The 144,179-nt window shown below is 41.5% G+C and overlaps 1 protein-coding gene across 2 annotated transcripts; it reads right to left on the bottom strand.

Annotated features, from left to right (window-relative positions):
* Positions 1-56,659: 56,659 nt before the first annotated feature.
* mmp16a (matrix metallopeptidase 16a (membrane-inserted)) lies at positions 56,660-129,561 on the bottom strand. Of its 2 annotated transcripts, XM_080050383.1 has the most exons (11): positions 129,029-129,561; positions 112,527-112,675; positions 111,173-111,187; positions 110,705-110,827; positions 105,296-105,600; positions 83,873-84,034; positions 78,185-78,402; positions 68,432-68,570; positions 63,768-63,918; positions 63,017-63,132; positions 56,660-59,794 (listed from the first exon to the last, which is right to left on the bottom strand). In XM_080050383.1, the coding sequence occupies exons 1-11, from the start codon at positions 129,152-129,154 to the stop codon at positions 59,460-59,462; spliced, it is 1,839 nt and encodes a 612-aa protein (XP_079906509.1). In that variant the 5' UTR covers positions 129,155-129,561; the 3' UTR covers positions 56,660-59,459. The 2 variants fall into 2 exon arrangements, with proteins under 2 accessions (XP_079906509.1, XP_079906510.1); XM_080050384.1 differs by lacking the exon at positions 111,173-111,187.
* Between the last annotated feature and the right edge of the window lie 14,618 nt (positions 129,562-144,179).

The following is a 144,179-nucleotide window of genomic DNA, read 5'->3' as shown; positions in this document are numbered from 1 at the left end:
TTTTGTTGGATTTCTGCACGTAGGGGCCAAGGATCAGATTTACTGCACATGTAGAGGCATTTTAATCCACCCAACTTGATGGATTACATGTAAAACGTGGTGATCCATTCATAGTGCTGAGTAGTGACAGACCTGATCGATTTGCCATGCCTCCCACGTTAATCCCAGACAGGCTTCGGTTTAGTCTCAAGCTCACTGTGCCGTTGAAAAAGTATTTTAATTGAGTGGGATGGCTCGTATACGCGGCGAGGGAGGGCAGGTGGTGAAGCTTACCATCCGCTACGTTGGGTGAAGGCTCCCGTGGTGGCGTTTGGCTGTTGTTTACCACTGAGCCATCGGTGGTGGAGCGGGCTGCGGGTGTACACCGACGTTACTCGATACAGCCTCCGGGAATGATTTCATTTCCTCCTAAAGCCTGTGTGTGTCGTTGGCATCGGGCCTCGTCTGAGAAATTCTCAGCTGTCTTTGCCTTCTCTTTCCACTGCTGCGCTATGTGCCAGGCCTCCATACTACATTATGGACTGTATTATTGCTCATGATTATTGCTCCAATGGTCTTGTTACTATCAACGAAGGGCTCAAGCAGGCAGGGTAGGCTAAAAGCCGCCTATTACTGGGCTATTAGAGAAGCCGCCCCTTATTAGCGCTCTCTGCTTGCTAACTAGTGGGCGTTTGCATCTCTGGCAGTGACTTGTGAAAAGATATACATATATGTATATTATACACCGTGCCAACACACAGTAGCAGACACATATGTGTAAATGTGTTCTACACTCATACAACAAGCGCTTCAGATCCCTCCACAAAGCGCTAAGAGCATTGGTGTTAGCTTCACTCCATTAGCCTGGCGTCAATCACAGATTCCAGTTTGTGAGTCCCAGAACATACACTACATTTAAGCCTGTAATTCACAGCTGATTAAACAGCTCCACTGCTACCGCACCATGCTGCATTTTTTGTACTGGTGTTGAATATTTTGAATGAAAATTGCTAGGGTTTATCAGTGTGTGTGTGTGTGTGTGTGTGTGTGTGTTTGTTTTTGTGTGTGTGTGTGTTTGTGTGTTTGTGTGTGTGTGTGTGTGTGTGTGTGCATTGGAAAATTTAAGTGTGTCGGGGGGGTTTTGTATTTTAAGTTTTGGGATTTACTACTGAGCATAACAGACATCATAAGGGAGACGAGTTGGAGAGAAGCTATAAATGCTCACTATTAAAGGTTTGTTAAGGCCTTTTTCTCATGCATGGATTTGAACCTCCGTTGACTCTAAGCCCAAAGTCTTGCAGGCATGTTCAGCACTGAGTGTGTGTAATGTAAATGCTCGCCTCAGATTTAGCAGTTATTCTCTCTCCCCAACAAAGCGGTCCACTTTCCTAAGCGATGTGTTTCCATGCGTCTCTTTTCGGAGTCCTGTTTTGCTTGTTAAAAATGATACCAGGGAGAGAATCTGGAAAAACCTGTCAACCGTGACAATCAACTCTCCTTAAAAAAATTGTGTTTGAAGTTTCTTTAACCTTAGTCAAGCGGAGAAAACAACCGTATGCCTTAGTTTCACGAGGGAATTAGAAGGAGAGAGACGTTTGTATGATGTCGAATTGATCTCTCCTCTTCTCTTCTCCTTGTTCTCCGTTCCACTTTGGAGTTTTGGGCTGCAGTGGGCATTACTTGTTGTTTTAGTCACTTCACAAACAAATGGCCACGCTGCTTTGTCTCGAGTGTTTGATTCTGCATGTGTGATTTTGATAGCCATCACTGAGTGAACCGTGATACACGAGAAGATGAAAGAAGAAAAAACTAAAGAGTCTTTTCGAAGCTCTCCGCATTCCAAAGACGCATTTTAAAAAGAGAGAGGGACGTCCTCCATTATGGGCAACCTGGCACAATTAAAAGGTCATCGGAGAAGGGACGAAGAAACAAGGAGTGGAGGATGGATCATTTCGCAAACTGAAAGCTCCTCTGCCAGATCATACTTAAGGCGATGAGGGACAGGACACACACACACACACACACACACACACACACACACACACACACACACATAACTCCAAGTCTCAAATTAATAAGTCCCATGTCGGGGGTGTACCCATTGAAATTTTCATTATTGGACTTGGATATTCTGTCTGACCAGTTCAACTTGAACGTTCCAATAAACACAGGTGTTGGGTGGGCCAATAAGGGTCTCATCTGAATCTGGCAGGTCTCACTCTATACTTGCTGCCTTCACTGGGAGAGTTCCCTCAGTCCATCACATGGCACTCCCCGGCCTGTCTACACACGCACCCTCCAGGCTTATTCAACCTGTAGGCCAGGTCTAACACAGTTTGAACGTGAGACCCCTTGGCCACGTGGAGACGATGAGGTTTTAAAAAGAAGTCACCCCCAAAGAGGGATAATCTATTTTTCTTGACTCTCCTTCTTTGCTCTCAGTCTTTTTGCTTTCATGCCGTAATCAGCTGCCTTTTGTCTGTGTTTGCACTGAAATGCTTTTTGACTTTGGTGCTGGGATTTAGTGGTAGTACATCGAGTTGATAGCACTATGCGGTTAACGGGAACAGATGTACAGTATATAAAACCAATCTGAACTCCAGGCCACTCCTATGTTATGTTGCTATCTGTAGAAAGCACACACTTTATGAACTAAAAAAGGTCACAAAGACACAATTTTCTGTTTAATTTTTGTTTGGTAACATAGTGTGTTTTGCTGACACACCAGAGAATCTCTTGTTGATCCGGGGCGGCCGTTCAAAACGTCTGCTCTTTGTTCCATTACGGACTTGAAACTTCCGGTTGGGTCTACATGGGCGTATGTTTCTCCCCAAGCTCAGCGCTGTAGCAGATAGTGACACGTGATGATTATGTCTGCCTCTCCTGGCTCATTAGTTTGTACAGGATGTGGACTAAAAAGGCAGAACCAGGACAGAGCAGACGGGGTGGCAGCGAGCAATGGAAAAGGGATTCAACTGACGAGACATCAGATCCAAAAGCTATCATAATGTAACAGGTGCAAAATGTGTGTGAGCTCATGCAAAACCCTGAAGAAAAAAAGGGAAACTGTGTTATGACTGCATGTAGGTATACATTCCTTACGTCAGCTTAAACCTGCTACGAGGAACTTTTAAATGTTCATGATACAGTTTTGTTTTTCCTTTGATGATCATAATTGACCTGTATCAGCCAACCATCAGTGAAAAGGACATGATTTTAAGTAAGTAATTATTATATAGGAATGCCTTTGCTCATGCACTATTTCCCAGGTACTAACAAGACAATTTATGGCAGGCAAACCGGAATGTCCTGTGTTTCCCGGACTGTCGTAAATCAAAGTTTACCTTGCATGGTCCCATATCGTACATTGTCGCATATAAATACTTTGATTCATCGCAATGCATCCTGCTGTCTCTCTTTCACTCACTCTGCCCTTAGCAAAGCAAAAGCTGCAGGAGTGAAATGGGTCCTATCCAAAATGACTGTCACATTACGGTCGCCCTGTTGGTCTATGAAGTCGGATAAAAGCACTGGTGATTGAAAATAATCCATGAAATACAAGCTGTTACCAGCAGTCAGCAGTAATGCACATGGCTTTGCTAATGAGATCGCCTGCCTGTGAGCGCTGTTGCAGTTCAACAGAGTTTGACAAAGTTAAACTACAAAACATGTGCTGGGCATGAGAATTGCAATAACATGAAGGAGCGCCTGAAAAATAGCATGGAGTAAGGACACATAAATTACATCGCACACATCTCATACGGCTTTCTCAACATGTTACAGAGTTTTCAAGGCATTTCAGGGGGGGAGATGTTTTTTTTAAGTCTGAGGGATTCAAACGTATGCAAATGTAAGAGGAAAAAGAACAAACAGAGGATTAAGTGGAGCATTCAGCACTAAACAAGGGACTGTTTAGGCAGGGTTTTACTGGGCCTGTGTCAGTGACGCTATAATTGATCCTCGCCGCCTGCAGTCTTTTCTTTTTACATTCCTGGGTATTAAGCTGATTCTTTCTTTTACGCAGAGTGGCTAATGTCTTAAACAAGTACAAGGGGTAGGTGTACTGATGGCATAAGAGGGTGGGTGTATATGTTTTTAAAGCTTATATGTCCCCCTTCAATCACAACAGAGCCCGGGATAGAGAAATGACGGACAGCAAACGGGTTCCTGTCACCAGAGGCTTTATCAGGCAGATAGAGGTACAGTGTCCACAGGCATGGCTGCTGCACTTCCCCGTGGATTTACTTTTTTTTTTTATCAACACTCGGTGCTCTGAATTTTAATGAGCAGCCAGAAAGAGACATGATAGCGCCAGAGCAAGGTGGTAATACATGGAAATGAGATGCATACCTGAGTGGCAAGAGGAGCACAGGACTGCTATACTACTTTAAAAAAAACACTCAAATTTGAAAACAGGGAGAGGTCTTTTAAATGTCAAATATGAAAGGATTAAAACTCAAATTGACAAAAGGTATTTACATTGATCCCAATTATATACACAGATAATACTTATTGTGTTATTATCTTAATTAGTTCTGTTTCAGTGCACTCTAAAAAGTATATTTTTGAAAAGTTGAAGTAACGCACTGTTTTGAATAAGTCTGACTCAGTTTTCTGCTTTAGCGGTGGCAATCTACTTTTGTGGATTACATCAAATTGAAATTGTACTTTACTACATTGACCTGACATTGACTTGCTTTTCTTATGCAAATGAAAGCGATTCAATTAGGTTTTCCTGTCTAACGCCCCTTTCACACAATGACTTGCACTGGTCTAAACCTTTGTTATGTTGCTATTTGCACCCTCAGTGAAGGGGATGTTTCATTTCATTACCTCACTATGCATTTTGTTTACATAAAATATCTCTTTGTGAACTAACCATGATTTTGTTGGTTATAACAAAAAGGTTTGTGGACATCTTAAGCCAGATCCCTAGTTCAACTCAGGAGACAAATTACAAAAGAAATTATTCATTCCATTGAACTTTATATATTGTAACAAGTGTCTTGAAGTAACAAACAGAAGCTGCTGTCTATGTTTAGCATTTTAACAAATAGGGGACATAGTAATCTTATATAGGGTTGAAACACATCAGCCCAATGAAATATAACATCCCCTCCGCTCACGGTGCAAACAGCAACATAACAAACATTTAGTCCAGGTTCATCCCTTTTTTTCATTAACAGTATAATCCTGTCAATTTTAGTGATAGTAAAATAATGTTAATTTAACAGTAACATAAAGGCAACCCTGCTGCCAGTTGATTAATGTTTTTTTACAGGGAAATTTCTAACAGTGAATGGGAAATATGTTGCTTGCCCGACTGTTATACACTGAAATGCGTTACCAATTGCCTTAATTCAATTAAGTTGGTCCAACTATTTTCTTTTAGGTTCTATGGAAGCAATATTTTACTTTAGGATTAAACAAGAAATTGATTCAGAAAACACTGACATTTTAAGTTGTCGTCCCTTAATTATAAATTGGATTAATGCAAACTTTTGATTTGAAAACAAATAAACTATTAAGTTGATCTGACTTAAAACAATTGTGTAAGTGTAACTTACATTCTTTATTTCAATAAACGTAATTCAATTGTGTGTTACCAGTTGCCCTAATTCAATTAAGTTGGTTCAACTATTTTCTTTTTAGAGTGTGTGTCATTTGCATTATGTTTTTATAACCATCTTGGCTGGTGTTAGATTGCCTTGTTTCCTACAAAAAAACGCTTGTGATGAAGTGCTATCACAACCCGGGCACAGAAAATTCTAAATTATGATTGGCTGATGCAAATGTATTTTCAATAACTGGACACCTATGGAATATGTGTTTGATTGCAGCTCCAAATTACTGGTAATGTAAAGAATGCAACAGTGAGACTATAGCATGAAGCTAAGGGTTACTATAAAAAAAAATTAAATCTATTTAAAATGTTCTACTTCCTGTTTAGCTAAATGTTGCCTAGTAACAGAAGTGACAGAATTATGAGCGCATAACTACTCAGATATTATGAATTATAATAATGAACCTTTATCTCCCATCGTATGGCCCACAGGGGTGAAATGTGTGCTCTGTTAGATCATCTTGCCATACCGTGTGTTTCCCCTGATGGACATGCACATGAAGAAACTGTGAACATATACTGTATTCGGAACATTTTGTGTTGTACTTGATTTGCAAGTCAGCGGTTCAAGTCTTGAATATGATAAGTCCATCATTCTGACTGACAACAGTGGAATGAGAGGACGGGGGAAAACATCAGAAAACCACTCACTTGATCTGCATGCTGAATGAACAATTCCCACATCACAATGAAACAATAGAGAAAAGGACTAGATTATTAGACGGAATTAATTGTAGCTAGAGAGATTGCAGTATGGTAGCAGAATTTAAATTGGATTCCAGTGCTGCTGAGTATCAACACTGTCCTACAAATTACAACTTGCCTGTGTTGTTTAGATTGGATAAAAGTCGTGAAACACGTTCTGCCAGTTTCCTTCCTTCTATAAAAAAAAATTCTCTGTGTATCACTTTATCATGAATTAAATGACCTCAACAAGCCTGAGTAGCACTGTGTTTGATGGGCCTCTTTGAAAAACGTGTGCAAAGACCAACTCATGTGCTCTTGTTTAAAGTCTTGCATTGCTGAACTATTACATGTGATTTGTCATTGTCTTCCACCAAGGGGAGAACAACAAAAGCTGAGTATTTGTGGTGGGAATGTACCAAGGTACCAAACAACCTCGAGCTGTCAGTAAAAATGAAGCGATATCATATGCACCAACTGCCTGGGACTCATTTAAATTCACTTTGTCTAACAATAAATTAGATGTGACAGGGGAAATCCCACAGGATCGGAGAGTGTTTTAAAGATTCATTTCAATACCCAGGCCTTTGTAGTGCACCTGCCTTTTGAATTTGTGTGTTTGTGTTTATGAGATCTGGATCACGATGCGGACACAAATGCTGACTTGCTTTGATAGCCAGCAGAGCCAATTCCCTGCCAGCAGCTCCAGTGGTTACTCTTTTTTTTTATATACCACACCTCTCTTTCTCTCTCTCTCTCTCTCTCTCTCTCTCGCTCTCGCTCTCCCCCCTCTCTTTGTTTGTAGATGTATCCAGCTGGAAGAGGTGTGCTGGGATTCTGCCAGTTTCCTGAGACAGTTATACCAATTTGCGCTGTGTGCTCCACCAATGCCACAGCTTAACTCCTGACTTGGAGAAAGAAAATTCATTATGGATGCTAATCGGTCCAGAGCAATCCCTTCAGAGGCCCACGATCACACGTTGTCATGCTTGCACAGCTTGAGTTTAATCATGTCAAACTAACAGACAGTCGGACCGGACAGAGAGTGGGCAGGCAAGCACAAATGCACAGATGCAAATCATATACAGTACAAGGTTTGACCGATGGATGAGGACATGGTCTCGCTTGCTACCATACAATAAAGCACATTTCCCTGTTTCAGGTCAGGAAAAAAGTTAAGTTTGGTTGTGATCCACTTATCAATATGAGATCTTAAGATACAAAAAAGTATGATGTTCTGTAGTTTCAAAATCTATTTTATCTTTTGTTGACTGTGGCTACAGGTTGCTTGAAACAATGGAGTGACTAGCATCATCCATGTAGCACTGACTACTTAGGCTTGAAGCATTGGGGAGGACAACCTAAGTGTTTCTTTTGATGCCCAAAGTCTTCACAGAGCCTCAACTTATCATTTGCAGAATACGTTCACAAGAAAGTAAAAGAAAAATAATGCAATGCTGAACCCTTTATAGAATTCTGAATTGTCGATTCAAAATGTTCCTATCGTTTCAAAAGCATTTCTCCTTGTAATCCTTCTTCAGTTTTCCCTGACATCCTACCTTCTCTCATGATCATTAACTGTACATATTTCAGGCCCAAATATGTATTATCATCTCAAATAACTGCCCCATTGACTATTGATATAGAGGAGTATATCCTGAAATAACCCTGAATTCAGCCTGAGGCGACGTCCATTTCTGAGCCCAATTTAAACTAATCTTCTGTATTTGTAAAAAGGTTTTCTAAAAACCTTACTTGAAAGATGTAGTTGTTTAAAAATATACATATTATTGATTACATTTCTGTTCACCTATTAATTACATTTTAAATACGTCTTTATATTTTCTTTGACAAGTGCAGTTTCAGTGTGTTTTGATGGATCTTCTGGGAGCTGAACCAATGAGGAAACAGTTAAGTTGACCCACACACAGTACAACCAAGAACTGTTCAAGAGAGACTTAATATAGACTTTTGGTGGAGAGGAGTTGTTGAATCTCTCTGATAAATAACAGCTACTCTCTAACTACTGCTCGTCATCTCTGGTCTGTAATTGTAAGGCATCTGCACTTGCCTGAACTTAGATTGCTTGTTTTTCCCTGTCAATGGAATGAGTTGCATGCAGGGATGTGGATGAGGGAAAAAAGGGTTGGGATAAATGAATTGGGAGGAAGCAGATAAAGGCAGAAGTAGAGTGAAGTGGCTTGGAGTTTTACTTTTTATCATGGGACTTAGCTAAAATTTGCATTACATTTTTCTTTTTAAATTGGTTGGTGTTGTGCAATGTGCGCACATTTCTTTGCTATTTCTCTACATTTCCTTGTATGTTTCTATTGACGAGTTGTTTTTCAGTTGCACCACAGTGTCTCTCACGCTTTATTGAATGTTTTATTACAATTGTAAATATTTGTTTTTTTGTCCAGGTTTGATTACTTTTTTTTGTAAGTTTTAATGAACTAAAAAGTGGTTCTTTGCCCAAAGATCAGTCAACGTGAAGGTAGAAAACTCCCTTGACAACACACCCCAATAACTTATTGAAAACCTTTTAATTATTGTATTATTATTCATATTATTAGAAACTCTGCCCTGTGGTCTAATGAACCCAACAAAAAAGGCTCCTGTGCCAATTCCCTCTGTATTGAATTGTGTGTTCAAGTGCACCCACACTGTCTCTGCATTTGTCAGTTTAATGATTGGTGTGTGTGTGTGTGTGTGTGTGTGTGTGTGTGCGCGTGCGTGCGTGCGTGTGTGTGTGTGTGTGTGTGTGAGTGTGTATGTGTGCGTGAGCATGTGTCTTGTATGGCAGTTAATGAGTGTACAGCATGCATCCTCTGATTTCCATCCAAAGATGCCTGACTGGCCTCGCCAGAAAGCAGCAGTTTGTATTCATAAACAAAATGCAGATCGATCCCTTGATTTGTTTCCACAGACAAATCAGTCTGGGTGTCTGCTTGTCTTAAATTCCCTCTATGATTGGTTATCGGTTTCCTATAATTTTTATCCAATCTGCGTGCCCATGAGATAGCAGAAGAAATAGCACTGTATTGATTTATATTCCTTCTCCTGTTGTTGATAATAAGCGTGATTCTTAGAATGTATTCTTTGTTCTTTACTATACCGAGCATCTTTGGATGGGTAAACTACTGACAAGTTATTGTGAAACATGTCATTTTTTCTTTTCATTTTAAATATTGTGTATTCACGTCCAACTCTCTTTAAACTGAGCTGCAGAAAAGATCAGAATAAATTCAAGCGATTTAAAAACATGGATTCAAATGATTATGTTTCAATAGTATTCCTATTATTGCTACATAATCTATGTGCTAATGTCCATACTCTCATCTTGTCAATGCTTAGCCTTTAAAACTAGTCAGATATTCCATAAATCTTGTAAGTTGTGTCAAAACATACCGTGAATATAAAAACAGAACCCCCGAACAACTTTGTCCTTTGACAAGATCATTAATATTGGCCAGTTCTAAAAAAAAAAGTCAAGATTATAACTGATGAAAAAGTGACTTTTATGTTCAATCTCAAGTCTGTCTATACAAATTCTGGGTTTCTACAATTTCTGCATGAAGCATTTATAGAAAGGTTAGGGCGAGAGAGAAATGGTGACGTTATCCATCAAATCAATAATGGCTAAGGTTAGGAAAATAACATCCCTAAGGTTATTTAACACTAATTGCAAGTCTGTGAAACATCAAAGTCTGACATGATACACACCCATCCACCAACCTTCATACCCTCACGTCCTGCTTTGCCACGTAAAAGGGCACACTTCTTCCTGAGTTGGCACAGAACCTTGGCATACTGCTCTGCCTAAACATAATGTCAAGCGACAGCAGGCAGAAGTTCTGCCAATTTCTAATGTGATTTAAAATAGGCTTAAAATTTGTGTCCGCTCTGCTTTACATGAGGGGAAACAGGACATGGTTCTCTGTGGGTGGAAACATCGGTGGTCAATCTTTTTTTAGGGCCTTTAATTGAGCAGTAAATAAATTCTGTCATCATCAGAAACCAGGTTTTAGAGATGCTAGGTGCTAATAAGTCACTTGAGTCATCGGTTGTGATATTACCTTCTGCAGATAACATTTTTAATTTTAATTTTAATAATGGCATCCTAGGAAAGGACCAAGGAGTGTAATTTACTTTTAAAGCCTTTGACCAAAGTTTCACCCTTTTATTGTAGGGCACACACACACATGTGCACATGCTGCCTTTGACTCAGGAGAGGAGCCAGATGTTGCAATATTCAAATGAACACTGGAACTTTCCGCTGCCAAACCCCTAATTTGCTGTATACGGAATGACTTCATCCAAGCAGATCCAACTTCTGACAACAACACTCACCATATTTTATCCAGACGGCAACCATCTATCACTGCTCTCAACAGCAGGAGCATCGGAGAAACTACATGTCTGAACTCAAGCCTTTTGTGCATCTTTAAAAGCTGGATTCAGATTACACCAGGGGGAAGTTAGAAGGATCTGAACTTGTTTTGATCTTTCAACACCAGCTCCTCCAATGAAATATTGAGCCAAATGTGTCCCGTCTTTTGTTGCTGTGACTTTCTCTCATTTGTGGTTTGGTTTGACGGGTTAATCATTGAGCTCACCCACTTTCCAGACATGACTTTCTCCATGCAACAGACAGCACAGAGGAGAAACTGAAATGACATTTGATATTATTTGCTTTTCTTTCCAAAATAGCAGATCGGAACGTCACCAAAGGCCATCTCTATCTTACAAGCATCAGTGCAGACAAACAGAGACCAGAGAGAACACTGACTATCTTGAGATGTTGTGCGACCTTGACTGACCCACTTCAAGAATCTGGTCCTTTTCATATTTCCAGTAGAAAAAACAACAGTTCTGGTCATCCTGAACTGAAACAACCCCTCAGTCTGAGTCCATTTATTCTAAAACAAGACCAGCGACTGAGACCATCATGCCAAAATGACCTGCTTTGTTTTCCAATTGATCATATCTGAGTGCTTCCCTTCATACACCATACATCTTCCCTGACTGAAAGAATAACAAGCTTGCGGCTGCTTCGGTCCACATCCACCGAGTGGGATGCGGTGAAAATAGCTCTGGAATCAGATTGAATCAGGTAATTACTGCTTCAGTCTTTACTTTTATGCCTCAACGTATCTGCCAAGGTGGGGAAATGTTCCTATCAGCAGAGATGGTAGATGAAAGGCCGACATTAGCAGCGAGCTGCTGCGTTATTGGCTTTATTTATGCATTTTCGAGATATGAGTATCTGCCATCGCTTCCATTTCGGTGACTTGTCAAATAAAAGCAATTTATCTCAATGAGACTTCTTTTTTTTTTTTTTTGTAAACTGATGATTGTGAAGGAATTCTTCCTGGCGACATTGGTAAAAACATCACCTCTCAGAGTTCCACTCTGTTACAAAAACCTCTTGTTTATGATTTCGTTTTTAGTCTAGAGTCTTTTTTTTCTTCCTGTAAATAATCAACAAATATAATTTTATTATTTTCATTGAGGGGTGTGGTTGTTGGTCAACTAAACAGTAGAAAGGGTAGAACATGAGATATAAGAATGTTTGTACAGAAAATGATTGTTTTGCCAGACATACTGGTTCCAGGCATCAGTCATGCTGGCACTACTTGTACACAGTTTACGGAGAACTTGCAACAGCAAAGAAAAAAAGCCTGAGGAAACACCATTACACTTAACAGTCTGTTTTAAGGGAATCCTTGCATAGAAAATACATAATAAAACTCAAGATGCTTCAGAATCGGCACAGTGACTTTGGTTGCGTAAATATCGCTCGATGGTGTTTTGTCCTCCCAACGGAGCCTTCTAGGCAGCGCTGCCTGGAAGGACCTATTCCTTACCATTACCCTAACCCTAATCCTAAACCCTAACCCTAACCCTAACCCTAACCCTAATCCTAAACCCTAACCCTAACCGCAGGCTGCCTTGAAGGCTCCGTTGGGAGGACACAACACCAAACACCGTAAATATCACTAACAGCTGATGCTAACATTTGCTAATTTGCACAAAAGCCAAATACGGCTGAGGTTGATGTACTTAGTTTGGCAGGTGTTTGTCAGAAAACAAATTGGGACCTGATGATGGCACTAAAAGAAAATGCCATGGAATGTCATAAGAAATGATCCAAAATGGCATTGCAATTCATGAAATCATTCGTTTATTTATTTCAGTCTCGACCAATGTGTTGATCTGACCAACTGACAAACCAGCTATGTCGTTATTGTTGGTAGAAAAAATCAACACAAACTGATGAATGTGGAATCTTCTTAATTAGGGGATGCTACCAGGTAGGACTGTTAAAGTACAAAAACTGGAAAATTGCAGGGCAGTTCTTGGCTTCAAAACAGTTATATGACCTTGGCAAAGTCACAAAACAGCTTCCTAAACCATTCTTCCAGCATGAGAAAAACTCCCATTTCAAATGTTTGCTGAGTCTGAGCAATCTCCTGTTTGCCCCATAGGAGGTTCACAACCAAGTCATTTCCACTATTTGGACTAAACCCTGTGAAAATGTCCCAGGAGGCCACAGGACTCATTAGGTGCGGTGACACTTTTGCCGCAGGAGGTGTCACCAGGAAACCAGCTGGCAGGTCCTTTAAATATATAACACACACATCCTATGACCTCACATCCGGACAAACTGCTGAAGCGCGATCCTTACTCTGCCTCCAAGGCCAATATGTCTTCAGTCATCATTTAAAATGACAGTAACACACACACACACAAACACACGCACACACACAACAACAACAACAAAGAGAGGTATAAACAAAGGAAAGGCCCACACCAAGCTGATAAAAAGAGCCAATGTGGCAAATGTTTCAGTTTTCAATTCACTGTCAGGGAAACAAGCAGCTCCACTTTGCACACCATTGCTGTTCTCTGAAGGATACTGTGGTCCAAAGCAACACTGACTCAGAAATGCTGTTTCACTCAACAACTGATTTGTGTCTGTGGCTGCTACAGAGGAAGTAGAGGTATAATGTGCTGCCAACGAACCTTGTTGCTAAACCAGCAGAGTCCAAAGAGACAAAGGTCTACTTCACTTGCTTGTTCTCAAATGTATCCATGCAAAAGAACAACTGTAGAATCATGGTTCAACATGCCCTCCTACTGCCAATGCTTAATTGTGCAAACACAAGACCCTTTACAAGCACACTCATTTCTAGTTATTGTATAATGTTGTCTGAAGTTAAAGCTGAGGTTCACATTTACCCAAATACTATCTTTGCCAAAAATGTGGTTGTTGGAGCTTAGTGATATAATAACTTATCGCCGGGCTAGTTGGTGAAATACTGCAACTGGCAAGCTAACTGCTAACATGCTAGCCAGCCAGACTAGACTTTTTTCCTCCACTGTCCAAGGAGTTATTTAAGAGTGAAAATATAACTCACCGGGCAAACGAGATTGCTAACTTAATAACTGACCAGCAAGATCCTTAATGGAAAATCGCCATTTGCACAGTTTTTTTTTTCCAAAAGGCACATTAGTAACACTGTCTTCTGCCTGGAAACCATGCGTATAGCCAGGAGCCTCAGACAGAGGAAGGTTGTATAAAGTGAAAGATGTTCTCTCTTCCCTCTATGGTCAGCACTGTCAAGACTGTTTGTTATGGTCCATGTGAAGTCGACATTAAACATTTGCACAGATTGCCCGCGCTGCCTGAAAATCCATTAGGCACAGCATTTCCACTGGAATGACACGATATCGCCACAAAAGTTTGCCGTTTATGTGTTGGTTTGACCAGGCCATTACTCTTTATTCTTCATCGGTTAATGAGAAATGCATGCTGAGGTACTTGACAACTCCAGGTTTACATAGGGTCAGCTCCTAAACCACCCTCAATAAATCAATAGAGCATTTTTTGGGCACAATTGGGGCATACTTGGCTGACTGTGGACTTTTGGAGTAATAGGCTACTTGGTAAGTAAGTAAAAACACAAGCGCAGACAAGACCACAACTTAAGAAAGGCCTAGTCTGTTACAAACAATCTGAGACCTCTACTGCATCAGTGATGATATGAGCAAGTTGTTGTAATGAAGTTGGTCAAATGCCGACTTGTGGCTCAGAGCTGTGTGTGCAGCAGCTATGAACACAACTCACAGTCCACTGGATATACATTTTAAGTTAATAATCAATATAATCCCTAATGTGGCTGATTAATATTGCCGGCACAGGCTCACTGTATCTGTAACAGGGCCTTAGGCAGGTCTGCTGACAGATGACTCCACACAGTGTCCAATAATAAACATAGGACATAGGAGGAAACATGAGACCCGGCCTGACTTCCAGTCCTTATAGGCAATCCATCATCGTAGTGCTGACCGACTGACTTTCAGGGGACCCATGTGGACGACATGCAATGCAGCAAAGAGAAGTCTGGGAGAGTCTGGCCCATTCGCCGGTGTTTTATGCCCCCTTTGTTGACACTCGCATTGTTTCCCACTGTCTCCGCTGGCTTGTCAGAAAAGAGAAAGGATAAACAGAGCACTGAGCTTGGCACAAAGTTCGTCCTCTTCCCTAATGAAGTGCAACCTTCCGAGCCCAAACATCATTCATCATACTCCAGCAGCCCCTGTGTTGGTGTGCAAGCCCCGTGTGTGTCTATACCCAATGTTTGTCCGTATCTGCATCGGTCTGTGCTTGTGTTTTCATTTTCCGTCCTCACAGGCTGCAGGCACTCAAATACAGCCTGGATGACTTTAACAGAGAGGACAAAACAAACAGTCCAGTTTGACCCACTTGTGTTTCGGCTTTTGCTTTGTTTGGCAAAAAACTCATACATCTAATTTCCTGTCTATTAGATGGATATCAGAAGTTTTAGATATATCTGATTTACACTGTGCAGCGTAAGCAGGGTAAGTTTCCATTGTTGATTCATGTGGCGTGAGGCCACGACCTCCCATTTATTCACATAGGTATTAGCTTTGCTGAAGCTGTGCCATAATATTTAGACCATAAATCATTAGCTTGTGTTTAGTCTGTGCTTAGATGTATATCTCAATGTGATGCTCCCCCCCCTCCCCCATCACAGATTTGGCTGTAAGTATGAGTTATGAATGTCTACGGTAAAAGTCGTGTGTGTCCTTGTGATCAGGGTCAAGGCAGCGAATTTCTTTCATGCATCAAAACCGTGAATTGATCCAGGAATGTTTAATAAATCAAAGTGAAATAATTAAAAGCTGATTGTTTGATCAGTCGCTATTGGATGTATTACTCCTTGCACAAGGGTAAAGAGCAAAAGGGAAATTATGTTTGGAGGTAATTCTAAGAAACTGAAATCTGGCTTTATGTGTGTGATTTCTTCCATATGGTGCTGTGCTGTTTTACAGCTGTAGCATAACAAAATAAGTTGATTATAACCAGACATGGCTGTGTTGATAGTAATGTAGGAGGTTCAGTATTGCTGCTTTATTTCTTAGGTTAGCTGGGGCTTGACATTGTGATGGTTAAAATGCTGTCTGTTTTATTATACTGACAAATCCATTTCGAATTTTCTTAGCATAACAAATGACATCAGTGGTCATCAGATTAACATATGAGCCTGATCCCCAAAAAAGGTCATGAAATGGACACCATGTTTTCAGATACTCCATGTTTTGTGTTTAAAAAGTTAAGAAGTAGATTGTCTGGCAAGTTATTTGTTGACATTGTGCATTAGGAAAGCTCAAATACAGCTGTTGTTAACAGCTGGTTTGCTGTTCCTAAATCAGCACTCGGCCTATATCAACTTGTATATAGGCCGAGTGCAATCAACTCTTCCATTGTATGTGGTGTATGTGTGATAATGTACTGAACAGTGACTCAAAATAGAACAAGTAAAGAATGTTGGTGAAGAGACAATATGTGTTGTCCTTTATTAATTGCAGCCTGTACTGAATGGTAAATGGACTGCATTTATAGGGTGCTCTCATTTAACAATGTTCTTCTGAATTAGCCATGGTATCGGAGCTAACATGTAAGCTGGCCTGATGATTGGTGACAGTTAGGGTCCAGGTCCTTAGGCCAATGCTGTAGGTTATTATTAATAACCTACAGCAACTTATTAACCATGGCTTGAAAGCTGCACTTATCAACACGTTTTGTTCTAATATTGCATCAAATTACAATATATAAAGTGAGAAAGTACTTTTTGATTCACTCTCATGCCACTTTTTTGGCAAAAAACTAAACTACTGCTAAGCATACCTTTGTGAGGCTTGTTTTGTTAAAAAGTAATTCAGGTGGGTTTTGCTGTGTTGGGTTGTTTCTGTTATTTTCTTTAGGTCTACTTCAGTTCATGATGGAAAAGTCATTAACTTTACATAACATTTAATCCACACATTTCACATTTCTATAGGGTACTACTTGTCGTGAATGTTCTTCTGCCTTCTTTGATGATTTGAATTCAAGGCAACATCATCAGCAGTACAGTTCACCTCGGATGCCCCGTCCGTCTCGCAAACAGACGAGAAGAAGCTATCATAACGCCGGGTAACATAAGAAGAAGCGGGTCACATTAAGCATATGAACCTCTGCTTGACTCTGTGTGTGTGTGTGTGTTTATTTGTGTGTGTGTGTGTGTGTGTGTGTGTGTGTGTGTGTGTGTGTGTGTGTGTGTGTGTGTGTGTTGCTCTCAGCAGTCTCCATAGATAACATACCCCTATCTCTTCTCCATTTAGTGCCGCCATGCCTCGGTCTGGGTTGCACCGACTGTCGCCCCGGGGGAAATAAGGATACGGCTTTCAGGTTCCCAGCAGGCCCAACATATGGGAGCCGCTCTCTCTCATCCAGTAGAGATGAATTCATCCCAAACTCATCTCCTCACACAGATTAATTTGGCAGACGTTGGCGAGGCAGGTGGAGAGTGTGAGAGTAGCATCTCTCTGTGTGTGTGTGTGTGTGTGTGTGTGTGTGTGTGTGTGTGTGTGTGAGAGAGAGAGAGAGAGAGAGAGAGAGAGAGAGAGAGAGAGAGAGAGAGAGAGAGAGAGAGAGAGAGAGAGAGAGATTGATGTGGATACTCTGCCTTTGCGTATCTCACTTCTGTACCGCTGAAGGCCCGGGTGATGAGAAACGGAATGAGATGTCTTCCTATTGTTATTTATCGTCATCCCTGTGTTATTATTAGGCTCACAAGTGAAGGAAGGGACATTCATAATGTGCTGTGACAGTATAAACCTGTGGATCAAATATGTGATTTGAGCAATTTTTACAACAGCAAAAGAAGAGTTAAAGAACCGTAGATCATTAAATTGAGCTACAATCAAAACACAAGTGTTATACAATCTAAAACATCAGACAGCAAATAAGTGAAATCAATTATTCTTTTGTCATGAGCTCCGTATGCTTATACATTCAGCTAGCTTTGATATACTTATCAGCAGAGAACAAACGTTGAGCCTTTCATTCGCTGAATCTTGTCTTTTCTATTGATTTCTATGGAGAATAAATCTAAGGCAGATGCTGCAGCCTCTAAAACCTGTAAACCAGCCTAAGCTCTCGACTGATTTACACCTCTGGATATAAAACTTACTCTGGCTCAAACAGATGGCGAGAGGTTCAGATAAACCTGCTAGGCATGCTATTGAATTAAGAACTTAGAGAACATTTTCAAATCTTAGGCTAATAATAACAATAAAAGCAGAGAAAGCGATTCTGCCTTCAGGCCACTGACTCAGCTGAATAATATAACCACCACTTGATAGCAAATTCAATCTCCTTTTATCTTCCTAACCAAAAAATACAGCCACTTAGTGCAAGCTCTGCACATAACTTAAGTTCTTCACTGTATGGATTTGGTGTGTGCCCTAAGGTTAAGGTGGTTAATCTGCAGTTTTTTTTTCATTATTGAAAGATGCCCAAGAACAGACATTCAAACAGAAATTATACTCATAAAGCACAATATTGTAAATCTCACAGTGGAAGCGAAAATACTGTATGAGAGAAAATATGGACTTCTTTTGAACTTTGAATAGAATCCAAAGTGACGTAAACTGCAGCCACAACAACTTTCCTTTAACACATTGTTCACACAGCCATTTGACATGTTTCTCTTTATGTCAAAACTGATACAATGCGCCAGAGAAGCCGTTTTACTATCAGACTAAAATGTTACAAAAAGTACCACATGCTAGAAAAGGCGGTGTTTCAAGTGGCGATTTTGTAAACTATTAAAAATGAGAAAAATAGCATTAACCTTAATACATTGTGTGCAGTGATTGTTTAATCCCTGCGTAATGAATGCTTGTGGAAGGAGTACAATACATAAAATGTAGTATTCACAGAATAATTGGAAACACAAATGAGAAAGCAAACACAGTTTAAGACGGTGCACAGTGCTGCAACTGTCCTAAAAGTCAGTCCTTTCCTTTGAGCAGAACACCAGGGACTTTCAAACCTCATCAAAGACACGAGGACTCTTTAGAGCGACTGCCAACTTGTTGGTCTATGGTTTGTAGCAGAGGTTAATAACCACTGTGGTTGCTGTCTGATGGGTTTCCAAGGGTGATGGGAATCTGTGTGTAATTGTGTGAAAGAAGAAGGCAAAGGGGAAAAGTCTCACTGGCCCTCGTTTACAGTCCAATGGCTGGTTCTTCCCTTCCGCACTGTTGCTTTTGGTGCAGTAAACTAAAATAGCAAACCGGTGGCCTTTTATGGAAGGAATATTACATGATTGTTCTCCCAGGTTTAAATGGTTCAATTGGGCACCACTATGCTCAGCCACTGTCATTGATTTCAAACTCCTGTTAGAAATGTTAGAGTATCTGCATTAAAGCCCGGTCACACCAGAAAGTGGAACAACACAATTAATGAATGTGCCTTCTTCAAGCTAAACACGAACCAAGCCTAAACACTAAAGACAACACTTATTTTACTTTTAATTGGGTATGGGGCCCCATGCGATAACTAGCTCGCTAACTGCTAGCTATGTTGTTAGCTAAGTTGCAAACGGTTCATGTATCCCTCTCTGTCTCCAGTCTCATAAACCAAGTCTCTTTTGTGGTGTAGTGTATACTCTGACAGAGAGGGATAAATTAAGTTGCCTGGAACAACAAAAACGAATAAACTGCAAGATCTATTTTGGACTCTCTGGCCCCCCGTGCCCTCAAAGATCAGCAATGTCAGGACAGCTTCCTGCTGGTCAACAATGTTGATTCGCTGGACAATGTTCACCAAAGTAAGTTAGACTCAAAGGCAAAACATTCATGCACATTCTCTTCACTCAGCAAGCAAAACCACAAGGGAAAGATATAAATTTCAACAATGAATACTAATGAGAACAGCAGTTAACTTGTATTTTTAAGGCAGCAGGGGATGCCTTTTTATGCTAGATATCATGAAGCCACGTATCCCAACTGCAACAGCACTGCCTATTATTGCTGCCACTGGGTCTCATGAGTCATTCATTAAGCGGTTCCCACTGACTGATTGGCTCTTATATCCTTTTACCATGAATTTGGATTGATTCACTTTTTTTGTTGCAAAACACAGTCATTTAAGAGCGCACAGTGACACAAATATGGCACCTTCGATGAAAAGAAACCTGCTAAATGCTGATTACGGAGGTTTAACATGGGCGGAAATAAAACACTGAGTAATGGATGAATTCCACATTGCCTTTCCCAGAACGCCTTTGGAAACATTAAATATATCAAATAACCCACGGCATTGTGCCTGCTCCTACTGCCGAAGCCCCAATTAGCCCCTCTGTGTGAGACATTTGTAGCTTCATGTGAATGTTGTTTTCTTGAGCTCATTGTGGGGGGGATTAGTTATACAGTGGGCAGTGTGGTAATGTAGTCATTACTAGAGCAAGCTTATGAATTAAGCCAAATGTGCCTGGTCTGTCTCCCTTTTTTCTCCTCATAGGTGTCATAGTTCTGTGACAAACTGATGGATGTCCGTCTCCCACTACTTTCTGTGTGGTTCAAGCTATGCAGTACAGAGGATTGTGCAACTTCTGGTTTAGTCTCATCACTTATTGTTAGCCTGACAATAACTGGTTTCATCAAGTTATTCAATAAATTCATTGGACAACGATACCAAATTTGTAATATCACAAAGTCTGCTGTAATACGATTTGCGAGCGATATGAGACAATATTATATGCCCATTTAACACAACCTGTTACATTTTTATCAATTCCCAAAGAACAACAAAAATATTATTTTTGCGTTTTATTTCTAAACTATTCCAGCTAATTAAACGAAACAAACAATAAAAATGTATTTTTGGAAATGGTGTCACTCAAAGATGCTTAGAAATATTTTCAAAAATAAAAGCGTCTTTTAAAGGTGGCGATATTCATCGATGTTTGGGCGTTGCATCGATGTTGTTCCATCTTTCGCCAATAAATCGATATTTATCGATCCATACCGGTGTATCATTACAACCCAGGACACAAACAGGACTTTTTGTCCTGCCCAAATTGGCCTTCAACATTGCAGATGTTTGTTGTACTAAAAACTAATCGGGTTTAACTCCCGCATCATTTGTTCATAGTTCTTGTTGAGTTTTAAATGGCCCATGTTCTCTTGTATTTCTTGGCCCTACTCTGAAGCTCTCCTGTCCATGAGCATGACATTCCTCATCATGTTCTCAATGGTTTGCCCCTTGCCTCCTGAGGCTCTGTTAGTGTCTTCTGCTAGATCACCGTCTCCTTCTCCATGCCCCACACCCTCCCCTCCCCTCCCCTCCCCTCTCCTAACCTCAAACTTTGAGTCTCTCAGTCCTCTTGTGTCGTCTTATCCTCTGCTTGGCTCATCTATCTGTCACTTAAAGCACCAATCCGAGGGTCAGATAAAGACACAGGAGGCTCTGAGGCACACACACACACACACACACACACACACACATAGGATAGTGAGAGTTGTGTTAATAAACCCTCTTGGTTTCTTGTCGCTCAAACTGTGTGACTTTAGTAAAGAAATAACAAAAAGTCCCCATAAAGTAAATGTTATATTTCCTCCACAGAGCTAAGACACTTCGAGATTAAAATGCTACTGTTACATCTTAACTCATGACATGAAGGATGTGCCATGTATCATTAAAGATGAAAAGAGTGAGATTGCAACGCTCATAACAAACTAATGCTGGAAATCTGGGAAAACTGGTGGTTAACAAGAGAGATGTCTTGTTAAAAGAGGTACCATGTAATCAATATGAACAACATTTAATAAAATAATGCACATTTTTATTGAACAAATATCATTTTACTAGAACTGAAACTGGCTTCCATCTGTTTGAATCTCTTTCTCAGAGAATGTCACAAAAAAGTTTTAAGTTTATCCATGTGCGAATTTTACTGGGATCATTATCATAAAAGGATGGCACTAAATGTTGCGAAACTTTGGCCGTGATGTGGATTTGTCCCATCTGACCCGTTTTGCTTCACAAGGCCAGTAACAACCCTGATAGCGATCCAGTGAGTCAGACAAGCCCTCAAGCACATGTAATGGAAACACTGCATGTGGTTGCCTCACTTGTCACTTTCTCATTTCAAACATCCCGGGGCATCCTGCAGCAGACGGAGAAGAGCACTGCAGCTGATAACTAACAGTGGAAGAACAAATAGAACACCAGAGTTTCATTCTGTCTTATTCAACCCTTTGAACCACACAACCAGTTAATACCACCACCACCACCACAGTGCAATAGTTTTTAACAGGATTTTTTTAAGGATGGTTTCCATTCATCTCTGCCATGTAGCCTACTGCGTTACTGTCACAAGGAAGGAAAAAAAGAGCCACCTCTCAAATAAATTACATGTGGGCCGTTGGAGAGAAAACACACGGGGCGCAGGGATTCGATTAGATGGATGACAAAATGAAACACCAGAAAGGAAACATATGACACTGTGTCGAGGACGCAGTCTAAAACAGCCAAAGGGGGCGAGGGTGGAGCGGCCTCACACAGCTATTGGCTCCTCCTCTCCCCCACGTACTTCTCACAGATTCTTCTCTGTGAGTGATGAGTCAAGTGAGGCCTTGGTTGGCAAACAAACACATTTGTTTAAGAGCTGCGACACTATCATTCAGTGTTATTTTTAAAGGAATAGTTCCGCAACTGTTTTTTATTTATTTTGAGCTATTTGCCTCACTCTCAGGAGACAGAAACCATTCCTTTATGCGTGCATTTCTATAGGAGACATGAGCAAAGGTTGCTTAACGGTCCTGTGTGCTTCACTTGTTCATTTATCATTTTTCAGCACTGCACGGTTTTCTTCCGGTATGTATTTGATTCTAGAATGATAAAGTGCAAAAAATATAGAGCGCAACATTAAGTGGTAAATAAACAAAGTGTCTGTCGCAACATGCTAAAAATGTATAAATACATTTATTGAGCTTAACCTAAATCCACTCCAGGCAGACTGTTACCTGTGTAACACCTTCTAGTAACCTTTATCTAATGTTCAAAGATAAAAAAAAATTTAAATATCTCATATACATACAGTCATATGAAAAAGTTTGGGAACCTCTCAGCCGGCAACATTGCACTGATTTGTTGAACCATGTACAGATACACAATCTGCAGCCAGATGTTTTTGCAGGTCTTTGGAGGTGATCTTTGGGTTGTGTGCAACCATTCTCACAATCCGCCGCATATGCCGCTCTTGTACTTTTCTTGGTCTGCTAGACCTGGGTTTAACTGCAACTGTGCCTGTGTCCTTCCATTCCCTGACAACGTTCCTTACAGTAGAAATTGACAATTGAAACCTTTGGGAAAGCTTCTTGTAGCCTTCCCCTAAACCATGATAATGAATAATCTTTGTTTTTAAGATATTTTGGGAGCAGATTTGATGGTCCCATTCTGTCTCACTTCAGCAGAGAGTCAAAGAGAAGTGCAACTTGCATTTAGGCACCTAAAATACATGTTCTCATGATTAAACAGACATTTCTATGAGGTTCAAGGCTTAACAACATAATCCAACCAACTTTGTGTTTAAAGTCATCAGTTTTACATGCTGTTACAGGCATTAAAATCAACAAAACCACAAGGGTACCCATATTTTTGCACAGCCAGTTTTTCACATTTTATTTTATTTCACACAACCAAATACTGCTTTTCAAAAAATCTTTATTTGGAAAACATCCCAGTAGTTAGCTGTTCCTGGTAAATTAAAGACATACCACTTTTATCTTTTTTTTGTGAAAGCAGAGTCAATTATAATGCCGGCTGAGAGGGGTTCCCAAACTTTTTCATATGACTGTAATTAAAATTAGGGTTCGTAACAGCGAGCAACACATACAATTTAATTAAATTTACATTTTAATTCCAGACTGAATGATCTGCACACCCACAGCTCCGACGTAGATTCCCTCTCATAAAGATTTTATTAGAAAGCTATGCATTATCTTGTCTTATTATCTTCTGCAGTCGAGTGGATGGCCCATTTTTATGGCCCCTTTTAGCCCGCCGCTCTGACATTACATCCGTTTCCTTGTCATCTCCATGCACTCCTTTGTCTCCAAGACTGATCTTTTCCTCCCTTTTCCCTTTAATTCTTTATTGCTTCCCCTTAGTTTTAACCCAAACACACACATACACACATACTCACTCACACTCCGCTCCATCACTCTGGGCTCCAGATGTGATAGCCAGAGTGGTGAACAGGCTGCAAATTATTCAAGATGTAATTAGCCATTGGGGAAATCATATTAAAGAATCTTAACTTAGACCTCAGGGAAACTTTATGCACTTCATCAAATAATGGGCCAGGAATCCAAATAATATTCCTGACCTATTTCTGCTTTCCCCATGGGCGAGACTGTCTAAACCGCTGCTAAGGAACAAGAAGAATTTCATGTTTGATTCTCCAGCCAGCCAGGTTCAGTTAAACGAACATGCAAATATGGCGTAATGAGAGCTGCTACAAAGGTTGACTGTAATCGACGTTGACGGCGAGAACAAAATACATAGACACTGCCTTTTGATATCTTCATCTTACTTTCTTTTGATTGTGCTTACATACCTCATCCCTTCAAACCTATTGTTTTGTGTGCATCTTGTGAGAGAACAAACAACTTCATTTTGATTTCTTCTTTCCCCCCAGTAACAGGCTTCTGTTAGACTATATTCTGTAGTTTATTCTTTCACTGCTATGGTCCCGATGGTCAGTCAATCTGTCTGTCGTTCAGTTTTGTCTTTGGTTCAAGGTTTAACTAAAAATACTTTTCTAGCCAGATTGCCATAAAACTGATATTACTCAACCCACTGACCCTTTAGACAACTGTCATCATCAGGTCACCATTCCCCCTTGAGATTTCCGAAGGAATTTCTTGTGTGTATGTACACTCACCGGCCACTTTATTAGGTACAGCGGTTCATTTTCTTGTTAATACAATAACTAATCAGCCAATCACATGGCAGAAACTCAATGCATTTAGGCATGTAGACCTGGACAGGACAACTTATTGAAGTTAAAACCGAGCATCAGAATGGGTAAGAAAGGGGTTTTAGGTGACTTTGAACATGGCAATGTGGAAGGTGCTAGAAGGGCTGGTATGAGTATTTCAGAAACTGCTGATCTACTGGGATTTTCACTCTAAACCATCTCTAGGGTTTACAGAGAATGGCCCGAAAAAGAAAAAATATCCAGTGAGCGGCATTTGTGTGGACGTGAAATGCCTTGTTGATGTCAGAGGTCAGTGGAGGATGGGCAGACTGGTTAGAGATGATAGAAAGGCAACAGTAACTCAAGTAACCACTCGTTACAACCAGGGTATGCAGAATACCATCTCTGAACGCAAAACATAACTAACCTTGAAGCAGATGGGCTACAGCAACAGAATACTCCACCGGGTGCCTCTCCTGTCAGCTAAAAACAGGAAACTGAGGCTTCAATTCTCACATGATCACCAATATTGGACAATAGAAGATTTAAAAATCATGCCTGGTCTGATGAGTCTCGATTTCAGTTGCGACATTCAGATGGCAGGTTCAGAATTTGGCGTAAACAACATGAAAGTATGGATCCATCCTGCTGTGCACCATCAACCACGCCATGTTCAAAGTCACCTAAACCCCCTTTCTCCCCCATTCTGATGCTCAATTTGACTTCAGTACATTGTCTTGACCACGTCTAAATGCCTAAATGCATTACATTTCTGCCATGTGATTGGCTGATTAGCTTTCTGTTTTTATAAGGCTTTGAACGGGTGTACCTGATAAAGTGGCCGGTGAGTGTATAGTCCCCCTATTAAAAGCATTTACGACATTTGGAGGGTTCCGCTTGCAACACCCTAGGCAAAATATCAGCTTTGCTCTTTTAGATAGTATATCATACCAGTAATCTAACTAGAGAATGGATACAGTGATCGGCTGATTTTTCTCTGGGATTCCAATCACTGCCAATACTATGCCAGTTCTCTTTTTTTCTCCAAATTTAAAAGGGGCTCTCCAGGAGATCCAGTAAAGCACACCCATTAAGTTGGGGGACTCTAATGGTTAGACACAAAAATCGACTTTTACTGGGGATCAACCTCGAAAAATGCTAGATCATACATCTCCCATGGTGCAACACAGTAGTATTTTTCATTTGTCCTCCACACCTTAAGTGTTTACGTTGAGGACAACGGTGTTAAACCTGTCTACATGGAACTCATCCATCCCTTTTCATATCAATTATCCCACATGACGAAACAATCTTTACACTCTCTGCTGGAGTTATCATCCAACATATAATGTTGGAGTGCAATGAACATTGCAACCTCTTTCCTCAGTCTTTTCTCCTTCCCAAACTTTTTTATTTGCCATATGTCAATAATTTTATACTCAAAGTCAATGACAACTGCATGTTGGGTCCACATGTTTAACTTGGTGGAGATTCCAAACTCTCTGGGGTTGGCTTTTTGACAACCCGTCATTGTGCTTCAAGATTTGTGAGTCCCACTCCTCACTGTATTTAGCCTACATCCCATTTGAGCATATCCTGTGATCCTCATTGATTCACTACACCAATCAATGCAACACTTCTCTGAGCTACTTCCCTGGCAGCTGACCATAATACAAAATGTAGGTTCGAGTGCAAGTTTAAAAAACATTTCAGCTCAAGTATTGAATATTTTCTTGAATAACATTAGGTTTCGGGTGCCTCACAAGGACCATTGAACATAGAATGTAGTTTTATAATGCAGGTATTCGGGCATTTTCTTCGATCTTAGCTGTGCTGTCAGCAAAGATTAACGTTGTACAGTAGCGTGATGCTTAGTTACATGCTAGGAGGACCACAGGAACTGGTGGATTGGATGACGGTAATTAGGTGAATAATGACTGGTGGGGTTAGGGGAATTGAAACAGGATACAGCTGACTGTTTTAGTGTATTTCAAAGTAAAACAAATCCCAGTGTGGATCAGGGTGTGTGTGTGTGTGTGTGGGGAGGGGGGGGGGGGAGGAAGAAGGTGTGTTGTTGAAGGAGATTTAGTGTAAAAACATGAGCCACCTGTTCCAGATCCACCATGACGCTTTTAGAGCCTAACCCCTCCCTCCTCTTCCTCTTTCCTTCCAACAACAGCCCTTCTTGCCTGAGATCATCTTGGCCTCCATGAAGGCCTACTATGAAGTGTTTGAATTTCTGTGTGTATAAATATATATATACAGTATATACGTCCTAACTGGTTAATACTTTGTAGCAAACCAACCTTTCACATCTGTTGAGAAATATCCTGGGATGGCTCCTGGCGGGCTGGTGAATGTTTCTTTTTATACGCTGCCCTATCAGTCTGAATGGCAAGCTATTAAATTGTTCTCTCTTACACTCCACATTTTATTGCCATGGTTCTTTTTCGAGCCTTTTTGCTGCATCATTCAACACCTTCTGAAATAACAGCTGTGATATTTTGTTAGGACTTTGGATTCATAGATGAAAAAAAATTAAATACTTGCTAGTTTTTCCCCCTTTTAACGATAATGAAATTAAGGTATCTTCCTCTTACTTTCACTTCCATTGTTTCCCCAGGGCCGATGGTATGCCGTTTACTTCACTCATAAATCTGGTTGTCAGCCTTTGACTGGTAGATTGAGCAGACAAAATGGGCTGCTACTCTGAGCCTAGGATGAGTTTGTTCCAGGACATTACACCGCTGTTTGCAAAGATGCCTCCATTCTGGGAGAAGTGTTCCCGGTTCAGTGGGGAGACAGGAAGATGGGAATATATTCAAAAATGCAAGGCCTCGCTCTGCATACTTGTAGGACATCAGTCGTCCTTTATAGTATGTAACTCAGGACAGCTGTTTGCATATTGGCAGGGCGACCTTGCCTTAATGCAGTTGCCATACCCAGGAAACTATAACATTCAGATCTGCATCATGAGAAATATTTATTTGTTGGGAATTCTGTCATTTTCTAAAACACTTTGATACAACTCCATTTCAAGACAGAGCAAACAGACTGTTATCAACCACTGCCAAGTTGCCTTTGAGATTATTTTACCTCCTGTGACAATGCTTTGGTCAGTGCTTATTGTGTCTGACTATGTGCTGATTAATGCAAGAGCATAGGATCCCTCTACATTATTTTGGTCTTCGCCACCCACCTTTCCATCATGTCAGCGTAAAGGATTGAGGTACACCTCAGGACCGTATGGGCTATTAAATGAACGCCAGCTGCTGTTCCTGTGGCGATGTTACGATGATGTTCGAATCAGCCTCGTCTTGCATGGTTGCCTTAAAGGCTGAATTCTCCTGAAATACATTTCTGTAATGAAAGGCATTGATATACAGTACGTGCGTCTTCTGATGACCCTCCTGTGATGATCCCAGGCAGATGCAGCAGCAGCCTTGAAAGAGGAGCGGGGAAATAGCCAGGTAAAAAGATGCCTGATGGAGACTAAATCAAAGAAAATTGTAGAATGCATGTGGATGAAGAATGCAATGTAGGACTTATGAGAGATAGAGGCTATGCAAAATGAGGAAGGGGGAAAAAGTGTTTTTTAAATTATCTATCTGCTGCAGTGTGTTGTTGTGGCTGCAGGGAATGAGTTTGTTTTGCCCTTGGGATGTCTTCATCCTCAAAGTGTAAGCTCACAGCTGGCGCCGCATTCACCTAGTGGGAGCTTCACATATAAGCATAGGCCTACCTGCAGTAAAAAAGCTGTGTTTTTTTTTTAAATCCTTGAAACGTTTAAGATTATGAGGGTGAGGAAATGAATGAGACTTTCCCATCATGAAAAACATCCGACAAGGTGCCTTTGAACACTGCCTACAGCACAAGTGGATTAACAGTCTGCTCTTCCAATTGATACTATAAGACTTCAACTATAGCTTTGGGGTAAATGCTTACGTCAGCATGATTACAAATACAATGTTAACATCATGTTATACGTTTACCTTGTTAACCAGCATAGTTTAGCATCTGAGCAAGCAAACATTTGTTAGGCTTGGCATGATGAGAAATGTCAATGGTTCTGCAGGTTTTTTGACATAAATGAAAATGTTGTACAAATTACAAATTTGACCGAATATTGGTTCCAGAAGACAAGTAAGAGGTATAGTATTTGGCGGCATCTAGTGAGATTATAGATTGAAACGCTCTCTTGCCAACCCCTCCCTTTCGGATAATTTACAGAAGCTACGGTGGCCTTCAAGGCCCTGTTGAATATCTATTTCCGATGTCATAGCAGCCTATCCAGTACTTTTAGAGACTGTTCGTTCAAAACCACAATTGTTAACCTCGTGGTAGAGCCAGAGAATAAGTCAGAGAATCACAGAAGCCGTTCAGATGCCTTCTCTATGAACTATAATTATTTGGCAAACTTTCTTTTCGTCTGGAACAACAAACTGCCCCCTGCCATCAGTGATGGTGACAATAGTACAATCACACCTGCCTCTTCAAAGAAATCGTAGTTATTTGACTTTTTTGCCCACCAGAATTGCCCTGTGCAATATATATATATATATATATATATATATATATATATATATATATATATATATATATAAAATTACCAAGAAAGGGGTGAAGGCGAAACAAGCATCCTATAGCATCTAACAGACCTACCATAGTTCTCATAGAAAAAAAAACTGAACAGCATATCACTGAGTCCCATTAGCTCCCCTTACATAACCCTCTTTATCTCCCTGTGTCTCCTTTGAATCTGTCCTCATGTCACCTCTCACCATGACTTATTAATGACAGAAGACTGTCAACACCTGGTCATTTCAGGCCATTACACTGTGTTCAAAGGTAACCCGTTCAGTCATCTCAGTCATGCAGCGATATGATGAGATCGCCCTTTCCCACGTTGTCCCCCTTGCTATATCTTTTACAAGCAACAACAAAATGTATTCATGGAAGGAGTGCTTCCTCTAACTATTGAAATGTATATCCAAGGCAAAGAGGAGCAAAACATTCTATCTGCAGCTTCTCTCTCTTTCTCTCTCTATTGCCTCTGGATGTCTGAAATGGTGGCCTCCTTCTCCTGCGTTGATATGGGCTCAGTCTGAGCCGCTCAGAGTACAGGGGGGAGGCCCCTCAGGTAACCAGAGCTGGCTCTTTGGACTGCAGGGCCAGGCTTTCACCGAGAGACAGAGACAGATGTGTCATTGAAGACAGCCAACCATGACCTACAGGCATGCCAGACAGCCCGGGAAAAGGGTCTGACAAACAACTACCAGATCTATGCATGAGAACACACACAGCCACCTGTTTTTTATGCTCTTATAATAATCGTGTTGAGAGAAGTTTAGTTTTTTCCAGCCCTGGGAAAACCTTTGGACGGAACTTAATTTCTCTTTTTCACTGGCTGATTTCAATCTTCGCCCTCAGAAATGAAGCACGTAATGTTTCCATGTGGAATAATGGGATAAATGTGTTAAAAGGTTCTTCTCGGCCAGCTTCTTAATTTGGAGTGTTGGGGTCACATCCATACTGCACTGAGGCAAGATAACTTAGGTTTTGGCTATAAAACATGTTAGAAATTATACTTCACTTATTTACCCCTGGAATTGTGTTCAAAAGTCTTGGGGAGTACTACGTGAGTGAAATAACCGTGTAGAAAGCGCTGTGTGGCCCCTGAAGTAGCAGTGCAAAATCGGCTTGATTCCCACAAGTGATGTCACATGAAAAGTATCTGCCAAGTTCTGACAAGGAAGAAGAATCTGCTGAATGAAAGTCAGTTAGTCAGACAGTGTTATTGGATTGCACCGCTTAATCTGTGGAATACTGCTGTATTGAGAAGTTTAACTTTGACTGATTTAATTTAATTTTTTGTCATGACTATTGGATGTTATTGAGAAAAACCCAGAGATTTCACGGGTCTCTCAGCTACTCTGTGCCACTAATTGACAAAACAGTGATTCCTTCAGTCGACATACAGACGATGGCTGAATAGGGGGAAAACCAAAGCATGACAAATGCTGAAAAACAAAAATGTCCTCGAGAGAAAATATGAACATACTTTGGGACAGATATGATGTTTGCAATCACCACCTGTCATCAACTATGAAGTCATACTGTGCATCAGCATTTCTATCAGTATTCCTTTACGGGTTGCACATCTGGAATCTTTCAAATGTCCAGCGAAACATATTTCTCTCAGGTGTGTCTATGCGGATGATCAGTAAAAACCTGATTGCTTTGGTTACGGTTTGCTTTGGTGCTGTACAATCTACTTTATCTGGAAGTGCAATGAATGGTAGTCCTATTGGTAGTTTGGCCAGCTGAGAGGCAAATCTGTCATTTGTGATGTTTTGCCATTTAGACTACATTGACTTGTCTTGACTGGGAGTATGCCAGGCTAAAGCAAAAAAAAAAATGGAGACTTGTAATTCTGACGAACACAAATTGAATAAAAGAAAACTTTACTTTATTGCACTTAGAGGGGAGGATTACAGCAACAGACAGGTCCAAGATATTAATTTGTTATGGAGAAAAATTTTAAAAAATAAGAAGAAAAATAATTCTACAACCCAACAGTAATAAGTTCCCATGGGAGATGAGCATACACCACTACTTTGGGCCTAGAAAGATAAGCTTTAAAACAGCCGTTGACATCTTGACACTGAAGTGTGCAGCCATTCGATTTGCTGGACAGTTTGGCATACTGCCTTGTATATGGAAGGGTGATTCGATAACCGGGGTTTCATACATGATTGTTAAATTGGGTCATTTGACAGCCCTGTGTCTGCTCTCCCACTGTTTATCTCCAACAGAGATCAATGGGTCTCATTCTGTTCCATTGACTTTCAATCAACTTTCTCTGTGTTCCCCTGTCTCCCACCAGCCACTAACCACTGACTCATTACAAGGCTGGGTAAAGGTAACCAGGCCTCTGCAGCCAATGCATTTTGGGCAAAACGATCTCATCCTGTGTGTGGTGCTGTAATGACAGGGCGCTGGTGTTTAGACAGTAAATTTGCCTGCCTTAATAGCGGTTACTCTTCTTGCCAGACAACATTGACTCTCTGGAATCATTCAGAGCGGTGAGGTCATTCTCCATGGCAGCTGATGAAGTTTCTAAAACAATTATGTACTCCTGATAGTAATAACTGGTCAAATCCAATAATATGACTCCCTAAAGATGTTGAAATTATATTGGTGGTGTGTAAATGCTGGATGATCTAATAAGGGAGATGAGCTTGATTTGATTGAGGTCAATACTGAAATTATTTAAAAAAGGTCCCATTTGGTGATGCTAATGTATAACAGGGAATGTATTACATAAGATCTCTGATGACTGTTATACATTTATGATAGAAGGAAAGATTTAAAAGCAAAAAAAGACAGCTGTTTTCTCACATCAATCCACAGAAAGTGGCTGCAGCTACAGTAGATACTGTTTCTGTAATTTATATTCTGTATAGTTGTTCCAAGTTAATCCTTTGGAGCACACTTACCTAGTGACAAATTGAAACTTCATAAATATATATTTTTTTAATATTTTATAAGCAGGCCCTGCTTCCATTAAAGGTGAGCTCACCAACAATGGTTTTTCATCAACTAGATGGTACAGAATACACAAGAAAAAAATATATTGGAGCCCAGTGTTGAGTTGTTCATCACATCCTCCATCAGTCCAGTGAGGCCAACTTACTAATACCGCTTTCCTGTGAGTGGGACTATGGACACGGTGCAAAACCTGCTGGTCGGAGCCAGCGTTAACAACACACACCCCATCTGTTCCATTAGTTCAGCAAAAAAAAGGTTTGAGGTCTGTCCGAACACAACCACTAAAAGAAAAACAGATTCATCTCCTTTGGAAAATATTATTAGGCCTCATGGCTGTGTGTACACAAGGTCTGGCTGCTGCCAAGCACACAAACACAGATGAGTTTTTACTGTCTCTTTGGCTTCAAGGGAGAGGTCAGCTGGGCCATTTCCTCTTTCTCCCTCTCGCTTGTTCTCTATTTTTCTATTGCACTGCAAAAAGTAACCACCTGACTTTGATTGCCTACTGAGCGGAACTGTGAGCCAACACGTTATAATGTCATACAGCACATGAAGCCTTATCCTTAAGTGCTGTATATTACAGAATAAAAGTCTTACTGTAAATGAGCTGAACTTGACAAAGGCTTCAAACCGCCTTAGCTTTATCTGCAACCTTTCAATTTATGATGTCCAGTGTAAAATGCGTCCACACAGTATTTCACCAGATGGCTTCGTTATCATGATTAGGATTATCCATTGCTAGTTTTGTGTAAGGAAACGGAACAACAGTTTGGTGAAGTTAAGGAAAAGCAAAAGCGCATGCAATTACGGATTATAAAGACAGCACATTTTAGGAACTTTATTTTGAAAGTGTATTACAAAAGAAAGAGCTCTGATACCGAGCAACACATTTTTCTCCTAAAATAGCAAAAATAAATTAATGACATAATTTTCCCTCGACTGTTTCCATCACCAAAGCTAAACTTGATTTGAAGAGCTGCCTAAATCCTGCCAGAGATAAAGGACCACTTTCTTTTATTTCGGTGATAGCGCTTGTTGCATGGTCTTGGACTCACTTTGGACCCTATAATGAAATAATTCCATTACTATTGGCAGGGTATGTTTACAATACACCGTGGGGCATTTCAAGTTTTGAGATTTTAGTTTTGAGGGTTTATATTTAAGTACATTTGTGAAACTGACGCCCCATCTGAAACATGCCATGGTGATAATGACGGCCATTCTCCGGTTAGCATGTAGCTTGTGAGAGGGAGAAATTGTCATTGCCGCTAACAGAGATCAGACACATGCTGTGGCATTGGGTCACATCTGTTAAGTCTTATAAAAGTCTGTAAAAAAAAAGGGATTTTGAATATTTTCTTCCAAATGGTTGCAGTTAAAATGAAACTGGACCTGCTGACACAATGTTAAAGTGATTTTAGTTCTCTGATGCAACGTTGCAAATGTCAAAACGGATTACAAACCTATTATTTAGTCAATTCGCATAAAATGAATGTTAAATACAAAACATGTGTCATATTATCTGACTTTATTATTTTTTGCAGTGCTCTCTTTCCCTCAGCCCGCTGTCCCAACGTTTGTTGATCCATGACATATTTCCTTCCACATTGCCTTTGGAAAGTAGGATGTACAAGGGGGAGAGATATTGGTTAAGGTGGCATGACTTCAAAAGTTACCGTGGGAACAAAGAGGGAAGAAGAAGAAAAAGAGAGGGAGCTGAAAAATCAAGGCCATTTGAGATGGGAGAGAGAGAAGGGATGACGTGGGAATCGCGACATATGGATGGCGCAGTAATAGTGTGCGTCTTGGCACACACACACACACACACACACACACACACACGCCTGTGCATGTTTCGCTCGTGAAGTTGATGAAGATTGAGCTATTAAAAGAAATGATCACCGCTCTGCTCAGGGGGACAATTGATGCCGACGAAAACAAAGGCAAAACCATCTCAACCTGTCTTTTTGCCATTTATCATTGTTAGGCCGACAGCTGCAGCACTCCCAGTATCCCCACAAAATCCCCCAAGTGTGTGTGTGTGTGTGTGTGTGTGTGTGTGGGAGGGTGTGTGTCCTTGTGTGTGTTTTTCGAAAAATCCCTCACACTGAATATCTCACAAAGGAGGCAATTTACGATGATGGGAGGGAGATAAAGCTCAGGGAAAGAGAGGCAAACATAAGACGCTGCTGGAGAGGAAGCAAATTTTATCTTGGCGGAGAAACGGCTGGCCAGAGGGTCCGGGGTGTTTTGGTATTCCAGATGCTGGCTGGAAAATGGACTGTCATCTGGATTTCCATGTGAACACAAGAGGAGACAGTGGAGGGACCGGGGGGTGTCCCAATGCACGGCTGACCCCCTCTGCATACATATTTGTGTGTATGTGTATATACTTCAACAATTACGGTATACTTCAACAATTACGGGTCTCCGGACACCTATCTAAACAATTTTTCATTGTGCATGCACACGCTTGTCTCTCTGCAGACTTGATATCCTGTGTGTGTGTGTGTGTGTGTGTGTGTGTGTGTGTGTGTGTGTGTGTGTGTGTGTGTGTGTGTGTGTGTGTGTGTCCAGTTCCCTGGGGGGGCTCGTCCAGCCACCGAGCTCTGAGTCAGTGCATTACTGTCACGGCAGATGTAAGTTGCGGCCTGTCCCCAGGCCCTCACTGCCAGCCCCATAGAGATACATTCAGCTACAGCCAGCGGCACTTTGTGTGATGAGCCTGGCCAATGAGCGGAGGATAGTATTACTGAAAGGAGAAGATATAGACGGAAGGATGGAGTGATGCTAAGGAGAGTAGAGGGGGGAGATAGGTGAAGAGAAGGCTAATATTGGCCTATACTGAGCGGTGTGAAATGGGCAAACTGCTGGTCATTACTGATAAACACTCATGTTCTCTGACTACGGCCTGCTCAGACACCTATCATTACCCGGGGGAATTTAATGTACTACACTTTGGAAGAAGAATTGAAGCCATTTCCCAGCCACATTGAATCAATGGGCAGACCCTCGCAGGCAGCTGAGTCCAGGGCACGTGTCGGCCGACGGCACGCTTTTAGAAACCTTCACCAGTGCCTTGCAGCGCTGCAGATAGGAGGGGGGCCAAAGCAGGGGGTGTCATGTCATTAGCACTTCAGATCCATGTTGCTTGGGCTTATAAATAATTAGTGGTGTGGCACTGCAGGGGGCCAGGCATGCTGGCATTTAAAAAGTTAATCAACAAAAAGGAGAGATTAATTCACGTGTGTCGCAACAGGAGATCACTCAAATGTCACATGGTTCAGTCAACACGTGTCAGTTATCAAGGTACTGCACAGGTGATCAGATGTTGATCCCAGGTCAGCTAAAAAGAGCATCGGTCAACAATCAGCCAATGACTTTGACCTGCTTTGTTTCTTGGGAGGCAAAGATTCCTCGAGTAACTAGATTACTTAAAGTTAGCAATGCATGATTACATACAGTATATACACACCTGACCTTTTAACCTTGACTCTCGTTGGCTATTGTAAGCTGAGGACAGGACATATACTGTAAACTCTGATTAGCTCGAACGAGGTGCCAATCATAAGGTTAACATGTAGCCGACATGTTCAAGATACCAGCGTTGTTTACATGCAAATACATGAAATATTAGACAAATCCGCCAACTTATTTCAAATGATGCAGCAGCAGTCAGTGGGGAATTATGGATTCTATAATGTTTTTTGGATTGGTAGAATACTCATTTACTAAAATAACCTAAAGCTGGAGCAGTATTTGTTTCTCAATATCACAACCCCAAACCCCTTTTTTTTTTATCATTTTGATAACAAAGCATAGGTTTGGCCAAATTTTGGTTGACTTGGACCATCTCCAGCCTCTTATTAGGCATGTCCCCACAGTTGTGTAGTGAACACAGCACATCATCAGACAGGGTACGTCAACATGTCAGTGCTGACATTTACGGTAGCTGACTCAGATGACAACTGACTCAGTAATAAAAGTGAGTTATGACCAGCCTTATGCACTCTAATTACTGGCCTGTAAACATGTTTAAACACAACTCAAATGAAATGATGGTTGCATTGGGCACACATATGTCCTCTCCTTATTGTATGGGCTGTTGAACAAATAATATTCTAACTCCACACAGAGGTACAGGAAAAACATCAATATCCATCGGTAAGGAACTGTAGCCACATTCCCTCAACACAAAAACTAACTGTATCAAAGTCAGCGCACACACCGTACGGACAGGTAGAGGATCGTGAGGAGATATTCACTGATTTTGACAGAAAGTGATTTTGACAAAAAGCATTCTCGAGAATTGCTGACGACACCTTTAAGAGTGGTATTACTTGTGTTACTGCTTTTGTAGTTGTATTGTCATACGTATGTCTGCATGTAACCCTTGCAAACAATCCACTTCAGTCTTGATTTTGTTTGTAAATGTGAGTGCTTCCCAGACACGTTTATTCAAATTATTTCTGGAGCTACGATTTCCTCAAGTTTTTCTCCTTTCCTAACAGATAGGATGACTCATTTCTGAATATGACTGTAACAAAAGCCTTAAAAAGTCCTTCCGCTGAAGGTCGATTCAGTCACAAAGCATCCTAATTGGGAGCTGATCTCGTGCCGACCTGCTGCATCCACTTCCATTCAGCTTGATAATCTCTGCACCGATTTCCGCCGGCATGGCAACACTGCATGGCTTCTCCTTAATGAGAGATCACTGCCGACGACATTGACTGCTAATCAAGATGGCAAGGAAGAAAGGAAGGAGAGAGGAATGACTTGCAGACGACAAAAGTTGTTGATTAAGAGCAACTTTTGACTACATTTCTTTTGTATAAAAATAATAATAAATGCTCAAGATTTCACCTGTACTGTTCAAAGTGATTTCATTTTAATTCCAGTAGGATGTCTAATCAGAGAAATTATTCCAGTGAAGTTCACACAATCCTTTCTTTCGCTATTTATAATGGCATTACTATAACTACACACTGTGAGTAGTTATAGGTTTGATTAATCTGATCATATGTGAATGGATATACTCCCTATTGTGAAACTGTTAACAAATCACAGTGAGACAAAGGGGATTTTTAATAGGGCTGTCAAGCGATTAAAAAAATTAATCTAATTAATTACAGGCTCTGTAATTAATTAATCTAAATTAATCGCATACTTATATGACACTTTTATACCTGTTTATAAACAGCTGTATAGCCTGCTACAGTTTGTTTATCTCTCTCTCTCTCGCGCGCGCGCGCTCGCTCTCCGTCTCTCGTAACTTCTGTCTCCTCCCCTCAGCCAGCTTTATACATGAACTGGAGCCGAATTTTCTCAAAAAACAAGCAGACAAATGACGACTTTCCATCTCCCACAACAGACAGCGCTGCACTGCCACCATTTCGTAGCCTACTTATAGGCAAAAATATTGACACACACACACACACACACTCGTTTAAGTGCGAGACAGCTAGCAAACAAAATTGGAGGAAGATTGAGAGATAGGCCTACTGTTTTGAACCTATAGCCTACATTGTTGCACCCACTAAATCAATAATGCACGGACACTGCGGATAATTAAGTAAGATGTCTTCCTACCTTCATGTTTATTTGCCGAAGCATCCCATAAACCGCCCATAGAGCCCTCGAGTCGGCCCCTTTCCCCTGCTTCACTCTTTACATTTCTCCCTTTTACCCGCGCGCCCGGCCCGGCAACATGGACATATAAAAGCTACAGGTGCAGCTCCGCACCACTTTTGCACCGGATCAAAGGGCATTATAGAAGTGCGATTAATCTGCGTTAATTTTTTTAATCGCGTTAATTTTTCTGTGATTAATTAATCGAAATTAACGCGTTAATTTGACAGCCCTAATTTTTAATTAACTGATATTCATAAAATTTGTTTCCAATTTGCTAAAATATTTGAGTCAGATACTAACCCTTTCATGGAGATTCCGTTGATATCATTGCTAAATATCTATGGCCAGCTGAGAAGGGGATGTCTGCCTTTAGTGGCAATAGCTTTTCATGTGTTTCTGTTTAGCCTATGCTGTCAATTTAAGGTTTTTTGGGGACTGATATTGCATATACTATTGACTGATACGTAATACATTAAATATTCATAAAACAGTATCACATAAAAACAATAATTACGCTGGCCTGCTAGATCTTCTCTGTATCCAGCTTCCTCTTCCTTTGACAAAGCATTCAGCAGCCAACATATTCCACCTCCCAGCAAACAGACCCACAGTCATTAAGTTCCCATTATCTGTTGCTAACGCATGCTCCAAATGTTATCACGCCTAGATGCTAATGTTATGACTATGATTATCATTATGTGTTCATGGTGCTGGAAACACACACACACACACACACACACACACACACACACACACACACATGAAAACGCCTGTGCTTGGGACCTCATTCCATTTCCCTCCCTGCCGCGAAACAAATCAAAAACTAGTTACGTTGCCGTCTCCGAATGCCATCTCTGCCCACCTCACCACGACATTAATATCAGCTACCGATGGGCACGGCCCAGGAAACTGCCGACCTGGGCCCACTTCTGAGCTGGAGTCAATTAGTGGGGAGGAGGACTTTTTTCAGATGTCCAATTATTTTAGCCTTCCTAAAAACCCTCTGGTTGATGCGATTCCACCCTAATAGTGCTTAGAACTAATTGAGGTTTAGGAAAGAGTGCAGATTTGTGCGAGGGGCTGATTTTATAAAGCTCTTCCGTTGCTCAGTAAATCAACATCATAGGATAGGTGCTGAGAAAACTGTTTGCGTTCACGGATTGTTTCTTTCACCTGTTGAAACGTTTTTGTTTGACAGGTTTCAATATTGTTAACCAAAGACAATGATATTGCAATGCTCCAGCAGGCTGAATAACAGCATGGCAATGACAAACAGATGTTGGTGATTGGTTATTTGCCAAACCCAATTTTCTTGCTCTCTTTTTTTCTGAGAGACATGCAGGAGAAGGCTGAAACAAGAATGTCAATGAACTCCCTCCCCCTGTGAGACCTGCTGCTGTTGCTATAACGGACAGATAGACTTGTAACAGCAATGTGTTTGCGTATTAACTTGCTCCCCCTTTTCCAAAATCTAAAATCTAAGCAGAAAAGTGAAAGGGGGAGGGGACGGGGGTTAATCGTACCACAACCATTCCTTGTTAATTAATCACACTAATTGCTATTCTCCTTCTTGCATCAATATGGTTTTAAACAACCACATGTGCCTGGAAATCACCCTTTTAGCATCTCCTCTATCCCTCCATAACCTCACATCTTGTTCTGTTCCCTCTTTGATCTCACACCGTCAGATCAGCACTGCTGAGTGCGCCCTTATTTTGTTAACAGTAATCGGAGAGGCATGATGCAAGTACTGTATAATGCAGCTGGACTCCATTTGCAATACAAATGCAAATTTGATTTACTCAGGTACAGAGTGCAAGTCTCTCTCTCTGGCATTAAAGCTGTTTCCTCTTACTCGTTTTGAAATAGTTAAAACATGCAAACTTGGAGGTTCAAAAAGGAAAGCTATACAGTTTTACGGTCAAAGTTTAATGCGAGGAACCCTTACAGGTAAAAATACACCATACCACCAATATAAATTAGTATGTAATTTAAAAAGACATACATACTGGAAGGAAACCAGGAAGTGCCTGTGATGGTCACATTTGGCTCTAAAATGACATAAACTGTAAATATATAGAGCGCAACATAAGTGGTAAATAAACAATTCCCAACAGGCACACAGGACCATTTAGTGATTTTGTGAAGTTTAACTGTTGACGTGCTCCCCTTGACTACCAGTGTTTGAGCTAAGCTAACCTGGATGAGCGACCTTTGCCCATCTATATCTCAAAAATGAACAAACAGTTTCCAACAGATACGGTGTCTGTCACCCTTTCTTGAGAGAGAGAGTGAGGCAAAAAGCTTAAAATTTAAAAAGTTGAACAATTCATTTAAAAAGAGTATAATATGTCTTCTTTAACTTGTTGTTTGTGTCATGGGAAGAGGCTCAACTCTTGCCTCTTTTTTTCTCCAACTCATTAAATCATCACTCAGACATCAGGCTTTGCATTCAAGCAGATATTGCCTCATTTAAATAGAATTTGAACAGCAATGAAAACAGACAATTAGAAAAAAGAAAAAAAGAAAAACATCTCCCAAACCTGCCCCATCCCTCTCCGCATTCTCAATCTTCTCTTCACCTTCAGCTTTCTAATAACAGTCTTAAGTTGACATTCAGTTCTTCCCGAGGCCAAACACTTCTGCTAGTGCTGTCTGCTTTGTAATTGTAATAATAATTGTGGTCCCGCCTAATCTCAGCCGGGGTAGTGACCCCGGCCCGCTGCCAGCGGATTTGAGATAATGAAATAATTGCCCCAAATGCATTTTCTCCCTCAAGCAGCCGCCCAAACCTGAACCCCCTCTGACGAAGAGGCATCAACATTCATTCCTCTCTATCAGCAGCATTTTCCACTTTAATTGAAATTTAGATTGTTGTTGACCCCCTGGGTGAGGTTTGGTGAGGGATAGGATGCAGCTCTAATGGGGTGTGTTGGCCGATGAATGCCGTCTATCCGTCATCATACATTATACATGTGTGCATGCATGTGTTTGTGTGAGAGTGTGTCATGTTTGGGTGAAAAGATGAAGTCCAGATCATGTATCTTCGCCACCGACGCAGCCATTTCTGCATAATGTGTGTTTGTCATGATCAGTGGTCCCAAACACACACACACAAAGGACATGTATTCCATTTGCATCAATAGCCGGCTGGATATCACCATGCATCATTTATCATGCGAGTAAATTGGAAGATAATTTCTGACTCATTTGTTAATGTCCTACATGACAGTGCGGCATAGTCTGTTTAGGACAGTGTGTGTTTTCTTCCACTCTTGCTTAACAGGACCTGGGGGACATCACTGGACCGGCCCCAGTGGTTATCCCGCTATTTAACGATTGCTCCATCTGCCTCCATTTCATTTCAGCCTCTATGTGTCCATTCTGTGTATCTGCCTTTATAAATAAAGCTAGTGGAAAAATGCCGGCAGCAATAAATGTACAAAATTGCTTCCAACTCACCATATGTCTCTTTAAGCAGTCAGTATAAACTGCTTAAGGATTGCAAGTCAGTTAGCACAGCGGAAACCTCAGATAAAGCTTTCATTGTGGGAGCACACTGTTTCGTTTAATAAGAGTGGTTTGAGGAAATCTGAAAAACAACATTCAGAGCTGTAGGAAGTGAACCAGTTAATGGCTGTTACCCTGCTTTAAACAATTACATTACAATGTTATATGAAGCACTGTATTCAGGCATTGAACACTCATTATTCTGCAGTGAATTGTGGATAAGGATGCATTTTAATCAAATTAAATCATCGACCATGGTTTATTAGGCTATCTACTGTATATCAAGTTGAACATGTGCTTGACTCTGTCAATTTTGGTTTCAAAGTAGAATTCCACATGCACTCTCATAACAATGTCCAAATCACAATGTACAATTAAATTAAAGAAATTAGCAAAATTCATATGTACAGTATTGTCCTTTATTGTCCTTCAGTGAATTCTTCGTTCGTAAGCCGGTGCCTACATTACTCTCGTTTTGTTCATTTTCAAACTTAGTTTTCAGGCCCAAGCGATATCAGCTGATAAACTGCAATAAGCAACATAATTGGAAGTGATTTATCATATCTTCTACAGCTCCCTCTGAGGCCACAAAGGGGTTTGTAAAACTTTTCTTTCTCACAGCTGCAGTAGTACTTCCCAAGCCCCGCAAATATATGTTCAAATACTATCTATGGTTCAAATGTAAAACATGTCAATGACAGAGCTAATGAATGCTCACCTTCTCTGTCTCTATAGGTTTATTTGTGGTGATACTTTTCATCCTAGTTACAATCAGGTTAAATCAAACAATGCTTGGCATCTTGAAACCTCACCATAACATAGTGATCTGGGACAATAGTGCAACTTTTGTCTTCCATAGTCACAGACCTAAAAAAGTTGTTAAATAAAATATTTCATATATATTTGATGTCAAATATAAAAGGAAACACATTTTCAACACACTGCCCCCAGTACTGTGTAATGCTGCTTCATTCCTGGGAAATGCCATGTTAGCGTCATAGCCTCTTACGCTTGCATGTAGGTCAGGTATCACTGAGGGGAATCACTGAAACATGAAGCCAAAGAGAGGATTCCTCTGAACTGGGCCCATTACCAAGCCGCTTGCGTAATGTGGAAAAACTACTCCAATGGTTGGGGCTCTGATCAATATTTCCAAAGAAATTAGTAAATGAGATGTCTTTATCTTGCTCACCTCACTGAAACACACACACACACACACACACACACACACACACACACACACACACACACACACACACACACACACACATATTCAGCACTCAAGCCCGTTGTACCAGAATTGTAGTTATAAAAGCCATGATACAACAGCATGAATAATAGCCATTACGAGTCCACTTCAGGGCCACAGTGACCTGACCAACACCTCAGGAATCAGTGAGTCTGAATTATTCAGGCCTCGGAGAATTGAGAATGCGGAAGTCAACATGCCGTTAGGGGTTAAGAGGTATACACATGTCACGAGGACATCCTCTAGGTAAACATATTACAAAATAATTGCAGAAAGTTGATTCGAATGTCTTTATCTCCATCCCTTGAACAGCAAGACAACCTCCACATCTCATTTAATACCACCATTATATATGGCTATAGGGGAGCATTTCAATTTAGAATGGGGACATGGCTGGAGTAATTAAAGTGAATCACAGGGGAGAAATAAAGTTCAAGTAGCTATTTCAGACAGCCCATGTTCAATCACAGCATTGCGGGTGATGAATATTTTTAATATTTGGCCTTTCAGTGCATCTTTTACAATATGTTTTGCCACCACACAGCGCCTAAGCAAAGTCTTACCGAAGAGCCATTTTAAAGCGTTTGAAATAAGGGACAAAGACAGAGTTTTTCTCAGACTCCACAAACCGGCCGCCTTCGTCCGGCGAGTTCTGCACTGCATGGCATTTAGATTCTCGGTTCTTACACTTTTCATCACACTAATTAAACTGACTGGGGAACAAAAGCCAACTTAGCCCATCCAGTTTCCTTAATTGCTTTTGACGCAATGCACAGATCGTCAGAGATAAGATCCACAGTCTGCGTTAGAATTACTACAATTTTTAATTAGCCTCTTTTATAGAAGTCATTTTCATGAAGGCAATAAGAGAGAGAGACGGTGGCTTTTTTTTGGGGACCGCTGAGAGCACTCAAGTGAAAGAATGACCTGATTCGGATAAAGGCAATTTCTACAATGCTCAGCAATATTGCGACAGTATAAGGGGAAGTAGTGAGGATAGAGGCTCCATTATAACAATTATCAATCATGGTCATTGTGCAGGCAATTGGCCATCAAGTGACCTTTTCTATAAAAACAGAAGACTGGCCTCAATGCTATGCATGGTCAATTTCTGCAATGTCCATCAACACGAAAATATACCCAGCTGTAGTCATATACAGACATACAGTATTACATAAATACTAGAGTGACAGCTTTGCCTAGAGAGGGGTCAGCAAAGGGTTGCATTAAAATCAGTGACGCCATTTACATCCGATGGCCCGGGACCATCATTGAACACAAACAGGGATTACCCCCCCCCCCCCCAATACAACAACCATCTGTTATCATACGACCAAAATCCTTATACATAGTTTGTATAAGGATTTAATTGTTGACATGTGGAGGAGATTCAAGTCTGGTTGTCAAAACTGAGATAAGCCAAAATGTTGTATTTTTACAAATATTTCCTTCACCGTCCACTACTGGGAATTGACCCCTTTGTGAACGGATGTTGGCAGCTTTCAATAAAAAAACAGGTATTCATGAATAGATTGCATGCTTTGTGATAGCTTTCGAAAACAAACTGATTGTTGGACATGAAGCTTACAAGATTAGCTGATAAATAAATCAGTCTATTGATGAACATTTTTTAAAAGTAATTTCTCATAATGACAGGTTTGGTTGCTCTACTATTTGTTTTAAATTATTATTATTATTATTTTACATTATTGTAAACTGAGTATTAATGGGGTTTGGACTGTTGGTCTGACAAAACATGAAATGTCATAACTTCACTTTGGGCTTTATGAAAATATGTTTTGCATGTTATAGACACACTGTTAATTCGCAGTCAACAATAAACCCAATAACCAAATAAATGTTAGTTGTAGTTTGTAGCTTAAAAAACTAAAATGTTGGGATTCAATCGTTTATTTCAGCGTCTATTATTCCTACTGCAGTGTAAAGGCCTCAGTTTACTTGTTGATACCAATATCTAATTAAAACCTTCTGCTTTGACATAACCAATATCTTCTTAACAAATGTAGAACTGTTTTTTGAATACACTGGGAGGTCAAGGTTTCCATATGTGATGGGATTAAAGGAGAGATTACATCATGATAACAATCTGAGTTTTCTTCAGATATCAAACAAGAAGCGAGATCCGAGGCTTTAGCCCGCAGCCCTTGATGAATTGAAATAGCAGTAGAGTGTGCCCGCTAAGAAATACACCTTACTTATTGATAAACACACGTCTCGGAGATGAAAAATTTAACCGTGCGGTGTATTTTAGTTTGAGTGCAAATTTATGTTTCATATTTGGAATTACTTTTACCCGAGAGTTTTTAATCCAAACGATTCCAGCCCTGCGTCCCTGAGAGCTTTGGAGAATGAGATTCTGCTGTCATGTATAATCCACTTCTATAATGACTTCCCTGTAAAAGGCATAGATAGTCGTGGCCCTCAAGGGTTTGCTAAGTAACTCTGTCTGAGAGCTGCGGCCACTCACCGCTAACACAACCCGCTTGCTATAAATACACTGTGACATTTCAAACAGCTCTCTGGTCTGTACTGTAAAAGTGACACATCTTTCTGTACAGGTGTGAACACTGAGTTTCTGAGCCTCAGATGCTCAGTGAACGACTGTTGTGTGATCCTTTAATGTTTCCCCCTACAAAGGCTCGTCTGTGCCCCAGTTTTTATCATGCCTGCCACTGACTCGTTAATAATGAAAATTCCATTATGAAGTCTTAAATTGATTCATAGCGCATGGTGCACAAGACGAGAGGTTGATAAGTCAGGTGGGTTCATTCATTTTTGAAGGCGGAATCTTACCGTAGATCACGACACGTTGACTCCATCCTAAAGGGACGCACTAACAAGCCTGCAGTTAAAGAGAGGCATCAGACAGAAGAAGCTCCGCTTTAACTGCCCTCATGCTCCTTAAGTATTTAATCCAGAGCACAATTATAGCAGGCTGGTGCTTGGTTGTATACAGCAATACAATGCAACTGTAATGCAATGTGACTTACTGGACGCTACGTGGACGAAAGCTACTTTTCCAAGCCAGCCAGGACCCACATCCTACCAAGTAAAGAGACAATACATAATACGATAAAGCTGCTTTTTTGATCCTTTTATAAACAAGAGTGGCAAAATATAATCTTAAAACAAAATATGATTTATGGGATGACATTTATATTGGCATTGGGAGGCCAACCATCAGCCATCAGAGGTAAATGATTATGAGATGACAGTGCAGGGTGAGGAAAACGGGGACAAGGATTGTAAAGCTGTAAATTATAGTTGGGGCAGCTCAACAATGCTCACACTCTTCTATATTTGTTCCGCAACTGCAGCAAAGCTACAGACATTTATTGACACTATTTCTGCCAAGATTTAAAAGTATCCACAACATGTCTCTCTATAGATTTTACTCAATTATGGAGAGAGGTTTCCACAATCAGAATGATGGTATCAATACAGCTATCAATGTTCTCCTGATGAAGATGCATTCTCAGCCACTGGGCCTCTTAGAACATGTGGGAATTCAACATCTGGTGAACGAGTTGGATACATCAAAGGCCTAGCAATCTTTCTGAGAGCCTTCTCACAATGCCACACATTTGCTAAAGTTTTAAGTGCAGAGCTAGAAATAGAATCCAATATGTCTTCTTCGTTTACATTTAAAGTAAATAATCCAGTAACATAATATTTACAGTATATTTGATTCTGAAATGGGACATTCTGCATACTGAGTGTCTTTACGTTTGGTATTTTAATGCTAATACCTTTGTACTTTGACTCACTACAACAACAACAACAACAACAAAACAGCTGTTACTGTTACTTAAATAAAATAACTCACTATATATAAGTAGAACTTCCTTGTGAGTTAAAACAAAAGTGTCATCTTGAGTCCGGTAAAAAAAATCAATCATAAATCTTGTTTTGTTTAGTATTGTACACCCGGCAGCTCTCCAAGTGTTCCTGTTCCTGTTGAAAACACATGTGAGCTGCGGTCTGTAAGCTGACCTCATTTAGACTCCAGGGACCATATACTGTATTTTACAGCACCGTTTCCATGAGTAAGCAAGGATGCACACACACGCACGCACGCACGCACGCACCACACACACACACACACACACACACACACACACACACACACACACACACACACACACACACACACACACACACACACACACACACATACACACACAACCACACTAGGACAGCCATCCTGAGCGCACATCCATGTACAGACATAACACAGATTCCCTTACCCACATGCCATGCACAGACCGAATCATTTCAGGCTATTCAGGCCACTGACCATACATCCTGTAAGTAGAGCAGCATGCGGCTGTACCCTTCAGTGCCCTTAGTCACTTCCTTTGTGATCATGCACTGCAACATACAGAACATGCACTTTGCATTACAAGGCCAGGGCCCACATTTCCTCTGTAAAGAGCCATTTCCATCAGGTCGACTGCTTCATGGAGCGTGGTGTTTCCTACAGTCATTCGTCTGGGGCAGCCTGCTGTCTTATTTCAACCCTCACTTTGTTTCCTAATCCTAAACATACTTCTCAGAGACATAATCCATGTTGTTGTCTGCTTATGAGTGAAATGTTTATGTATGATATTAAAGATGCTAGATGACTTGGAGTGAGGCTAAAGATAATTTCCTAATTGCCTGAGATTTGAGTCAATTTCTGCTGGGCACATGAAACATAATTGTCTCTGGGAAAAGAAAACAGGGGTTGTTCGTGGCTGTAGCACCAAAATAAAATTAAGTCCAGACTAGAGCATTCCGTCTTGTGTTATCTCCACATGGAGGCTTGAGACAAAGCAAGGGAAAGCAAATAAGATGGACAGCCAGCGGGTAGCCATGCCTCTCCGGACTGTTTGAAATGGGTAACGCTTCCCCAGGCCTGAGTTTCCACTCACTGAAAATAATCACAGAAGAGAGAGAGAGAGAGAAAGAGAGAGAGAGAGAGAAAGGGAGAGAGAGAGAGAGAGAGAGAGAGAGAGAGAGAGATAAAGAAAGCAGAGGATTGTCTGTCTGGGGTTTGTTGATTTACTAGAATTGTTGCTGAGGTTTTCAGAAATGGTTGTGTTCAACATGAAGAGATTGTATCCTGCATCTCCTGCTGATAAAACATCATCACTGTCAAGGGAAGCTGTGAAATCAGTACAGTGTCAAATAAACAGATCATTGTTGCTCTTCTGGTGTTCTCACGCTCATGTTTCCACTTCCATAAAGGTCAAAATGCAAAATCCTTAGCAACCAAAGCCACAGTGTGACTTCTGCAACTGGTGCTAATTATTCAGTCGAAACAGTTAATAGCTAAATAATGTCTTTCTAAAGTCATCAGGGTTAAACTTGTTTTGAAAGATGAATGCAGTTGTTTTCCAGGCAGACCAAGACTAATGAGTGGCGCCATTGAATTAGCATTGCATCCCATATTAGGCATTTACTGTCAAATCAATAAAGCTCGGTCTCCACTGTATCAATATTGATCACTATTTTTGTGCGTGTGTAACTTTCAAATCTTGGACATTAAAAGTAGCTAACAGAGTAATTCTCTATATTAACTGAGAGTTTATCTGACCTACATAACTTGTGGTAGATTCAAACTGACTAAATCGTTTTTTCTATCACTTTGGAAGTGGAAGGATTTTCTGTTGTTTGGTACCAAGTTTGTCTGATTTTCACAAACTTTGTTTCAAAGATACATACAGGCGGAAAAGGAAGTAACTTGACTGTGGGTGAGAACAGAAGAGGAGATTCTTAATGAACAGAAGCACTGCAGGAGCACTTGTTTCACGGCTTCATGTTCAGTGGCGGCATGTCAACCATTCGGCAGAATTTCAATACAGGCCCTCCAGCTGCTGGACTGAATACTGTGGATGGGCAATAGAAACTGTCTGCAAAAAACCCAGACGGCATCTCCACAATTTGAAAGTAAAATGTGTTGTTGCTAAAGAGACATTCAAAGTCCAGGTACACTTCCTCGAGAATAAAGATATTCTTATTCCAAACTGACAACATTGTGTTCCAGCTTGTTGACAGTGAGGGAACAAACAGGTTTTGGACTAACATCTACAACTTGGCTGCATTGCAGTGAACAAGCTGTAGAAAGAAAAAAACATATCATACAGGATGGAGAAAGGAATAAAGGAAGAAGTAAATTGTTCTAGACCTTTTTTTCTGTGTGCATTGGAAAGGTTTGGAAAATAACAAAAGGTTCCTTTTCTGTTTGCAGGTGTTTGGTGGTTGATGGTTGATGCATAGCAATGGCCTCTCTAGCCACTCCATTTTCAAAACTCATACATCTTTGTGAAAGGTGGATATCAATCTACGAGAAAGCTCTCTCACTCCCCCTCTGGAATCTGGCTGCTGGAGAGAAGAAAACAATGAAAACAGTTCATAACGTCTGGGTCAAGGAGCCGGCAGAAAATCTATCAGGAGAAAGGACAAAGGTGGTGATGCAGAAAGTGAGATTTTAAAGTTTTTTCAAGCCTTTACTTCTCTGAATTCCTTTAATAAACTCAAGATGGAGGACGTTCTCAAGCCCAATTCTTCTTAATCTACAAGGAGACGAATATTGACTGCTCCTCTAAAGACCGAAATAACGCAAACACTAAAAAAGGAGGCTTGGATATAAACAAGGAGGTTTTCAGACAAAGACTCTTCCTCCACAATCAACACATATCATTTATAGTTAAGCATAGATCTGTGGCTGTCTCCAGAGCTCATAACGGCATCTTGTTAAGGAGACAGAGACAGAAAGGGGCTCCCATGCCTACCAATAAATGGTGTGATTAATGGAGCAAATTTCTACCTGGACACTGCGGATCATTACTTACTGCTTTCCGTCTCCCCCTTCCTACCTGTCTATATGGGAGTCAATGTGGATAATGTGCTTGATTCACTAATGAGAGTCCCACAGAGAGGCAGAGGACGGTATAGAGGGCAAAGCCACGGACGACAAGTCACCTGGACTCACTGCAGAGATGCTATCTGCATCAGCCGCTGAAAGCACCGCAGTCATGACCTTCTCCACAGTGTCTGCCATTGACAATGTGTTGACCTGACATGTTATCCCCTGCATACCTGTCCCATAACAATATTTCATTATGCTGCTGGCATTCTATGGAGTGTTGAAGGATAAAACACTACATCAAATGTAGGTAATTACCAGCTTTACTCCACACACATTGATCTTTAAATATGAAAAATAAATCCATGTTTGTCATGCTCTCCAAATCCATACAGCAGATATGCAATATGGTAATGATACTATGGCATGGAAATGGTGAAAGATCCATCACCTAATGGCTTAATAGTCCTTGAGAAACACTAGTTCCTTGATTTCAGACAATGGTAGACAAAAGTAAACTTCATTTCTACCCGCCAACTAATTTTGTCGAAAGCAGTCTTTGGGGGGGACCCGGCAAGGTAGCTGATGATGCTAGCCCCATTAGTTGGTTGAACATGCTATGTCCGGATTACCTTTTCATGTAAATCGTCGACTTGTTGGCTAGAGAAATCCTATTTCTCTGGACCTAAAGCTGCAAATTCCAGCTAGTTAGTCGAGAAATGGAAAGCAGATTTTATTCCAACATAATGGTCTGGTTGCTGGTGGCTTATAAAACAGGATATGTCAGCTTATTTTTTTATTTTTTGCAAAGTGTCAGCATAGTTCACTTTTAACGTTAGTGGAGAAACATCAACAAGTTTGGCTTGAGGTTTTTGAAGTGTAAACTTCCCCAAATCTAACAAAGAGCAGGATGGAGGTGCTAATGTTAGCCTGCACTCTGTAGTAGCATCAATGTTACCACACAATGTAAAAATAATGTACAGTGCATGGACAAATGCCTTGGCCTACAAAAACACTGGTTAGGTCACAGTCATTTAGCTAGTACGCTAGTTAGTTGGACGTGCCAATGTTTTTAACTCACACGGACAAATAAACACCATTTCTGTCAAGTTTATGTTGTATTCTTAGGTATTGGAAAGGCAAAAAAAATCTTTATCTTCAAACAGGCTTGATATGCCTACCGGTAGATACAGTTGCAAAGCCATGACTGGACAGAAGCTCAAAGGGATTTAACAAACGGCTAGCTAGAAGTCCTACACGTCTCAATCTGTGAAACACATGCAGCATATATTATGAGGTACAACCTATTTTTCCATGTTGACATTTAGGGCTTGTAGCCTTAAAGCCCTTTCAAAAGACAAAAATTAAGGTCAACATAAGGTCAAGGCAGCTATTTCCTGAACCTTTGTAAAGTTGACATTTTGTAGGTTTTCATAGAAGAGCATCAATAGGCATATCCTTTTTTGTTGACCTTAACCTTGAGTTCAGTTTCAGAGCAGGACTGGTTTAGATGTGTGATGCCCTTCTCTCTGTAGTCAGGCTGAATGGCTGCGAAGGCCACCTGAGACCATGGTTTGAAATACAACCCACAACAAGGAATCTCCCGGGGCTGTTCTCAGGACGACCCCTACAAAATATGAACTCATGACCCGTGCAGTAGCAGAGAATAAATATGCCCACAGGGGCTTGTACAATAGATGCACAAGGCTGACATCATGAGTCAGCTGAGCTCTATGATTCCATTAACTATTGAACTCCTGGAATGTGTCCTTCATTAAGAGCAGAGTACTATGTTTTTTCTCTGTCTAAATCACAATTTTTATACTCAGTTCACCAGATAGTTTTGAAGTAATTTGTTGATGTTATGAGGTATTCATGTCTGAGATTCTAGGTGCCACATCAATACAGTGAAGGTGAAATCAGTTTTCTTTGACTTGCTTTGCAATTTTGAATTGTGATGTGTTGAATGTCAAGATGAAAACTGTTGACAGTGTGTTGTGTTTTTGGTAAGTTACTTTGGTCCAGACTCAAATATCTCAAAAATGATTGCGATAGATTGTCACGTCATTTGGAACTACCTGACACTCATGACCCCCACAAGGTTGACATTCAGGTGCCACTTAGTTTGAACTATAACTTTGGTGATCACTTACTTTTTCATCTAGCGTCAGGTCAAAATTGTACTTTGCCCAATACTTTGGCTTATGATCAAATGCAAAGGCAATGACGTTGCCATATGCATGAACTACTTTTAGTTCAGTGTTAAACAGCAAAATATACCCTAACTCCAACACACTGACCTAAGATGGTGAACAAAGTAAACATTGTGCCTGATAGACATCAGCATTGGCAAAGCCCAGCTGTGCATTAGTAAAGCGAAGCAGAGAACGTTTGTAGACTATACGCCATTTTTTCTAATGATATCTCATACTTTGGACAAATTAAACGTTAACTATCTGCATGGCCAGAAGGCACTTGAGGTAAATGAGAACAAATGTTAAGTCCACTGAAAAATTGCAAGTCCCGATTTTAATACAAAATAAATTTTTCTAGAATACAACAGCCATAATTAAAGTGGAAGTGTGTAATCCTCCTTGACTAAAATGTATCAGTACTGTTATCTTTATGATAAGTATTGGGAGTGTTGGAGAGTAATAAAATTGCTTTTATATGTGTTTAATGTAGTTTGTTCCGTCTTTTGCCCTCAGCACATAAAACCAAACACTTACTAGGAGGGCAAGCAAATATACACAACAACACGTAGGTAACGGTACAGAAAAGAACAGTTTTTCCCTTCTTTTAGGTCTGTTCTGTGTTAAACATTGTTTCCTTTGTGTCTCAATCCATAAGCTCCATACCGCAGGGGTTGATGTGAACATAGCACACATAAAGGCAGCACCCAAAGACAGCTGGAGAGTCAGCTCTCAGTCAAAACATGGTGGAAATCTAAACAAAATGTCAGCAATTAAACAGGGGAAAAAAATAACCTAATACTTTTACAGCAGTGCAGAAATACTTTCAACAAAAGCATAATGTGTCTCATTTTGAGTGTCTGGAATGCACAATGTGCCCAGGGTATGTTTTCATATGCATGGAGCTGTTATTCTAAGCAGATTTCCTCGAGAAGGTGCACGGATGAAGAAAAAAAAAACACATTTGGAACCAATGATGGAAATGATAGAAATTGGAAACAGATTATGAGCTTTTTCTGTTCCGAGCAGCTCGTTCAAAGCCAGCGGGACACAGAAATGGGTATTTCATTGTAAAGATGCACAGTCCGGTGTATTGCAGCAGAGAGGTGTCATTGATTTTCTCATTCAATATGATTCCACTAGTGCTGTGTTAGAACAAATGAAGTGTTTCATCCTCCCTCCGTTTTGCCCCATCAACACAGAGGTGGTGTATTGCTGCAGGATTATGAAGGTGGTGTATTCTATGGAAGGAGGGGAAAGCCGCTCTGCACTCTGGATTGACCTGAGGGAGGATGGCTTTCATCAGTCACACTCCAAATAAATACAGCAACTATTATATTTCTGTACAACTTACAACAACGGAGCAGCTTCTTTCATCTCTTTGGAGGAAAGACTAAATTAATATGTCAGGAATGACAGGCTACAACATGATCAAGCTGTGAATCTAAATATATTGGACATTAAAGTTCACAGAAGATGCATTTTAGATCCCCGATATTGCTGTTTCATACTCAAATACCTGTAGACAACTTAAATAAATGAAGAAATGAAAAACAGCGTTTCCTGATCAAACACTCTTGTGATGACATAGTGAGCTAGGCTGTATTCCTGCAGGGAATTGAGGTGGTTTGGGCCAACACATGCAATGAACGTGGGCATGCAAAACGAGACAAGGATGCATTGAAAAATCTTTTTTAATTGTATTTATTGATCGATAAAGTGGAGCTTCAAAAGACAAACACAACAGAAGAATGATGCAGAGAGACATTGAGTGGAATGGAAATGGTATAAAAAAAGGATTTGACATTTAGTTTCACATGACTCGATGGGTCAATTGACGATTCGCTAAGCCCGCTGTCAAGCTTTCCCTTCTCACGCAGGACAGAAACAGTTCATAGAGACATTGTTGGCAGATTTACCACTCAAAATCTGCCAATCATAGTCGTTTTAACGGCGTGGGTCCTTGGTTTTCACACAGACCTAAACAAATGCTTACTTGTCATTTTATAACATATGGCTATCTTCGTCAAATGAAAAAGCAGGATATAGCTGCTAAAGTTAGCCTAATATTTGCCTTATATCTTATCCTTCAATCCCAAAAACAAAACCTTGTGAGTTAATAATGTGTCACTTGACCTTTTAAAGCTCAACTCCTACTGCAAAAGGCTAGCAGACCAGACATACTAACATTGATGCTTATGGTAGAGCATGAGTAACAGACTGTTTATTCAATTCCATAAACTGCTCTTGTGATTTTTTTCTCATGATTTTGGTTTCGGAAAGGCTAAAATAAAACAAAACTATTTAAATACAGAGTATTGCTTTTACTACAGCCGCATGCACACTGCTTCAGTGTGTGGAGAAATCCAAAGCTTGACAGACCTGGGCTTTAGTGAACAGTCAATTCTGACAATGAGTGAACTGAAAAGGAGATGCTGAGATGTCACACACTGACTGAATGCACATTAAATGTCATCAAAGTAACGGAATGAACCAGGAATCACAGAGTAGCACTTGGTACAAGGAGACATTGGCAATTGATGTGACAATGTTATCTCTGAATAGGGATTATACACAGACAGTGGACCTATAACAAAACAACCCTTAATCTGTGCGTTTGTCTCCTTTATATGTTTGTTTTGAAAAGCTTGACCCTTGGTGACCTTCAACAAGCTCCCTTCAGCTGCCCAACTGTGCCGCGCTAATGACCCGCCACTGGGATATACAGTAAGGTCTTTAGCTTAAGAGGGGCCATTAAGCAGTGCACTGTAAGGATTTGGGTTGAATTAAAATGTATTACTTCGGCTCCCGTTGTAATCACTCAAGTTGTGAACCATTGACAGCAGGAGGAGGCGGAGGAGGGCTGACAAAAATAGCACCGTAGAATAACAGCCCCGGTCAGTGTAGGTCAGTGTAGCACCAATGTTTTAGCCTGGCAGTCAAATAAGAGACTGCTGGGCCCACAGGGTTTATCCAGACTCCAGTTGTGAGGTTGACATGATTGCAAACACACACACACACACACACACACACACACACACACACACACACACACACACACACACACACACACACACACACACACACGCGCGCACACAGTCCAGTGAGCATGCACATGAACAAGATGCAGAGAGATTCACTTTGTATAAGGCAAACAGAGATGAGACACCAAGGCAGGCCAAGCAATGTAGGGTTTGTGGACCAACTTATCACTTCCTTCACATCAACTCTCAACTCTGGTCAAAGCAGTCTCACACAGATACACAAATAAAATGCTGCAGGACAGTGTACAGTATGTGCCTACACATATCTGTGTACTATCAAAGTCTGTATTTACAAGGATGGAGCAAGATAAAGTGAGTAAGAGCCAAGTGAAAAAACACCAATCTAAACATAGCTGAGCATGTAATGCCTTTTTATCCAAAAGTGGAAAGGCAATTTCACCACTGAACAGTCCTGTGATGAGAACCAATGAACCGATGATCCTTAAGAGTGTAATTTCATCACACACACACACACACACACACACACACACACACACACACACACACACACACACACACACACACACACACACACACACACACACACAAAGACACACAAACTCCGTGACCACAGTCAGTAAACTGGATTGACTTACACCTTTTTTGTTATCAGTAACTACAGTATGTCAAACGTGCCCCAGCAAAGGCAGAATAAACACTAGCGGGCCGTAGACTGCTTCTATTTCACATTCAATCTGCTATAAATGCCAGCACCACTGGGTATAATACATCTGAAGCACTGATTTTTATCATGCCACCCAAAAATACCACAGCACACAATACTAGAAGCCAGCCGAGCTCTCAGGTCCAGATCCATATGTATATAGTTTTCTCAAATGCTATTTGTTTAATGTTTTTCTTTCTTTCTGCTGGCTAAGTCAATCTGTTGAAAGTTTACTGCAGTTTCAGCAGTGTCCCTATGTGCTGTATGTTGGCCCTCTGTCTGCACTGTTTGTACAAGATGGTAGGACACAGGTTTCAGCCAAGTTTCAAGATGATTCAAGTCTGGCTAAAATCACCCGTCCATTTAAATATTAAAACATATTGTGTATTTAAAGGAAAAAAATACATTCACAGGGAAAACATTTGAAATACTCCTTTTTGGTCTCAGCTGACTGGATTGCCATGTTTGATTAACAGAAACTGGCAGGCTGAGCCCCAGCAGGGGAACGAGACAAAACAAACGTGCTCTTTAACCTACATGCCATGGGCAGACAACGTGTTGTTATTGATATTGAAGAGGAAGTTCCACACCACCAGCATCTAACTGGACTGAAGAGACATTTGTCAGTATGTTTACATGCTGTTTAATGTGCTGCAGCTGAGCAGGTAATTAGATAGCCCGTTCACTGTTAGCAGTCCACTTTCCCAGTGAATGTTTGTTTAGTGGCTTGTCCCTTTTTGGTTTCTGAAAAACAGGACAAGAGGTAATGTGGTACAGCTATCCATGGTGCCTAGATGGTAAGTCCAAATAGCTTGACTTATCCCCTGATTTTTACTCTAGCATCTAAGGCAGTGGTGTCAAACATACGGCCCGCGGGCAGGAGATGATTTAATCCGGCCCGCGACTTGTAGAGCACACATTTATGAGCATTTAAAAAAAAGTAACTCTCTTGCCCATTCCTGTGAGGAGATATGAATTTTTAAAGAAATAGCCGCTAGGGGGAGCTATTAATGTTTCCTCCAGTGCTTTATGGCAAAGTAAAAACCAAAAAAATGAATAAAACTATTTTTATTTTTAGTGCTGAACAATTAATGTACAAGCAAGCGCGATGTGTCTGCGGCTCTGCGCGCGTGAAACGAGCAGGAGCATGCTAGTGTAGGCCTACAAGATTTATTTCCTAATTTTCCATGCTGCTTTATTTTTATGTTTTAAATTGGGAAAAACAAATTCCAAAACAACCAATAACCTCTGTATTTAAAAATAAATCAAAACAGTAGAAGTTGCACTTTTATTTAATTTTATTTTGTACTGTCTGCATGTTTGCACAAAATGTGTCCCTGTACATATAGTAAACACAATTGGACAACTGTAAGGTCAGTGTCTGTTGTATTTTGTATTTGTGTATTCAAATAAACAGTTTATTTCATTAGTGCGTATTGGCATCTTTGAGCAAAATACCCCCCAAAGTTTTGCTGCGGCGCTGCGCGCCGCACCTCCTATTCCCATGGCCAGCAGCAACATTTACTAAGACATTTCCTGGGGGGTACAGAGATCCCTTGTGATCCATGATAATGTAGGTTAAAATGTAGGCTGAGTGATAAAGCATATTACTGAAAAACAAAGCTAGAGATTTGGAGTTGACATAGTATGTACGTTATTTTGCCATTATTTTACTGGTCCGGCCCACTTGAGATCAGAGAGGCTGTATGTGGCCCTCGAACCAAAATGAGTTTGACACCCCTGATCTAAGGTATAATTTTAATTGTTCCAATCCGTCATCAGCCCGAATAGCAAATGTTGGAATGCTAACCTAAGACAGTGAACATGTCGAACGTAAAACCTGATAAAAATGGGTTTCTTGGCTTTGTTGTCATGGTTTCCTCAATAGATATAATAATTTGATTACTTTTCTTGGTATCTTTCACTCAATCATCACTAGATCAAATGGCTGGCACACATGGGTGCTTTATGTCAACTTCTGAGTGAACTTAAGATCAGATTTCACATCCAAGCTTCATCTTCTCGACATTATTCAAACCAAACGGACAAACCAAACACACTCAAGCAAGCACTCAGCAAACACATACGTGGCGAACACATGTCAAAATAGCACGGACCGGCATTGAACATACATACCTCTACATACAGGTTAAAAGAAGAGCAAAGAGTTCATAGGCAGCTCTTAATCATATATTGATCAATTTATTCATTCTGTCAGGACACATTTCCCCGTTGTCCCAAAAGTCTTACACAAAGAAGTCATTGTGAGATGTCCAATTTGTTTTGACCGGAAAACAGGAAAAGCAAGAAAAAAAAACAGTATGCGATCATGGAAACAGACACACATTCAAAGACTGCTCGTCATGACAGTTGCGGACGATTTTGATTTTACAATTACCGAGATCAGGTCTTCCAAAGATTTCCCAACTGTACCACTAGAATCATTTGAAAGAAGTTGTCATGATGTCATTGTACCTGGAAGTAAGAAAAGAGTGCTTTGGGGACGGAGGGGTGGAGGGGAGGGTGGGACACTTAAAACGTACAAAAATAAATGCAAAACAGTATTTTCAAGAGGAAAATTCTTCCTCAGCGTTTGAGGGGTTCCGATGTACAGTAAATGCTTGCATGCACGTTGATACAGGCACTAATCTTGACTTGGTGTCTCACTTTGTGGGTCCTCAGTCAGGAGGAGACAAGAGCATTCTTGGAACTGTGAGCTCTCTCAAACAAGGCAGTCAACAGGATTCTTCTTTTCTTTTTCTTTTTTTTTTAAACGTAAGTCCATTCACAAATTTTTTGGATGCACATTCCTTTAAAACTGAGGGGAATATGGGCCGAGGACAAAAAGTAACAACAGCAAATGATAAAAGTAACAGTGACAAATATCTTAACACAGAAAAAATAGTGGCTTAGCTCCAGAACGTTCCGACATCTTTTCACGATACAATACATTACTCTTAATACAGGCTGACCCTACTGTATTTTCTGCCCAGAATGGCTCAGCAAGCCAGTGCTGAGACTTCTGGGTTAGGTAATAAAATCCAGAAAAAAACTTTATCACAGGAAACACTCAATTAGCCTCCTTTACAAAAAAACAAACAAACAAAAAGCGATATACAAATAAAAAAACAAAAGAACAACAACTCCATGAAGAGCAAAACCAAGCACAAGTAATATGATCTATAATTAAGGCGAGTTAAAATATTGCAGAATAATTTGGCCCCTGTGTCTCAAACAGACTGCCACAACAGTCAGAGTTCCCGACTCGTAATCGCCCCGCAAGGATCCGGAGAAGGGAAGAAAGGATGAACCGCAATGAGAAGGGAAATAAACAAGAAAGAAAGAAAATGTGATCCTCTTTGGAGAGAAATCGATTGTATTTGGTTTAGTTTGGTCTCTTCCTCAGGAGCGCGTTAAAGGGAACAGTGAGGACTTTTTCTTTCAAAAGAATTCAAATAAAAAATTTGAAATTAAAAAAGTTTAGAAAAATAATAATAAAACAGAACAGAAAAGGGGTTTAAGATTGTTAATGTGTTTAACTTGTGTTTATCTGAGACTGTTTGAAGCGCCGGGGAGCATTCAGGTTCAGAAAATATAAAACTGTCGTTTTTTTTTATCAACGACTTGATATGAGAGATGACAATGCAGTGCCCTGTGGGAAGGATGCGTGTCCCCCTGTAAAAGTCCTCTTTCTGATTAAGAGCAGTCGGGCAAAGAAGAAATAAAATAGGAATGGGGTATCGGACGTCAAGTTTCTGAGATACAAAGTGATGCCGACCTTTGCTGACGATGTTTTTTTTTTTTTTTACCGGGACTGAAGCTCATTTCAGACAAAGCTCTCCCCATAAATTGTTCCTCTGCTTCCCCTGTTTGTTAAAAAGGCTGGGGGTTAAGCAGAGTCAATAGTAACGTCATGGGGGGTGGGGAGGTCACTTTAATGTGTGAGGGGGGCTGTCTGAGCGAAAGGTCTCAGATTACCAAAAAAGGAGGAGGAGGAGGGGTGGCTGTGTGAGTTTATACTAAAGATGTCCAAAGTCCACTGTCCCCCTCCCCTCTGTGAATATGGGAGCTGTAGTCCTGTTTTCACCAGTCTCTCCCCCCACCTTCTCATCTCTCAGCCTCAGACCCATTCCTGCATGGAGCGTTTGCAGTACAGTATGTGGCGTGGCGTGCCCTTCCTCTTGAACTGCACCACGGTGTAGATGAGCACCAGCAGACACAGCGCCAGCACACAGGGGATTACTATGGCGATGGCCTTCACCGTGTTGGCCTCGTTGTCCAGCTCGATCACCACGTCCGTGTTGCCGTCATCGGCGGGCGGCCGCCCCGGGTCGATTGGCGTCAGCTCGCAGCCCATGAAGTCCTTCAGCATAGAGCGCGGGTAGCCCGGCTCAACGCGCAGTAACTGGTTGTTGAACTTCCAGTACTCCTTACCCTTGTAGAAGTAGGTGAAACCTGAGCGAAAGGGGAAACACAGAAGAAACAGAAAAAAACTTCTAAGTACATTGGTATGTTTTACTGCCCTCAAGGTCTGTTTCACCTCTGATCACACCAAGTCAGAGGATGATGTCATAGGTGTGCTGTGCTGCACATGTTACCACACCCAACAGTGATGTCACAGCGTACTAGCACAAGCTGAGGTACACTTCTGAAATCACTGCAACAAAAACAAGAATTACAGCCACTCTTTAAAAGTTGAGTAAATAGAATTAGAATCAAGGATATCTGGAAAACATCACTTTCTTTTCTAAATAAGGAATGACACTTTGTTTCAAGGGAAGCAACAACAGCAGACTTTGGCTTGGGGCAGCCACCTTTCCCATCATTAGAAAGAATACAATAGAAAAGATAATTCAACTGAAATTAAGTGAGAAAAGCCTCTATATGGTTAAACAAGTGCACCTCAAAGTGAGTGATGCTCTCTGCTGTTGATATATTGTTTCCATTTCAGCTCTATTGCTCAGCTGAGGTGGATCCAACTGTCCCTCAGGACTAATTATCTCCGGTCAAAAAAGAGAAAACACATCCAGCCAGCAGCCAAACCCCACAGCTAATATAATCACCCCAACAACAGCTCAACAAAAGTGAACCAAGTTTGACAGTTTTATTTATTTTTTATGGGAATGTGGGGCCCGATGTCACACAAATTCAAAAGTCTACATTTTTGGATTTAAAAGGTGAGGGCTTTTTCTCGTGGGTCTCTCTGTGTTTGTATCGACAGCAATGAAAATGATGAATATAATAATGATGATATTTTTTATTCTATTAGACACACAGACCCAATTCCAGCTAGCATCTTGACAATGAATACATTCTAACATAACAATATCAGGTTTGAAAGAAAAAAAATTGTGAATTACATTTGAGCCATGATAATAATATATTAGGGTTGCCACTAAACTTGGCTGCCTCCCACGAGTCCCTGTCCCTGAAACGCTTGTTGGGAAAATATATATGCTGTGTAAAATTGAGCTTGACATCTCGGGTGCATTCTCAAGCTCTCTCACTTGCCTCCCCTTTACACTTTGTTTCCCACAATTTATTATTTAGGAACACTCTTCTCTTTGAAAGCAGGGGAGGAAGGGCTCTACATTTCCAGTCAGAGGGCCAGGGCCTCGCAAATCACTTGGAAGGTGAAGGTGTTTCTGGTAGGGAAGTGAAGAAGCAAAGGACGAGGCTTTAAAATATTCATGTAGGAAGGAGAGGACGCGGTCAAATAGCAAGCAGACCTCTGCAAGGGATCCAAAGACTTGGATCGGTGTTGTCCCTTTGCACAGTTTCTCCTATACTTTTGGGGACAATCACCGTTTATAGGATGTATTTACAACCAATCATCTCTAATATTTCTTTCCAGTGTTCTTCCATATCTGTAAAAAAAAAAAAAAAAAAACACAAAGTATATGGGTGTTAACAAAGTCTTAAGCTGTCTGATAGCAGCAAACCCAATTAAAATTTCTATCTCTGTAATAAGTAATTATTTTTAATGATTATAAACGTTTTCCAGCGCCCAGCAGACTGTGTGCCTACAGAATTTTACAACATATTTATTTTTGGGGAAAACCACCCACTGTCTTTCATGCGGATTGAAGATTGAGCCAAGAGGTGATTAGCTTAGCCAAATAATTAGCTTAGAAAGACTGGAAGCAGGGCTAAGTAGCTAACTTGGCTCGGTTTATAGAATTTCACAAATTAACTATTTTTATCTCTTACACTGTGTCATTAAAAGGAAAGTATTATAGTGCTATAAGTATTTGACTGCTCCCAAACAAACTAAGCACTAAAGTGAAAAAGTAAAACCAAAATTTGTCTATTTGACTTTTAATAGCTGGTAGGCTCATTTTAATCTTTGGAGCTAGCCAAGCCAGCTTTTCCCCCTGCTTCCAGTCTATATGCTAAGCTATGCTTGTTGCCTCCTTTAAAAGTAACACACACGTGTCCTCCATCCAAATGAGAGACTTGAATAGGCAAGGAGTTGAAAAAGTAGTTTGCATCACCAGGAGGCACAGCTTGGTGCTCAATGATGACCTGCAGCATGTGGGTGTGTACGCAACCAAACACAACCCACACACACAACACCTTCCATACTCATACATTTAGAGTTCAGCTGAGTATTGTTATTAGCTGTAATAATATAACCATCCGTGGTATTTCATGAGGCAACGGTAGGTGGGGTTACAAAAACATACAGTACTGTGGCGATCATGGATAGTAAGAGAGGGGAGGGAGGAGGAGCTGGTGAGATAGCATGAGCTATTGTGGGTTAGGGGCAGGTCAACATCACCCAGGGGTGAAATGGAAATGTGTTGACTCACACACGCTATCATGGGCAGTAGCGGGCGCACACAATTATACCTGGTTATCTGGGTCAATGTTAGGAGCGCGCCACTTGACACACTGTCGACAGCAAACAGCAAGCCCGCTAAATAAATGCAGCCCTTCATATAACACATACATACAAGAAGAAACATAGCAACACGCATCAATCCGCCCTTCATGCTCCGATTGATGCCTGCAGACACGCCCGGCTACACAGATCTGGCAGCAGATCCACGGCGCAGATGGCCCCGAGTCTTCAGCACCACCTGCCCTGCTTTTTCCATCCCAATCGATGCCAAGACCAGGCCCAAAGCCCACCTGGCACAAAACATCCAATGGGAGAAGCGTTCTCCCTCCTCACACTACCTGACTGGCCAATGGGTGAGCTCTCTGAGTGCTCTAAATCCCGCCTCCCCACCCTTGGCGAGGGCCAACTGGCTTCAACCGGAATGAGTGCCCAGCGGTGGTCTTGTCCTTTCTGCTTTCCACAATCCTGCTCCAACTGGGACTTATGGCACACTGACTGATTATAGAACATTCAGCTTGTGAAACAATTGAGAACAGAAAAAGAATTTAAAAAAAGGAGGCATTTCTGGAATATATTACCTTTTCTCATCTTCCATTCGCTACAAACGCACACATCAGTCTATCAGTCCTTTTCTCCTGATATTGTGTGATTTAGAGTATGGAAGCGTGCCACCCTCTAAGAATCAGTCTAGTAACTGGGGCAAATTTTAATCAATGCTACCCTGGCTTACCTCCCGCATGGCGCAAGCCAGTGACCAGCTGAAATCAATGCTGCCTGGCACGCAAACTGTGCTGTTATTGCCAAATCAGAGTATCATGCAAGACAAAGCGTACCATTGGCTTTGTCCACGAAGGCCCCCTGTGGCGAATCAGGCACACCTCTCCACACTGTGACGGGCTTTGGATAGCCGGGGTCCATGGTTCTCATTTCCTCGTTGTAGCGCCAGTACCTAAACAGGAACAAATGATGAGCCGCGGGAAGACATAGCAGGTCCTGTATGTCTATGAATGCAGGGGTAATAATGGCTGGAACTGAAAACAGATGGTGTTTTATGCTCATATCTTGTATCTCAATGCCACATGTCGGAATAGCTTAGCACTTACTGCTGCTTCCACTTTAACCATTCCGTCTCCCATCGCAAATCCCCCAACTTTATGAGACTGTAATATTAAATTGTAAATCAGACGCAATGACCCTGTGTCACCAGACAGGTTGAATAGCACTCTACTACCGCCATCACTGAGGGAATAGCTTTTCCAAGAACAGTGTTTTTATTTTTGGAATGATTAGAAAAATACTGCCATCTGCTTTTGGAATCTATTGGTTAAGTCTGTGTGATTAATTGTGAACTTTAAAATAGGAACAGCAAAAAATAGCTTTAAGCTAACTTTTGTAAATGGAAACATTTACAATATTGTGCTTGTTCCTTACAAATGATAGAACATGGTGAAACATTTAGAGACGCTTGTATCTGCGGTTCTGAAATAAGTCATTGGATTGGGTCTGCGGACAAAAAATATGAGTTGCTGTTTCAGTGGACTTGAATAATTCTTTAAAGTTTGTTATCGATTATGATGTACCCACCTGTCCCCTTTAAAGAAATAGGTTTTTGCCACGTCCTCCCACCACACGGCTGTTTCAATGCTTTGGGCCGGCATGCCGTGGCCGAACTGGGTGATGTCCTTGGGGTATCCGGTCTGCAGCACTGTGTCCTTAAACACCCAGAACTGTTTCCCTGCAACATCAAGAAAGAGAATTGGAGAATGGACCAAATAAATTAGATGGAGAAGGACAGGTTACAGCCGGGATTAGCCTCCGGGAGCCGCACACTGAGGTTTACAAGGACTGATACGAGCCTTGTAACAAATGGCAGGCAATAAACAGTTGCAGTTTTGATGTTGATGTTTCCCTTATTTAAAAATAAGACAAAGACATGGTTACATGGTTCTCTCCTTGGCCTTACTTAGAGGCACTCTGGGAACTTTTTAGTGCTGGCAAACTGAGCCAGTAACTGCTCAGCTGAGATAAAAAAGAAACTGCAAAGACCCTTGTGGGAAAATTGGCGACACATTAAAATATACATATTTTTTAAGTTTACAAGCCTTAAGGAGCCAAGCAAATACCTTAACATTTGAATATCTTCTGGAAAGCTGTGGTAAAGTTGGGTTGGGTAAAGTTACAAAACAGAAAAAGAAAACATGCAATGTGCCCTTAGCCTCTGGAAACCTGGTCTGATATAGATATATGATATCAACGTTGTGTGTCTTAATAAGCTTTTAGCATTTGGGCGTGGCCATATCAAGCGGTCTCCGTGGCAACCTTCAATGGTTTAATAGAATGTTCGGGCAGATAACTGCTGTGATTGGTTAAAATGACTTATTTTGTCACAAGAACCAGAGCACAGCCCGCCTCACCTAAACCGAATTTCTGCGAAGTTTATCAGGCCCAGATAACAATATCTTTCATTTGGATTGGTAATTATTCAAAACATTTCCTTACTCATTTCAGAAATACCATCATGCAACCTAATCCCTAAATGACATAGTTAGAAAAAGTTTTGTGGATTTTGGTTTGCAGGGGCTTTAAAAAAAAGGAAAGGAAATGAGATGTTGTGTGATTTCTCTTTGAACCCTCCTTCCCTATTTCCTGTGGAGTAATTAGGTTAAACAGCACGTTGATGACACAGTGTGACCCGGGGAAGTGCCGTTCTATGTCACCAGTGGAGGCTGAGGGCGTTAGCAGGAGGAAGTGCGGGCGGTTTGGAAGAATAGCGCGTTACGACAAAGGAGAGAAACAAAGGCGGAATGACGAAGGCAGCGAGAGGAAAGAAACAAAGGATGTCAAATATTTTGGCTTATCATTCCGATCACACTTGCAGTTTTCTCTTTTTTTTATTTATCTCAAATACATTTTGCATGATTAATCATTGAAATGAGTCCCTACGGCTGTCAACATTCACTATTCACTGCAGGGGGGGGAACTATATTCATCACAAAGACTATGCATATGAAAATATCAGCAAAGCAGTAAATACTTTCCAACACAGTCTTTCAATCATCTCAGGACTGACAGGAATAAACCCAGGATCGAAATCCCTCAGGTGGGGATGTGTGTTTTGTTGGATGGAAACTGAGTGAGGAAAAAAATAAAATAAAAAATGGGGCTGACACGTTAGGGGGAAAACATGGATGGTGTGTGTGACTTTTTCGCAGATGGGGAAACTGGAAGAGGATAAATATACAACACGCTCTCTCCCTGGTGTCCGACTAGAACCCAGTGACTGACAGAACGTTAAAGAACATTTGTGAGGGTCAGCTTGAAGATGACCTGAACTCCCCATCCCCCCCTTTATTTGAACAAATACAGGAAATGGGTGTGAAATAAAGCAGACATAACCCCAGAGATATTGGCACTCATTCTTTAGGCTTCATAAAGGGCTAAATAGCAGACATCCATCCCGCTAAAATAAGTATTTACACTGTATGGAAGGAGGTGAAAGAGGGGAGATGTATTAAGGAAACGAACTCTAGGACTAGGAGTCTTGGCTGTGTGGAAGTAAAATGAAGTGGCCTCTTTTTGGAGAGGAAATTCCTGTCATTTCAACCTCTTTCTCCTCGTGCTCACCTCATTCTGGGTCACACTTCCTCTGGCCCTGACTCAAACACAAACACCACCACACCCGCAGATGAATAAGAGTCCCCCGTTCCCCAAAGAAAATAACTTGAACACAACAAAAACAAAAATATCCATTCTCTCTATCGCACATATATTGGGATTCTTTTCTATTTCTTTTCTTTTCTGGAAATGGGAGTTGCATACCCCTCCACATGAATGTCTGTCTTGGTCTACAGAGCTGTGAGGGCTGCTTTGATGTGCTGTAGTGGCAGCTCCGGCATCTGCTGCAGTGTAGCCACTAATCCCCTGGCTCGCTCTCTCCACACTGTATGAAGAGTGATATATAGGATGAGGATTTGTTCCAAAGAGAGTGCCCTCCTCCTAACACAGGCCACACACAAACACATACGTGTGTACTAATATCGTCATGCATGATCATATGTGCACACACACTTCTTAAGTCCCCAGTGTGACCCTGAAGTCACATGACTTCATTTTTCAAGGATTTTGTTCATGACCTAAATCTTTGTTTCTGATTTGTCAGTTTTTTTTTTTGATTGCCAAAAGGTTTGTAATATACATGGTGGTATATTCAAATTGATTCAGAGATATTCATGATTGCTTTTCCTCAGTTCTTTCTGATAAAACCTACTAGCATCAGTCGAACAAAGTTCGCAGTCCTCGGCTAGAAATGAGAAGCCTGCTTCAGTTTTTTGTGACATCAGAGACCCACTGTTTAGAAAATGACCCGATTAAATGAACAACTAAGTTTTATGAGTATAGTAAATCTGCTATACCGAAGAAAAACACTGAAGAAAATAACATATTATGTGCACAGCGTTTCAAACTGACCTCATAAATATTGCTGGCATTTCTACACAGAAAGTTCTGATCTACTGTATCTGCAATGAGCTAACCTGGTCGGACACATTGGCCCGTTTGGCTTAAATCTAAAATAAGACGCTCTCGGACATGTCCACATGTGGTAAATGAAGCAAGCAGCTCTGTCAACACTAAAGAAGCTCTGATTAGATCCTGTCTCCCGGGAGGAAAACGCATATTGACATATAGATCTTGCTGCATGTGTGAGGTGCCTCAGTGTAACCCTGGTAGATTTTAATTCGATTCATTTCATTTGAATTAAGGCTAATCAAATCGTTACATGTTGACATATATACAGCTTTTAGTTCAGGCTCATTATGCGGTAATTCTGTGAGCTGGATTCTACTGCTGCTGCATATAATTTTTTCATATTCTTGCACAGTCTGTCTCTCAGAAGAATGGAAACAAGGAAACACTGACTCAAAGTTGGCACCGAGCTGCATTGAAGGAATGAAGAACACAAGCTAAATCTATTACTAATGTATACCAGTGAGTGTCTGCTTACTGACCTGCTCTGAGTTAATCAGTGTCTCAGCCGTGACTTTGACTCAAACTACACTCTGAAGGCTCCATCTGTGCATTTATTTTAAAGAGAGAATTCATCAGACCAGTCGCCGTAGGAGGAGATTCAAAATCTGGTTATAGATGCAGGCGGCATTCTGTTTTCTGACCGACTTTCTTTCCCCGATTTCTTTATTCCTAATGGGGACGGACAGAATAAGGCCTTCTGGGAGTCAGCTGTTCAAATGAAAGGTAGCATTCTGTTAGTACGACTTCTATCTGAATCTGGGTACAGTCCCGGTGCCATCCAGCCCCGCAAAGAAGAGAGAGAGAGAGAGAGAGAGAGAGAGAGAGAGAGAGAGAGAGAGAGAGAGAGCAGCAGAGTGGAGAAATGAAGACCGGTAGTCTGTATTTTCCTGGAACAGTTTGGTGTTTGTATCACAGCAGTCTCTCTCTCATTGTCTCCCTATGTCTCCTCTCATCCACAGCCTCTCTTTCTCCGTCTGTCTCCCTCTCTGGTCCGAATGCAAATGGGAGTTAAGTGGACAGCCATGTTTGTCTACTGGTTTCTTTTAAGTGGCTTTTTCGGGCTTCAGACATAATTAGCTTCAGATGTGTCTGTGTTTTGGGGGTAGCTCAGTATGGATTTGTAGACAAATCTCTTCCGAAAGGTACCAATCTAAAGTATTGAAATTCCTTACGGGTACATATCGCAACGGTCATTCCCCAGTTAGCTGCAGTAGAAGATTTTTACTGCCACTAAACTTCAGTATAGTATTCAGTATATATAGTACAAAACGGGTGGATTATGGCAGATTTTCCAACCAAAGGAGCAAAACACTGCTTTAATCTGCTGCAGTTAGATGGAACTCAAATGCATAGATAAGATCAAGGCGGTGCTTTGAGGGAGCAAGATACCATACAGACGTTATTGAAGATAAAAAAAAAAAAAATTAAACTCTGTTTGGTTTCATATATGAACAGACATAGGAAACACATGCTGAATACCAAAAAGACATGTGCATATAGTTTGTGCCGAGAGCCAAAATGTCAGCCATGTACACAGTGCATATCTCCAAAATTCCTGCGGATGAATAATGGATAAAGATAAAGACGACATGAGGAGCAAATGTGAAACAGGACGGTGCGGACGCTTTGTTTGGACTGGGGGCTGGTTGAAGATCACTCGAATGGACAAAAGAGTTTTAAGCAACAGTGGTTGGAGGTGAATTTGAGCGAGCGTACTGTACCTTTGAAGAACACAAATTTGCCCTCGCTGTTCTCGTAGACGGCATCAATCTTAGGCGGCAGGCCCCTCCAGAACACACTGATGAGCATGGGGTATCCAGGCATCACAGAGTTATCCCTCACCCGCCAGAACCAGTGATCCTGAAAGATGAGAATAGAGAAAACCGTTAAGAAATTAAGACAAATGCTTGATCAAGGTCAAACATCACTCAACAGGCCCGCACAAGGAGTGGCACTTACAAAATCAGTGCCTTTTACATATATTTATTTATACTTAGTCAGCACATTGTTACGTCCTTTATATTGTACAATCTTTAGTTTTCTATACTGCTTGGTTTTGTCTTACTTTTTGCTCTATTTAGAATAGATTTTTGATTATTTTGAGTATTTTTGTACCTTGTCTCCTTAATTTCTAGAGTTTATTTGTTAGCCTGAATATGATTTCATTGTGATTATTGATAGGGGTGGAACTCTGTACAAGCCCATTGGGCTTCATTCCCTCCTTGCACCATTAATTGTTAATGTGTGCTAAATAAATAAACTAAACTAAACTAAACATATTACTTAATCTTTTTTATTTTTGTACTTTATTGCAGTGTTGACCGGAGAGTAACGTATTTTTGGATTCCTCTGTATGTCTGGCCCATATTGCAGAATTGACAATAAAGTTGACTTTGAAATGGGGTATGGGGTTTCAGAGAAGTGGTCATTAAGGAGGCAGTGAGGGTCAAAAGGAAAATGCTTCTACATTGTATTATGGGAAATGTAGGATTCGGACAATAAAACATTTCTTATGTTAAATTTTACTCTCGATACTAAACAACAAACTGCCAAGAACCAGGATAAAAGAGATAATAAATTCCATCCATAAAATACAGTTGGCTTGGCGGTAAATAATGTAACGTCAGGCCAGCCCCGTTGCAATGCTTTCCCACTAGTACAACAAAGCCTGCTGGCGGTGATCAACTCCGGCAGCTGCTTTGATAGCCCCGGTGCCTTTCGGGATCCACATATCGTTTCTCAGGTTGCTTTGTAAAGCCAGTGAGACGGCCGCTACGCACGCAGAAGGGGAAGAAAATACTGGGAAAAAGCATCAAGTAACGGGGGCAAAGTGATAGCCAGGAGCTTTATGAGAAGCCAAAAGTCTCTGGTTTCCCTTCGCTGCTGTGTGTGTGTGTGTGTGTGTGTGTGTGTGTGTGTGTGTGTGTGTGTGTGTGTGTGTGTGTGTGTGTGTGTGTGTGTGTGTGTCAGTGCGTCCAAGTGGAAGGTGTGTCTTTTTGATGTTTGGATGAAACTTGATGAAAGAGGGAGCCGGCCGAAGGGGGGGATGGACCCAGCTGCGAAAGCCATTAGGACTCAGCGAGATGTCCCGCCCTTTGGCAACCAACGGACACTTGCGTCTCCCGAATGCGTTGAGCTGCTCAGGCCAAAAAACCTCTGTGACCTCATAGCGAGGGGTCGACAGAGACGGAGAGAGAGAGAGGGAGAGACAACATATCATCCCAGCCGACCCTTATTCACAGTGAAAGCTAAATAAACAGGCCATTTATCAAACACCCTCTGCGCAGCTCGCCCTCTTTCTCTGTCTAATCCAATTGTTTCCCCGGGACTGTCGCTCTCTCTCCCTGGACTCTTCCATCGCTTTCTTTTCATTTCCCCCCGTGTCTCCCCATTCCAATTCCTCCTCTCCCTCTCTACCTATATACTGCCTCCAAGGATTTCAATTGTTCAGCGTTTTTCTTCTGTACACGGCCCCGGCCCAGTAATTGAAAACAGATCAAACTGTGTAATCCAAGCCATTTGAATCCTTTTGACTTCACGAAAAGAGGAAAATGTTTCCTTCCCCCCGCCCTGCCGCCCCACTCCCACTCTGAAAATAAAGCTGAGGCTCTTTGACTTCACTCATAGAAAATTACAGCCGGCACTTTGCCATCGCAGGAACGTCTAGAATAATCACAACAGGTTGAGTCTTAAGAAGAGGTTTGAAATAGTATACTTCAGATTGTTCGTGTTCTCTGCTTCAAGAGAAAGGGCAGTGCAGGGTTTGTCACGCATACGGTTTCATGGCGCATGATAATGCATGCAGAGCAATAAAAGTTGAATTACCATTCGTTTTATATAGTAAAAAAAAAATCAGGACTGCTCCACAGCATTAAGAAACCATCCCTACGATGAGCTTTTGTCTGTGTCAAGGAAAGTTTTTGAACCGGAAGGCAAGCTGCAGACGTTGCCCTGCTATCTTCACTCGGGAGGTTTCTGGCCCGCTGAGTTGACAAAACAACTTCAGCACAGATAAATGACGGTAAGGATGATTTAAATAACTGTATGTATTGACTTAAAGGAGCAGGCACCTGCAGTGATTACTGTCTGATGAGGACATCACTTTATGGATGCTGTTCTCCAAGATTGTTGTGAAACATAACTGCTGAAATGGAATAAATAAAGAACACACTAGGGCGTGGGAGAAGATATAGCACCACAATGACAAGTGGAGACAGCAATGAACTTTATACATAATGTTTTCCTCTTGCGTCCTTGTTAAATAAATAGGAAAAGAGATAAGACTCTAACAGTGAGTTTGAACCCAGAAGATTGTCATTGCTGAAATCCAGGTCAGCCCGGGGTGAGCATCTGCTGCTGCCATGTGTGTGTTTGTGTGTGTGTGTGAGTGAAGAGGTGAGAATATGACAGGCCCGTGGTGTTAGGATGACAGCGTTGTTCACCTCTCACTCGGTTAATGTGCGTCACATGGACATGGAGTGAGAGGTGAACATCACTGTCATCGCTTGGCTCGACCGAGAGCCCGATGAAGGTGTCAATAATTCAGAGGGAAGAGGATTAGGGTTGAAGCCTGAGATCCCTGCGTCTATCAGGACTTCTTGTCAAAATGGACTCTTTTTTTTTACTGAGCAAAGTAGCTGGAGAACACTAGCTTTCCAGTGGGGTTTATGTGTTTTCTAATGTGATGAGAGATTCTTCTCCCAGACGTCTCCAAAGCATATTAAAATAACATCAACTGTTGTATAATGAAGTACTGTCTTGAGATGCCGTCTCTACATGAATAAGCACTGGTTCAGTGCAGGCGGTCAAAAGAGACATGCACTGTAGCTTCCATCCCAAGGTAACTTGACTGCAGACGATTGTTCCAAGTGCAGAACATAACGTGAAACAAAACAACCCGCCACCCCATACCACTAAAACAATCAGATGAAAAGGAAAAAATGCGGCATGTGATGTGCCCTGTTGAAATGCCTTTGCACACAGTAAAAGCTGAATTAAAAGAAAGTTGGTCACCCGCCATCAATCAATTAGTTTGATCCAAATCTGTTAATCAGTTCAAAATAAAAAACAAATTTTTGTTTGATTTATTATCTATGACTTTGACGTTAACATCAAACTTAACTTATGGTGAATGATTCGGGTCCTCGATCATTGATCATTTATGCTTCACAGGTAAATTGTCTATAGCTTTATTTGACCCTCTTTTTCCTGTTCAGTCACACTGCTATTACAAGACTCTCCATCATTTCCTCCCAGTAACTAACTGAAAAGGACAAGGATACTGAGGAGAGTGGACAGCTCGCTACCCACTCGGCTACTGTGTTCTCATTACTGGCTGTCGGAAATCAAAGCACGTCCCCGCGACCAATCCTGAACAGCAAGGCGACCTCCGGCGTCCAAGAATCCCCTGCTCTAAATCTGTCCCCATCGAGGAAGGAAGGAAGGTCTCTTAGTGACGGGCCAGACCCTTGTGAGTGAACTTAAGACGAGTGGAGAGGAGTAGGGACAGTTTCCTTTGTTTCAAACCGTATCAGGGTGAGAGCTGGCCAATGGACTGATGAACAAAGTGTCTTTATCTCGATTGTCCCTGATTATAAGCAGAGCAAGAGCCTCACATTTCATCCACGCAATGGGCTGCAGCTATAAAAGGTTTGAGCAGGCAAACCATGCACCCTAATTCGGTGCTGTTAAATGTTGGAAGGTGAACTAAATGATGACAAAAGTGATTGAAATGACTTTGAGGCTTGAATTGCTGCTTTCCAACATATGTATTTTTTTAAACTTTCACATTAAAGTTGTACTGAACTGTGACCATATAAATGCCTGTAAGAGAAACCAAAACAAACACTTCTCTTCAAAACACACAAGAAGTGTCAGTCTCAGTCTCAGTGCCTTATTTCTCTTCCTGCAATATGTGTCCGTCTGTTGGTTTTCAACATGATTGTTCCATTAAGGATTTATTAAGGCTTTGAGGGAAGCATGTTTCAGGGAATGTTTGGCCCAAAACCCTGAAGCTCAGTTTGGATTTTCCGGCTCTTTAAACTGACAAAATGGCCGTGAGCCATGAACTGAAATCCAGACTTCCAAACGTCTGTTGGAAGGTGAATGAGACTTTTATGTCCACATTTTACTACACTCTACTCCTGATGGGAAACAGGAGAGAACCCTTTGTAACTTGATGTCTGGTCCCTGTCTGACAGAATAAGGAAAGAGGTCACAGTGCAGTACATGTTTGGTGCAGCAGGAGAAAAAACTGGACGCATTATTGCCTGAGAGAAGCACTGCTCTATACACATGCATAAACATGAATGGCTCTGTATCTCCAGGATGGGATGCCATATGGTTTTAAGAGGTTCATAGAGAGTTGAACCCCCGAAGTGCCTGCAATCATAAAAGCGGTAGCCGTGTAATTTCAGCAAGGCTTTCGCTGGTGACACTGGATCTACATGGCCATACACAGTCAACTGTGAACCTTAAACGACCCTCTGTCGACCCTCTGGAGAGGAAAAACGATCAACCGTAAAACTACCACCTTAACAAGCATGACTCCTAACCTGCCTTCTCAGATTAACGGGCCTCGAATAAATCAGGCACTTGGGGCATCGCTGGGAACAACAATAATGAGCATTACACTTTAAAAAATCAATATAATTTGTGCAGTTTTATTATATACCTTATTCAACCTACTGTACATCTGCAATAGTTGGTTCAGGGAATCTCGGTCCTTCTGTTGTGAAAGCAGTCTAAGATTACGTTTTGTCTTCCAGGTTTGCACACTTAACTTCAATCCAAAATTTGGAAGTCATAGTGACCGAAGTGTTAACCTTCGCTCTACTTTAACATTGAAGTTAAAGTTAAAGGGGCAGCGGACAGATTTTTACTCATGAAGTTCAGTTTGCACATCACAGGGATAATTACATAGCCTGTTAAAGGAACAGTTGTATAAAGTCTCCTGTGGCTCTTAAAGCAGCTTTTCTCACTTTGAAACAATAACCCAGATGATGACATCGGGGTCACATGGGCTGCCTGGGGCTTTAAACTTTACAGCCAGCATTGTAAATGTGTGGGGTTTGAAGGAAGTTGGCATTAAGGGCTGCATTAGTGTAGGATCCCATGTTTTTTTACTTTGACGCAGACCTTAGTCTGAGTTTGGATATGCTGTATCTGCCACTGATTGTCATTTGTATCTTGTGTGTCCCTTAGTGCAACACTTCATTTGTAATATGCTTCACTACTTGTTATTTTATTACCTGACGCTGACAATAACACACTTCTCCGTTCTGCTGTTATATGGAACACATTTGCCTTCACGACCGCATCAAATTACATATGGAAGAGTTAACTCCGGCAGTTCTTGATGAGCTGTGCTTCTTTGACATTCAAGAAGTGGCACATTTAGATATTTCTCAAACAATAACCTGTGGGGCAAACTGTGACGCCCGGTTTCCCAATTTTACATAGTTAAAAACACATTTTCCTTAAGCCATGTCCTAGTACACAACATTAACGTATTTGACTTTCAGTTTGAAAATACTCTGAAAGTCCAGCAGAGGAAAAAACTGTAAAACCGTCCTGGCATCCTATACATTCATAGCTTATATTCAAGTTTCATGCCAAAAATCTGAATTTAAATGGTTATAGTTTCGCAGGCAATCTTAAAAGCTGTACTTGGACAGAAATAATCTTCAGAGATGTGGCATGAACGAGGTCTGTCCTGTAAACCCACAACTCTAATCGACCATGGTATTCTTTCCTTTGACTTATTTTATCCTTTGGATACCAACGACATGCATTAAGTTCAAGCTCTGATTTGTGCCAAAATGCTGCTCGAAAAGATGTTCAAATGTTTGCTTCTTGTGTTGCAAAAGCCTAATATATGGGTCATCCTTTTTGTAAATAACAGTGAAACAAAAGCACATGCCCAAACACTTTTAGTCCAGGAGTAAGTCGTGTCAGCAACATTTATAAATGCAGAAGTTTTTTTTCACTGAATAAACTCTGTTAAGTTTGTCTGAAGCCACCTGCTTTACATTGCTGTACCACCTGTAAACCTCGGGGGGCTGGGAGACATTTCTGAGATCTCTGCTATAATGACTTGGCCTCGACTCAACTCCGCTCTTCCAAACCAATCAAGTGGGGACAGTGAGTTTAGCCAAGATTTGCTGGCAAAAATTAACATAATGAAGTAATCACGCAGACATTCACTATAATAATCAAAGAAAATCGGCCTTTTAACTAAAGGCAAAGATTGTAATACGACTGAAAACAAGAAGTAAGGCATTAGCCGTTAAATCATTCCCAATCTGTCAGACATCATTTTAACCAGCCTTCAGCCTCCAAAACGTAGACCTTGGCATGCTCTAAAGGGAATATATCAAGCTCTCTGGAGTAGTACAAACACCGCTAATTATGATTCCAGAACAACCGTTTTAACAGTTGGGCAGCTTCATCTACCAGGAAAAAAAGAGAAATCACATGATACCTCAGTCCTCTTGGAGAGAAAAATAGGCACTACAACTCTGAGAATCAAGAAATATTAGGACCACCTGCTCCTCCTGTGAAAGCCACTTGCGCAGCCAATCCAAATCAAGCCACTGATCCCTTATTGATTTCGCTTTGCTCAACACATTTGATCCACCGACTGAGACGGGGATCATGCAAAGAAACAGGGTGAGCGATAATGTTACAAGCCGGTGGTCCTAATGACGTGAACGCGGCGGATTTACGACGGCACTTACACGTGTTCAGTAACAAATCATCTCAAGCTGTCGGTCTTTTCCCCTCCATTACTCTCTTTGGGGGAAAAATCTGAGCTGGTGCTACTTCTAAAAGGCCAACTCAGAGACAAATTAATCATAGTCTTCAAAATGATGGGACCCAGAAGCCCCCTGTACATCAGTGGTGATGCCCACTCAAGCCAAGCAATTACAGGTACTCATACTTGTGCAGCTGTCGTAATAAACTTCACTGTTTTCATTTTTATATATCACACAACTCTGAATGAAATCTGCTTATATCCTTTGCATATGCAACACTTCTTGTTCCAGTCATTTATAGAGTACAGACAGTATACTCATTGCCCCTTTGGCTTGGGGGTTAATTATGTACATTGCATTTACAGTATGAATTGGAAAAGTGTCTATAATAAGGGGAGAGTTCAAGCAAAAAGGTGGAGCCATGCACTTAATCCCCTATGGCTTGGCCTACAAAGAGTGCTTAGACTACTTGGCACACAAGACGGACTGTGTTGGTTTTAAAATCCTGAGCCAGAGTTGAATGCAAATGGATATATAAGGTTTTTAAAAAAATAACTGTTTTGTACAAGAGTGGAAGTGTAGTACAAGAGGAGAAAAATGGCAATCATATGGATAAAACCAGCACACAACCTTGTCACTTACTGTAGTTGCTCAAAAGCTGCTTTCTGGCCAAAAAAACAACACATCTCAGCAAATCAGGGATTACAGAAAATGTTACAGTAAGTGGTGGCCTAATGGTTAAAATTAGATAACCATGACCCCTTTGGTGTGAGTCACAGCACTCTCCCTCTCTCCACATTTCCTGTTGCTTTCCCACGCTGTCAAAAAAAAAGGCGATAGGTAGAATGGCCCCCTTTTTTTTTACACTGACATGGGACCAAAACAAAGGGGGGCGTATCTCATGCACATTTCAAAGGATCGCACCAACAGTAGAAGTGATCAGATTTGGGGAAATTGACTACTAGATTGCAAAACAAAAACCATCCTTAAGAGTAAACCTCCCAAAGAGGCAGTTATCTGTACATCAGCTGACTAAAACAGGTCAAAAGAAGAAAATAAATACAAAGCCGGTGTTTGATTAGTCATGACAAGGAAAATTAGCGGTGCTGGCGTGTTCGTACTAGTGAAATTATTCTTCTAAGGAGTAGTGCCAAGACAATTTGTTGGTGCACCCATATTAAATTCCAATCCAACAGATACATTAAGCAGGGTTCTTAGAGCTCGACTGGCCTCGTATCACTTCACTTCCTAAGCTCGTAAAAACGATGGCTGATTGCTGACTGTCCTTTTTTGTCTGCACAGAACCTCTGAGCTCTGCAGGAATCCCATGATCCTCATCACTCCGTCAGAGTTACATACAGTACACTGCAGACACCACGTGAAAGCCTTTAAAGACTTAGGTAACAAGCAGATAGTATTTCCACCAGAGGAAAAAAAGCATAGACAGTGTGTTCTTTGAGTCCGATTTTTGGTTAAATACCTTCACAGGTAGCAGCCACGGTCCTAAGCCAGATTTATTTATTTTTTCAAGTTAAAAGAACAGACAGAGAGGGGGAGGGGCAGAGTGAACAGATAGGCTCCACAAGCCTCTTATTTAACCGTTGAATACTATCTATTTATAGCAGCAGAAAAATAAAGTCACTCTCACACAGGCATCACAGCGACTCTTTCTCTTTTCTGTAGAGAACACAGGACAGCTTTGTGTTGCCCCAAGCTTTTTTCTTTCTTCCTTTCCGCATGTTGCCAAGGTCTTGTGCTCACATGCTTAGACCGTGGATAAAGATGCATTAAGGGACATGTGTACTTTCACTTACACAGGAATGTATGGCAGACTGAGGTTGATGGTAGAAAGGAAAGGAAAGCTCTGCAACACCGTGCGTGGCATGCTGTTTTATTCTTCGTAAGAAACACTACATACAATATCTGTAATGTCCAAATTCCTGCTCGGAGTAACCATGAAAGAGCTCCTTTTAGAACCAATAGCTCCTTTTTAATCGTGCAATAAATACTTTACAAATACAAATACAAAAACACAGGAAGTAGTTTTAAGATAATTGAGGATAGTCAAACTTTTTTCTACAAACTATAACCACAGTCACAGTTTGTAAGTGCAGCTAATGTTGTCAGCGACCAGAGTCCAAGAAAATATTCTCTAAAGGGAAAATAAAGTACTATTGAATTGAATTGAATTGAATTGAATTGAATTGAATTGAATTAGAATCAAACTGTTATCTGAACAGTTCTACGGAACTTCTCTATGAATGTGTAGAAAAAAGAACTCATGTACACACATTTTTTCTGTTACATCCAAGTGAGCTGTTTCCACATTATAGACATATCCAGCAAGAAGCAGATACCATGCTTTGTATATTTAAGTTATACTCAAATTCCCTCTCCACATGCTGTTTTGTAAACCTACAGACCTTTCCACTGTTTGGAATCAAAAGATTAGTTCATTTTTTGCATTTATCAGCCTATTAAGCAAAGAGCTATCTGCAGGCCTACATTGTTGGTTTGGGAGTATATGGCATGAAACTCCCCTCCTGACAGAGTTTGTTTGGCCTTGTCATACTGATTGTGGTGCAACTTTAAGTCAAACTCTTGGGGTAGCTTGAGGTAAAACCGCTCCAAGGGTTCAAAATGACTCCTCAAAACAAACAAAATGTGAAAATGCCCCAGGGTTGTGTTTAGATATCCCCGACCCTTCAATTCCCTTACCTTAAAGACGAACATCTCCCTCCTCAGTATGGCCAGGGTGTTGAAGCCTCCGTCGCAGATGTTGGGTTTAGCGTTGGGGTGGGTGGGTCTGTCTCCCGGGGGGAGCCTGGGAGGGCGCGTTTGCCTGTCTGGCTTGCGGGGGTCAGAGGGAGGATGGGAGCGGGGAGGGGGCGCCGTCGGTAAAGGCTTGGTGGGCTGTGGAAGCTTATCAGGAGGCCCTGCATGAGGTGAAGAGAGAAAATTGGCTCACTTTTTTGGGATACATTGACCTGCAACAATTTCTACTTGTAACTGCCACACATGGGGGTAAAAAATCCACCTCTTTGGACTACATTTCTGTGAGAAAGTTTGGATTAAACTCCTCAAATCTAACTGAACAACAACATCATGGGATGTTCTTAGCGACAAATATCTGGAAACGTATTGCAATAAATGCAGATCAGTGCATGTAAAATATACTAAACAGGAATCCGACTTCAAAAGTCCTTAAACAACTCTTTTTTCAAGGAATGTATTCTTGCAGCCACTCGCATATCTGCTCAGAAAATATGGAGACAGAAAAAGCAGCTGGTAAGCTTAGCTTAGCACAAACACTGTACAATTCAAGGAAACTGCTAGCCTGGTTTAGTCCAAAGAATACAACATCCTACCACCCCTACCTATAGTATAGATCACTTATAAACAGATGACGTTGCCAGGCTACCAGCAGGCGACCACTTGCCTACCAGCACGACAACTCTAGGAAGACTCTGCTACCGACCATGAAATAGTCACTAACATTACTGGTCAATAAGTTACTTTAGAGTTGCTGTTGGGAGGATATTGCTAGCTTAGGACTGAGCCAGAATGACAGTCTCCCCTGATTTCCAGTCTCTGTGCTAAGATAAGCTAACCAGTTTCAAATAGACTGTACTGACAAGACATTGGTATCATCTCATTCTCGATTAATAAAGTAAGCTCACTGCCAACACGTCTAACATTTCATTGGAGATCAATCCAAAAATCTAACTTTTAGACTCTCCTCTTTCAATTAATTAGCCCTCAGTAGGGTGGGATGCAGTGAAAAGGAAAAGAGGTTCATGCGTGCAAGAGTTCCTGATTTTTAAGGGCGTACAAATTGCATGCAAATTTGGTGTGAACCACTTCCATTAATAGTAGTGTGTCGATTACAGCCGAGCAGCCACCTGAGCTCACAGGGGAAACCAAATGTTTAAGCCAAGTTTAGCTCTTTCACCTGCAGCTGAAAACACAGTGGCTAAGGACGAAGTGAAGAGGAAATTTAGAAACAAGGGAACAAAAAAAACACCAGAGTCAAAAGGGGAAGACTTCATTTGTTCCAAAAACAAGATGAGGCCATGTGAAAATCAGCGGACAGACGTTTAACAATGCCAAGTTTAGGGATTCAGCTCAGCAAAGCACAATATGATATGTTTAGATGAATAAAACGGAATGAAGGATTAAACATAAACATAAATATACTGCAGGGATTTTAAAATAAAATGTCCTCCCAGACATTCCTCTATGTCATTTCACATTCAGGATTTACATGAGAGAAAGCGAGGAGCGAGAGACACGGAGAGAGAAAAAACAGAGGGAGGAGAGGGGCAGAATGGAGGGCAAACGAGTGGGTTGTGTGTATGAATAATTGAGCCCATGACGACGCGCATGAATAACACACTGTGTGACTGTGAAATGCAGGATAAGGGTTGTTGCCATGTGTTGATTGGGGCCAACAGATACAGGAATAGATGACTGCAATATGAAGGATGCAAGAATGATGACAAGCAACCCGTCTCTAACGCCCAGTCACCAAACATGTAAATGTGTAATGGTGGCTTATATAAATAATGACCCTCAAAGATACTGTAAACATTTGGGAGTTATGCATGAACGACTAAAATGATTCGACAATTTAAAAAAGTTGGTGAATGAAAAGAGGATTAATGAACTAAACTAGCAACTGATAATTTAGCCAAAGGTAGTCCATCTAGAGTACGCAATTAAACCAAGAAAGATAAACCATCAAACTAGCTGACTGACACGCTAGCTGATTGTGGGGATTAGAAGAGGAACGCTCCTCTGCTTAACATCTCCCAGTCTGCTGAACTGATCAGCAGAGATTCCATTCACTGACTGAATCAAATCCTCTGGAAATACGTGCCAGATCAGCGGAGCCAAAGCACTCAGCACTGCGGTTATGTAAGTATCGGACATGTACACAAACACGCAAATGCCTCAACACACAACAACAACATTATGGGTGAAGTGAACCCATGACAACAGAAATCAAGTTTGTCTCTAATTTTAGCTGCCAAACGACTTCATTTGTTTCCCAATGATCGGGATCTCTTCAGGTGGTCCCACATGTTGGACCGGGGCTTACAGATGTGCAGTCAAAGGCCAGCCGAATCACCACGGCAACTCATTTCACTGATTAGTGCACTCAAAACTAAAGAGCTGGAATCTAATCAGTGGATTTACAGACACAGATATGGAAAATACGTAGTCTCTGGACCAAGAACAAAGGTGTTTCGAAAGTCTTTCTGAGTGTCCTGGAAGGAGTAGGCCGGATTTTAGCACCGACTGTGACATTAAAAAATGCCTCAGGTTCTGTTCAGCAGAGCCTGAGATATCTTAACTTTATCAACAATTAAAAATAGAATGGGTCAAGATAAATGCGCACGCAGGCTCTATCGTAACATATTCGTATTGGTCGCATATTTCAGTGTAGATTTGAGTAGCCTATCCCTCCAGGTAAGGGAAGGGTAGCCTTGTTTGAGACAGTTATTTGTCGTCATAATGGCTGAAAACGGGGCTGAACCATCAAAGAAAAAAAGAAAATTCAATGAAGAACAACTAAAAGCTAAAAGGGAGAGTGATAGACGGTTGGGAGGAGGGCGTTGCCAAGCAACGTGTAAACAATTTAACAGGAGTGAACTAGTCCTGCAGTGTTAAACAAAGTTTACTTTGCTTCATCATCATCAGATGACCATTATTCATCTGAAATACTCATTAATTACAACAACATTCACATTACCTCGTCTTGATCATACTGCTGTCTCTCGTTCATTCGCTTTCTGTGAGGGCACGGAATCTTTCGCGAGAGTGGTTAGTGACACTGCTGCATCAACTCATTGCAATCAGGTGTTTGTGGCACTGATGGGCATTGAGTTGATGCAGTGTCACTAACCATGCACTCTCACAGAGCCGAAAAGATTCCGTGCCCTCACACTTTCAACACGGACATGTACTATATTGCACCCTAATCATATGACACTCGCACCGGCCTGCATGCGCTAGAAAACAGCTTTACGACAGCTGTCGTCGTAGAAATACTACCGCTTTTGTCCAAAGGGGCCGCCAGTCGCCAAAGTTCCTCGTAGCCACTTTAAGGTAAGAAATAGAAAGCGGACAGATCAGCATCCAAATCTCTAACGGTGGATCGATCCTTAGCATTGAGCTCACTCTACCCTCCTTTTTCTTCCCACAATTCACTGTTTGATCCTGCCAGGCTCCCATCAATTCAACATCGTCTTCCCATTTACAGCTCCGACACCACTTCTTCTTCTTCTGTGTCATTGCTTCTTTAACACCTCACCCGTAGTTCTCTTCACATCGCTCCAGACCTCTAGCCTGCCTTTGTGCCCGTTCATTCAAACAAAATGTCACCACTTTCTAATTCATCTTTACTGCAACGCTCCCACCTTTGTGGCTGTGGAAAAAGAGGCCAAATGCTGCTGAGGAAAGGGGGGGGCAGTGAGAAAGGAGCTGCCATCACTCCTCCTGCCCTTCAGCTCCCAGTAACATACACAGGGAGGAGGAGTCAAACTCGGGGAGGGATGAGGAGAGATTTGATCGCTTGCCCAGGTCCGTCACTCCCGGAGGGACGTGCCCTGGCCATGTAAGCAGATGGCAGGTACTTTTGTGCCTGTGTGTGTGTGTGTGTGTGTGTGTGTGTGTGTGTGTGTGTGTGTGTGTGTGTGTGTGTGTGTGTGTGTGTGTGTGTGTGTGTGTGTGTGTGTGTGTGTGTGTGTGTGTGGCCATTCATGTGACAGACCAGATGTATCTTGGCGGAGTGTGACTGGTTTACAGCCTCAACAGCTGTAAGGGACAATGCTGTCACTTCCCCCTTGAAGTCGTTTCTTAACTTAGGGCAGATGTCTCAGATACGACTGTGTTAACATTCAAATACACTTAAAAATGCATACATTTAAAAAATAATGTTGTTCCAGCTCAAATTCAATGAATTAAAATCATTAAACAGCACACATCTACACAGAGTTTTTGGCGAGGTCCATCCTGACGTTATCACTAATTCAACTCTAAGAATGTAAAAAATTACGACTACCCTGATGCTTACACAAATTCATTACGGTCAGATTGAATTTCACACTTCTGACACAACCGGCCCGGAGCTATATCAGCTTTATGAAAATACAAAAGCACTGCAATCAGCGTCTGTTGCCTCAGAGATGTTGTGTGTGTGTGAATGAGGAATGTGTAGGTGCTCCGAATGATGAAACGCTCGCCACTTCTGATCTTGAATCTAGGCCTTAATCTCCGATCTGCACTTGTATCTGGTCATCAAAGGGATCTCATGCTATAACTGGGTTAGAAAAACACAAAAAAATACTCTACTCTAGTTCTGACTAACCCATTTATGTTGCAAGACTCAAATGGTTGCGGCCAGATCAAATTATTCCAATCGAATCACAACAATTAGCAGATTTGCTTGAAGCGGAAAGGTAAGTCTTTTTTTTTTGGTCAAGTTCAGCATTGGTGAATTGAAATTTGAACCTGTTGTTTAACAGCAAATTTAATAAAAGGTTACTTAAGCATCTTAAGGCCAGGACACACCAGCCCGATAATCGCCGTCGTCAAAAAAAAAGACAAATCTGTTTGGTGTGTGCCGTGACGTCGGCCGACGTAGAGGTCGTCGGGCTTGTTTTGAGCCTGTCGGCCGCCGATTGTACATGTTCAATCGGCGGCCGACCGTCTTTCATTTGGAGCAATTTGATTGGTGGAGGGCTAGCGAATCAGTGAAGCCCGGAAGTGAGGCGGGTAGCACAAACAGCTAACAACAGCTAGCCATCGTTTTAATGTGTTTGTTCGTTTCGTTTTGAGAGTACTCACATGCATCAACCCTTGTTGACTGCTCGACACCATGCTCGACACTCTCTGCTAAAAATTGTGCTCTTATGGTCCATAAATATAAATACGTATTTCTATCTATGTTTATGCTCTAGAGAGATGTCCAATCATTTCCGGCTTTCGTATTTTTTCGGGCCACAATACAGATTAGCGCCGCCTGCTGTTGTGGAGACATTACGTCCCGCGAGCGTACGGAAAATAAGCAGTCGTCTCGGTGTGTTCTTTGGCCGCGACGGGAAGACTGGAGCTTCCTGAAACGGCCGACTCCATTTTTTGCGTAGTCGGAACATGTCGGACTGGTGTGTCCTGGCCTTTACCCTGGCCATTTGCTGCAAGAGCAATTTAGCAGCATGGATAATGGATGTCTATGATTTGTTAGACTGAAAACCTTTACTGACTTAAAAAAAGTGAGGAAGGTTGCACAGCAGGACCCATTTGGGATCATTAAGCCCTTGCACTATAATGTAGGATGTGAATATGTACATTTACCAGAGTGAGAGTTACTCAGTACTTCAAAATGAAGCCAGAAGGCCTTACCGTAAATCTTCTGGATGCCCAGCAAGTCGTCCATGGGCAGTTTAAAGTTGTCAGTGTCCATGTACTGGTAGAAAGGAGCCATGATGGCCGTGGGGTCGTTGGAGTGCTCCAGGCCCAGCGCGTGGCCCAGCTCGTGCACCGCTACCAGGAACAAATCGTTACCTAGACACAGAGACAGAGAGAGAACGCAGTCTGTTGTTATTGTGCTCATCAAACACAAGTTTGTTCGCAGCGTTTTATATATCTCACAAGTTGCACCTGTTCGGGCTTGGCAGTGCCAGTGTAGTTCTTTTCAAAATAAAGCCACATTTTTTCAAGTTGCGTGCTGGCTGATTTCAATAAACAACAGCCCTTAAAAAGGTGCACTTCGCATTTTCAGAGGAGGGGGATTTGTTTACATTCAGAGCCTGCAGTTTAAAAAAACATATTTACTCTACATGTGATTCTTAGTATTGAATAATTCTATCATCATAAATCAAAACTAAATTATTTTGAAGAACCTGGACCCAAACGTAAGACTAGAATATGTTTGTAAACCAAACTGTGTGCCTTGCTGCTGTAAACAACAACAGTGAAACAGTAACTTTTCAGGAAGCTAACTTAAAAGAGTGTTCCAGGGATCACATTTTCCTGTGAGGAACGTTTGTTTATTCTGTTATGAGAATATACCTTAGAAAAGGTGCACTTCTCTGACACAGCCAAAGTTACATAGTGCACCTTCAAGGGGAAACTATTGGTTTAGTTCATGGTTAAACAAAACATGTACCGTCAATGTACCGTCCTTGAAACAATGCTAGAATCCCGACATATGTGAATGTGTGTGCATGAGCATGGATAATCCACTATTTATGCGTCCAATGAGTGGATTATGTAGCGAGCCACCGACGGGACACATTACACATGCACACACACATATACAGTACGGTACGCACACGCACAGAAAAAACGCATCACTCTGTAATTAGTCTGTAGCTGTGGTAAGCTGATGACTACACTGGGTTGACCTTTTGACTCTAAAAGCCTCCGTGGCCGGCAGCCAAGCCCAAACCCAATCCCAACTGTATTGGTTTTTGGATATTTAGAATTTAGAGCCGCCCCGTCCGTGCTCCCATTCAAGTTCCCCAACTAACGTCACACAGGCAACCAAAGAAACAACCAAAGAAAACACTCCTCCTCCATGTCCTCTCTGATGCTTTGCCAAAACGTGGAATCTAGCATATAAAGAAACTGATCATCATTGTTGAGAAACTCATGGGCATACAATTAGGGTTAGACTGCTATGTCTTATGTATAATTTATAAGAGAACACTGGCTGTCTGTGGGAAGCTATTAACCTGATTCCAAGGAGACGTCTCATCCCCTTTAAAAATAAATGTTGTTGCCGTACTTCAAAGGAGAGCCTTTTCCACCGTATCATGAATTAAATGTTACGTAAAACAGTGTCCCTCTAGCTTAAAAAACAAATGTACAAACAGACAATATCAGTAAAACAAAATAGGGGTTTTGAATGGGAGTTTGGACTTGGGCTGGTCATGCATTTCGCACAAGATCTACTATTCTTGGTGTCAAGGTCACTCTTCAGTTTTACCTTTCTCTCCCTTTCGTATCACACTGGGGGATCGGGCAGGAATGAAAAAAGCGCATCACTTATTCATTCGCTGCTAAAGTGAGGCACTTATCTGCTGCAAATCTGTCACATGAATAACACATCGGCAGATACAGTCGTTGAAACAGGCGCCTCTTAGCAGATTCAGTACGATATTTAAGAATTTACGGACCAGGCTACTGCGGAGAAGTGACTTAATTGGAAATTTGTGAAGGATATTTGACTGTATAAATGTCATTGCATCTTTATGCGGCTGATTACTGGAATAATGTTCAGGGTTTTACTGAAAAGGCTTTACTTTTCAGCCAAATTCTTCCAATGAAAATACATGCCTTATAAACATTGGAGAAGTACAGAAAGTAAGGCCAATTTGGTTTAAGGCCAATAAAGAGAAAGGAGATTAAGAGAATGTGTGGGACGACTCACTGAATTAGCAATCCCTTGGGATTGAAACCAGGTCACTGTTCGTTCACTTCTTTGTTTACTTAGTTATTTGTTTTTGTGCTGTGTATCCCCCAATTGCTCCTCCACACTCACACATACACACAAACACACCCACACACACTCAGACCAACATAACACACTGCTGCATGCCTTAATACACACACTCCATATCATAAATCCAGACCCATGGTCCATGTCATGTCACCAAATGTGAGTCTATTTTCAGAACAAAAAAAGAAAAGAAAAGCTAATGCAATAACTCTACACAAATTGACAGCTGGCAGTTTTGTTGGTGCAAAGGACTGTCTATGCAGTCAGCTGCTGATGTATTTTCCTGGAGTAAAGGTGAGTGATTGCTGAGACGCTTTATCATCATGTGAAAGCTAATTAACCTTAATGTATCGGCTGAATTATAGATGGGAGTGAACAGAGGCTTAAAACACTTCAGCATTAGGCCGTTGTGCATTACAGAATAGAAATCATCCAAATATCTTCATAATGGACTCATTTACAAATAGTTGATCATGCCATAGTGAGTGCCACTCTGTGATTAGAGTTAACAAATGTATACAGTGGAGGAAATAAGTATTTGATACTCACTGATTTTGTAAGTTTGCTCACTTACAATAAAATGAACGGTCTATAATATTAAAGGTGCTGTAAGCGGAATGGTTATTTTAGCTAACTTCCTGTCAGTTACTGCAGGTAGCAGTCCCCTCGCTCGTCCCTACGTCACCACATTAATGCATTAATGTCTTCAAGCAGCGAGTTATCTAGCATCATCTCAGATCCATAAATGTGATAAAACATGGTAAAAACCATCAAAACAGACGTTGGGAAGGATTTTTACTTGCTCCTCCATTGTAGGCGCATAAACATTCACCCATCTGTTGCTCTGACGTGCACCGGCAGTGAGACCATGAGTCTCACTGCAGGGTCTCACCCGAGACAGGTGTCGGTTTGTAGCGTTCTGTCTTGTGATTGGATAAAAAATTATTTTGCATTTCATTGAGTGAAATAAGTATTTGATCCCCTATTAAAACATTCCTTAGTACTTAGTGAAGAACCCCTTGTTGGCAAGTACAGAGGTCAGACGTGTCTTGTAGTTGATGACCAGGTTTGCACACATCTCAGGAGGATATTTGGACCACTCCTCTTTGCAGATCCTCTCCTAATCTTTAAGGTTTCGAGGCTGTCGCTTGAGCGTCAGTTCCCTCCACAGATCTATTGGATTAAGGTCCGGAGATTGGCTAGGCCACTCCATGACCTTAATGTGCTTCTTCTTGAGCCACTCCTTTGTTGCCTTTGCTGTATTTTTAGGGTCATTGACATGCTGGAGGACCTATCCACGACCCATTTTTACGGACCTGGCTGAGAGAAAGAGGTTGTCACCTAGTATTTCATGGTACATGGCCCCATCCATAGTTCCCTCGATGCAGTGAAGTCCACCTGTCCCTGTCCCAAAGCATAACGCTTCAACCTCCCTGCTTGACTGTGGGGATGGTTTTCTTGGGGTCATAGTGAGAACTCCTCTTCCGCCAAGCATGGCGAGTCACTATGATACCAAAGAACTTAATTTTGTTTTAATCTGACCACATCACCTTCTCCCAAGCATTCTCTGAGTCGTTCAGGTGTTCATTGGCAAACTTCAGACAGGCCTGTACATGTGCCTTCTTGAGCAGGGGGACCTTACGGGTACTACAGGATTTCAATCCATTACGGCATAGTGTGTTGCCAATGTTTTTCTTGGTGACTGTGGTCCCAGCTGCCTTGGGATCATAAACAAGCTCCTCCCGTGTAGATCTGGGCTGATCCCTCACCTTTCACATGATCATTGATACCCCACGAGGTGAGATCTTGCATGGAGCCCCAGACCGAGGGAGATTGATGGTCATTTTGTGTTTCTTTCATTTTCGAATAATCACACCAACAGTTGTCTCCTTCTCACACAGCTTCTCGCCAATGGTCTTGTAGTCTGTTCCGGCCTTGTGCAGGTCTTCCATCTTGTCCCTGCTGTCCTTAGACAGCTCCTTGGTCTTGCCCATGATGGAGATGTTGGAGTTTGATTTATTGACTCTGTGGACAGGTGTCTTTTATACAGGTAACAAGTTGAGACAGGTGCGTTTTATAGAGGAAACTAGTTGAGATTAGGAATACTTTTTTAAAGCACAAGGATTAATCTGTGGGAGCCAGAATTCTTTATAATTGGTAGGGGATCAAATACTTTTTTCACTCAATGAAATAATTTATATCTTTTTTTAATGTGATTTTCTGAATTTTCTTTTTGATATTCTGTCTACACTGTTAAAATAAACCTAGCTTTAAAATTATAGACCACTAATTTCTTTGTAAGTGGGCAAATTTACAACATCGGTTAGGGATCAAATACTTATTTCCTCCACAGAGGTGCTGATATACTGTACGTTATACAGCAAGTCAAAAAAGAGACATAATAATAATAATAATAATAATGAGTCATAATAATAAATGAGAGAAATGCAGCTCACGTACATCAGAGCTGCACCGGTGCTAGTCTGGATGCTACAGATGCTCAGTCTAGTCACATCAGCATGAGTAAATAGGACGGACTGTCTTTTCCCATCCCTCAATCTTGACTCTGTCTTTCCTTCTCCTAGGGGGCCGTCTGAGGTCGGCGTTGTCCCTTTCTCTCAGTTGGCTTATGTAAGACACTCCGTGGTAAACAGGGACGTCCTGTCGGCCCCCGGAGGCCACAAACAAAAGCCCTGGCCGTTTCTACACCCTGGCTAATTATCAAGCTAGAACGTACAGTATAGAGCCTATGCGGGGGAGGGTAGAGTGCGGAAGGAGATGGGAGGACACAGATTCATAGATAAAAATAGAGATTAGAAAAATTGAGGTAAACTGAGGAGAAAAGGGCATCTGGAGTGATAGCTGCGTGAGGAAAGGAAAAAGAAGCAGGATGATTAAGAGACGCGGAAAAAAAGCGATAAGGCTCGGGGACCATTTGTTATCTGGTGGTGAGATGTTCCGGCTTTGCTGCTATCGCAAAAAGACGGAGATGATGAATTATACAGCTGCAACCTTTGACCTTGACGTTTGTAACGTCCCCCCTCCTGTCAGCGGCCTGTATCTCAGCCCTCACCGATGCAACAAAAAAATAGAATGGAGTAGGAAATAGAGCTAGAGCAGGATACAGTCGAAGAAAACAATGCCAGGAGATGAAATACATAACAAAGCTCTGCATAGCTTGTGTGATGAGAACCCACTGAGGACAACAGCTTCGTTGTTTGTCGGGGGTGGGGGGGGGGGGGTTGTGATTCATAGCTCTCATCGTGCCTTCCCCTGCTTTTATAGCATTAAAGCTACAGTGCCTAACTTTTTCCATATGAATGGCAATACATTCCGAACAAGTTCACACAAAGCTGATTAAAGGATGTTACATACTCCGCGAGAAGAAAGAACAAAGTTCTCGGTGACAGAGCTGCAAAATGAAGTCATTTTCTTCTCTCAGCTCTTGTTTAGCTGTTCTCGCAGCTTGTTCTCGACACATCACCCGGGCCGAACTTTCTTCTCGCAGCTTGTCCGAGAACTATTGTGTGATTGGTCAGTCTGAAGTCAATGAGGAAAGCGAAGTGAAATCAGCTGGCGCTACTGAGTCAATTACCATGGTAACAATGCGCCGCGGTGAGGAGTTCGGCAGTTGAGTTCTCGTGAAGTATGTAATGTCAGACCAGAAAGAACTTCTCGCAGCTCTGTCACCGAGAACTTTGTTCTTTCTTCTCGCGGAGTATGTAACAGCCTTTAGCCCATCCGCTCCAGCGGTATCAAACTGGTGTTGCCCCCCGACACTGGCAAAGCAGCTCAAGAAGCACCAAAGAAATGTTTCAGTTGTTGATTCCACTGCTAAAAAAAAACAGCAGACGGTATAAAATCTATGCGCGATCACCAGAGGCTTACCTCATGTAAATGCGCTGACAATTTCATTTTTGTAATTACTCAGAAATACTCATAAGGGCGACAGAAGTTACGCATTATGGCTTTAAAATAACACATCCAAAATGACAGTTTCAAGCCTGAAAGCAACTATTGCAGTAAAAGAAAAAAAGAAAACTAATTCAAGCACTGTTGAATATTTCAAAAAAACTTTTTTCTCCATGTAAAGTGGGCAGTGATCACAGCGTTAGGCCGCAGCGGCAGCACACTCGCCAACACACTCTCCTCAGGATACTGTAGGTCAAGGTCGCTGCTAATGAGATAGTGCAGCCAAGAAACAAGAGTAAAGAAGGGAAGATGGAGTGGGAGAGGTTGTAGGAGGAGAATCGCTGGAGGATTTATGATCAGACGGGTTGCAGTAAAGTAAACAGGGGTTTGTGATTAGGGACCCGGAAAAAACCTCTACCTGCTCTTTCCCCATAATTTACAGTTCTCCATGCACATGCCACAGTCGCTACAGCCCGTATGCTGGCTAGGGGGGGATACGTGACGTGCGAGGATAGCGAGTTAAGAGATACACACACACAATGGGCCACAAATCAGACAATTGGCGGGCTCTGGACACCGCTGTTCAACTGCTTGCTGCTTCTTTGCTGTTTAAATAAGAGCCGTGATCCGCTCAACACATGACGTCAGCTAAAAGCGTGGGTAGTCCCACTTGTCGGCTAATCTATTCTTCGTACACTTATGCATTTCGGATTCGGATATTCATGACAAGTTACCAAAGCTAGCAAGGGAACTTTTTTTTTTCTCTCCAGCCAGGAAAGCTTCGGAGAAATACAACAACCCCCGCTAGGCTAACAGGATATATTCACATTTGGAGCAACAGAAAGCCAGCAAACAAAGCTAACCCTTCTCCCATTGTACGGACTGGGTTGCCCAGCGGAGAGCAAAACAATTTCTAACTCCTCTGCCTCTTTTTCTCCAGAAAACCCAGCTGCGACTGTAATCGCCGTTATCTCGTTGCTGTTGTTTTTTCCCCTAAGAGTCTCAGCAAGCATAAGCCCTGTCTTTGTTCCGGAGGATCCCAAACCTTTCCCATTGTTCAGTTCCCACAAATCCCTGCATGTGGCTGACCCTGCGCTTTCAGGAAAGGTCTTGTAGGAGTTTTGAGGAGTAGGGCAGGCGGTTCCTCACGTTTTTTTTTGTCTGATGTTTCCCCACGGCACTGTTGGATGAATGTGTTGAGGTTCTACAAAATCTTCCCATGTAACCCTAGCAACTGTGGGAGTAACCCAATTACTAATCAGGGTTTAGCTCCACACTCCACACATGCAATTCACAAATCTGTGTGGGACAGAGTAGAAACAAATTTACTTTAATAGAAATCTTTAAATTGTGTCAAAGGACTGTTCATGCAGTGCCTCAGTAACACTGACTAGAAGCCTTTGGACCTTGACCAGCTTCAATCCAATAATTGGCATAGGTACAAGCAGCTAGAATGCAAAGTAAGCAGGTGCCACTGCTGTTGGGCATTTTACTGTCCCTGAGAGCTCAGCAGTGGAGAGCAGGAAGAGGAAAGGGAAGGAAATCAGCTGTTATCTACTGGCCGAGGACAAGTTCACAATACTGACTATGGCTGTTGTTTCCCTGAGTAGGAAGGTATTTAGATATCAGAACAACCTTGACCCTGAGGGAAGCTGGAGATATGGGAAGTAAAGAGTCCAGAGAGGCAGCAGAGACAGTGAACCCCAGTGCGAGTCAATGAGAACACTGGCCGTCCAGGAGTGCTGCGCTGCACTGTACCGACAAGCTGCCAGAGGATCTCAGCCCAGTGGTTCAGTGCCTGGCTCAGAGGGCCCCAGGCTCACACTGCTCTGCTGGCTGTCAAACCAGAGCGCTATGCCTGACATGACAAAGTGACCATTGTGAAGAAAGCAGCCAAAGTACAATGGCTGCATTCTGCCCGCTTCGCTTTCACACTTCTCTCCGATTCCAACATACCCTCACAGGACAAAACAGATCGCACAGTGTACCATTTGGTGTGTTTCAACCACTCAATTTACAGTGCCACAAGTATAAACACCAAGGCTTTCAGATTACAGGAAATACCAAAGACAAGCTGGAGTGAAAATGGCATACCTTTACCATGTTGCGGGCACATTTTTGGATTGAATATCATTGGTAGTTATGTATTTCAGCTATTATGTTGCACCCAACCACCAATATTCAGGCATACAGTAAGTAGTACAGGATACTAACACCTCAAAACTATTAAAGTGAGGCCGTCACCTTTTGCACAACTTTAAGACAATCAGGATACATTTGTTACATCTGTAATATTGGGATCACAGCTGTAAAATATTTTAATATTTTGCTAATCCTTCAATTGGTTTCATAAATGATGGATAGACCAGCCTTGAAGGTTTTTCAGCTTGGAGAAGTTTCAAGTGAGTCTGGTTTGCTCAACAAATTGGGCTGGAAAACACCAATGACGTTGGATTAAATTGGCATTGATTGAGTTGGGTTCCCTTATATGCAATTATTTCATATCAAACTCATCATTTTATTTGACTTTTCTTCTGTTTTAATAAGTCTGATCTGGAAAATAGCATGGCAACTGGTAGAAACTTTGACGTAACACTGTTAGCATGGGTTACCCCCCGTTTTTAATCACAGTCCTAACACTGCCAGTACCATGCACTTACTGTCCACTGAGGAGCACTCTCTCTCCCTCTCTCTCTCTCTCTCTCTCTCTCTCCCTCGCTTTAGGCTGTTGACATTGGTGGAGCAACACTTGTGCTGCTGAATCTATTACACTTTATTCTCACAGGCTTGTCGAAGGACAAAACCCCAGCTGATGGGAGCAACATATGTACACTGGAGTAATTATTTATTTACAGACACAGCTACAGACTGAAATTCTGTGCGTGGAACGTTGCCAAGGATCCAAATGTGGGCCGCTCCTGAGGACTGGAGGTAAATAAACCAGCAGAAAGGAAGAAGAAAACAGCGCCATGGAAAGGACATCCTTTATTCGTGTCATGTTTATCTCTGAGCAGCACCTGTGAGGGAGGGATGGGGATGTGTGTACATTTTCATTGTGATCATTAATCATTAATAATACATTAGCAAGCAATGGTGTGCGAGTGTGTGCACTTGTGCGTTCTCAAGCCCTTGCACACTTGTACACAGCTGTGTCCCTGGACAAAGCAAATAGCATATGCCGGAATTATATATTTTTTTGAAGTCAGCTTTTACCAGTAAACTATACAGAGAGATAAAAAGTAGAGGACATTCAATGAAGCTGACACAGCCAAAATGTTAGAAAAATAAAGTAAGGTCTAGGTAATTATCTCTGTAGAGCATTACTTCGGACTCATAACGATTCTCTGGTGAGTTAAGTTTAGGAAACAGGTTGACCCCAACAACCACCAAATAAACACTCAACCTCTGTCACTTCTTCTAGTGTAAAATGATAAATCGTTCATTGCTTTTCCACACAAGAAACCCAAGTTTATATCTGTTTCAACTGTTTTTGGCCCGTTCACTCCAGCTGATATCTGAACTTTTTTGACAACTCACACTTCAATTGACTTTTCTATTCCTTTCATCTCTTCACCCATCAATTGATGACTCTTTCAGTATAAAAAAATATATACATCGACCGATATTTGAACTTCATTCATCACTTCTTCTTCAACTTGTATTTCTCCTCTCAATGCTCACACTTCAAACCCTCTCATGTTTCCCTTTTCACCCTTACATGTTTAATTTTGTCTTTCCTAGTTATATCTTCTACCTTCTTGTGGCGTAAAAAAGCAACAATTTCCCCCTTTAATTTAAACAGTTGCCAAGGCTCGTCTCACTTTCATGGCTCGATCAACAGAAGCTTCATTAATAGGTGAGAGACTCTTTAATCCATATGCAGTACTTCAGATCTGATATTTACAGACAAATCCTGCTTTCGTGGTTTTGTTACAGAGTTTTCGTAACGTAAGTAGGTTACGGGTGGCTGTCTGGATTTGGAGCAAACACGTTTTCCTTTAGGATTCCAAATAGTAACAAAGGGAGATTTGTATTGAAGTGTGAGCTGCTCAGTGAGTCATTAGTGTGTCAACATATCCTTGGATATTCTAAAAATGTACTCATTGATATGTATAATGTTGATGAAACAAGGCCACCTCGCCATTTCAATGCAAAAACACGTCATTAAAGAATCAAATGATATTCTTTGAAGAGCAATCAAATGTGTGTGTTTTCAGAGCAAGATGTACCCCTCAGCAGGGGGATGTTCACACTTTTTGTTTGCTAAGGATTATGGGAACAAGGCTATGAGAGCATCTGACTGACTAGTGGGGGGGCAAGTCTCCCCAGGTGCGCGATTTGTGTGTGAGGGTGTGCCGCTGAGAGAGTAGTGTGTGTGTGTGTGTTTATTCATGTGTGGGGGCGGAAGAGAGCGCTGCCGCCCACATGGAGGTTGATGCTGCTGCCAGTAGGCGGCCGTCTATTTCTAGTGGCTGCCTGGTGGGCTGGGACGCATGGTTATATCTCCACTTTCCTTTCTCCGTTTCATTTGTGTCTGTGGAAGTGGGAAGGCGATCGTTTCAATAGCCTTTTCTTTTCTTTAAAAGGTGCTGTTCAAAGTAGGATCTGAAACTAACATGGTTATGTAACCACCGAAGATATGTTTGCATACAATAAACAAGCTATTAAAAGATGCCATATCTAGCAAATTAAAACACACATTCATAATGTGAGTCAAACAACAGAGCACTATCACTACTTAAAATCACTTGTAGTTTTGTTTCTACATAATCTCCAATTTGCATATTTTACTCGATAGACCACTGCCCTGTTCTGCCTTATCTTTGATGGGTGGTCAATTATAGTGTATCCTTCTGACAATATTATTACTGTATCTCACAGACAAATCAATGTATTCTGATATACAGTATACCATTGTATCAAGTATATACAGTATCTCACAAAAGTGAGTACACCCCTAACATTTCTTCAAATATTTCATTATATCTTTCCATGCGACAACACTGAATAAATGACACTTTGATACAATGTAAAGTAGTCAGTGTACAGCTTGTACAACAGTGTTAATTTACTGTCCCCTCAAAATAACTCGACACACAGCCATTAATGTCTAAACTGTTGGCAACAAAAGTGAGTACACCCCTAAGAAAAAATGTCCAAATTGGGCCCAAAGTGTCAATTTTTTGTTTTGCCATCATTATTTTCTAGCGCTGCCTTAACCCTCTTGGGCATGTAGTTCACTAGAGCTTCACAGGTTGCAACTGGAACCCTCTTCTACCCATTCATGACGACATCAAGGAGCTGGTGGATATTAAAGTCCTTGCGCTCCTCCATCTCCCGTTTGAGGATGCCCCAAAGATGCTCAATAGGGTTTAAGACTGGTGACATGCTTGGCCAGTCCATAACCTTTACCCTCAGCTTCTTTAGCAAGGCAGTGGTCGTTTGGAGGGGTGTTTTGGGGTCGTTATCATGTTGCAGTACTGCCCTGCGGCCCAGTTTATGAAGGGAGGGGATCATGCTCTGCTTCAGTATGTCACAGTACATGTTAGAATTCAATGAACTGTAGATCCCCAGTGCTGGCAGCACTCATGCAGCCCCAGACCATGACACTCCAACCACCATGCTTGATTCTAGGCAAGACACACTTGTCTTTGTACTCCTCACCTGGTTGCCGCTCCACACTCTTAACACCATCTGAACCAAATAAATGTATTTTGGTCTCATCAGACCACAGGACATGGTTGCAGTAATCCATGTCCGTAGTCTGTTTGTCTTCAGCAAACTTTTTGTGGGGTTTCTTTTGCATCATTTTTAGAATAGGCTTCCTTCTGGGATGACAGCCATGCAGACCAGTATGATGCAGAGTGCGGCGTATGGTCTGAGCACTGACATGTAGACCCCCCACCCCTTCAAGCCCTTCAGCAATGCTGGCAGCACTCATACGTCTATTTTCCAAAGCCAACCTCTGTGTACGACGCTGACCACGTGCACTCAACCTTCGTAAACTGGGCCGCAGGGTGGTATTGCAACATGATAACGACCCCAAACACACCTCCAAGACGACCAGTGGCTTGCTAAAAAAGCTGAGGGTAAAGGTGATGGACTGGCCAAGCATGTCTCCAGACCTAAACCCTATTGAGCATCTTTGGGGCATCCTCAAACAGAAGGTGGAGGAGCGCAAGGTCTTTAATATCCACCAGCTCTGTGATGCTGTCATAAATGGGTGGAAGAGGGTTCCAGTTGCAACCTGTGAAGCTCTAGTGAACTACATGCCCAAGAGGGTTAAGGCAGTGCTGGAAAATAATGGTGGCCACACAAAATATTTACACTTTGGGCCCAATTTGTAAATTTTTTCTAAGGGGTGTACTCACTTTTGTTGCCAGCAGTTTAGACATTAATGGCTGTGTGTAGAGTTATTTTGAGGGGACAGTACATTTACACTGTTATACAAGCTGTACACTGACTACTTTACATTGCATCAAAGTGTCATTTCTTCAGTGTTGTCCCATGGAAAGATATAAAGAAAAATGTGAAGAAATGTGAGGGGTGTACTCACTTTTGTGAGATACTGTATATCATGATGATGACTGGATCATGTAGAATCCTATACTGATCTATTATACTGGAGCATATCGTACCATAGTGTTACATTATGTATTGTCAACTGTCATATTGCATCCTTGAGATAAACTGCCTACAAGGTACCCTTGAAATATGTATGTGTGTGTGTGTGTGTGTGTGTGTGTGTGTGTGTGTGTGTGTGCGCGCACTGTTTTACCGCCTGTATCTTCCCACAGATTGTTCTTCTTACAATAACCCAACCATCAATACGGTTCCCACTGCCTGTCCAAATGTAGCCACATGCTGGCCTTCCTCAGGACTCACACATACGCATGCTTCCAGTAAAGATACAAATCTGCCCCTGTGGTAAGAAAAAAGCATCTGATCCCCCCCCCGCCCCCACATCTATTTTTTCTGAGAGGTAGAGAGAGGCAGTGGAGTAGGGGAGAGATAAAGGGACAAAGATAGAGACAGACGGGCGTAGGAAAGATTGACGATCCTTCTAAAACCTGCCGGATAATGAAGGAAGGTTTTTCTGAGAAGCTGAATAACCTTGAGAGACTGATTTTACTTTTACTGGGTTCTCGTTGAAACAAGCCAGAGCTTGGGGAAAAAAACAAGACAAGATATCAGTTTTTATCTTTGTCAATAATTTAATCAGTGTTTTTGCGCAATCTATAAATCTAACTTAAGACAAAGAAAGCAAATGATCCTTTATGCGGATGACATGCTTCTCTTTCACCCCATTGGGTCCTGGACCTTTTTGGTTATTTCTGCCAGAGTAAAACCCTGACAGCCTACATAAGGGAAAAAATGTCTAGGTTAAAGGGAAATAACATAGAATTCCCTACAGCTGGAAATCAAATATATAAAAAACTGCCTATCTTTACAAATCCACATTCCACTTAGAGTTAGAGTTAATGTGTTCCACATCATTACCACTTTTGGGAAAAACAACAAATGTTTCCCTGAGCTTTTGTCTGGTGCCAGGAATAAGGTGTTGCAAAATCAAACACTTAATAAAGCATTTCAAAGCGCCAGACTATGTTCAGAAAGAATGCAATGCACTGGGTGTACGTGAGACGTGGGACTCTAGCAAAATCTAACAGAAACCCTACAAAAGTATATGTTAGGCCCAGAGAACAGTTCACACCTGCATATGTGAATCTGCTTTGTTTTTATTCTTGTTTCTTTTGTAGTTATTATTAGGGCTGGCCCGAATTATTCGAATATTCGAATACTTGTTCGGAAAATTAGTATTCGGAGCTTAAATTAGTATTCGGAGCTTCGTTTTTTTTATAATTTTTTTTTTTTCAACTTTTTTTTTTTTTTTTTCAACATTTTTTTTGCAAGAAGCTACTACTGCAATATAATGTCATCAAATAATTTTATATTTTGATATAAAAGTTAGTAATATTGTAGTAGTAGTAGTAGTATTGCTCATTTAGGAGGATATTACATCACTAAGTGTCATAGCGCATCCATTACTTCACCTCCGAGCGCGTAAATCTTCAACAAAATATGCAGATACTGTCAAAATCGGTTCCAGGGAGTATATAGGGATTATTAACGTTTTTTAAAAAAAAAATAAAAAAAAAATTTTTTAATATTTTATTTTATTTTTTTATGTTGTTTTTGATGGTGTGTTTTTCTGGAACGAATATTCGAATATTCGCTCGGAAAAACCAACGAATATTCGAAGCCTGAAAAATGGTATTCGGGCCAGCCCTAGTTATTATTCAATGAACCGCTATTACAGTGCTTTAGAAACACATCAAGTGGCAATGGCAACTAAACCCACTGAACTGAATGGAGAGTGAGTGACAAAAAAAAGAGATGAGAAAACTAGGTGGAATAGACAGTCCACTCCTTTCTCCTTATCACCTAAAAATAAACCTGCAAGGACACCGCATGCTCCTCAACTCATCAAGCTCTCGTCTCTTTTGCCTCTCTCGTACTCCGCCCTGCTTTTAACATTCTTTCTCCTCCTCTTCCCCTTACGATACCCCGACTGCTTGCTATGTCGGCGTCTAAGAAGCCCAAAGATTGATTCCTCCTTTTCGTTGTCTCAAATGACAGCCGCTTTAAATATACAATCAAGTTACGGGTTTGGATGTCAATGGTAAACCGCTCCGGTGATCGACGCCAGGGAGCCGCGACTTCTCCAGCGACCATCGATCAATCAGCTGAACAATGTCGAGCCCGTCCCGACATTCCCTCCCTTTAAGCCAATGATCACCCAGTTATTGAGTGCCCCACCAACCCAGCCCTTCCACCCTTTATCTGATCCCAATACATGGAACACATACATTTCTGGCATGTTTTCCCTCTCAGTGACGGTGTGTTTTTCTAGCCTCTTTTAGCTTGTGTTAGGGGCAAGGCTGAAGAAAATAATAAAGCCCTGGAATCTCTCATTTCCTGTGTGTAGGTCTAGCTCGCATGCTGTGTTATGTTACTTAGTTTTCACTTATACTGGTAAAGTCTGGCGGTCCTTGGAGGCATACCAGGCCTTATAAGTCACACTGGGTTGAGACTGGCTGTTTGTGTACAGTCATGGTATGCAGTGGTGGTAATGAGTTTTTTTTTTCTTTCTTCTTCTGTTGCCAAGTTGTTGTTTTTTACATATATTGTTTTGTGTAAAATCCAATCAGCCTCAGTGTGACTGAAAGTCAAAATGGACTCTGTCTTATCTCTTCCTACGTGCATTGCTTTGATTTTCCACAAAGAGCAACACGCATCTTCAGCCACAAAGATGACCTTGTGATTAAGCTCGGAGGAGCGTTGCTCGTTTGCCTTTTTGTTGCCCTAGAAATGGAAGGGGGGAAAATGCCTTCTGCAGATCGTACTGATGAAAAGACTATCTTATCATCTTGATCTCCAGTTCTTTTTTTTTTCTCTCTCTCTCTATATATATAGCCTATATAATGTCCTCCAGCACTTTGCTTTAAGATTTACCTTTGTTGAAACATTCTCCGACATGTTTCATCCATTCATATTTCATGCTCGTAATCCAGCGTAATTTTTTCGATCCAACCCCTGGCCTCCCCCGTCACAACCTAATGCGTCTTTAGTTTATTCTCCAATGCATCCATCTATTCCTTTATCTATTGATCCCTTGCAGCTAAACATCCATGGATGTCTAAAGCCAGGCAGTCCAGGCATGTACGTAATGCAGCTGTAGGAGCTCCAGGACCACTTGTCTCTTGTTTTGCCCCCGGGGATGTTGCACTCTCAATGGGGATATTGTTGGCCGATCACCCACCCCCGCGCAATCCGTGCCTCTTGTCTGACACTGTGCATCATCCTATCAAAACTAAGCCAGCAGCAATCATTGTGCAACCTTTAATGCAATAATATGTGAATTTTCACAGTGGGAGATCAAATAAGACAGGCAGAGAGAGGGGGAGGGGATGTACAAATTAAAAAAAGGGCCAAGGACATACCATGTCAGTCCATGTCAGTGTCTTACTAATGCTTGATGTCGTCTTTCTTAGACAGCTCAAAGATGAGAAGAAGGAAAAGGCATGGAAGGTGCCTACAGGTTTGATACTTCACAACCGGGGTGTTATCAATCTCATGGTATAACTTTTAAATATGTTAGTCCTTTTTGGTAAACAGAATGTATGTACAGCTGACTGCCAGGTTGTACATATTCAATCTCCTTTCTGTCAGTTGGATATGCATTCCACTTTGTTAACAAGACCGATCTGATACCAACAGAGTTTGATTACGATGGAATTAAACCCACAAACCGTTTGCCTCAAGCCTGAAAGTGGTTCTCTAATCCACTGCCTGAGATGTTTGCTTCATTTAAATATTTCTTAAACAAATCCTTTTCCCTCGACTGCAGGCCCCATTGTTTTTAAGCGGCACCAAAGGCTGACACACACTTTGCAGTGAACAAGAGAAGGGATGAGAAATGGGGAGGGTGGAAATGGAAAATGGGTAAATCCGTATTCATAATAAAGGATTTTTTAAACATCTGTGTCGAACGCTCTTCGCTGATGAAAAAGGTTCTGGCGTGGGGGTTTTGGCATGTGTGGTGTGATCATGTAGTCCACTGTCAAACCTGGCACTTGTTATCACACACGGCTGGAAAGTGTTCAATGTTGAATAGAAAAATTAGTCAGGCCTAGATTCACCTACCAAGAGATTCCAGGATGCACAGATAACGCTGCTGCGAGTATCAAGGGTATCTAGTGCACCGCATTACTCAGGCATTTACCAAAAACAACATGCATGTAGGAGGGCAGCTAGCTACAATTTTCATTGCCAAACTAACACATTTTCTTGATTGATCACTTGATGTCAGAAAATATTGTAAATACAAGTATTATTCCCCAGACCTGGATGTGACAGCACCAGCATATGGATGCAGCAGCTCCATGGTGAAAAACTAACAACTGTCATGAAAATACGAAACACCTTGAGAAACTGTTCCACTTTAGTGCCACTTTCTTAACGTCTTTTTTCGGTGCGTTTGGGTTTGCAGACGTCACCCTTTCTTTCCGTGTCTTGCCTGACGAAAGCATGAGGTCACACATAGAGAAAAACAGGAGCCATATACGGACTAACCCGAGTCTCTCTTAAAATGCCATTAGCTAATCCCAGTAAGTTCCCCATTCTGCTGTGTGTGCTGAAAATGCCAATGCCACTGAATGCAACTTTTGAGTAATCCTCTATCCTCAAATGCCTGAGTTGCAGACAAAACAGGGCAAGAGCATGTGTGTGTGTCTGGGGAGGGGGTGTGAGAGAGAAAGAGAGAGAGAGAGAGGAAGATAGAAAGAGAAAGAAAAAAAGAGAGAGAGTGAGAGGGAGTGTATGTGTGTGTGAGTACCAAAGCAGGTGTATGCAAGTGGTTATCTCCATGCAGACTGGGATTAATCCTCCACTGTGCATCAGTGATGTCATCATCCAAAACAACTATAATAACATCTATGTAGCGAGGCTGGCAACGGCTGTTGGGATGACTGGTCCTCCTCGACAACAGTGTGTGTGTGTGTGTGTGTGTGTGTGTGTGCGCGTGTGTGTGTGCATCTGTGTGTTTGGTTTTAACTTTCAAAAACACAATAAAATGAGGGACAGGAGACTGACTGAAAGAAAGAGAGATGAGAAAGAGGAAAGAAAAAGCCTGGCTAGCAGACATCGTGCTAAAATTACATCATGCCCAGCTGTTCACTCCACCGCATGGATACAGGAGGATAGTGGAGGTGGATAATAGAGGGATTACTTTCAAATCCTTGGAAGTAGTTACACTGGAAATGTATGGTATTATCTACCTCTGCCGGTAGAGATTTTTTAGACAATCTGTAGATTAAAAATTGGCATCGACATGCATTTTTTTATTTGAATGATTAATAACATATAACGTATTTTGGAAAGTGTGCTTTTCGTCTGACAGCAGGATAGTAGTATAGAACCCAGTTGATTTTGGCTTGCATATACATACCAATATTGATGTAAAGGATTACAGCCAGTGCTCACTGCTCAGTGAGGCACCTTGCTCTTTAACTTCATATCATCAATCCCCTCATTCACTTCAACTGAACCACATCAACACAGTAAACTGCAGCAATAATTATTTTATAAGCTGCATTTTATGTATATTTGACTTTTCTCTTAGCTAAGGTTATAGCATTTTTGTCTATCTATCTATCTATCTATCTATCTATCTATCTATTGATTTTTATCATAATTTAATTATACCAAGTGTGGATACACATCCATTTATTGGTTTGGCTTTTGTTTTTAGAGGCAGGACCCAAACCGACAGATTATAGTGTGTGCACTAGAACGCACACGCACGCACGCACGCACGCACGCACGCACGCACGCACGCACGCACGCACGCACGCACGCACGCACGCACGCACGCACGCACGCACACACACACACACACACACACACACACACACACACACACACACACACACACACACACACACACACACACACACACACACACACACACACACACACACACACACACTTCCTCTCTGAGCCCATGGGTCTGAGCCATATACTAAATGGCAAAAGGCATTTCCGAGTTCAAATGTGTTCACTAAAACAAACATTGCCGACTGTGAAATATGGCAGCCAGAGATTATGTCATGACATATCAAGCTGATAACAGCACACACTTGGACATGACTTTCCTTAATTATTATTAATACTTTCTGTGCTATTATCTTGCCGTTTTTTGTTTTGTTTAATCTGCCAACATCTATACACTGCCTCAGAGGTGTTGCTATCATGCCAAGACCAAAAAACTATCTGGCTGCAGTGCACAGTACCTGATATCTGTAGTATTGTTTGGCATGAGAACTGAGAAAATCTGTAGATATATAATATCGGCTGTGGGCAGCTTCAAGCTGTATGCGTCTTCAGAAACTCATCTCAGTGTAACACTAGTCATCATGCAGGAATAAGAGCAGCCACCGCCTTGGCCAGCGCTCTGGATTGGGCCAGCGCATGTTCACAATTGGCAAGAAAGCCAGCTGGAGACTGCGTAATAGAACTGCATGCATTATGGGAGGTTTTCACAGAAGGGTGGGCCGAAGCAGAGCCTTATTAATATTGCATCGAGGGACAGAGGGAAGGTGTGTGTGTGTATCTGTATGCGAGTGTTGAAGAGAGTGAATCGTAGCCTTCGGTGACAGCTGCTTCTCAGCTTCCTCCAAGGCACAACAGCAAAAGGACCAAACTGTGTGTGTGTGTGTGTGTGTGTGTGTGTGTGTGCGTGCGTGCGTGCGTGCGTGCGTGCGTGCGTGCGTGCGTGTCTGTGTGTGTGCATGCTCGTAGTGGATCTTCACCTGCTCATGTCCTCATATGTGTGTTGTTTGAATATGTTTAATTTCGTATGTTTTATTAGATTGATGATGACGTGGTCAATAAACCAGCAGATGTAACAACGGTTCACCCGAGGTTATTGTCATCGCTTCCATCGTGTTATTCAACCTTCGGGGGTGATTCTTGTCGATCAAACTGCGCATCCTCAAAGCCTTAAATATAGCCTTTCGCAACATGTTATCTAAGCAAAGCTCCTCTGCTCCTACTTAAAATTCACTCTTCGACAGCAAGTTTCTCACTTCTATTTCCGACGCTACAGCTCCCACTCATCTTCTCTCCCCGTCCCTCTTCAATGTGTTCTTGTCTTTCCATCGGTCTCTCTTGTGAGCCCTTGAACCTCCAATATTTGTCTTGAGATACTCAGCCTTTCTCTTTTTCCCTCTCTCTCTCTCTCTCTCTCTATCTGTTATCTCTGCTTCCTTCCGTCTAGAAACTCATCTTTTTCCCCCATCCTCCAGTTTGTGTCCCTGTGTCCTAAGAGCATCTCCTTGTCTCTCGCTCAGCCATCTCTTCCATTGTTTTGACTCGTGACTAAGTAACAGTCATAACTCCTTGTCATTTCAGTTGTGTCACTGCACCACAGGACATGCTTGCTTCTTAGATTGTGTGACGAATTTTAGAATCTGAGAAACTAATATTAAAGCTACAGTGCGTAACTTTTTTCACATAAATGAATGTCTGTCATATTCAAGCCATCGCCAAACGAGTTGACACAATGTCGGTTCAGTCTATAAGTTTCATATAATTCTCTCTTTGTATTTCTCAGTATGGCAGTGTTTACAAACTTGTGTCGCCCCCCCCAGACACTGCCACTGGAGCTCAGACAAATCCCAGGAAGTGCCCAAGAAAAGTTGTAGTTGTTGATTCCACTGCTAAGACAAAACCTGAACGTACAGCAGAAGGTATAAAAACTGTGCTCGATCACCAAAGACTTACCTCATGTAGTGTTGTTGTGTTGTTGTAATTACTCAGAATTTCTCATGGGGGCGACAGAAGATATGCACTATAGCTTTAAACACGTTCTCCAGTCCATAATGATCAACATTATATTTCACTTTCCCTACTACTTGCATTTTCTTCTTGTTTTATGTCTTTCACAGTGCTTTCTCCCCAATATTATTCCCTCCATCTGCTCTCTTACAAAAAGCCCTTTTCATCAGCACACTGAAGGCTGTGCAGGGTTCGGAGGTCAGCCCGGGAGCTTAGTCTGCTGTCACTGATGCCACACACAGACACTCACAGAGATGCTCAACATAAGACACTGAGCAGCAACACAGCTGCTCAACATGCAACTGGCACAATGCGATGACTCAAGGACCCAGCTGAAGGCTTAGCATCCGATCTGACGAGCCGTACAAGAGCAAGTTAGTCAAGCTACGGGCACGAGCTGGAGGTCAGAGTGGAGAGACACACTTACATCACAGCAGAACAGAGCAGAAAATCAACAGCACAAGGGCCAGCAAAACCAATAAACAGCAGGCGCTAGGCTGCAGGAGAGCACACTTGTTTGCTGAGAATTCAGTGAGAGTAGATATGTTGTAAATGAGGAAAACTTGTGCCATGGGAAAATATATTTCACCCCCGTACTACCGTCGTATCTTGTACGGATCGCACAGCCCTCTTAGGCAAATATGAGACTCGTCACTTGTGATCTTGGATCCAAATAAAACTTGACTGGACATTGACAATAAAATACATTGAGTAAGAACATACTGTATCACAGCTGTGTGTTGTCCTTTAGGCTAATTACTGGAAAAGCAATAACATGGGTTGTATTACTGTGGTTCTCCTTAGTGAAAAGATAGTGACATCAGCTTTGAAACAGGATGGTCACATGTCAGAGCCTAGATGCAAAAATATCAACTTTATACAGTATATCAATTCACATATAAATCCATACCAGCCAGGTGAGTTCGCTGGCTGACCCTCATTTCATAAACTTGAACCATCGCGTGTAGAGTCATCATACAATCTTCCCAACAATACTGATCACTTCTTACCGTCATGGTTGGGGTTGCCCAGAGTCCACGGCTCGTCTGAGTCAAAGTGAGTGTCGCCGCCGATCCCCGGCCCCGGAAAGTAGGCGTGTGCCAGGAAGCCGCCCTCGCCGTCAAAGGGCGAGCTGTCGCCGTGGAAACCCGAAGCGAAGATGATGGTGATGTCCACGTCTTTCTTGGTCCTCTCCAGCTCGCTGTAGGGCACCGCCTCGAAGCGCAGCGGCGTCACGTTCTGCCATACGTCGAAGGCTCGGCGAATGGCGTCGTGCGTCTCCTCCGCGCCCACTTTTGGCGTCACGTTCTTTATGCTGCGGGAGACGAAGGGCAGAAAAAGTTAGTCATTTAACAGCGGAATATAATGTTCTCATGTCCCAGTAAGCCTCAAATGAGGATTTCAGGATGGTAAATTTATCGTAAATCGGTATGACATAAGACTCTTTTGGACAGTTTCACAGACATGGATTAAGCCAAGTCCTGGACTAAATGGAGCTTTGAATGGAGATTGTCCATTGAAAGTACAATTTAGTCCAGGACTTGGCTCAATCCATGTCTGTGAAACTGGCCCATAGTTTTCTCAGAGTGACTGGTAAATCAAACACACCTCAGAGTAATTTATTCTACTTGATGTCCACAAAAAAATAAAAATAAAGATTACAATCTAATAAGACAAGTTAACGGCCTCCAACTCCTTTGAAGCGAGAGATATGGTGGGATAGACAATAGTCAGTTGAGTCTGACTGCTACCAACACAACAACAACAACAACACAGGTGTACACTGCTGCATGTCAATCTAAATGATCACACTACCAACAACAAACAGAAAAAACATAACGTCTGTCACTATATCGGTTTTCCTTGCATGCTGCTATGTCAGGCTCATCCTGTCCGCCAACCGAGAGCTAAATGGAGCGATTTGGAAGAGAAAACAGCTGAGTCCTCCCCTGCCGGCTCTGAGTTGCTGCAGGTGTGGGAAAGGAAGAGATAATTTCCTGCCTCTGGAATTTATTTTCTAATTAAGGATTATCAACAGCCCACTGACTGCTGAGAGCTCCGGTCTGGTTTGGGTAGTTTGAAAAACCCACACTTTATTAGCTTTGGAAATACCTCAGTGTCACGCTCTATTAAGGTTTGCCTTCTCTCTTTCTCTCTCTCTCTCTCTCTCTCTCTCTCTCTCTCTCTCTTGGGATAGACGGATAGGCATAGCTTACGTCATTCAACTTTTGCGCTTGTAAACAGTAACAGACAATACTTTATTTCTTCTTAGTGCAGTATCTGAGCTGGAAAAGTTGTCTGACTGATGATCAGTGGGTAAGAGTACATTTTTGTAAATAACAGACCTTTGTATCTTTCCATCTGAAGTCTAACAATTTTCCTGATAGAAATAAATGTAATCAGAACGCATTTTGTGTTTGACTATCAGTCACCTTTGTGTGCGCGGTAGACTGCTGCAAGGTAAATTCATAGAGTGCCTATTAATATTGCATGTAAGATCAGATTAATTATTGACTCAAACTCAGTGAAAAGGGAAGGATAAAGGCTGATTATGAAATATAAATAGTGCAGCCGAATAACATGCAATGTTCATTTAAAGTGTTATTGCTTACCCCACAAAACAAACCGCTTCCATTTCTCTTTCTGCTCTTTAAAAACTGACATGCCGACAGCAGAATACCACTTTAGTAAAGAGGTGTTTGCTTTATTAAGCCTCTTTAATGTTTTGGCAAGATGTTGCAGATTTTCCTGTATTGGCAGAGCTGAAATGATTGAGTAAGCTGCTTTGATAGTCGACAGCTGTATGGCAGGTAGATCTTCATAGAAGAAGGAGGAACTGAAGAAATGAATTACACTAGTCTCTGTTGGTTCTCACGTAGAGTTTCTCTAAGACTTTTTACCATCCTATAGTTAAACCTGCCATAATTAGTTTTTTTGTAAAATGCTCTGAGGAAAAAAATTAACATATAAAGTGACTGAACATGTTAGCTAGAAATGTTGTTTATCTACACATTGATTGGACACAAAGCAACTTGAGTGTTCATTTGGAGCTGCTTTTGCTCTTACCCAACCGTTAAGGTAAATATATGGCTCCTAAACTGCTTAATGCTTAACTAAAGTATGTTCACCAACTAGTCTTAATGTACAGTAGGCTTCAAGAGCCTTTTTTTATATTAAAAAAAAGACGCCATCTCTGGCAACCCTAATGAGAGCTGTGGGAGTGAACCAAAACAGCGTTGATTTTATGTCATCTATTTCTCTCTCTCGGAGGCAATGTTATCATAAAAATGTTACCTAACCTCACAGATATTGAATATGGCATGGCAACCTCAAATGAACTTCAATAAGTGTGAGTAATTAATTATCCCATCCCATGATGATTGGCCAGTACTCTTGAATTACAGAAACTATTTGAACATCAGTGGAAATGGTATGCGACGGTTGGGCTGTCGAGTCAGCAAACCGTCTGTTTGATTGAGGCCACTTGTCGTCTTTTGATGCTTATGTTGAGCTGATATGGATATGCAAACTATCAAGTGTGATGAACACATATGCACAATCCTGCTTTCTATTCAATATCAGCTGACCCAAAGAGGTACAAATATTTTGCCTGAGCTTAAGGTGAAAATAATTAGTAGCACCTTCACAGTCCTCCATGATGAATAGATGTCCTTGTCCTGCTCTTTGTGGAGTTACAATGAAAGGCCTTACCAACAACTGAGGCCTCTTGAGGAATCAAAAGATGGCTTCACTTGATTCTATTGCCCGTCTCGCTTTGTGTGTGTGTGTGTGTGTGTGTGTGTGTGTGTGTGTGTGTGTGTGTGTGTGTGTGTGTGTGTGTGTGTGTGTGTGTGTGTGTGTGTGTGTCCTATTTTAAGGGCAAGCTAGATGAAGAGGGAAACACATGCAGGGAGAAGCTGCAAAACAACAGTTGAAAGAATCCGAACCTGCTCTGAGGCCATATCAAATATTTAACTCCATGTTGTGAGGTGATAATGATTGCGGATGCAACTCATGCGCTATAATAGTACCTGCATGCAGGGAGAACAGTAGGGATGTCAAATCTAATTAGTGACTCCCCACTGCAAGTACTGCATGTGGCTACATGACCAGCACACACCTTAGGCAGCCATTGTTTTTTTATAAATTGCAAAGGCAGGCGCGTATTTCCTTAAAGTTTATCTTTGTGACATTCAGCTATTACTTTGAAGGATAAAGAAGGGGGGAGTAAATTGGGATGTGACTCCAGTCAGAGGCCTACAGTTAGATTTAAACCCACAACATTGCAGTTTTACAGTTCCACCTAATCCAAGCTAGCTGTCAGGAGAAAAATGGCTTTGACTGAAAGATTATGAAACTGTGACAAATATCACATATACACAAGTCTGTGCTCCCTCTTAATTCCAATTGTCAACTTCAACTTGAAGAACACTGAAAAGAGTGTTCAAAGAATTGAAGTTTGTTGGTAAACCTATCTCAGTCAATTTGTTTGTTAGAATTATAGTACAAAAAAACGAGAACCAACAGTCAGCGTTGGATTGCTTCAGATAAACTGTATGTTATTTATATTCTTTGCTATTCTTTGTGTATGTTTCTTTTTTTTAATTGTGCAAATAAATAAAACTAAAAAAACTAAAACTAGCTACTATTAAAGTTTTCCATTGCTTGGTAATTGAGGATTCTTTAGCACAACCAAACAATGTAAAGACATTAAACAAGCTATTATTATTGTTAAGCTTGAATATATTATCAACTAGTAAGTTGTCCAAATGCTTTTCTCCTTACTTATATTCTACTTGAAGTCAACTAGTATAATTATGATTATTTTGAACTTTGAACTTCTCTTTACAAGGTCTAAAGATTGTATGTATCATAACATTTTGATACCAAAATGGTACTTCATGCAGGATCATCATTTTGACAAATAAATGGGCTTATGAATGTCTTCCGATGATATAAAATGGGCTATGTTCTCTGTTGCACCAATCTGCGTTAAAAAGAGCAGCTGCAGGCACATCTGACTACTGACTGGAGACCAGGCACACATCCATGTACTACACGTACAACACACACACACACACACAAAATGCTCCCATCCTCTTACGTAACCCTAATCTGTCAGAGAGCACCCTCTGCTTTCCACTGGGGTTTCCTCCTCCCCTCTTCAGCGCATGTCTCTCTCTCTCTTCTCTCTACAGCTGCCTCTCCTCCACACCTCACTTTTCCTCCCCCTCTTCAATTCCACCCTTCTCCTCCTCCTCCACTCTCCATCAAGCCTGCACATTTTCTCCTTTTTTTTGAATCTGTGCCGTCGCAGATGAACCAGGCACGCGTGAAACTAACTCCAAACCTCAGTGCCTGTGGTATTTTTCAGAAGGAAAAATGCAAAAAGGCAAGGATGTGGACGGCTCTGGCATCAGTGATATACAGGCCAACTTCAGCCGCTGATCCACAAGATTATATATATATTAGGCATGTACAAACTGTTTCTACATTTATCCCCAGAGCAGTGCAAAAATAAAGAACTAGCCCACTTCTTAAGGATTACCCCATGAAACATGGAGCCGAGGGCCAAGCGGGAGTTTGTGTAGAATAGTACAGAATGTGGGCTACTGGAATATTATATTAATCGCAGCATGTCGTCCTATATATTATTTCTCATGTAGATGGACGTCAGACAAAAATTGTGCCAGTGTATTATGAAACTGGTGATGAGTTCTCTGGTGCATGTAAGGCTTTTTGATGCACTCCCTTCTCCCATGTGCGCTACATGTTCTGTCGTGGATAAAGCTGGTTCTTCTGCAGCCTGAGTTTGAGAGAACACTGTCTGCTATCTGTGTGTTCCAGATGTCGTTTACCTTCAAGCAATGCTGCGCTTTGGTTTTTAACATTTTGTTTTTGTAGATCGCTCTCTGTCCATTATGTAAGTTAGTCCAAATACTTTCGACCGTGCTCAGTAGTAGTCACGGGGAAATGTTCAAGCATCAAAGCCTGCACACAGTCAAAGGTTCAGCCAGTATCTCACAGTTTGGAATAGGCTTCTGCCACATCAAGGGAAGATGAAGGAAGTGTTTTTTTAAGGCAGACACGGAGGAGATGAAATGATCAATAACTACATGAAAACCATGAGAGCAGGACAGTTTTTTTTTCTGTCTCTCCGAAAGGAATGTGAATCTTGTGTGTGTGTGTGTGTGTGTGTGTGTGTGTGTGTGTGTGTGTGTGTGTGTGTGTGTGTGTGTGTGTGTGTGTGTGTGTGTGTGTACATATGACTTGTGTGTGACTTTTTCGTGACTACAGGACCATACTGGGTTAATCTTGTTGACCGGGCACCGTCACTACTCCAACACCGTTATAGGGGAGTTTCTGTGTGTGCCAAATTTTTAGTTTTTCGGTCGACTGACATCATTTGATCCACCCACCTGTATGTGATATGTTTGTGTTGCCACTTCTGTCCTGTGAGGGCGTACCGCCGTTTCCTCACACTGAATTTGGATGTGCCTCCAACTTGGTCAGGAACCCCACACCTTGGCTTCTTCATCCACCTACAAGAGAGAGGGACCAAAAATCAACCCTGAGGGTGCATTGATCATAAACTTGATAAAAACAACGATGGCATGATGATGACCAGGGCCCATTTATTATCCAACAAAGGCAGACTTTGCTGATTATATTAATAAAATAAATATGCCAAGACTCTCTAAGAATATATAACATGATAAAGTGTTGGCAGGATGATGATTGAGATACATAGTAGAACAATACAACACATATATGAAAATGTGTGAAGTCATTTCACAATGTAAATACACCACATGCAATTCTTCAATATTCTCAGACTGTACAAAAACACATTTTCATTCACGCGTGACACAAGAAAAAATCCTCACCTTATTGTGGTATCGCTACATCGACAAAGAGACGCAGAGGAGGAGAGAAGAAAAACAAAATACATGCACACTGTTAGCTTATCACATATCACTCTGTTACAGCCCAGCGGTTGGACAGATGTTAGGCAGCATTCACACTACTGCCTACCACATTGCCAAGTTACAGTCCAGTGGCCAATTTGAGCTTATTGCTATTGCTATTTGTGGCACGGATGGTATTTCGGCTTTGGTGGGGTCAAATGCCAGCAAGCACTGTTTTTAGTGCATCGCAGGTAAACAGATGTGTGGTTCAGGCCCAAGGGTAGAATGTGAGCTTGTACAACATATAGCTGTAACTACATACTGTATACCATATGTTACCTACCTAGTGTGTTGTATTTGTTATATCCTCAACTAACTAATATCTCTTTGATTCTTAACACAAAGTATGATTTGAATATACCTTGTATGCCTCAGATGGGTTTACCCTCAACTATATCTGTGTTAATGTACAACAGAACAAAATCAGACAGACTCTTGTGCACAGTGCACAGTTAAAAAAAGGGAGTCCTTCTTTAACCCACGTCCTCATTCTTGTATGCTGTGCGCAGCCAAACGCTGTCCACGTTCCTCTGAGTATTCTTACTTTGACATTGTGCAGCCTTTGATCTGACAGCAGAGGTGCACTCTCCGTTAAATGTCCCTTTGATCAAATTAAAAGCACTGCGCCTCATCCACGTTGGAGTAACTCTGTGTCTGGCAAAACGACTCTGCTTGCCTTCAGAATGCAAAAACACGGGGGATGAAGGAGAGGTTCCTATGCCATTTGTCTCCTCCCTTGAAGATGTCTAGACCACTTTGTGAGTCTTAACAATGGAAAACAACAAGTGCTTTATGGCAACAACATGAGCCTTTCACTCCCCTTGTCATATATCTATCTATGCCTGAGCGAATACAAATTTTAGCTTGCGGAATCAAGGGAATCAAGCGAAGATGACTCCAATCTATTAGGAAAAATATCCGAGGAGCATGTCTGTCCTCGGGCTGATGTTTGCGTATTTCAATAATTAATCACACTTATGAATTAGTAACCAAATCTATAAGTAGCATGCACACAGCGTTTGTTAATTTATCCATACTAATTATTTGCATGCTAGCTGACACAAGAATTAAACATTTACAACATTAAACATTGCTGGTCCTTTGAACTAAAATAGACAACATCTACTGGCCATGTCTTCCCATGTGTTCAAATTAGTATATCTCTATCCCATGTTTCCTTGTTTTTTGATTAAACTCCTCATGAACAAAGCTCAGAACTCAGTTTCCATCTTGAGCATATCTAAAAGCTGTTTTTTAAAGATAAGTGACTCACTCTATAGTGTTGGTGTCCAGAGACCCTGTGACATTGAGGCCGTAGCGGCGCTGCATGGCAGCGATAGCGGACTGCATGACTCGAGCAGAACGCAGCACTGACATTCTGGGGTCTGCAGACGGGAGGTAACCATACTTCTGGAGCCATGCCTATGGAAAAACACATGCAGAGAGAGACAGGTGAGACATCACTGTGTAAGGGGTGTCCAGTTGGCGTGAGGCCTAAAAAAGAGGGTTAAAGACTTATGGTTAAAGGAATCTGAAGACGTATTGGGAAATAGGCTTATTTTTGCTATAAGCTTAATGTGAAGCTGGAGCCAGCAGACAATTAGCTCAGCTTAGTATAAACACTAGAAGTGGGGGAGGGGGAATAGCTAGTCCAGATCTTTCCAAAGATAACAAAGTCCAGCTACCAGCACTTAACTCACTAAATTAACAGTCTCCACTACATGGTTCCCCTGAAGCTTCCCTGTGATGGTAAGTTCTCATGGCCAAGAAATAGCATTGGACACAACCCCCATCAAAGCACAATCTATCATTATTAGTAATACAATTAGTTTTTTGTATGAATTAAACAAACAGAATATAAATGTTAATTAGTTACCTCAGAGGTGCTAGTAAGCATTTTGTTTTTTTTACCTTTGGACAGAGCCAGGTTAGCTGTTTCCACCTGTTTACAATCTTTATGCTAACGCAAGCTGACAGTTTCCTAGCTGGTTCTTCCACGCTAAATGTGAAGCTGGAATTCATATTCAACATACAGACTTGAGAGGCTTATCAATCTTCTTATCTTATAACCTATTTCCCAAAGTGTGAAATAGGGGGGGGGGGGGCTGGAGTAACACACACCTGATCCTGCTGGGTGGGAATGTATAGTATTGTGTTTGTGCATGAAAAGCCAGTTGAACAGATCATTGATCTAAATAAATGAAGGTCAAAAAAATATTCCCCTTTCTTAAAGACCTAGAACACCATTTCCAAAAAAAGACTGGCAATGAACAGATCTGAAGGCCCTCTTTTATGAGAAGTTTGGATGCGTCCTAAGTAGAATGAGAGAAATCACTGTGTGAGTTTATAGTGCACAAATGTCATCTGTTATCATGTCATTTGGCTTGTCAAGGAAAGGCTTTGGCGTAATAGCGTTTTCAGTGTCCCTATAAAATCCTGCCAGAGGGAATCACAGCTCACATCTTTGGACCAGGGAGAAGAAGAGGGAGAAGGAGCGGTTGGTTGGGCTTTTCCACGGAAGAGGCTTTAGGGATTTGGATAGTCCCAGCCTCTCTGTGTTCCTTAATTTTTCATCACAAAAATGGTTAAAAACATCCAACTGCTGCATCTAGCAACACAAAATCGACCAAGCAATAAAAAGAAAATGAAACCAATAAAAAATAAACCGGATTTCTTTGAAGTGTAGGGAACGACACAACAACACTGGCCTGGAGTCTCAAAGACCCAACAAACTCGAATCTGTCAGCCATTTCTATTTTTCACTGTGCAGTGTTGTGCTGGGAAAGCTGAGCGATATTATTGTACAAAATGTTGTCGAGCTGTTGTCGAGCGAGGAGAATGCAGTAAAGGCAAACCATTATTCAACAATGGAACAAATGTGAGCAGTAACAGTGAGTGAGCCTCGTGTCAGGCTCCAAGCAGCAACAATGAGCTCTTCAGAAACTCATTGGTTGGCATTTCGTAGATATTTAAAAAGTGCTACTAACTGGGACAAAAGATGTCTGTTGCAACAGTAAAAGATGGCAATCTCTGTGATTCTTGGTAGTCTAAAAGTTTAATTAAGCCATGGGGACAGTAGTCAGCTTCCATGCATATGGGAAACATTAATGAGAAACATTTCATTTCTGGCAGTGTCTACATCAACTAATAGGATGCCCAAATGAATAGTGATACAAAGTAGTGCCTTGTTGTAAATGTAAATGCAATTTTAAAAGCTTGGTGCTTGGAAAACAGAGTTTGGTAGATAGACGGCACCAACATATTTTGAATACAAATTTGCCTCTGTTCAAAGATTAAAAGAAAAATCTATCCCTAAATTCATGTTGTATCTGTTTAATCTGTACAATAACTGAAGTGGAAAAACGCCAATAAGCGGTTTTACGGGGGTTGTGTGCTGTGTGCCAGACTACTTCTTGGCCAGGTCAAGACCACGGCAAAACCACAACCTGTTGTTTTAACACTTGTGTTTTTGTCCAGTTCAAACAAACAAAGCTATTTAGTGAGATGTGGAGGTGCTGGTAGGCAGATTGTGTTACCGTCGGACAGAGCCAGGCTAGCTTATTCCTCCTTTTTCAGTTCTAAATGCTATGCTAAGATATAAGCTAACAATCTCAAACTTCTCATTAAGGTACCAGTTACGGGGAACATGGAGTCAGTATTCAACATTCAGTTAAGTCATTTCAATTAAGTGCTGGTTTAACTTGAGTCTTTTAATCAATTCACCTACAGCTGGTTCAACATGCAATAATATTAAATATGTCTACAGCATACAAACCAATGTACAAAGAAGTTCCTATAAGTAAATGAATTATGGATGAAAACTGTATTTACTTGGGTTTAATTGGAGCAACTTGTTAGAGGAAGTTGAACATAGTAGCTAAATTATTAATTAAATTCATGTCTCGGAACTAACAGTACCAAAAACTTTCTGGAAGTGATTTATGAACTAATACTGATAACTACAACGTATTAAGTCTTGTATCACAGTAAATGCCATACAAAGAACCCCAAACCAGAGGACTTTCAAGCTTCCACTGAAAAGGAAAAACTAAGAGGAATCTTCAGTACCAAAGCCTGACATCCTCTTTGTAGTTTATCTGTGCTGTGACTGGCATGCTAACAGATCCCTGATACGCTGCCTACATACTCCCTGTCCCCTGAGGACTCCACTGTAGATAGGCACGTGCACAGACTCACACTAGGCAGCAAAACCTTATCATGCCCACCTCTGGTCCGTGTGACGCTGTGCATCTGTCATAATCCACGTTTGGCGCCAATAGGTCCCCTTGGCTTGCATGTCATACATACGTCCACCTTTTCACTTCCTCATATTCTTTAATATTCTGAGGGTCTCTCCGCTGGGTTCTTTGGTCTATTTTACACCTTTTACTACTTTATTTAAATTTTTCGGTAGACATACCGTTTGATAAAAGGTTCTGAAAAGCACAAATGAGCGTGGTGTAGTGGTCCTGTGGTCGTTCTCTACATGTCATTCCCTGCTGTGCCCCATTTCATTGAGCTTCGTTTTTACCCACCTCCAAGTTTCAGATTCCCCCTCACCCCCGTTGAAATAGAGTTTTAAGTGACAGCATGCAAAGCTGAAAGGCTATGTATTAATCTCTGAAGAAGAAGCGTGTTGAATAAAAAAAAAAGGGCGCACACAAACTCTGATTAAAATCTTGGTACACAGAAAACATGATAAGAATACAGAGAAGCCATTGCAGCCGTTCAAATCTCGGAGCTTTAATCCTTTTAGAATTTTTTTTTTACTTTTCAAATCAGAGTCTAGACTTTCAGAACTTCCGTTTACGATCGTGAAATTCGATTACACCTAAGGCAACATTTACATTCTATATTCACGCTCGATTACGGGCGTGCTTAACAATCCTCTTTATGGCATCGTAAAGCTTAATTCATTCAAATCCCATTAACCAGTGGGTGTCACAAGTATCACACCAGGCTGTGAGATCTTGACATCCCTCACTCCGTGCAATGCTACATGACTCATTTTCCCATGTCTCCTCTCCTGTCATTTTTGCTGTGAACTGCCGCGCCTACTCCTTGTAATCATCTCCGTCCCTCCCACACTGTAACCGCATTAGAATCGGTCCTGTAACCACTGCCGATGGGAATACCATGCCGCCTTTAAGGGCTGACAGAGGAAAAGAAAAACTAAATAAAGACAGCGATGAAAAGGTAAACAGTTTAGACATGGAATTGCATATTAAGCCAAACAGAACTCCAAACTCTGTGTTGTTTCCACCCCCATCCTCTGCTTGTGCCGATAGAGGGGTATTTCAATTTAACACAGCTTCAGGATTTCAAATGGGGTTTTGAAAAAGTTGGGAGAAATTAGATTATAGATTGAAATGCTCCCTTGCTAACCCCTACTTTAAAAAGACAATTTACAGAAGCTAGGGTCGCCTTCAACGACAAGAAGCTAGTTACTAAAGATGGCATCATCCACCGCAGCTTCAATTCTTTACGCAATATCAAGAGATGAATGATGATGAGGTGAAGATGTATTTAGTTACTTATTTTATAGTGTTTTAGTATAGATACCCAACATAAAATCGCATAAGGCCATTCAGTTTATCTGTTCTGTGCTACTGTTGAAACATGTCAGTGTAAACATAAAAGGTTCATGCTACGGTTATTAAAAAAAACATATTTTCAATCAAGTATAGACTAATTCAAACATACTTAGGAATAGTATATTCCATTTCCACCAAGTCTGTTCTGAAAAGTACCAATATTCTACACTGTTCTTTAAACTTGAACAGATACAACTTTTTGAGAGGTTTGGCAATCTTTCTGCACAATATAACAGGTATGCAATCTCTATTTGCTGTTTGAGCAACACAGCTATTATGTAAATGAGAAGCTACAAAGAAAATATGACAGTGAAACCCAGGGTATATATTTATATACATTATTTTCTTTCACAAGGAGCTGGCAGTAAGTATTACATGAGGCGCTGTGATGTGTTTGGGCTCCTAGACAAAGCAGTGGCCGTTATCAGACACAGAGCTGTATGGGAAAAGAGGTGACAGGAGACAGAGGAAGCCCAGAATGTTGTTGGATATGTCAATCAGACAGTGACAGGATATTAGATGTTGTGTGTGTGTGTGTGTGTGTGTGTGTGTGTGTGTGTGTGTGTGTGTGTGTGTGTGAGTGTGTGTGTGTGTGTGTGTGTGTGTGTGTGTGTCTGTGTGTGTGTGTGTGTGTGTGTGTGTGTGTGTGTGTGTGTGCAATGCAGGAGATGAGGGACGGAGGGAGGGTTGTATAGGAGAATGAGATAGGAGACACAGGCAGGAGGACACGGAGGGTGTAGCTGCTAAAAGACGCGCTTTATTTTACAGCACTGCAGGAAAACAGCAAGACACACGGTGCAAGGAACGAATGGAGCAGAAGGGAGCAGTCAGTAATTACAATGAAAAACAAGATTTGGCGACTGATAATGGAGCTGACTTGAGAGACACAGAATTTGCAATAACAGAATAAAAACACACACCCCCAAGATTCAAACCACTGTCTCAAATATATCCATACTGCACAAAAGTATGAAAAGATTGAATCTTAGTCTTTGATCGTGTCGACATGTATACATTGTGTCTTGACTCAAAAATTGTTGGCAAGAGGCGAAAAATTAGGAGTTTAGGAAGGAAATTGTTATAGGTACTTTTCAAAAGTAAAAGACATGCCACTGTTGTCCTCCGAAAAAAAACTACTGCTAAAACAACAGGATAGCGGATATTTCCTACTTCCCACGATACAGCGCTCAGCTGACTGCTATAAGGCATGTCCCACTGTTTCACTAGTTCCAGCACAGTGACCCATCTTCTACTTATAATCCTAGAGAGGAGATCGTAAAAGTGTGTTGTGCTGAATCAGCACCCGGCTTTTGGCTTTTTTATCTGTCCACATCTCTTTGTTTACTTTCTTTATCCTCCCTCTCCACTTTCCTCTTTGCTTTCTCATTGATTCTCTCTCTCTCTCTCTCTCTCTCTCTCTCTCTATCGCTCTCTCGCTCTCTCTCTCTCTCTCTGAGATCTATGGTTCCCGGTGTTCAGTTTAATGTAAGGCTCCGACTCCGACAGCCTCCTAATTCAATAAAGACAGGAATTCCTCCCTGTCCTCTCCCCACAGACAGTTGACGAGTGAGCTTGCAAAGCGTAGACGGTGCGGTTCAATAGCGTTGCCATTTGAAACTCCTCATTGCTGTAATAATAATTATGCCAGAGAATGTTGAGGTACACTTCACTAGAATTTCGGAAGGAATGAAAACGTTATCAGGGCACAGTCGTTATTTTGACCAGAGCCTCAGATCATAATGGGGGAAGGGAAGCTTCCAGAATTGTTAATGAGGTGATATTAAGAGTGTGTTCACATCTGTAGGTCAGCCCTCTCAATCAAAGTAGAAATAACAGAAATACAATGCTGCACTTTTATTCTTAGCCCATTTAGAGCTGACACACTGTCTTAAAACAAACCAAAACATTTTACACATTTCACATTGGGAACATTGTCAACCAATATGATATATTTCCATGCATTAAAGGAACACATCAGGGATAGGAAACTATAGGCTCATTCACTGCCTTGCCAAGAGTAAGACAAAAAGATTGACGTGTGACACTCCGTCTGTCTGTTACATTTAAAGGTACGCTAAATCCAGCAAGCGGTTATCTTGGCTTAGCACAACAAGACTGGAAACATTGGAAAAGCGCTAGCCTGTCTATGACCAAAGGTTAAACAATTTAACCAACCAGCACCTCTTAATATTCCTAATTAGGCCGTCACAACTTGTATATTTAAGGATCCTCTGTAAAAAAATCTTAAACTAAGCTGACCTCCTCCTGACTCTTACTTCATGTTTAAAACTGTTTACAGGTCAGTAAACCAGTAATGGTTTTTCCTCTAACCCAGATTGTGATGCAACTAAAATCCAGCCGGCCAAATGTGAACACGTCACGAAACAAAAATAAGCCTCACTGTGGCGTAATCTAATAATTATGCTGTTACAAAAATAGCCAGTCTTCCGGAGAGAGCGGAGTGCTGTAAATGAAACTTCTGCAGAAATCAAGGCAGTCTTGAAGTGGAAAGATAAGGAGTCCATCAGCTTTGCCCTGATGAAGGCTAAACTGCATCAGTGCCTATTTTTGGGTTCTCCACACTTGATTTCACTCTGCTTTGAAGTAGGTTTCCCTCTCAAGCCCGGCCTCACCTCACTTCTCCACACTCTTCTTCTTCACACAGAGCGCATTTCATTTTCACCTTTGTCACACCATGAAAAAAAAAATGTATGGTTTAAAATCTTGGCTCTGATATCCACCTCAAACAGGAAACTTGCCACAGCAACATGAGACACATGTTTAAAGGTGGAGTCAGCAATTCTGTAGAAAGCTTGTTGTCAAAATAATTTGTCAAAATCAGTGAATATGTCCCCCATGATCCGGTACCTGGCCGTACTGTGTGTGCGCTGAATGTTAATGGTGTTAATACACAGCCTAGGCTCTGTAACCTGCCATGTAAACAAAGGGGATGTGAAACAAAAACGGACCCACCATGGCTATCAACATGCCAGTTTACATAGCCTAGGGCCTAGGCTATGTATTATTACAAAAAAAATGTCAGCCTACACACAGTAATGATTTGGACAAAAAGTGATATTGACAACAAGCGTTCTCCAGAATTGCTGACTCCACCTTTAACAGAGAGACAAAATCATGAATCAAACCAATGGAAGTCATCTCAGGTAAACTCTGCCTGCGCTACCAAGAAACAGATGCAGCACAGATACCTAGTGAAAGAGAGGGCAAAGTGCTGCAGTGACTCATAATCCAGATGCACTCGCACACGAGCACTGAACAGAGGTGAACCCTGAGCCTTCACGTCCTTGGACCACCTCTCCACCAGACGGCTATCTATCTAACCAGCAGAAGGCAGGCCAATTAGCCCACAAGTTCCATTAAAATGACGACCTGTAAGACCACTCTATTATGGATGAGACGAGTCTTGGTTGGCAGGGCAGCGTGCTGACAGCGTTCGCTCATGCGGCTCATATGGCAGGTCACATGTGAATTAATTGTTTATGGCGAGTTGTGGACATGGCCGCTGAGCTTAATGGTAATTTTGACATTAAAGTTACTTTAAAAATGGCTGAAATGTTCACGAGAAGCCATATGGTTTGAAAAGGTAATGTTGAGGGAGATCAGGCGATTTACATTTAAAATATACAACAACCAAGCTTTAGTATGGTAGTATCTGGGTTTTTTCATGCTCACAAACTGTAAGTCCTTTTTTTGGTAAAATCCCTGTGGAAGTGGCACCCTTCCAAGTGCTTTGATTCACTGCGATCTCAAGTTCATACATCAATTTGTGTCACCAATACCTGGAATCACACATTATTTTTTTCTGGCACAATGCACACTGAATTACTGGAGGTAATTAGACTCAGAGTGTTCTATAAAATCACAGCATTATGCCAGTGATCAGAGTGGGTTTTGTCAGAGACTGTCAACCAACTGTCTCAGCGAGCAGAGAGTGTTTACAAGCCGCAGCTACTCACAGACGTTTTATAGGCAGAATGGGGCAGAGGAGATAAACCACCTCGTATATTTAACAGTATTACTCACATCGAGTACACAGACTGTCCCTGCATGCTTAGAAGGGTTCAGCTATATACGTACTGTATACGCACATAAAGTATTTATCAGCAATATGTATAACCCCATCAGGCATCTTGGCTTATAGCTTGGCCGATTCAGCCTCTTTTGTCAAAAACAAAGCCAGGTAACATATGGCTCAGATGTTTTGCAATAACAGTTTAATTATCCTCACAATGCACCACATTTTGTTTACCTAGGTCCTATATGATACAGTCATACAGCCGATAGGCGCAGGCAATTTTGGATATTGTTTCTACATTATTTCATCATTCAGATCCATCTGTCCAAACTGATTTGTAAACTTAACTCTAGGATAAAGTTTGAAAGTAATTTAGCAGATATGCCGGTAAATTTAAGAGCCATATGCCACGCTCTACAATTTCACAAACATCAGCGGAGACAGGATTGTTACTTCGTTTTGGCAGGACAGACACTGCAGCCATTAAATAAAACTGCCTGCAGCCGGCATATTGCCAACAACTTCCTCTGCTATGGGCGACTTCCTGTCAGTACCTGCCTCAAAGCCCTCCTGGTATTTTATTCTGCTCATCTCATCAGTGAATGATTTACAGTCCGGGGCTGCTGACTGAATACAATTAGATCCCTGTGAGGATGGAAACTCAGCTGTCCATTTTATACCACAAATATCAGGTCAACAAGTTAGCACAATGATTTCCCTTTAACCAAGCAGTAGCATAAGAATAATTGTGTTAACATTCCAGCCCTGATTGCTATGTATTTTATTAAGAAAAATTCTATTTATACTGTATATACATAGAAGTATATATATTTGTAGATGTGTGATACGCTGCATACACATAATAATTTGCAGAATTTAACAAAGCAGAGATGGGATATGAAAACATCCAAGGATTACGCCATACATCTCTGCACAAAAACAGGATCTACTGTATGGATCCAGTAACAGAGTTGGGACAGAGTAGCCGACAGTGAGTTCTGGGTGCAGGTGACTGGTGGGAACATGATCCCGTCCTCCAGGGAAAGCCTGCCGCTTCCCTCCACCCTGAATTATTCATCGGTTACACGCTGAACCTCTGGCCAGTCTGCCAGGGTCTCCACGGCAACCGCAGCCTCCCTGCCCACACCACTAACCACAAACCCACACACGTAATCTCACCGCTGCACTCAAACTCATACTGTAAAAAATATAAAAATTATTATTATTTTGCACAAGACTCAACATGCCCAAACCATCATCTGCACCTCATGACCCCAATGCAATGTGATTATTTCAGAGGCTGCAACACGCCTATACACACACACACACACACACACACACACACTAAATGGAAGGAAACACTTAATGGAAACTGTGTTCACCATCTCGGTGGCCCCATTAGGACAAAATGTCACAAAAATGTCACCCAAGAATGTCAAGGTCCGATCATACATACTGATCAGAACAGTGCCGTTTGCAGTGGATACTTGTTGGGGGCGGGGGGGTTCCACAGCATTTTGATGAGTTCAGTTGATGTTTGGAACATGACAAAAAGACATGTCTGGAATGTGACATTTGACATAAGCTGATGTCGTATGAAGTCATTTTGAAGAAAGATCTCAATCCTAAAAAGGCAAACCTTCAAACGGCTGAGATTCAGGTTTCTACTTACATGTTCATTTTGGGACTGACGTTAATAAAATATTCAAACATGCTGCCATGTGATTACATTACCATGATTATTTGTATTATTATTTAACTGAACACATAAACAGTGTTCAATGACTAACAAAATGACTCATGGATTTTTGCAGCATAAAAATGCACACCCACAAAAACACACACACAAATCGCTTTTGTCCCAGAGCGTTGCTGTCAGCGGCTTAATTGACAGCCTTATATGTGATGCCCCATTGGCATCATCTAATGTTGCAGTTGTCAGTCACATTAAAGATTTAACAGCTCAGTAAGCTGTGACCAAAGAACTAAGCACAACATCTCAGAGACAGAGTGAGTGACTGTGTGCTGACATTCAGGGAGAAATATTTGGAACAATACAATAACAATAACAACAATATCAAGTGGCAGCTGAGGAGAATGGGGCGCGCCTGCTTGCGATTATGAATCATTTAGGTCAGTGCAGGTGTTGTGTGTTTCTCTAGGAATGGGTGAACAGACTGACACAGACACCCCGGCGGCTCAGAAAATCTGCTCTCCAACCGAAGCCAAATGACGTCAAGAATGCCGTGTGTGTGTATGTGTGTGTGTGTGTGTGTGTGTGTGTGTGTACATGCATTTGCTCATGTGCTCGCAATCCATATGATAGCCCAGTGATAAAAACAAGGCGCGAAGCACACAAGTGTATACGCACTCTTAAATACGCCTGCATGCACTCAGACAAAGAGGTATAAGCTCACACACACACACACACACAAAGTGGGAGGGAAGTATGACGACACAGAAAGAACAGCAACAATTTAACATCTTCTTTGTTACAAGATGAGGATGAAGGCCGTTTGGAAAATGAAACATGTGTAGAGTAGTTAAGTAGTTAATGTAAGTACTGATAACCACCATGGCACAAGAAAGTCGAGGAGCGTTCAAACTCCCATTAAGAGACATTTCGAGTGAAAACATGCCATGTAAACTGTTTGACCGCCAAGTGATTTCTGGGAAACGCGGTTCGAAAACATGGTGCCAGCGAACGCTTATCACCAAAAATAGCAAATAAGATCTCTGGGATTGTTTTTAAACACAGTTTTGTATTGCATTCAGTTGTTTGAACAGGAGTCCCGTCAAGGAATCTGCCTGTTGTTTTCTTTGGTCATCGACAGGACAGGACTGTGGTCAGCTGTGGCAGGGCCAAGGGGCAGCATGTGTAACGAAAGCAACTACCCAGAGTCAATATGACTGGGATGGCTACAGGTGAACCTAAGAGCAAACACAGAGGAGTGTCAACAAAAGTCCATAGGATGCAAGGAAAGCTCACATTCACACTGTTGCCTTACATTATTCAGATGCCACTCGGAGGCTGGGCATGCCCACTGGTAACATGAGCTGTGACAGGAATGAAGCTCCGCCATTAACCAAATAGTGACAACAGCGCACTAACCAGTCATCTGCATTGGACATGACTGTGGTTGGCATTAGTATAGTGCTGAAAACAGCTACGGTAGTTACAGCATGATGTGACTCATGATTTTGCAGCAGAGCTGAAGAATCGACATCTTTATTTCCATAAGAATGGTGTATTATGTTGGTACATAGTAGATCATGATATTTAAGAATGTTCAGTCCAATGAACTCTTGTCTGTTTGTAAAGCTTTGTTTAATCCATACACTAATTGATTTGAGGTTACTGTGGTTGTGACAAAACAATCAATATTAAACATGCTTATCAGAGGGTTCCATTCTGTATGTTAAGCTAAGCTAATGGGCTAATGAGCTGTAGTTTCAGATATGAGATAGGCATGGATCTTCTCATCTAACTTTATATACTTTCAATATGACAATACTATCTATATGACAATTTGATTTAACTTCAAGTAGATGTTCATTCATTTTGAATGAGGCCCTGTGGTATCAAAGTGAATTTCATCATTATGGAAATCAGTCGCAATTCAATCATTCCGCGGGCCATATGATCATTAAAAGCAGGCAAATCTTACTTAATTGCAATTTCTGACAGTGAGTGCTGTTGACCACAGCTTTTGTATCCCTAACAACAAATGAGCACATTTCTAATTCCCTGTCACACCCTTAGACATACTCCAATTCCTATATTTATTGTTGCAAGGATTTTTGGCATCTTTCATATATTGCAATCATAAGTCTGTGGCCGTTGCATAGCTATGGCTAAAAGTCAATAACTGACTAATGCTGGCTCACGACCAAAATCTAATCAATTGGCTTTTTTTGACACGAGGTCTGTCCACCACATTTCATGGAAATCTCTTCATTGATCTCTGAGGAACCCTCGCTGACAGATCGACTGAGGGGGAACAGATCAAATCCTTCCTGGAGTTTATAATTACAAGCGGCAGTCAGCGGAGCACAGACAAACCAGCCTTTATCCATTCATTCATTCATGCAGGATGTGTTAACAGATGCTAGTACACACACCGAGAGCAACTTTGCAGTACAGAAGATTATCTCTGACGACGTGACTTTGCCTGGTCTCTGGCGAGCATAGTGGCATCATTCAAACACTTAAAAGTGACTGAGAGTCGAGCGCCGCACCTGATGCCTCTCTCTGTATTACTGAGTGTTACCACGGAAATGTGATGCTCGCTAGGCTTCGACGCCTCCACCCTGGTGTTGTTGTTGTTGTAGTTGTTGTATTCCTAGAGACAGCTACCGTGGTGAGGAGAAAATCAGCCACGAGTCAAAATATCACCAATACCCCACAGAATGAAAGGAAGGTGGAAAACAGAGACAGCTGCGAGTGATACAATGAGGGCTTTATGTAAGCAGGCAATTTCATACACAGGTGGGAACAAAGGCAATTAGGATGAATTGAATCCTGTTTCGCTGCAATGTTTTGCAAATTCTTAAAATGGGACACGTCGGCCGCATGGTGCATTCAAAGCTTACATTTGAAGGGTAGCATCAATCTAGGAGTAAGACTTTTAAGCAGTGCACTTGACTTTAAACCTCCTAATTATGATGGTATGTCATCAAAATCACTTTTTGACAAAATCAGTGAATATCTCCTCACGATCCACTACCTGTACTGTGTGTGGGCTGAAAACAAATCTAGTGTCCATCAACAGCCTATGGCTATATAGGCTCTGGAAACAGGTATGAACACAAATGGTATGTAAACATAGGGGCCAATATAGCTAGTAAAATACAAGTTTAAAGAGCATAGGCTGTGTATTAACACTGGATTTTGTTCGGTGCACACACAGAACAGACTGGTAGATGATCGTGAGGAGATTCACGGATTTTGACAAAAAGTGATTTGACAAAAAGCATTCTCCGGAATAGCTGAGGCCACATTTAAATCAGCTGAAAGAGTTCAGAACCACCACTTTAGAAGAAGCAGAATGACAGTGGAAGTGGCTGTGGTTTGAAAGACTGATTGGAGAAAACTCCAATGCAATCTTTTAATTACTTTGCGTTTTGTAAAAAACTACTGATAAAAAATACTACTCAAGGTAGCTCGCCTGCATGCACTGCCCTCGTGGCCTTGCAAAGGAAGCAATAAAAATGACTTCACTGCATTGCTGTCAACACAAAATCATTAGCTTTTCACATTAAATCAATATGGGATGAAAAGAAAAAACTCACAATGAGATAAATGGAATGAGCTGGTTGCTGTGCCATTGTTAATGACATTGTCCAATTTGCAGAGAAAATTACTTCTTCGGGGGAAGACAAAAGCTTCTGAGCTTTCGGAGGAATCTTCACACTGAGTGAGCGCGGACTGGAAGATTTTTACAATTTAGCATTAATAACTGTTTTATCACCCAGCGACAGGCTTTGCTTTCTGTAAGGCGAGTGTAAGAAAGGACAAAATTGCCAAGTCTGTACATTCAGCCATGAAGAATCCAGGAAGTCCGCTCTGAAGCTGCCATGAGTTAAGTGAGAACATGAGTTAAGTGTCCTAAAAAATGCCGCAGTCCGACCCAGGCAAGTTTAGGTGCACTGCCACCTCAACCACACCTGTTACTTAGAGGCAGCAGCACCCATCTGTCTCTTCGTCATTACCCTCTATAACCTGTGGTGTGAGTGTACACACACCCCTAAAAAGTCCAGTTCTACCTTTCTTTATATGTCCATGAGTTCTACACAGTCTTGTTTATAACATCACATACATTTAATAGGGGAACACCAGTCCTCTGGTGGATTGGAGCTTCTCAACACTGTTTACAAAGCATTTAAGGTAAGACAGGTTTTAGAACTGCAGCTGGCCTGCTTTCACTGCCTCATAAGTCAAATACACACACATTGAATGTCAGCATTCTAACTTATCTAATGACCTGATTGTATCCAGCAGCCTTTTCTCAAGCCTCTGCAGAGGACATTAAAGATTGGTCGAGTAAGGCGTCATAAAGGGAATCGCATTACATGGGGAAAAAGCCCACGCAAGATTGTTGACACGTGGAAGCTTTGAAATCCTGCAAAACATACGAACGTGTCAGGGAGCTGAAAAACACAGCGCCAACAGATCTGAATCTACTGTAATCACACAACTGAAGCACAGTTGTACATGACAGACATAGCAGGAGGCTGCCTTACACATGTACAATAACAAGTTAAATCTCATCTTAAGACGCTTTTTACTCCTGCAGAAATGTACTGATGTTTCTCCTGTAGGGCAAATGTATTTGTATGGCAAATGTGCTTTGTTCAGCTCACATCTCGCACAATAACAAGCCGTAGCACATACAGTTTGTTTTCTAAAGTAGTAGCCGATATGAAATATGACATGGGAGAGACCAGAGTGCCTCGACTACAATGCATTCACAACAAAGAAAGGCTTGGAAAACAGATGAGAGATGCGAGGGATGTGGGAGGATAATGACATGCAAGCGAAGGCAGAAGATGTGGGAGAAGGGAATTTGAGGCCAAGTTGGGGCGTCGAAATAAATTCTAAAATATGACAATGACTAGAACAGCAGCACACAAACAACAAGTCGTTCATATTTACATTGTGGATGTGTATCTCGCAACAGAGAACAAGGCTAGATTCCAGGCAATGGGTTTTGAGACATCCAACTGGCCCGGACAGAAGGTTATTGTGGTCATTATAAGGGTCAACTGGAAAAAGGTCAATGACGTTCAAACTGAGAACAATCTTTTTTTCTTTTTACATCTTGCCCTTCCTTCCTCACTCTGTCTGTCATGTGAGCTTAGACGGCCTAACTGGATAACCTGTAGCATCTGGACTAAATCTGCTCCCTGTCTTTCCAGGGGGGGGGGGGGGGGGTGGCATGCCAGGCTTGCAAATCATGTGGATATGTGGATGTAAGACTTAAATGACTGTCAGTAGAAGTGCCAGGATGTTTCTGTGTGGCGTCTCTGTCTGTGCAGCATGCAACTGCGGCTGAGACACTTTCTGGTAGCCACTTTTGCTGTATAAATTTGGCTGAAGTGAGCTGTGATCTGCTCCGGAAACACAAGCAGATGTCAAGTGGACAGATGTTCCCCTGGTAAAAGCCAAATATCTCTCTTTACCAAAGGGGAGAAACGCTTGTGTTTGTCCTGTAAAAAAATCGTGAAAGAAAGATGAAAAGACTAAACACAGATTGTTTTTTAAAGGCTGATTGAGTGATTTAAGTTCATTGGCGCAACACTTGTAACCCGAAGGCTTTTGAAAAATCCAATAATTCAGGAAAATCAGATCATAATGAAAGCTCCCTTCTGAAAGGAAGCCTTCTTTTCTCTGTTCAAATCTCATCTAGCCTAGCTGCCCACATCGTCAGCTGTGAACTCATGAGATCTCTGTCGGCAGAAATGAGCCTGAGCATGTGTTGCTCTTGTTATCACGGCACAAGTAGGTGACACTATACGAATGCTTTATAAGAAGAGGTTTCCTCGTGCCCTGTAAATGTTCAATGTCATGGACCACAAAAAAATACAAAGATCTGGCCAAGGGGACCAACTCTGAATATTTGACCCACTGACTTCTTTGGGAAGATGTTTTGTTTTTGTTGTTGACTATAGTATTGAATGAAGGGAAAGTGGGAGTTGAAATGAAGAAAATAACAGCGTTAGAGATGGATATGATTAAAGTCTTTTGGCATAATCTGTCAGTTTGGGACATTATCTATCAATTTATAGGCCATTATAGTGAAATTGCAATAATCCTCATTTTGCTTGGTTTCTCCCTTTTGGAACGTAAACAATCGAAAAAAGAAAGGGGAATAAATCCGATTAATTGTTGCTTTAATAGGCTACATATTGCATATTTAAGACCAAAGTTTGACCTAAAAGAAAAAAAAAGTGAAAAGGAAAGGCATGGATGGAACTACAGCCCAGCTGGGCATCTCACAAAGCCCCTGTTGTTATTGGAACACAAGACTAAACATGGGCTACAATTTGCCTCAAAAAGGCTACACTAATCTATTGTTTTGAATAGAAAATAAAGCAGACTATTAGGCGAAGGAAACATGCCATGTCAACAAATAACGGTATTACCTCTACACTGAACGGCTGCTCCTCTCCGTTCACGGCACATAAAATCCACAGCAACAACTGCACGCATAACGTCCACATACAGCAGCTATTAAGACATCTCCTATTGCGGACTGCCAATAAAACCATAGTGAAGCCCGCTGTTTGTCGCTTATTGTCTCTCTGAGCAGTCTTATTTACAGCCGGCGCGAACAAACGGACAGCGGAGGTAAATCCTAGACGTGTAGCAGCAACATTGCCGATGTCTCGGTGTCTCTCTTGCGGTGCCGAAAAGCAGAGGAGAAGAGAGGAGAGGAGAGGGAAAGCGGTGTGGGGAGAACGAGCGGTTTTTCCGTCGACCCGCTCGCGCCGCCGATTTCAGGAAGAGGAAGTTATTCCCCCGGGGACAAAGCAAAGCCTCGCCGTCAACGCCTGTCAGCAGCAGCCTCCTCCCGGTCCTGCGCTCCCCGGGCGAGTCCTCCGGTACACCCGCCGTTGTTCCAAGCGGACGCGTCCAACTCCTTTTCTGCACCGCGCGGCATAGCTGCCCGTTTTCAATCGTGTTTCCCACACCCCAATGCGCATGTGCGAGCTGGCGCGATCGAGCGCCCCCATCCCACACTGCTCATCCAAATTCTCCTATAAAAACAGTCCTCAGCCTTGACAGTTGCTGCTTCAAATGTTTTTTGCATGAGCTTAGGATTTGCTGTGTTATTCAGTCGGTATATTTGCCTCCATGTATTACATTGCAGTCGCTTTTTCGTGTAAAAAAAAATCTAAATGTGGAGCTGCGATCGTTTCACATGAACACAGTTGCATGATTGTAACCTTTTGCAACCCTGAACCAGTGTCAGTTTACTAGAATACAAAGACAACGCCTGGTCATCATACATTTTGATATTATTCTTCATCTTTTATATTTGCTCTATTGTTTGCCTATATCATGATAAAGGCTAAATAATAAAGCAAATAGGCCTATAAAAATGTTGTATTGTAGCCTATTTACATCATTTATGATGTGATACATTGATTGTTTGGACAATCTACCGCTACAAAACTGCATGTGTAGGCCTATCCCTGTACTGTATCTGTCAGTGTAGTGAGTGCATGTGTGTGGGTGGGTTTAGTATTGCTGTATTTACTTTGTGAATCCTTCACGTCCACTAGAGGGTGGTAATAGGCTCAGCTCAGTGCTTATTTCAAATAAGCCCGACTCAGTGTAAGTGAGCATTTCATTGTACCCAGAAGTCTCCTATGTGTGCCAGCACTGTTTCCAGTAGGTGATGATGATGCCATTGGCTGTCATAGCAGTTACTGTACTGATGTGCTCAGGGTTTCAATGTCTTGCCTATGCAGGGAAACATCTCATAAAGGTCTAGTCATCTTTGCATTTAGAAAGCACACTGTTATGATTGCATGTGTCCTATTGCCAATACAATATTTGAAATAAGTGCTGTTGCTTGGTAAAATAGCTCTAGGTTGATGTGTGGTTCTCCCGTTACACACAAATACAACTGTATCTAATGAAACAGCCATTCTCTAATCTCCTCGGATAATGGAGAAGGGTCAGATCTAATGAGCCAGATCAATGATTTTCCACTTAGACTAACACCAAGGGACGAGAAGCAAGTGCTTCTGTGCTTATGTGTGTGTGTGTGTGTGTGTGTGTGTGTGTGTGTGTGTGTGTGTGTGTGTGTGTGTGTGCATGCGTGCGTGTGTGCGTGCGTGCGTGTGTGTGCGTGTGTGTGTGATGGCGAGCCACACCATAAGCCCAGTGATGAGGTTTCAATTTGCACACACACACACACACACACACGCAACCACCCTCCTCTGAGGGATTCTCACCGATCGCACTAAATGGAAAACTCCATTTAAAGTTTTTTGGAAACATCAGCAACGTTTCAGTCTGGAATACAACTGTTTATCACATAGATCTGTTTGACCCCGGTGCGAACCTTGAGCCTTGGATTTTTTATTTGACACAGCATCACACTGCGATGTTGAAAACAAACCCTCTCATGCTCACTGCAGATCCAATGGGACTATGAATTATACAGTTCACACGTGTGTACTGTACATGTTCACCCACTGTAGATACAGCGATGAGAAACTGATCCGACTGATACTCTAGCAGTTGACATGTGACACACAGTTTGTCACGGGTCGCAAAGGATAAAGGACGCGTTGTGCTCTGAGGTCTGCTGACTCACAGACAGCCATTGGTTCCCACGGTGTACTGTGTAATAAGGTGGTTTGCACACGCTCATGCATTGTTAATGTTACCATTTGTACAGCTGAGCCCCCAATTTAGAATCATAGAAACGTCAGGAATACACAGAGGTGGTTGATTTACCTCCTAAGTGATGAGACACTGAATTCACCCTGGGACTCCCCAATAGATCATGATTTAAGTTAATGTGACATGTTCTCATTTCCTCTTGCTGGTGAGATTGTGTTAATTTCCTCTCCTCTCTACATCTTTTGTGGGAAAGAATAGACACTAAATGATCTCTTTAGGGGTAAAAGTCAATGTAGGACTCAAAACTATTTTTTATCGCACTAACAAGCTTGAATTAACAGTGTAGACTTATGTGGAATTGGCCTGCTGCTGTACAAGCATTCAAGCAACACTTCAAACATCGGCCTGCTTGACCTAGCTAAGCAAAGATCTCCAGGTATGAAGAAATTAGCTGTGATCTTCATAAAAGCCACACCCACAGACAGGCAATGTTAGAATAAAGTTACAATTTGGCTGGCTTAGATAGCTAACACTATTTAGAGGCAGCAGGTTGATGCCAAACGAAGATACACAAAGTAGGATTGGCTACAGGTTGTAAAACATGAAGAAAGTAAGTTTCTTCATCACTAGTTTCTGCAAAAAACTAACCAGTACTTTATGGAAATACATGGCTCTGTATAGATTTAAATGTACTGCAGGTTTCCTTTCTTGGTATGAAGAAAAAATGTCAAGCATGACTATGGCGGTTTTTGCCGTTAATGGCATAAACACTGTGGATCTCCCCCCTAGAGTCTCCATCATTATTGTTTATTTCCTCTAGGCATTTCACAATGATGTTGCAAAAAAAAGATCACTGAGCTCCAGAGCAAGCAGTCAATATCAAGATGATACGGCTGCATCTTTTTCTTCACTGTCACATATTTTCCCACGTCTTTGTTTGCTCCTTTAACATTAGCGAAGAGGATGTGTAATTTTCCTCGCACTGGGTTGAGTATTTATTGCCCAAATAAAATGCGCGGACACAGCTGAGCGGAATCGCCGGCTGGCTTTAATTAATTTCACTGCACTTAGAGGCGATAAAAGTTTACAATAATGTTGCCACTGGGAAAGTTTTGCCTTCCTTCCTTTGTTCTCCATGTGCTCATAGAAGTTTGTTGGCTGGCTCGACGTTTTTTTTCTCATCCCCAATTCCTCTATCTCCTTTCCTAATTCTCTCGTTCGCACCGTCCCTCTTCCTCTCCTCCTCTTAATGATTTCCGCTCTTGCTGGATAATCCTGAATAGCCTCTATGAAAGGTTCTGGCCCTCTCCAACTGGTCCTCCCACCAGCTCACGGGTCCTTTGCCAGGATCCTCAAAGCCTCTCTTTCCGAAACATGACTCTGCCTGATAACTGCTGCATCTGCTCCCAGTCAGACCCCCTGAATCTCCTGGCATCATGAATCCAAAGCCTGCCGTCTGTCAATTCTCTTTGCAGAGGCATGAAGAAAAGAGTTGGAGTAGAAAATGAAGAGAGGCCAGCGATCTGCAACAGAGCACTGAGTTCTCCCGAAATGATCGTATAATCTTTAAACCTCCCACAAGGAACTTTTTTAATGTTTCTGAAACAGTCTAATGTTTCCTCTGATGATCATAAATGATCCGTAACAGCAAACGAGAACATCAGCGAAAACAAGTCTAGTTTTCTATAGTAATTATGAACAGGTTCCGATTTCTCTGGAACCCGGCCAAAATGATTACTGCAGGCAGACCGGAATATCCTGTGTTTCTTGAACGGTTTCTAAATCAGAGTTGACTTTGCTTCACCAATTGCCATATTACTTGATCTTATACATAGTCACATATAAATAATAGCTGTGCATCCTGCGGTCACCGCTTTGTCACTGGTGTCAAAAAACACTTCCGCTGATTTCGAAAGGTGTTGCTAGGAACAACAAAAACTGAAAGCTAGTCATAACTACTTTAATGTACACCTATAGTGTTTTTTACTGGAGATGAATACATTCTGTGCTCTTTTAATTCCCTTCATGCAATAACACTAATTTGATACCACAATTTTAACTAAAGGGTAATTTCCTCCATTTATATAGCAGTAAAACTTGTCTTCGGGCAGGGCTTCACAGCATGTTTTAATCCCGATGTGCTTCCCGAGGCTGGGTGGGTTCAATGTCAGATCCCATTGGCTCTCCAGGCCAAGCTCCTGGGGTCGGTTTGGAGGCACAGTGAGAAGCCGCCCTCTCAACAAGGTCTCAGATTGATTGCAGTGTTATCGTATGGCCAGCTGAAGCCAACTGAAAGAAACGCTCCTGTGAGACATAACTGCTCTATTCCAACAAGGGCCTTTTTTCACAGTTGGACCACTTCACGGTCTGAACCCAAAATCATTTTGTGATGCTTTTCACCCTCAGAGGGCCGCTGCTTTGTTTCACATATATGAAATAGTTGTCAAGTGGCTGTCAAAATTACTTTTCGTTCATTTCCTGCCTCCATTTTTAATTGAATCTTATTTAATACATTATGTACTGTATCTCAAAACATAGCCTATATAAAGACAGTGTTTTTTTTAATTGCTGTGTAGGAAGACAATTCAAAACTAATTAAAAAAAACTCCATAATCATGTTTCTGCTTGAATGTATTATAGCTTTTTTTATTTTTCCTTTTTAGTGGATTGATACACGTTTAGTTTTCAACTCAGCCAATGCACATTCAGTCATTCACATTAATTAAAAATGGGAAGTTTGGCTATTTGCACGGCTTGAGTTGTCTCGTACATGCATTCTTACACATGAGGTCCTTGAACCAAAAAGAATATGTCAAAACGGTAGTTCTGACATTTTGAATCATGACTTGGCTGAGCTCTCAGGACCAAATGGCATAGGAAATGAACACATCTGGGTCCCTGGCTCTGGTCACGGCCCATCAATGATGGAAGTGCACCTCCTTCTAGGTTTTGTCTAAGTCTCAAGTTTTGACATAAGGCAGAGAGCTGATCTCTATTAACCCTGCCATGTGGCTTCATCCGAGCAGGGCACCGGCTTGTCTAAACTTTAGACACACAGATGTTCAGACAAACAGCAGATCGGTGTAAAAATAAACTGAATACAGCCCACAAGTTGCCTTCCCTGAGAACAGATTGGATATCCTCATAGTAAGCTTAGTCGTGCAGACAGATTCACAACAGCTCACACCAGCATGGAGCCAGAATCAGTTCATGATATCTGAATTGGGGAAAATAAAAGTAACAAATGTGTTGGGCGTGCCCCACACACTCGTTTCAATTCAAGGACCAGAACTTAATTTAGCTTGAGTTGGTTTATTGAACACAGTAAAACAAGATGTATGAATGAGATGAAGCTGTCCAGATACAAGGGTTGCCAGTTGATTTGGCAGTAAATGAATTGGAGAAGGGCGGGGAAGAAAGTGGATTATTTGGCTTTAGGGTCCTGACGGCCTCTTTGTCTTTGCTAATGACAACACAATGCCATACGAGAGGAACCAGCATGGAGAGACACAGATAAAGAGATGAGAGCAGAATGAGGAGGTGTTGTGGTTTGCTGTTATTATCAAAGCTAGGAGGTGGCACTATAAGTAAACTGTGTGTGGAATGTATCTCTGGAGACTGGGGGAGCTAGCTTGGTGTGATAGAGTGCTGTTCTGCCTCCTGAACCTCAGTCATCATCATATGGTGTTTTCATATGGCGAAGGTACTTCCAGTTTAAATGGATAGTTTCAAATATTTCTTTGTAGCCCCCTGGATAGCTGTTGTAGCTAATCGAATAGGGCTCTACCTCTGGGGCAACTTGCCAGCTAGCCAAACTACAGTAGCTACACGCCAGTTTGAAGCTAGTGTGAAGCTGTTAGCGGCTGTGTTAGTGTGTGGGCATGTATACAGAAGTAGCATTTAGTCATTTCACTTTGGTGGCCCACTATATTTATTGGAACAGGGGTGTGCAGTCGAAGAGCTAAATCAAATGGTAGAGGAGGAGAAACAAATAGCGGGACACAAGCAGAAAACCAGCCAAGGGGACCAATGAACTGCCTGTTCTGATATATTTGTTTTTACAGACTGTGTTTCCCGAATCTCTACAAGTATAACCAATAGTCACAATGGCCACAATTACAATAAAACAAAAGGTGAAAAATACCGTAATTTCCGTTGGGGAAAGAACATGGTTATGGTAGAAAAACAAACAAGAAAAGCCTTGGTTTGGTTGGTTTGTGACTCCACGTTGCTATATGTATACTTAAGGGCACACTACTCCCTGTACCTCGACTGAGCATTGGATGCCATTTTGCATAATTGTCAGATATTAACCTGGTTCCTATGGGTGTGCTGGGCTTATACATAAAACAAAGGAGCTATAAACAAAAACATATATCGTAAAGAATAAAGTTCCTCAGCTTAGCTTACCATCTAAACCATATTTAATATAACATGAGAAAATGCTATTTTAAGGAAATGAGCAAGGTCAATCAATGTCCATCAACCCTGTTTTTCCCACCAGTGAATCTGTGTAGACACCTAGCCGCCAAATCACTAGTAATACCATTCATTGATAATATCAGCCAACAAACCATATTATACTGACTATACCTCCTAGAAGGCCACTGCAATGTCAAAAACAGTAATGCAGTACCTCCCCACAGATCTGATAAGACCAGAAACTGTAAGCTTCAAAGTCAGGGCAATGGAAACTAATTCACTACACACACACACACACACACACACACACACACACACACACACACACACACACACACACACACACACACACACACACACACACACACACACACACAACACACACACACACAAACACACACACACACACACACACACACACACACACACACACACACACACACACACACACAAATGGCTTAGAGGAGGTTTTATCCCAGTGATTGGTTGTGGTTACAGCGTCTCTGTAACCCAAAGTCTTTGCTCTGCACCAAAAAAACTTTCCCACCCTTCGTGTGCAGGGAACACATTGGTACCATACAGGCCAAAGAACCTGAAACTGAACCGTGCCGCAAAATCGGAAGTAGGTCGTTTGGCACTGTTGGCAAACTCTCCCTCTCTCCCACTCACTCTGTCTCAGTGTGGCCAACAGTTTCTTTTTCAAACTTGTCCTTGTGGGAATAAGGCACACTGATGCCATTGCAGAGCTGTTAAAAACGTCAGTAGGACAAACTTGGAGGGGAAGTACAACACTAAAGAAGGCAATGGCCACATCATGTCTACTGACAATAAAGATAAAGATGATGTAGTTTGTGGGAGGCATGGAGTTTATATTTTGCAATGGGAATCACTGTGACCTTCAAATAATAGTTGTCAGTTTGGGGGAAAGAGTTCACCTGTTAAAGGAAAGATAAAGCCTGTTAGCATATGTTATAAAACAGAGGAAGTTACTACGCCAGCCTAGAAAATAGTCCTGCACATCCACTTTATAAAACTACTATATGTTCTTTGGAAGAAAAAAAGATCTCAATCATTTGCAGATGATGCTGTTCTGTTCATTTTATCAGAACATGACGTCCAGTTTGAAGCACAGTTTCATATTTAACGTTCATAAAGGTAAAGCCTGCACAAAGCGTTACAAAATGTGCAGAATATGGCTTTTATTCACCTTTTCCATTCTAATATGCTGATTATTACAGTTATTACAACTCAGGATAATAAAACTCAGATTACTTTATTCATCCCAGAAGGGGTAATTCATTAGTACAGTCTATAATCCAGTAATATTGGAAGCAGCAATAGGGCATGTCCTTTATATGGGGAAAACAAATATGAAAAGTATAAATTATGCCACCAAAAATATTATGATCGGTGTTTGTGATACATGTAATGTAAATGTTGTGGTAAAGAGGCAAACAATGTTCTTGCACAGTGAGAGTGCAATATTTGCCAACGTATAATTTTCCAGTCAGGGTCTAGTGACATCTACACCATCTTCTTCAAATGTCCGTATTTGTGTATGATGAATAAATAAAGACTTGACTGTGAGCTAATAGTCAGAGGGAACATATGAGTGATGTGTGTGAGTGATATGAAAAGAGACTTTGGCCAATATGTTTTAAGCTGATGCTGAGGTGGGAATACTCTCAGTGACGGATGAACTGCCTGCAGCAGTATGGCTGCCATTCACTGCCCGTCGTCCACCTCAATATACTGAATAAAAGCTGAATGGTTCAAGTCTAGCAGCGAGGGGAATGGCACCACACTCTGAGCAATTATGATTGATTACAGATGCCTAAAGCGTTTTTTACACAGGTATTCTCTGAGCATTACATTGATTCTTGGCTCTGGGCAAAGCACCATTTCACACACAGGAACATTTTTAAGTAGACCGTTACCTGCAGAAGTGGCCTAGACCTGTCAAAGTTAGCATATAAATAATGCTACAGTACCCAACGTGAATTTTCCTCTTATTCTGAGTGAGAGTGGGACTGCAAACAGATTTACCTGCAGTCCGAATAGGTTGAGGAGATAATACCCAGACCCTCCTGACTGCAGAATGGGCCTAAGGGCAGTCAGGGAACCATTTGACTTTTCAAATGTGTTTGAATTGTTGGCCCTGACTAGCCAGGCTCAAGAATTAGACAGCATGTTGTCAGTGTTGCATAACAGTGTGGAGAAAATGTACGGTAACCTAACTACAGTCACTCTCACCGACAATGCCCCCTTACACTGACTCATGATCCCAACTCCAGCTGCTACATTCCTTACTTATCTTTAGCTGCTGAATGTCCATCTGCCATTTTGTGCTGGGCATGTAGCGCACAGTGTGTTTGTCTGCATCGGGAAACAATGCTGACGAGGAACTGCAGGGTTGAGTGCTAATTGTCTGTGGGTTCACCCGAGTGACCCCTTACCCATAACACATTACTCTAATATCTTTGAGTTCCCCAAGTGATTCTCCCAATGTGCTAATGTCTTGCATTAGATGTTTATGAATAATAAGGAGTAAATCACATATTTTATGAACATAATTCATACAAATTAAGTGTTTTCTTTATGATTATGTAATTTACAAACAAAGGATGTATTGCTGGTATGTGATCTTTAATTTGAAAGCCCACTCCATTGCTCACTGTAAACGGCTCCAAATACAAGTGTTAGCCACAATTCTAGATTGTAAATGCGAAATGTAAATGAGAGTAAATGTAAATGAGAGTACACCAAAGGAAAAAAACATTATCTTCCAGATGCTTCCCAGACATATGATCACATTAAAACAAAGGTGATATGACATTAGATGCCTTTAAAAATGTTAATTGTAAGCAAAAAGCCCTGGACTGAAGAAACACATCATGGAGGCTTTGCTACAGAAGTACAGCTGATATGAAGGAAAACATTTTCAGACTATGATTATTTGGGGAAATGTGTCTCGCTAATGAGCTTGGTGAATTGGGAACACTGGTGAGGGAGAATAAGGGGTTTAGTAATGTATCTCACTGTGACACAGATACATGAATGTACTGTAATACATCCTGACTGAAACCAGCTTTCAGATGGTGAAAATGGTAACACCACTGGGAGTAGTCGTAAGAGGAAATTAGATGGGGCTAGCTAGGCTTGTAAACACCGAAAAATCCAATCCTGAAAATATTTCTTTTAAAGAGCACACCTGCAACTCTGACATTAAACTGACATACGGCTGCCATAAGGAGTCTAGCGTGATTTCAGACAATCCACTACAGCCAGACTACGCGCAGTCTTGATGACTGTGTATAAGTGTACACTGTGTTGTGGTCACAGCAGCCCGCTGTGTTTTCCTCGTCTGTATCTGCCACTCCCCCTGTCTGTCTCACTTCACACCTGGTCCTCATCTGCAATCACGCTCACCTGGTCTTCACCTCCAATCAACTCCCCTTCATAACCCGTGGATTCCTTGCTGTCGGCGCCGGATCGTCCAATGCGCTACCGTGGTAACTATAACGTACCTGGCTCCAGTTTAATGTTCCCTCGCTCTCGCTTACTCGTCTCTGGTTTCTTGTTGCCTGTAGCTGTTGACCACAACCTTACTTTTGTTTTTCCTCTGTCTGCAGTATCCGGACCACTCTCTCCAGCTTCCCGGTTTTGGTCTCCCCCTGGCTCCCTCACCCACTACCTGCTTCCCCTCACCATATATATAATAAACCTTTTTTTATATAAATCCTACTTCGTCTCCGTCTGCTCTTGGGTCCAGCATCGTAACCATAACACACTGTCATGGTTTCCAGACCATAAAGCCCTATGACTTTAATGAAGTCCTGACTTTTCCTCAAGCACCACCAACTATTCAAAATCTTAATTTGCTCAATAGTTTCGTTTATGATGTAATACTCACAAAATGAACGACCTCAGCCTCTGTACTTTATGCGAAGTGCTAATGAGCAGATGTTATAAATGCTAACATTTTGAAATAAGATGTCTGCACATTATCATTGTGAGCAGTTGGCATGCTGTCATTAGAATGTAGCAACGGCTGTGGTGCTATTAGCCTATGGTTCCAGATTTAGCCTTGTTTCAACTGGGATTGCTGCTTAAATGAATTTATTTATTGTATTTTATTTCATTATAAATACTTTTTTCAGGGACTTTTTGAGTGGTTATACGGCATCTCTCTATCCAACATGTTGCCCTATTTTCCATAAAAAATAAAACTCTGTAGTCATTTAAAGGATGGTACCAGCAACAACCCAAGATCATGTAGTCATGAGGATTAAATCAATTGAATGTAGCATAGAACGACATCCGGCATTAAGTCCCAAAGGACAGGAACTGTATTAGGAAACACTTGGGAACCTAGATCCATGCGCAGGCAAACAAAATAAGTGTGCTTGTTGTCATAGAGAAACCTGGCAGCATTACCTCCTAGACAACGTGTCATTTCCTGGCAGCCTCCAGCCTTCCACACACACGTGACGGCATCACAGGAAGTTCACCTGCTGCGTTCGATCCTGACTCATAAACCAAACTGCCAACCGGGCTGAGGATGATGTACAGTGTGTTTATGTGTGTGTTGCATCAGTGTTGGATCCGTGCACGGACTATGTAATAGGTCACCTCCTCTGATATTTACTGTATGCTGGCCTTTTATTATAAGTCATGTATGGTTAGTGTGACATAAAGTGTGACGCAGTTATGTACTGCAGAATAAGAATATTCAGTTATTATTGATCGCATACAACACATGCGCCCATGGTTAGATAGTTATTTTGAGATAAACATAACAATAAAAAATTACTTTACATGAGTAATAAGTATAGGTTAACAAAATAAGATGCCTCTGCTGTCTATAGCTTTAATTAGTGAATTAAGATAGTAAGAGTAGAGATACCTTACAAGACGAAATACTTGTGTACTACGTGTTACAAGTTACAAATCACCTATTACAAAACTACTCAAGTAATATTGCAAAAGTATCTGATTTTAAAAGTATTCAAGTATCAAGAGCATTTGGCTGGTAGGGAATGTATGCTCAAATATGCAAAAGTATATAAATATCAAAAATGGCTTTCTTCCTTTGCTCATACCTGTTTTCCATCACCTCTTGAACCAGGTGAGAGCTTCACAACATGATCCCTGTTTGTTTGTCAATCTGAACACATCACCCAATGGATCATCTTGCATACCAAGCCCATTCTCCATCTCAATTACTGCACGGCCCGTTTTTCTCTCACTACCGCCTGCACTGATGGAAGCCCTGCTTTTAATTAACAGACAGACGGTAAAAGTTCCATTATGTGACTCCACACGGGTTTGTGTATTAAATGAGGGATTGCTGAGCGCAGGTGGGAGGGCAGACTTTTATCCTCTGTTTGGTTCGTCTGGAGCGCGCACCGCAGGTCAGCAGTCTCCTCCCGTAGGAAGATGAGCTGGCCCTGATGAGCTGCTCCGCCCACCTCAAAACGCCACAGCCAATGAAAGCAGCCGAAGGGAGCGCTCCTGATTTGTGTGAAGCGTGGCGGCGGCACAGGTTCAAACAAATCCATCAAAACTGTATCCATGGCAGGAAGATGTATTCCCTTTGAAAGGTAGGACTCGTCTGAAAACGACAAGACGTCTGCAAATATTACAGTATATTATCTATGTATTGTATGTATTGAATACTTTCAAGCTAGAGGGCGCCCAGGAGATGAACAAACATCCAGGAGTTCAATCCATCAACAACAAGGCGCTGTATGCAGATGGAGGCTCAGAGATGAGAGATGACAATATACAGAAGATGCTTGTGTACATTTGTGGCAGGCTATGCTCCTTAGAGCATCGGCGGGATGAGATATATCTCTATTATTTGGTCTCTAGCTTTATCCTGAGAGCTTTCAATTCATATGCAGCTGCCTGTCAATGTGAGCGTGTGCATGTGCGCATCCATGATGAGTTCCTAATCATCATTAATCCCCATTATAAAAGCAAACAGTGCTATTTGACAGTAATAGATAGATAGATAGCTTTATTGTCATATGCACCGTTACAGCACAATGAAATTTGCCTTTTCAGTACACACCTCTCCAAGAAACATACAAGACAGTGACAATAACATGGGTGGACAGGAGATAGTGTAACTGCAGGGTCGCAGCGGTGCCGCGCCCCTGCTCAATTGCTCCCATTCTGTTGTTGTAATGAGTCCAGTGTGTGTTGTCTTCCACTGGTGGCACGCTGCCAGCCAAACAGCTTCATCTGCTATCTTACTATCAATGCAGCACATTGTTATTGGCGTTATTATCCATTTCACCCAGTGCTGGCGTGCAGCACATGGGTGCTTAGCGCTTTATCTGAAGCTATGATTGGCAATCTGTGAAAGCTGTAATCAATGGTTTATAACCATCCAGGCTGCTCAGCCAGGTGGAATTGGATTATCTGCTAGGGTCGTTTACGATGTGTCCGTGTGGTTCTTGAGCGTTGTAGCCAGCTGCAGGGGAGATGTTCCAAGTGGGAACAGCATTTTCACTCTGCTGGTATGAGTGCCTGGAAGGTGGGTTACTAGAGAGGCTAGAGAGGAGGCAGTTCCTGAGAATTTGGATCGAAGCTGTTCAGTATTCATTGTGAACATCTCCATATTTAGTTTTCCCACAGAATTTATTCTCAGCCTTAGAGCAGCTGATATTTGAGCAAATCAATATATTGGTCTGCTCCACTTTATGACTTTGTGCAGACGTCCTCCAAGTACTTTCAAGGGAAATTGAAATGAAAATTCAAGTTTTATTAATCATTTGCATCACCAGCAGATCGACTGGAAAGTCTAACATTGCCAATATTTCTTGTATATTCGGTGTTACTCATAGAGTTGGTTGTTCTGTCAAGCAAATTTGCTGTCACTCCAATTGGACCTATGAAAGTGAGGCAGCTTATGCTAGCTAGACCTTCTTAATGTGGGACGAACATCTAGTTGGAATCAGTGCTAACTCTATCAAGGCAAGCTAACTGGCATCCACTTTCTTGGTGTAATAAAAACTTAATAGGTCAAATGTTGTTTAGAGATAACTAATGGCTTAGAGCTAACACTATGGAGATTTGTTGAAAAAGGCTATCAGTGTTCATAGGCTAAAAAGTCTGAACTACGAACTATAGAAGTTGAAAGCACATATTCTAGTAATGCAAGTTCTCAGATGTGATGGCTTGAATACAGCACAATACGTTGTTTCTTCACTGATATATGTCCTAATTACCCTATTTTCAAAACTGGAGAAACATGCTGTTTTCTTACACAGAAACTGAAAATAGTTTAAAAACTTCTGGTCCACTTTGAGTTGTTATTTGAGAAGACACAGGCAGTTTTCAAATAAACCTCAAAACCTGACGCGTTGTATCAAGTTTGGTTTGCCCCACTTAAAACAAGCCTCTATTGTTAGATTGGACTCTTTGGCTCTGTGTGTGTGTCTCTCTCTCACTGTGCATCCTTTTATCCCCGACAGGACCCTTTGATTGAGACCATGCTGTCGTCTGCTTTCGGTGTTGCTCACACTCTGAAATGGGACGTGTCCCTCCCACCACAATCTGTCTCTGTTACAGGGATGATATTGGGGAGGGACTCTGGTCACTTTGCACACTTATTCTTTATCTGTCTCTCTCTCTCTCTCTTCCCCTCTCTCCACCCACTCATCATTTGGTGCCCAGATGGAGCCGGTGCAGGCGAAGGAAGCTTTTGCAATGCACCCTACCTTTTACACACAAAATAAGAAAGAAATTGCTGCAGGGCAAAAAGAGAGAAACATATCAATGAACACCTTCTGCTGTAATCTGTGTCCTGTAGAGTAAGCAGAAAGAAAGTTTAAGAGTTGCTAATACCACAAACCTAGGCAAAAAAACTTTGATGATGCTGGTATTTGAAAGTAAACCGGGACAACCATGATTTCTTGTAGCAATACATATATTTGTACATCATGTTTATGTCAATTAATGCCTTGATATGTGCCAACACTCACTTTTACACTGTGATCATTTTAATAAACACTTGACCCTGAATGGAACATTCCAATGGACATTCATTATCCCTGATATACTGTAGGTCTTGACTGTTTTTGGATGGATCACATACTTTCAAGTTCCCCTAAGGATGCATTGGGGATCCCTCAACTATTCCTCTGCCATCATGTCAACATTTAATTGTCCAGTTCAGTTGTTTGTTTTTAAAACCAAATACCTGCATGTTAGCATGTACTAGCATTAAGAACCACCTGCATTATTGTACTGTAGAATCTATAGAACTGCTATTAAATATTTTGAGTTTAACCATTGTATAAGCTATATTACTGTAAGAAAAATACAGTAGTTTACATAACTCACAGCCCGGAGGAGCCAATGTTACAGCTATAATACTTGTATTTGCATTGTTTCATTTAATAGTCTTACTGTGATGACTTATTGTCTCTAGGTGAATTTGAAAAGTGTGAATGCATGACTTATATTTTCAATTCTTATTGAATGTTGTTCAGAATATTAATA

Source organism: Ammodytes marinus (assembly GCF_949987685.1).
Source record: "Ammodytes marinus genome assembly, chromosome: 21".
NCBI classification, from domain to species: domain Eukaryota; kingdom Metazoa; phylum Chordata; class Actinopteri; order Uranoscopiformes; family Ammodytidae; genus Ammodytes; species Ammodytes marinus.
This window is presented reverse-complemented; position numbering and strand designations above follow the sequence as displayed.

Coding starts and splice junctions, on each gene's coding strand:
- mmp16a (XM_080050383.1), bottom strand. CDS start 129,154: ATGGTTTTATTGGCAGTCCGCAATAGGAGATGTCTTAATAGCTGCTGT. Junction 105,601..110,704: donor CACAAACATATCACATACAG/GTGGGTGGATCA, acceptor CGTCTCCCGCAG/CATAAAGAACGTGACGCCAA. Junction 63,919..68,431: donor CAAATTTGTGTTCTTCAAAG/GTACAGTACGCT, acceptor TTGATGTTGCAG/GGAAACAGTTCTGGGTGTTT.